Raw genomic sequence first — 144,179 nt, forward strand, 5'->3', positions numbered from 1 at the left:
AAAGAGAGGAGAGGAGGCGTGTGTGTGTGTGCGTGTGTGTGTGTGTGTGTGTGTGTGTGTGTGTGTGTGTGTGTGTGTGTGAGGGTTTAAGTTGAGGGCAGACGAGAGACTGCCTGTGTGTTTCTGTCCTCTGAACGACCCCCTCTACTTCTACGCATGAACACAAGGCTCCCATCTTAGCGTGTGTTTATACTTGTGTGTTTGTGTGTGTGAGAGACAGCAAAGCAGTACAGGTGAGAGCTTATTGTGTGTGACATGAAGCACAGAATACTAATAAAGCTGTGATGCATCCTGTCACACTGGAATGCAGACTTGCATTTTACATGTGTTGTAGTGACAGGCTCATTCAGTCATCAGCTTTATTTGGCACATATGATCACAAGTGGGGTGAACTGTTAAATCATTCGCATAGATTTCTGAAACAAACACATGATGAATGTAAAGAACACATAAGGATGTTGATGGGCTAGAAGCAGCAACATTTCTAACAAGCTTAGGTTTATGAGCAGATGAAGCCTCCTCAGTTTGCAGAGTTTTAGATCTTAAACATATGAACTAAAATGGTGGAAAAGCCCCTTCAGACTTTGGAGGAGGTGGTCGGCAGAATTTGTTTAGCTTTGGACAGAGCCAGGCTAGCTGTTTCCACCTGTTTCCAGTCTTTGTGCTAAGCTAAGCTAACTGGCTGCTAGCTGAAGCCTCATACAGTATTTAACTGACAAATAAAAGAGTAGTATTGATCTTCTCATCTAACACTCCGCTGAGAAGACCATAAATGTATTTTCAATGATGATGAACTTTTGTTTTAAGGATGAATATAATAAAGTCTTCATAACACACAACAGTTTTATCACACTGGTATTGTCACACTGTCTGAATTTACTAAAAAAAAAAATTACTGTGATAAAATACATGCACAGTGTGAACTAATAAATCCCGTTGATTAAACCATCAGCCAAGTCCCACAGAATCTTCAGCTTTCATCTACATTGTTGGTTTACAGGATTAAAATTCAGCACAACTGCATACACACAAAATCAATGGCAACGAGAATTAAGAATTAAGAGCCAAAACATACATTATGTTTTTTTTCCAATGTTAAAATTCTACAGAGTTGTAAAATGTTATATTCATATCTAATTAATTATGGAGGGAGTGACAGCTTGTGGTGTTACTGATGTGAGGAGTCTATGTTAGCATGGCTGTGTAGCAGCTGGAATTTAAAAGCAGGAGGCTTGAAGCAGAAGTTAGGTGCAGATCAACCAGGTGTTCAGTTCACCCACACTGAACACAATGACTCATAATACTCCACATAAAATACTGTGGACCACAGGCAGCATGTGCGAGATATATGATATATATATGGGCACAACAGAAGAGACCAAGGGCTGTTGACTGTATTAATATTGATACTGGAACTGCAACAGAGCTACAGAAGTGTCACTAATATTAGTATTACAGTAACGCTAAGCGTATCTGTGAACCAGAATGGTCGTATTAGCCTCGGCTTGACTTTACACACATTATACACGCTGTAGCGGGCCACGACAGCTTAATGGTCTGAGCAAGTTAGCTGCTGGGTGCTAATCCAAGTTACATAATGTTGCCAATCAAAGGAATTCCTTCAGTTTGATCATTTCTTTTTCACACATGTATCGTTACCTTCGTGGCATGTCTATCAAGTACATTTACATAACGTTATAGCAGCAACACACATACCGGTGAGGATCACGGAGCAGAACAGGCTAACATGCACGGGCGTCACAGCTATTATATAAAAATGACATTAGCACCCACACATTTCTCCGTTCTCTATTTCTCTGTATAGTGTGGTCAGGTTAGGCTAACCCATTGTTGCTAACTTCGGAGCTAACCCCCTTCACTTTTCCAGCATTTGAGGAAACAACAGACGTGACTGTTCTTGGTCTTGAGAAGCTGCAGCATTTATTAACTGACATACTATAGTCTGTACATTTACTGCCAGACTGACAACTTACTAACTAACGACAACTAACGTTAAAAGTAAAGTTAGGCTTTGCTGTCTGCTTCCCGACTCATTTTTAAAAAGATGAGAGAAAGAGAGAGAGTGTAGCGTTGGTCGAGCGAGCTAGAGAGTGAATGAAGACAGGGAGCGCTTGTAGCAACAATGCCGGTGAATCAGATCAATAAAACTTTATTTCCTGATTGTTTCACAGTGGTTACGTTCCAGAGGACAAATAAACACCCCCACGCTGAACACCGCACCGCCTGATTTGGTCTGAATACAGCCTACTTACTGTTAACCTTTTCCTCTGCTCCGCTTGCATTCACCATCACTTTTTTGACGCTCACTTTCTCACTTAACCACTCACTCGCTTACACTCTGCACTATTTCTTAAAAGGAGTTACGCTACCTGCAGTTTCCCAGGCAACGACACAGACGTTGACTGGCGTTTCGAGACAGCGTTGCTCAGAGGCTCCCAAACGCTATTGATTTGCAAATGAATGGATATTTGGCGTTATTTTTGACATTTAAAAAAATATTTTTTGGCCTGGCGGGGGTTCTCATTGGCCTGGCGTCCCACCAGGCCTGTACTATTATAGGGGAAACACTGGCTGTAAGCTTTATTTTTTATTATCTTTAAATGTTTTAACTTTAAAAAAAAAAATAGCAAAAAGCATCAACCCCTTAAGTCATTGTTAGTGATTAATTGTGTCGAATTCGTTTCAATATTTCATGAGACTTTGGGGTTCTATGTGTTGTATTTTAAGTTATTTGCTATTTGAAATGTTATGCTATAGATTTTTAGCCAAAAAAGTAAAAATCAGGGGCCTGTGCCGCAAAGCTATTATGATGTTATCCAGCTAACTTGATAGATTTGCTCACACACACTCCTCAAACCTATGCCACTTATGAATTCAAGACTATTGCTTTTCAAGAAAGGTGGCAGATGGTTGTTATATTGATGCCTTTTGTAATGAAATGTTGCCCTAAAATGTATGCGGAGTGCGATTGGTAGCAGTGTTATCGGTGTAAAACTGTCTGTGTAAACAAAGCCACCAAGATAGCTGGCTAACAACATAATCTAGCTTTAAGACACAGGCCTCAGGTCCTGGAGATTCTTCATAGTAGTAGAAAAAGTGAATTTTGCATAATATGTGACCTTTAAAGTACACCAACAACCCCTACACTAATTAAAACATGGTATCTCCCAGAACCTGCTTCTGTTACCCTTAAAAGGTAGGTGCTAAAATCTACTTGTTGGTTTATTGACTCCAACAGGGTGAGATAAACTGTTTAACTTTATAAATATGAAGTAGTTTAAGATTGTAGATTATTCTGTGGAATTCTGGACAATACTCAGTTTATGCAGTAAACACTGCCAGCACATATCACTCACTCACACACACACACACCCACACAGTCTTCCATAGTCCCACCAACACCTGCAGTGCTGGGCTTGAAGCCATGGAGCAGACTGCCTGTTTCACGCTCCACAACGTTTTACCGGAACAGTCTGCAGGAATCTGACTCCAACTGGCAGCGAGGCCAGGAAGGACAGGTGTGGCAGAGTGTGTGTGGGTGGTTCTGTGTGTATGTCTGTGTGTGTGAGACAGAGGATTTGTAACTGAGAACATGTGCATGTGTTGTAAGGTTTGGAATGAATTTGGTGTGAATGTGTTTGACAGTCAGACAGAGAATGAGGAACAGTGTGGGTGCAGATCATATCTTTGTTGGATGAGATTTTGATCTGAGAGTGCACACTTACTTCAAAGGTTAGATGAAAGATGAGTCAAGTTCATTATAGGTTTGTTGGTCCAGCAGCTTGCAGACATAACATATCAGATTTACCAGAGTTCCTGCATGGGTGATACATTTGCAGCTAACACTGAGTATCACAACAGAGAATTAAATCATTCATAAAGGTGCTTAATTTATTCTTGTAAGCTTAGCTTTGTCAGCTTGTACATTTAAAGCTCCCATGCAGAGTTTTCTTGTAAAGAAAGTTTACATCCAGTGTTTCTCATCAAAACACATTGTGTGTATCAGGTCTAACAAATTTGCTGAGTGTATTTCCTTCCTCATAAAACATTTGCAAAGCTTTTTGGAGCATTTTAAGTCATACATTGTTTACTTCATCACTGCCACTGCAATCACCACCAACTTTTGATAAGTGGAAGAGCATGCAACCAGCTGCAGGAATGTGTATTGTGTAAGCCGCATGTGCACAATCCAAACCAGACAGGGACCTCTTATTAAAAACTGCTCTACAGCGAAAAAACTCCACAGGATACCTTTAAGGTTGTACTGAAAACTCATTTGAAAGTTTGTATATCCAGTTGTGTTTGGACATACAGTACATTTTGCTTTCTCCCTCTAAATTCCATCTTGCAAGTTGGTGCATTTGTTTTAATGCCTCCAAGCAAGAGTCCTCCACCAGTGTACACACAAAGCCAGAAATATGCATATACAGCATACCGCATATACCGTCCATATCATAAATTCATCACATTGTCGGCAGTAATATCAGAAATGTAATCAATGATTAGTTTGTAGCTCTCATATCTAAACCAACTTTACAAGGTGTGATACAACCAAGGATAAAATGAAAAGAATAATAACAAAATAAAATGTTGACTCTTATGTAAATTAAAGGTATAATCAAATTAAACACAAAAGTAATTAATCAATGTGACCTTAATAAATGTGCCTTTAATTGGCATTTTACAAGCACCTGTGTAAAATCAAAAAAAAAAAAAAATCACACAATCAGTGTAGCTGGTTATCAACCTAAACAAACAATGCATTACTAAAAGATTCTGTCTCTCACCTTATATTTCATTTCCACCTCATCACATCACCCTCAGACCCCCCCAAAACATGTGTACACCTGGTCTAAAGAATGTGTGTGGTGTGAACATTCTCACTGCACATGCTGTACTTTAAATGCAGGGAATGGCGTATGCATGGTTTTTGTGCATATGCATCGTTTATGCATTTGGCCCCAGGCTGGGTATCCACTGGTACCTGCAAAAAGTATGTGTCACGGGTAAATAATATTTATGTTGATTCACAGGTACAGGCAACAAAATTTGGGCGCCAGCAGGTGAAATTAGAGACAACAAAAAAATGAAATATAATAGTGCTTTGTAAAGAAAACAGAGGGTTTGTAAGAGCATCACTTGTTGGACAGTTGAACACCCTCTGAAAGCCCCTCCCCCCACACTTTTCTGACCACAAAATTGGGGGGGTGTGTGCATCAGACAATTTTTGTAACAGTCATGACCACTTCCTGCAGTGATTGGCCAGGTGTGTGGAGGCGAGAAAGAAAGCAGCATTTGAACTTTGAACTTTCAAGTCTGTTTTCACAGAACTACTTCTGTCACTTTTTGTATGAACAACCAAGTGCAACATCATCAATGTCTTTGAGGAAAGACTCTCTGAAAGTGTGCACCATTATCTCCATTCAATGATACAGCAGGCTTCATGTCCCATTCAGCCATTCAGAACAGCTTTCAACACTTTGGCCTATAGACATAGTCAGAGCACACATAATACTAATTGTTCATTTCTGCCCAAATCTTTAGAATCTGCTTGTTAACATGAACATATAGCAAGAACAGGAGAACCTACAGGATCTAGAGATATCCTCAGACCATAACTCCAAGTATCCCCCTTTTCCAAACACACGGGGTAATGACACTCTTCCCCCTGTGTTGGTAAACTGAATGGGCCGGACGAGCAGCAGGAGGTGTTGATTACAGTGAAGGAGAGGAGAAGAAAGAAGGAGGAGGAGAGGAGGAGGAGAGCTGACAGTGATGCTTTGTCGCTATGGCCTAGGCAGCGACGCGAGGTGAACTCTGTTTGACCGTGGAGGAGGTGACTCAAGTTCAAATGTTACATAATCTCAATGGGCTCCTGTAGACACACTGCTACACACATTACACCCTAAAACACAATGTAGCTTCTAATCAACCAACATTCACGAGTCTTTTTGCTACCGTGCTGTCAAGAGAAGGGCAATACAAACATGAACTACATTTATTATTTTATACTCATCAGTCAGTTTAGTCGTTTCATTTTTGTTAGTTTGAATCAAGAATAGCTAAAGACATGTTAGTCTCATTTTCATCAGTGACATTTTAGTATGATCTATGTCATGTGTTCATCTTTATGTCTTCTAAGCATTTTAAGGGTTCAGGTGTCACTATATGTGTTATCTACAGTTGCTATGGTTACGGGCGTCATACGGTTATGGATAAGGGAGTATTTACTTGTTGACAGACACAGGGTGCATGTTACTCAGACTAACTTTCCTCAATGAATCCAGTTGTCATTTCTTAACTGGTATTTTGGACAGAAACACTCGCTCTTCATCATTCCTGCTCACCTAGTATTACCACAGCTACCTGTGCTCTCCTCTGAGCAGCTGATCTTCTAGGAGATGGATTCACTCATCTGTTCACAGTCTGAGGCAGATAACATTACACAGCGATGTTCCTTCTGTGCACATATAGAAGGAGATTTAGATGGTTCACTGCCAACATCAAGCCCTCATTTCAAACGACAGCAACTCAAGAGGTAACAGAGTGAAAGTAACATCAATGTAACATCCACAGAAAGCTCTTGATAATTACCTTTTTATAAATCTCAGCATGCTGCCTACATGTTTTACTAGTATGTCCCAACTATTTTGTTGCAGCTTCTTTGTCTGATTTTCAGTGGGATTGTAGATGAGTTTAGTCCATCAGGGACCTGTCACATGAGATACCACTACTGATAGAGACATATTGTTACTGAATGTATGATACTGCTTATTAATACAATGCAACCAAATCAGTTTCTGAAGAAGAGGTATTTTTGGGCCATGGAGGATATTGTTTTACCAAACAGAAGCGACAGTGTGTGACAACATTCATGTATTCATTTGATTCATCCATCTTTTGTCTAGTTTTTGTCTGTTGATGAAAATTATGATACATTTTGTCATAGTTCTCATTTTCAGTGATTACTTTTTATTTAATTTTAGTCTCATTTTAATCAAAAAAAGTCATCAATGAATATTTTTTGAAAATGAAATGATGAAATGAACACTGATACTTATGCAGGATACATACATACAGGATGTTGATGTATCTGCACTATGGAGCACCACCTCCTCTTTCATGGCATCTGAAATAAAACTGACCAAGAAACTGTACTGAATAAGCGTCAGTGATGATTTCATTGATACCAATTAAAACCCTTGAGGACAAGGACTAAAGATTCCACACTGTATGGTAATATCACACATGTCTGTGTGTTAACTCTATATGGAAAATAATGGATACTTTTACTGAGTGAAATTTTTGTGTTTTTACATTTTTACCCAAAGTTCAGCCTGGAAAAATTAAAAAAACTGTCACAGTTCAAGATAATATTTTACAATTTTATTTGCCATTGACACAGTTCATTCATTTGATTACAGTAAGTTCATTTATTAATTATACTTTATTTAAATATTTCCACAAAAAAAGCCATGTGTGACAGAAAGAGAGGGAGTAAGATTTGTGTGTCTCCCTGCACCCTGTGTTATACTGCATGAACTGCTGCTGAACTCTGCATGACTGTGGTCATGAGAAAGACACACACACACACACACACACACACACACATGCACACACACACACACACACACAGGCATGCGTGTGCATGTTCTGGGGTTCCCTCCCTTGAACATCTGCCTTTTTCATGACCACAGTCATTCAGTGTGTGTGTTTGTGTGTGTGCATCTGTGTGTGTGATTACTATGTACATGTGAAGAAAGTGTTCAGGTGTACAGCAAATGGTAGTTCCTGCACTGCACTGCTGATGCAGAGGCTTTGACCTTTGAGTCACCACACATCATTCATCAGTTTGTTATGTGTCCATTTTTAACAAAAACACAGAAATATAACACGAATTATATAAATAATCATACAAAATAAAAGTGGGGGATTCACACTTGGATTTCAGGACCACTAACAGAGGAGGTGATTGATTATTGATTGAAAATGCTGGACACAACAAACAACATTTAGCTATTCTTAGGGCCTATGGCACCAGAGAACATCTCCTGGAGTGTCATGGAAAGGATTCATCGTCTGGGAGCATGAATGTATTCAATCAAATGTGCTCAGTGAAAAGAAATGTCAGAAAAGTATTTTTCTTATGCACAATCTTCTTTTGACATGTGTTTCCACTTGCTTGGACAGACACATGGAGAGACTGACTAAGTACTGATTACTGTCTTTAGGCCTCATCATACCTCGCTGAGGGATTTTGAAACTTTTTTTCTACTTGAGAATTGTTGATCGTTTTGCTGGATATTTAGCCTATCTTAACTGGAAACAGGGGGAAACAGATGCCTGGCACTGTCCAAAGTGAAAAAATACACCTACCAATACCTTTAAAGCTCACTGATTAACATGTTGTATCTTGTTTGTTTTAATCCGTAAACATTTGTGGTGTTAGGGGAGTTACTGCTAGAACTATTTCTTGACAAAAAACAGTTTATCCATCCGCCCAGTGTCTCTGGTTATATCACAGGTTGACAGACACAGTCAGTGAGCACAGGTTTTAGTATTTGTGTCCGTACAAGCAAAATGGTATCAAACCTGGCAACCTCACTGTGAGAACGTGACTATGATGCTGTGCACTGTCTCTGTACCGACTGTTATTCAACACTAAGTAGTTCCAGCATGTACTGCAAGACCCCCTAAAACACAACTATGTCCTGACTCCAGCTCTGTACATAACACACAGACATGAGATTGATATCCATCTTCTCATCACAGTCTCATAAAGAGGTTAAATGTGCATATTTCCCAAAATACTGAGCAGCTCTTTTTCATGGTTGGTTTCTTCTGCTACATTCACCGTAGCCCTGGACTGTCTGTATATAATAACACCTGACATGTAAATGCAACCATGTATAATGGGGAGTGAGCACACACACACACATACACACGAACACACACACACACACGTGCACACACACGCATACACAGCAGATTGGAATGTGGACTGGGGCTGTGTGTGTTAAACACTGGGATGATCATCCAGGGGTCACACAGGGGTTTAAGTCTAGAGGTGGCGCCCTGCTGTCTTAACACACAAACACCCACACTTACATACACATACAGTATATGTACATCGTAAGAAAAAGACACACACAGTTGGAAATACACATGCATGTATACATATGGAGTCTCATAAACATTCAGTACATACACACACTCCCAGAGAGAGACTGAACACACCTATTTCATTTGTTAATCTCTCTCTCTCACACATGCACACACACACACACACACACACACTGATGTTTAGGCATGCTGCATGCCAAACATACATAGCCTTGGACAAAGGTAACAGAGGGACAGAGGTAACCTAGAGGTTAGAGTGTGGACAGAGAGTGAGACAGATGGATGGATGAAGAAGAGAGGGATAAAATCAAGAGGAGAGAGGGGAAGAGACAAGCTGATGATAAGGGATGGGAAGGAGAGATGGAATAGAAAAAGATGTGGAAAGAGGAAAAAGGAGAAAGATGTGTGGGAAGAGGACGAAGAGCAGGGAGGAGACAAAAGCCCTTTTTATATGTTACATTGTTGGCAAAATGACAGTGTTGTGGCCTGTTCTTTAAAACTTCTTTCAAACTGCGCCGCCTTAACAGGACAAAGCTTCTTGACTCATGTGTTAAACAATCCAAATCACAACATTGCAGCTGCTGATTCTGTTGCCTTTATTTTGCTGATTTATTCTCACTTTTAGCAAACAAAGCAAAAAACATTTCTAAGTGTAATGTGAGGCCAAAGACTGTACCGATGCCCTGTTCTGCTTGACATCAATTCATAAGTCAAAGGAAAAAAATTCAGTTCTTGGCATCACCTTAATAAATTGACAAATTGTGAAAATATAATTTGCAACCAACACAAAAAATGGTAGTTCAGACGTACATAAGTGTTCTATTTAAACCTGACAGAGCTGTTAGAGAAAGAGCCTCACTGCAGCTGGTCCACAGAGGGTTGCACCATCACTGCTGAAGAACAGTGGTGAGTTGAAAAGTTTAATGATGTGAAAGAAGAGTGTTTTCTTTTCATTCACAGGCTGCATCACTGATGGACTTCAAAAGATGAATGACTGTTTATCTCCGTGGTTTCATTAATGACCATCGTAAGAGTGAGGGACACGCACCCCTACTTCTGTCTAACCAACCCGGCGCCGCTAAAAGATGCTCTCATCAGTTTCATCATTTATTGGATAGCTGCCTGATTTAGACACACCAGCAGCACCTAGGCATAGTGAGCTTAAACATTTTGGATTCTGATTTAAGTTTGAAAATCAGCACTGTCACTACAACAACATTCTTCCATTTGAGAAACAAAGATCTCCCCTTCTTGACCAGAAATGGTGCAAAAAACCCAAACTCACACCTTCATTTCTAGGCTCAGTCTAGACTATTGCTGCATATATTCATAAAGTTGTGAATATATAGAACAATCTAGAGGATGATTTTATTTCATTTTCAATTTGATAATTCGATTGCATAGTTTTAACGTTTAATCATCTGTATTCTAAGTTTCATCATTTTATCCCTGGGATAAAAACAAGAGGCAAGAGAGGAAAGACAAGAAGTGATGATAAAGGATGGTGGTGGGGGGGGGGATAAAAGGCTGTTGGAGGGTAGGAGGAGGAGTGGGAGTAGAAGGGGATGAAGGTGAATGAAGAACAAACGTGTCTTCATTAAATGGCTGGTAGTTAGAAGATCTGAGGCCTGTGGTGTTTATCACTGCACCTCCAGCCTCCCTGTCCTCCACCACTGCTCTTTAAAAGCTCCTCACATGTGTGAAGGGCGTAAAATCACTTCCTGGGTTGGATCGGTTTTGACCCCGTCGTCACGGTGGGAGGTGGGACTGAAGGCCGAGCCTTTCAGGGCTAAAAGGTGACTGCTGTCTCACTGAGACAGACACGGACAGATGAGAGGAGGAGAAGGCTGTTGATGGTTCCAGCTGGAAAACCAGTCAGAGAGGAAGACTGAGAGCTCAGGAGATAGAAAGAAGAGAAATAATGCTTTCCATCAAAAATTGGTGTATGGACTAAAAAATGATGGAATGATGATGATGTGATATGAAATGTAGAATGACACTCTGTTCATGCAGGAAAATATAATGTCTATAATGTCTATATTACTGTAAAGGCACCTCAACAGCATCTACAATTTACAATTTATTATCTGAGGACAGTGATTGTAGGATGTTTTCAGTTGTTTTGATTGAGGTAGTGATTCAAATTCAAATTTTCTCTTTCAAGGCCTATTTGTGAACCCTCTAAACCCACTCCAACAACAGCCAATACGACACACACACACACACACACACACACACACCCTGTGACCTGTAGTCAACCTCTGTCCTGCTAACCTGTATTTATTGGCCATTAAAGGCCAATAGTTCACTCGAACCCTGACAACTTTGATTTATAGGCAGATTCATCACACCATGCTACTACAGCACACACACTTACTGCCCAGTGCTAGCACATAAGACATGGATGGATGTGTGGATAGATGGATAGATATATGGACAGACAGATAAACAGATAAACAGCTACAGAGAATGTTTGTTGACATTAGTGAGATGCTGTGATACAGTAAATAAATCACAACATCTACAGTAAATGAACATAACAGTGTATCACACACACACACAGTTGCAGGTGTAGCAATGATTTGATGCCTGCATTTCTTTTAACTGGCTACTGTTTGTGTGTGTGTGTATGTGTGTGTGTGTGTGTGTGTGTGTGTGTGTCACACCTCTAAGTGGTGTGCCATTAGCCAGGAGTCAGGTCGTCTGGTTGCTGCTATTGTTCTCTACTTCCTGATGACCCTGGAGGAGGTGTGTGTATGTGTGAGTGTGTGATGTATTAGTTCATTCCTTTTATGTACATCAGGAACAGGAAATGTGTCTCCCACCATTTACAGAGACCCCAAACCACTAGCCTGACTGTTACAAAGCATTTATAACTCTTGTTAACAGTGTTTTTTTCTCAATGTTCTTCACACATTTTCTCCCAATGTAGTATTTCCAAGACTGTGGTCCTTGACACTACACCTTCATTGTTGACCTGGTGAGGGTGAAAAAAGTCATTTACCACCTCTGACACATATGTAGGGGTTTTCCACCACAGGATCTTAATGTACTGTGTATCCATTGTCACAGGTTCTGCTTTTGCATCCACTGTTCTTCACCTGCTCTGGGGATGACTTCTTTGACTTTAATTTAGGCACTGCTCAGCTGGTGATACTAAATCCAACTTCAACATACTTTCAGGGGCAGTGCTGTCAATTGTGCCTGGCCAAGCAGAAGTATACCTACAACAAACACAACGTCAGTAATCATCACATTACTGCTACATCTATATTGACCAGGACAACAAATTATTAGAAAAGGAAGAACGATGAAGAACACTTGTTGGACAAACCAAGAAGTCTAGGCCCTCATTAGCATTTGAGGAGAGGAGGTCATTCAGAGAGAGCTGCAGTTAGTGGCATGAAATAAAAAAGTTTTACCCCTTCACCAGCACCACCGGGCCCTACCCTTTTCCCTACAGTGACTACTTAAGTTACCTTTTGAGGAAGTCAGGAACTTTACCTGTGTTTTGACCAGTGGAAACTGGGACTGTACTTAGTTCTACTTCAAAAAAATCCCTGCTGCAGGAGTAGTAGAACTTTCTAATAGTTCAGGAACTATGGGGCTGGAGTTTGCATGGCTGAGTGTTGCCCTACATCAACTATAATGTGTACCGCTCCATTCGCAAAACAAGGAAGTACTGGGTGACTCTAGAATCAATTATATATTAGGTTTAAAAAAAGGTCTACTCTGGAGACAGGTGCTGTGGAGTTTCAGTTTCATTCTCCTCCTCTGCATTTCTCTTTTTTATTTATTAATTTCATCAAACATCAGAGTCATCTACAGTAAATACAACGAACAACAGGATGACTGTTTTTGTTTCCTCGTGTGAGAAAATTGCATTTCACACGCTGCTCTTTTTATTCCATCATCAGTCTATCCTCTTAAGCATGGTTCTGAGAATGCAATGGAAACACAGACAAGAATGCACAGAATGGGACTTTTAGGTTCTGCGAAGGTTTTTACTCCTACAATTTTACTTGCCCCAGCAAAAATTGACCTGTGATTATAGTGTAATGTGAGTTAGCAGAAAGTTTACACAACTGTTCCCAGGAACCTTTTCATGAACCTAGGATCCATATCTGCATTTCCATCAGAGGAATTACTAAATTTAGTTCCTCTGTGATGGAAACGCTAACATGAATTCATTTCCTGTAACTATTGGATTGAAGAGGGATATTTCCTACATCATTTTTTAAGCTATTCCCACCTTCATGTCAGAACCTCTCTTCCTCTCTCTTTAAATTGTTTATTCCTCAGACTTAAAAGTCTCTTTCCACCTCAACAAAATACTACAAACCAAACTGTTTGCTGCACAGCTCCTCTACTCTCTCCAGCCTCCCATCATTTGGATCTTTTGTCTTAACTTATCTACGCTAAAAACCTGTGTCTGATATCTTATGCATTTGTATGTGATAGGGAAGAGAAACATGCAAACACACACACACACACACACACACACACACACACACACATACACACACACACAGCCAGGCATGCTGTTACTTTGGGGTTAGGAGGTGAGCAGGGTTCATGTGCAGGCCAGATGACAGTATGAGATGGAGGGAGGGGGAGGACTGTCACAGTGTCTGCCTTTTACTTGTGTCAGCAAAAGCCCTTCAGCACAAATGCTGATTTCAGTTCAGAGCCTGCATGGGGTTTTTTATTCTTGTGTTGCTCATGCTTGTCATGCATGTGGAAATGATGCACCGCTCTACAATAATAATCTTGTTATTCTGCTAGTCTGCTGCTGTTTCCTGTTGTAGAATGTTTCACCTGAGTCACTTTCACTATGACTTTGTTATTTATATTTTGCTGCGATATGAACATGAATGGTCAAAGGACTTAACTAGATATGGTTATGATTAGTTATTTACTTAACTTTACTCATTTATTTATCAGGGACAGCACACATTAGGATGACATCAATTGGCTGTGCCTTCCAAAACTGTAACAAATCACTTGGTTAGATTTAGGGGAAAATCATGGTTTCAAATAAGTGCTTAGTCAGCAAGACTAGGTTTACTCAGCATGACTCATCATGGCAACAGTCACTATCACTTAGTTATTTTAAATGACTGATTCAGTCATACAGAAGTATGCGAGAATTTCAAAAATTGTTTGCAATGGATGTAAAACTATATTATTGAATCCAATCAGGGGTTTAGCAAAATTCTTAAATATCTACATCTTGTCTGGTGATAGGGTTGGAAGTGCCCAAGCCCTCTTCATGGACTGTATTAAACCTGTTACCAAACTCAAAATGAAGGCAGTGTATTGACTTTATTAAAATAGCTCACATTCTTGTAATAATGAGAAACTTTCCTTGTTTCAACACAATCCCTTTCATGTTATTACAAGATCTTTTTCATGTTTTAACAAGATTGTTTATGATAACATACTTTTCTCATGATTACTAGATACTATATTACTCAGTTTTAACAAGAAACCTATCTTGTATTTACAGACCACTTTATCTTGTTATATTACAAAACTTTCATTATTTCACAAAATTAACATATCTCATTAAGACAAACTTTTCTTGGTATAACATGATAAGTTGATAACTTCCATACATTGTTAAAACAAGAAAAAGATCCAGTCAGTGCCTAAAGAGACCATGTTGTAGCCTACATCGGCTAGAAAAAGTGTAAATGATGTAAATGATGTAAATGATGATTCTGCTTTTAAGTATAAGGCTAAATGTGATGGCAGACCCCTTCAGTTTCTTCCTCTTCTTTTCATCCTCACCCCGCCTCACACCACCCTCTGTCTCCCTGACTCCATCAAAGACAGACAGGAAAACATCGCTTGGTTGCGCTCCATTTAGATAACTGTAAGGCTACAATCTGAACACTTTCACATATGAAAGGGATGCATCCTCCATTACGCTGTGACATTAGTGAAAATCAATTCATCTTAAATATATAAAACTTTTACCTGTTAGTTTGTGATATTTTAATATAGTTCCCTCTCGCATAAAACTGTACTCTGGAAGAATAAAGCAAAATACAAGCACCAGCCATAATATAAAAAGTTACAACAAACTCCTCCGTCTCTCTCGCTCTCTCTCTCTTTCTCTCAAGCACACACACATACACACACAAACACACCTACACCACTCTACAAAGAAGACAAGATAGTCCTTTGAAGGTGACAATGAAAGATGGCCGATAGCAAGGCAAACACTGGGACTATGATTGATCATGGGAATACACAGAGCCAACAGAAAGTGAAATTGGATGATAAATGTGTTTGCACAAATGTGCATTTCTGTGTGTGGGTGGGTGGCTTTGCATATATATGAGACTGTGTGTGTGTGTGTGTGTGCGTGTGTGTGTGTAGGAGAAACTACAGCCCTATTCAGACCCATTATCCTGTAACCAGGTGTATCCAGATTGTGTGTAAATCCAGGTGAGACAGTTCACACCTGACATCAGAATGTGTCTCCAGTAACCGCTCGTGGTTGGGTTTCACTTCCTTGCTCACTTTTGTTGATTTGATCTTTGGAGAAGCTGTTAATGCTGTTAAACTAAACAAGATACACGTTTGTTCTCAGCTACACAGATGAAAATAGAGTAGTAAATAGATGACAATGTGACATAAAGAGGAAGAAAGACTATACCTCCCAGTGGAGTAAAGAGTCCCCCCCGCCCCATTCAAATGAATGAGAAGGTTTATCCACACCAAGCTGATGTCAAGTAAAAATAAGAATGAATGGTAAAAGCACAGTATTCACAAAGAAAATCCTTTTTTAATTCAAAATAAACACAAATGTCCATACAAATTTTTATGAATTTGAAAACATCTTTTAGGTGTTACACAAGGATTCTTTAGACTTCCTTATTTTAGTTTGAGTTTAAACTTTTTGGCTGCAGGATGTGCATCTTCAAGTTCATGTTTTTGTCATATACACAAACCAGGCTAAAAACATATTAAATGAACATGGCCAGGAAATTAAGTTTCTGCAATAGAAATCTAGTTGCATTCCCACATGCCACTATGAGCCTATATTTCCACAGACCACTGTGGCTGTCCAGCACTGCTGATGAACCAGTGTGGTACAGTGGTTCACACACACTTTATACAGTGGGGCGAGGCTAACACTACTGTGGAGACAGACCACACACTGCCATCTTAAAACACTGGCTTCACAAGATAAAGATATATCATGTGATATATAGACATGTACAAAGTCACCCTCAAATACATGGAGTTACTGCTAGCCAGGCTGTTGCTTCAGTCTGAAGGAGCAAACAGCCAATCACATAACTGGCTCTGCTGTTTATCTTGACCAACAAACCTGCAAAAAACTCTTTATTGTGAAAATAAACAGTGTGAAATTGCTTTTCATAATAACGAGCTGCTTTAAATATCGATGATTTCACAATATGGTGGTCATATATTTTGTTTGGTTAATGTTTGTTCATATGATTATTTATTTCATGATGTTTTGTTTATTTAATTTCAAAGCATCAAAAAATTGGACAAAAGGACAAAAACTGGTGAGGGAGAGCCTGCTTTTACGCGTCAAAGTTAATTTACAGGTGTTGGGGAGTACGACTTCATATGTGATAAAAGTTAAATTGCCTCAAGTGATGTCACTTGAGTCAGGGCCAGTTGGGGCTGAAGACTACAAGTGTAAATGAAAAAAGTCTGAGGGTGTGGAGGTAGAAAGAAGCTTGAGGCTAGCGATTTCAGACTACATTAGCCGCTACTAGCATAATCTCTGACCAAAATGTTGGCGGCCAAGTTGCATTGTAGGTAATGTAGGCAGCAGGTTTTGACATGAAAGAGGAATGCATGGAATAAAAAATACAGACATCTCTGCTTCTGCTGCATCCATTATTTTTTTTTTTAATAAAACCTGTCCAACAATGTTATAGGAGCGCAATGCTAAAACTTCACCCACTGATGAAGACTGTTTGATACAGCTGAAAGCTCGGAAAAAGGCTAGTGGGTTGGAAATGTTTGGTCACGTTACTATTTTATGCTTAAGAATGATCATATTCAAACTTAAACTTTATTTAACCAGAAAAATCTCATTGTGGGTTTTAACCGCTCCAAAATAAGCAGTAACAAACTTCATTGCAGTCTGACCATTAACACATTCTTGTGTAAAGAATGATCAATAATTACTGTATCAAATTAATAACAAATGATAATTACAGCTTATATACATGAGCTGCATATAAAAAATAAAATGAGTCAATTCAGGCCTGACTCTAATTTCTTCCTTCTTGCTTTTACCTGTTTCTTCATTCAGCTGATGCACCTTGGTTGAACTGTAAGCTTACACCAGACTTGTTTTTTCATCTTGACGCTCTATGTCTGTCACCAGCCTGCCCTTACACCCTCAGTACATGTAGCTAAGTGCTTGTCTTTGTGGAAAGTGCTTGGATAGTAACCTCTAAATGCATTCCAGGCCTTGGCATTCTTTCACGCCTACTCTGTCTTTCCCTCCCTGCCTTCCTTTCAACCTTTGTTTCATTGCGTGATGGTCACTTGATGTTCACCTTTACATCCCCCTCTCACCCAGCCCACCCCCCCACCCCCACCACCACCACCACAATGACTGCTTTATTGTGATCCGACTTTCTCCCTTGTAGTCGTCCTCGTTCTCCGTGATGTTCCTGATAAGGTTCACTGGAGGCTGTGTTGTAGTAACATCTCTCCCTGAGGTGGAGATGATTCTAGTTTCTTCACGTGATGATGCTGCTTTAACATAAACAACATTTCAAAAATTGTGAAATCAGTGTGAAAACAGACTGAGCCTGACAGATGGATTGTGAAGAGTGTTTGTGGTTTACCTTCCATAAACATCCACAGCCGAAGTAATGGACTGTATGAAAGCTATCAGGGGAGAGGGGGTCAGATAGGAAGGAGGCTAGTCTGACTTTTTGAGGGGAACAAAGGAAGCTCTTTTAATCATTCTTAGTATGCACTCTGGAAGATAATGTCTCCATGTCTACATGATTTTGATGATCTTTTTCTGATCAATCATACAATGTCCTTGCAGCCCACTGGCAAATGTTCTGAGGTGGTTGCAAACCTCTGCCTTAATATTAATCAATAAACTTATTATACATCAAAAATAGTTACATTGAAAAGTTTATTTAGTGGGCGTCGGTTCAAAAACAGAGTAACTGGAATATTTACCATATGCTTTGCCTCTTTTAGTTACTGATGGTGAATCAATACTGTTCGATTATTCTGAGATATTGGGAGAAGGGTGTTGCAGTCTTCATGAGGAGCATCCAAACAAAGTGTTCATAACTAAAAGTCTGTCAAAAAATGACTCATGAGTTTCAGTCCACTTCAATAGCCCAAGACTTTCCATACAGTCCCTAACCACAGAAAAACTACAATACCAACAATTCAAGGTGTTTAAAATGAAGGATGAAGAGTGAATGTGCAACAACAGTACACAGCCTTTTCCTCGTGTGTATAATGATTCATAAATAGACTTTTTATTCTTTCATTTTTACAGCTTGTTAAAGAGAACTGTCAATCATCTCTTGCATATTTTGTTAGTGACAGTGCCTGTTCCAAAGAAATACCACTCACACTTGACCACAGAAACACAGTGTAAACTGTGAGCTGTACTGCCAGACCATTAATGAATAACACTATCTCTTCCTGTCATGAAGCTCAATTTGAAGACATATCTGCAGCTGTTTAACCTTTAAAAAGCTCTTTCACTTTACAGTCTCACAGGAGAGGTTTACATACAGTGATACAAAGAAAAGCTGTTGAGTAAGTGGGTCTTATGGTGTTTTGACGTTTCATTCATTTTTGAGATTTGATTATGTTGCATGATTTACACTTAATTTATTATTTTTATTTTCCTAATTTGTTCATAAATAACATTTTCTGTTTGACAGAAATAAAACCAAAGTAAGAAATACATATGTAAAATTTGACCTTAATCATTAAAATAGGGAGAGATGTAGCTTAAGTGCATTTTCTCATCAATAGCACGGGCTCTATTCCCCATCTAGATGTCTCTCTGCAAAGTGATGGACAGACCATCTCCTATTGCATCACCTTTGTAGTTTTAATAGCCATAAGCAGATAAATTCTTCCTCAGTAATGACAAGCTCCTGGGCAGGGCATGTAGCCATGTTGGATGACACTCGTTGACTTTGTTTCAAAGAATACTGCAATGAGAAACACGTTAAACATAAATGCCTCTGTGCTCGAGCTACGAGCATGCACAGATCTGCAGAGGCCCGTGCCACAGTGTCTCGCGCAAATATAAACAAGGCTTTATACCGCATCAACAGGGTGTGTGTATGTGGGTGTGTGGGAGACTTCTGTCCTTCCTGACAGACTCACTCAGGCCGGTGAAACAGTTATATTGCGGTCTGCTCAGAGACAATGGCCTTTTTTCTTTCTTTCCTCCTCATCAAAGGACTGATGGTCTCTGAAATGTGGCATAGACCTGTTAGATCCTTTAGCATCTCCATGGCCTCCACCACCATCACGTAATCTGAGGTGTGTGTGTGCATCTGATGTGGTTTGGAGTTAAGTTTAGTAAATAGGTTGGTACTGTACTAAATGGTACTGCAAGAATACACAACATGATTGACCAATTGGCATTTGTGTGTGTGTGTGTTTGCGTGTGTGTGTGTGGGGGGGGTGGGGGGGGTTCCACTGACTAGAGACATCAGAGAGTCTATGCTGATCTATCAATGTTTATGAGGCAGGGTGTGGTATTTGGATGTAAATGATGTTGAGGAGACGTTAATGGCAGAGGACGAGTGTTGTTTGTGTCCTTTATTTCCTTTTTTATTGTCTTTTAGACGTTTGATTGCTCCTGGGCTCATGAAAGTGGGGAATCCTTGTAAAAGTTCAGTGATGTGACCCTCATGACCTCCTCACCTGCTCTATCTTTTCTTCTAATCCCTCCTCGGCCTTGCTCAATGTTTCAATCAGACTGCAAGAATGCCCATACGGTGCCCATTGTGGAGTTTTCAGAGAATAGTATTCTATTCGTTGGAACTTTTTTTTATTTTGAAAGAATCTGTGTATTCACTAAATGTCTAAAGCACTTAGATCGTAGAATAAAAGCCCCATTTTTAGAGTTTAGCAATGAAACCCTCCAGTCTGCATGTGTTGCAGTTGCAACATCATAGCACATCATATCTGCTAAATGGATTTCACAGAATTTTGTTATTACCACAATATTTTGTATAAATGTGTATAAAAGCTGCCATTTTATTAAATTAAATATATTTTAACAAATAACTTTTTGCACTTTGAACAGAATTTGTTTTGTGTGTGTGGGAAATACTGGTACACTGAATAAGTGTACATCCTCTCTATCTCAACTCTATAATAACACTAGCTGTAACTGAGCTAAGTTGGTGGTCCTCAAATTTACACCGCATTGCCTAAAGTAGAATATCCAGCAAAACACTTCATCCTTCACCCTCACAATGGTGATTAATCAAGACTTAAACAGCAAAAAAAAACTTCTATCCAAAATCCATCAGTTATTCAGATTGAGTGCTCCCAATCACAATATTTTAAAGTCACCACTTGTCTCTCTCTCTTTTCTTCTTTTCTGTGGACTTCCAACTGTGGATGAGGCTCCTCTAATAATTCATCAATACTGACATTTAAAAGTCATCACATGTAAATGTAAAAGAAAGTCTGCAAATGCCACTTTTTCCATTGTTGCCTGCTTCAAATCTGAACTGCATCTGCCAAACTTGCCAACTTGGCAGCACGGTGTTGCCATTTCAATGATGTACATATATCTGAAATGCTCTGGTCTGTAAAACACAGAGGAAAACAAAACAGAACCTCAGTCCTAGACCTGGCAGTTTCTTACAGTTCAGGTTATGGGATGCTCCAAGTGTAGCAATGCAACATTCTCAGAATATTACTATTCAGCAGGTTAACATACCTCCAAATGATGAGGATAAAGAGTCCACAATGTCATGACGATGCTGTTTCTGATCTTGGTGATCTGATTATTGGTGCTGACCTGCCCACCATTCATGATCTGTGCACATCCAGAGTCAGGAAACGGGCAGGGAAAATCACTGCAGACCCCTCACACTCTGTACATAACCGGTTCCAACTTGTCCCCTCTGGTAGGCGCTACAGAACACTGTACACCAAAACCACCAGACACAGGAACAGTTTCTTCTCCCTCGCTGTCTCACTTATGAACAGTAACCCTGTAACACTGAAATATGCACCGCACCTGCAAATTATATATATTTATTTTAGTCTAAAATACAAAGTGTGTAATAGAGTTCATTCAATACTGTATATTTGAACAGGCTGTGTATACCTTACATAACCACCTACTATATGTATATAAAGTAACATGTCACTTTTTGAACCATTCAATATCTATATCAGCACTCCGTGCACTCTTCATTAATTTGCACTATTTGTATCCTGTTCACAGTTCACAGAAATGGTTTCACCTGTATATAGTCATTCCTTGCGTATCTTTCTGAAGATTGTTTGGGTTGTGTGTGAATAAATTCAGAACCACTGATGCAATGAGTCAAAATCCTTGTATGCGTAAATATACTTGGCCAATAAAGATGATTCTGATTCTGACTCTGATCTAGCTGTAGTGCTGTTAGCAATGCACTAAGACTCGCTAAGGCAACAAAAGAGTTGCTTGCTTTTCAAGGCTGTTCATCAACTCATGATCAGTGCTGGTGCAGCTGGTAGAAGCTGCTCAAGAAATGCTCAGTTCACCTGTTTTTCTTGTGTTTGAATCAAAAGAAAGTGGATTGTTCTAAATACTGTAAACACATGAATTGATGATAGGCCTTACACACTTCTCCATTGTGACAACAGTGAATTTCTGGATAGTCACTGTGTACTGAGAATTAATTTAGTAGAAATAACAGGCTACTGGCCACTGCACCATTGTTGTGTGTGTGTGTGTGTGTTTTCGCTGCCTCCTAGATGACCTCTTTGCTAAGTCATTAGTGTAACCCTCACCTTGGCCTTAAGTTGTACCTCGCCTGGTTTCCTAAGTATTCCCTGAGCCTTAGTGGGGATAGCTGTTATTGGAAGTACAGAGTGATTCAGAAGAATAAACTGCCTGCCTCCTGCCTGCGTCCAGAGTCCCTCACAGAATTCAGAGCTGTGTTGAACTTTTGAACTGAGCAAAGTATGTTTGAGAGCAATATGCAGCCAGGAAAATCTGCACACTGTAACCCCTCCCCTGTGGACATTGACAGCAGTGAAACAGAGAGGATTTCCCCATCTGGGATCAAGACAACTGCTTTTGTTCCATCAAGCTCTCAGGTGTAAATGTGTAAACTGACTCTCTACAAACCATGTCAGGGCCATTAAAATCCTTACAATAGATCAAGATGATGCTCAGATGTTTGGAAGGTTTTCCTGAGCATGTACCAGGACAATAAGATACATATATATATATATATATAAGTATAGTTCATAGAGAGTAACATAACTCATTACCACCAATGTTCATATATATATATATATATATGTACATAGATAGAGATGAGTATATGCCAAACTATGACATCATCAGATAATAATAAAATTTCTGCAAATTTTTGGTCAGTGTTTCACTAATGATGTTTTAAGAAACCACCCTGGTTTATTTCACATAGGCTACAATTTTTTGTACAAATAAAACATGTAAAAGAAAAAACGATCCAGTCAAAGCTCAGCAAGATGCTACCAAACTGGAAAAAGAGATTGTGCTCTGTAGAACATATAACGCACATATTCATATAAAATATATTTCACCTCTTCATTATGGGCCCTTTTGTGTTTTGGTACATTATCGGTTTACGTTCACTATTAGCCTGTTTACACCTGGCATTAACATGTGTCTCGGGTGATCTGATTACAAGTGGACAGTAAGTAGCCTGTGTGTTCACACCTAGCATTAGAATGTGTCTCAACATCGAGTGACCGCTTGTGATCAGATCTCAGTTCCCCTCTCTATATGCAAATAAACATGTGCATCATTTCTGTTTGCAAAGACCAAATGTGTTGTTGTTTTTAACCAGCAGGAGGACCGGGGGTCTTTGTATCCTCTGTCCAAAGCTGTGTTCAACTTGTTTAATAACAGCATAAACAAATATACCATGCATTGTGTGCCCCCTCATGAAAATCAAATGCCTGTCCAATTGATTGGCTCTAGAACAAATATATATAACAAATAAAGAGTTATATATCTCCCTGCAGCTGCATCTCTCCATTGAGAGACGCTGTATGCACGAGACACAGCAGCATAACTTCATTGATTATTTAAATCTCCCGACATGCCAACAGGATCGGTCAGGATCTGATGTTAATTCATGTTCTGTGTTCTTTTACACATCCAAAATGTCAGCTGTTACACACAGACAGTCCAGGTTCATACAGTGAAACTGTTTGGAGTAAAGCAGCTGTCATCCTGATAAATCCTGAACTCATGATGTTGAGCAGCGCAGCAAAACTATAAACTGTAGTTATCAACTTGACATGACAGAAGAAACTATCCATGGAAAACATAATTACATCTTTAGCTTCTGAAATATTGTTTTTAGCCAGACAAGTGAAAAAAAAGTTGTTTTCTGGTTTTGGTTTAACTTCTACAGTAGAGGATTTGGGCCACATATGAAAAATGTATTTGAGTTCTGAGTTTAAAGTCAGAATTCTAAGTTTAATCTCAGAATTCTGACTTTAGACTTAAAAAAAATTGAGGTGAATGTTCCTAGTTTTTGTGCAAAAAGTGAGATAATTGGAGCAATGTCTGTTCAATTACTCATTACTGCTTGTCTATGCATGTTTCTTCTCTGGGCAAAAAGAGTCCTCAGGGTGTTCAGACACCAATGTAAAGATTCCAGGGGGAGCGAGTTAGAATAGTGAGGGGTGTGACATGTACTTTAAGCAGAAATTCAGATGTTTACAAAACAATCTTAGCTCATGGTCCACTTACTTGCTTTTTATGGAGCATTCCTCAACTGATAGACATGCCTATAGATCAGATGCTATATAATGTGTTTTTATTGTTGTTTGTTGTTTTGTCATTGTAAAGGTAAGGTTAAGGATAGGCTCCCCTACATGTTGGAATATGTGGTTATTGCCACTTGCCGGATATAATACTGACATACAGTATATATGGACACTGTTGACGACAAAATCAGTTGTTTCAGCAAATCCTTGACATGGTCACATTCAAGTGACAGCGATCTCTAGTGGTCATAGTTATAATGATGGGAGCAACAGAGAAAATCAGGTGACGTTATTATAGGGTGTCAAAGTCCATGTAGGTAAAAGGTGGGGTCAAAAACAAACAAACAAAAGATGGGTTAAAAAACCTAAGACTATTGTTTATAACATGTATAGTATATAATGTGGGAGATTGCTGTTCACTTCCTGTTTCCAGCTGCTAGTCAATATAGTCTGTTTTTTAAACATGGCCACAGTTTCCCTAACCTTGAAGTACAAATGAAATTAAGTTGCCTTTTTTTATCTGCTACAGCAAACATGTATTGTACATGTCCTGTATTCTCCTTTGAGAAAAAAAATCAGGAACCAGGAAATCAGGAAAAGTGACGAATTTATATTTCTCAATTTTTTGATTTCATGATGGCGAAATTTAATTAAATACCGTTTCTCCATCTGCTTATGTAGCCGGAGTCTTTATTTTCATACATCAAACCAAATCTTGCATAAAGCAGTAAGGTGGTGTTCTATCATAGGCAGACCAGAAGGTCACACTGAGCCTGATAGCATCCTGATACACAACAAGATAGTCACAGACTCTGAAGAACAACCCACATCAGCTTTCCTGCTAAAGTCTGTTTTTGTGCATATTTTTTTTGCCTTTGTTGGACAGCTGACAGTAGATAAGTGGACAGGAAACAAGGGAAGAGAGAGGGGCACGATATACAACAAAGATCCCTAGCTGAAATAAAACCAGGGACATTGCAGTTATCTGGTATGTGCTGTAACCATAGTGCTACCAGGGCACTCCTAAAGTTTCCTTCTTATCTAACTTACAAACATGAATATGTGTCTTGTCTGCATATTAGCTTTTTGAACAAGCCACCAAACAAACTTTCACCAGGGAAAAGTACACCTAACGTCAGTTTGCCGATCAGGTCACAATCCCTCCTCAGTGTGTCTTGGGTGCATTTACACCTGTACTTTCATGTGGTCAAGCACTATCCAATTGCAATCCAATCACCCAAAATGCATTTTAATGCAAAATGTAAAAGGGGCCTCTGATGCTGCTGCTAGCAGGACCCCATTCTGCCGTGTGGTTTCCTGTATTTGTGACCAGAGTCTTGTTAATGTATTCAAAATAAAACACATGGATGGTGCACCTAACCACTGCCTCAAGCCTCCTGCACTGAAAATCCAAAAAGTCTTTTTAACATATACAATAGTTTAACTAATTGGAAAATCAGTAGGAAATCAAGATTTAGATAAATGTACTTCTACAAAGATACAGTTCAAATAAGCAGTGCATTGACAATACTAGGAAAACAGTCCCTTGCTATCTGGGTTACTGTTATCATATCTGTGATCACACTTGACCTGTGGGTTTCTTGGAGCGTGTAATAACTTTTATTGCTGGTTGTTGGTTGGCTGAATTCTAACACCATATCAATGCTGGTCACGCTGCCTTTCCGTGATAAGAGGATGAATGAGAACATGTTTTTGAATGACAGTAGTAGGTAATGTGTGATCAGTCAGCATCAGCCTCCTGACACCTGGCTTAAAGGACCATACCCACATTTTAGCTCATTCATTTCAATATATATTACTACTTTTCATAAATTGTAAATCACACCACACACTCTTCCTGTTTTCACTAGTGTGACCATCACTAGCACTGACATCATGTGTTGGAATTCAGCCAACCAACAGCCAGCAAATAAAAGTCATCTCCAGTTCTAAGATGGCAATCCATCCAATAGTTGTTGAGACCTTTTACTCAAAACTGCAAGCTAACTTCATAGTATTGGTAGAGGAAAAGTCAGAGGATCGCCTAGGTCATTTGGATACATTATCAAGGAACCATGAGTGTCTGCACCAAATTTCATGACAATCTATTAAGTAGATGTTGAGATATTTTACAGCTAAGTGAAAACTTTGGTGGTGCTAGAGGAAAAGTAAGACGATCACTGCCATTAAGTCATTGAGATTCATCCTCTGGGGACCATGAATGTCTGCACAACTATCCATCCATTAGTTGTTGAGAGATTTCAGTCTAGACCAAAGTGGTACAGTATATCGACAGACCGACGTTGTCATCTTTAGAGCCAAGCTCCTAGCAGGGCTAAACATATAACTGAAAGTGAACAAAATTAAATCAGTCACATTAGAGAGCTTTTACTGACGTACAAGATGTTAGTGTCTGAATTTACCTATTTTACCCATTTTCTTTAGTTTCTTGGTTTTTGGCTGTGACTACCTCAACTGTGTTAGAAGTTCGTTCACACTTTGACTGTAAGGTAAATGGGTAAACTGCCTACTGTGGCATAGCAACATCTTCCCTATTGGTTTTCACCATCCGTCAAAATCTGACATAGAAGTGCTGATAAGACTTCAGTTTTTGACATATTCATTTGTCCTAATTTCTTTCTTCTCCTGTCCCTTTTTTTTGGGTTAGGCTGTCCACAATGAATGGAAGTCAATGCAATGTCCTAACAAGGATAGCTGCACAAACTTGTGTGTGTGTGTGTATGTGTGTATGTGTGTGTGTGTGTGTGTGTGTGTGTGTGTGTGTGTGTGAACACAACACATAGGCTATTTCAAGTGGTAAATATTCATGTAGCCTAGCTAAGTATATGTAATCAGGATAAACAGGCAAGCTGTAACCATGGTAACAACAATTGTGTGACAGTAACACAAAGTCAGTGCTTCAGCTTACGTTAACTGTGTCAGGCTTGGGTTGCATTCAGACATAAAAAACAGAACGCCTTTCGGGTTTGGGTCAGGCTCGGTTACTCCTCTCTTAGGCAGAAATATGCGGCTTGAGTTGCACTCTGATATGTGTGTCTGTAAGTGTGTGAATTTAAAAGTGACTATCCAAACACTAGCTTGACTTTCACCTTTGGGTGCCTCTTGATGGCCCTGGCATCTGACAGGAAGTAAATGAGACGTGACTTCCAGACTCCAGACTCTGACACTCAAGTTAAAGTAGCATCTAGGCAAATATAATAATGAAAACAAATTCCAATCCAGCTACTTCTTAAATATATTGTATTATGGTCTGGTTAAACATCTAGGTTGACAATTAGTTCAATTATATAGCTCAAAGCATTGCTGGTCTTTTGTTGGTCTTAGGCCAGCCACAGACAGTACTTGGGCGGTGATGAGGCTTCACGATGACCCTGCTGATGCCAACACTGCTGACATCCTGGTGAAAAGCCCAGGATATCAACTGTATACGTAACATCTTTGTCACTGTTCAAATGTCCACTGAAGCATTTCAGAAGTGAAACATCTTCAAGCAGTCTGTTCTTCAGTGGACAGATTTCCAGTATTACTGTTTTGTCTTGGAGGACCACAATGGAAATAAGTTATCTTTTAACTTTATTGTGTTATACTGGACATTTTAAATGAATATGTATTTGTCCCAGAGTATGACATTTATACATATACAGTGCTGCTTGAAAGTTTGTGAACCCTTTAGAATTTGCTCTATTTCTGCATAAATGTGACCTAAAACGTGATCAGATTTCCATTCAAGTCCTAAAACTAGATAAAGAGACATCAGTTAAACAAATGAGACAAAAACCTTACACTTGTTCATTTATTTATTGAGGGAAATGATCCAATGTTACATATTTGTATGTGAACGTCTAGGATAATCAATACATTTGAAGGGGAAATTAGAGTCGGGTGTTTCAATCAATGGGATGACAATCACATATGAGTCTATTTAAAGAAGAGAAATCTGAGTCTTTAATATCAAAGTCTGAGCTTCACAACACAGGTTTGTGGAAGTGTGTCATGGCTCAAACAAAGGAGATTTCTGAGGATCTTATAAGAACATTTGTTGATGCTCACCAAGCTGGAAAGGGTTACAAAATTATAAAGAGTTTGGACTCCACCAGTCGGATGTGCAGGGCTGATAAATAGTTACCAGAAACATTTGGTTGATGTCATTACTGCAACAGAAGGTCACACCAGTTACTGGAAGCAAGGGTTCACATACTTTTGCTTTCAACAAATGTGTAATAATGGATAATTTTCCTCAATAAATAAATGAAAAAGATACAAATGACATGACATTTTTTTTATCTCATTGGTTTAATTGGGTTCACTTTATCTAGTTTTAGGACTTGTGTAAATATCTGACCAAGTTTTAGGTCATATTTATGCAGAAATACAGAAAATTCTAAAGGGTTCACAAACTTTCAAGCAGCACTGTATTTGTTTTTATATGTCAAATAAATCAAATCAAATCAAACTGTTTTGCCAAGATGTTTTTGTGTTTTACAGCAAACACATTTGCAGCTCATTTCAGATTGATGTGGTGACAGATACTTTGTCACTGCACCTCAGTTGTTTTATTTACTGTATGCATTTGTTTTTTCAGTGGTTCGGGTTTCCTTCTGTAAGTTAACAAGCTAGATCTAAACAGCACCAAATGCTCAGCATTGCACAAAGCAATCCGTAGTTACATGCTTTTGCATTGACCTCTGGGTAGATTTCCGACCTGCTAGCTGTAGATTTGTCCACAGCACAAACTACAGTGTTGGAGTACAATGTCAACTACTGCACAGACAACAGTGCAGGTAAGTACACATCAGTGGTTGATACGGACACCTTGTTTTATTGTTAGTCCTCCAAAGAGTTCCTCCTGAATCTACTCCCAAGTAGAGGACCTGTGTTTTACTGTGATAAAAACATGTAGGGAGAAAGAAGCTTGATACAACCTCAAATGGTGTGACCAACAATTCCTGACCTAGGTAAATAAAGACTTATCATAATGAATCTTTAATTAGGGTGACGGCATTCTTCACTGTATTCTAAAGACATTTAAGGGTTTGATTTTGGAAAGGGCAAGAACTTGGTGTGTGCTTGCTGTACCAGAATATAATCTGACAGGTACTACTGACAACATTTTAGGCCTCTTCAAAATAATTTGTGTAGAACAATTAAATGATAGGCTACAGTCATTTGTAAATTAAACTCTTTAGCATTTAAAGCATTTCACTAGAAACAGTTGTAGGTAAACCCTGATTAGAGGTAGTTCTGTGATAAAGAGGTGCTGATGTAAAAAAGCAGCTCTTTGCTGAACTCTACCTGACCTGCTGAACTTGTCAACAGTCTCTCAAATTATGAATAATCACAGTGTGCCACTAACAACCATGCTAACGACACCATTAGCATCTCTTATTGAGCACTCATACGACTCCACAGCAGGGGCTGAGGGGCAAGCAGACACTGTGCAAACACAGTTTGAGGAATTAACGCTGCCATTGACTTGCATTGACTTCTCCACCACAGACACTTTAAGCCGATTGACTCTCAATGACCTTGGTCATCAGACCAAATAGCTGGCCATTGAAGTTAAAGCGCATCTTCACTGTGCCTGATTAATCACACATGATAGCATTAAGACAACTGACTTTCATTTGATGAGATTATTTCCTTCTTCTACTGACCATTTGTTTGATGTAAACAGACTGTGAACAGAGTTTTAGGCCCTGATCTGAGCGCAAACAGTTCCTTGCAGTTTTTAAACATGAAATGATAAATGTCAGGCAAAGTTTTTTTTCTGTGTAAATTATTTAAAAGCTGGTCATATGACAACCATCTTTCAGACTAAAGCTAACAGATAATAATACAGTGTCATAGTATTGTATAGTTGTAGTATAACTTTTTTTTTTTTTTTTTTTACATAATGGCATTTACATTTAAAGACACAATAATCTATGTTGTTGACTGTCTGTTGTTATCAATGAGGCTGAATTAATAAATGGTAAATGGACTGTACTTGTATAGCGCTTTTCTAGTCTTCTGACCACTCAAAGCACTTTTAACACTACAAGTCACATTCACCCATTCTCACACATTCATATGCTGATGGCAGGGGCTACCAATGTCCCAACCTGTCCATCAGAGGAAATCGAATCATTCAATAACAATTGCATCCAATTTGGGGTTCAGTATCTTGCCCAAGGACACTTCGACATGAGGAAATGTGCCAGGAATTGAACCGCCAATCTTCCAATTAGTGGACGACCCGCTCTACCTCCTGAGCCACAGCCACAAGGGGTTCAACAACAGTACCTCTGTGGGTACCATGGCATAGGTTTTGATTTATAGTTTGGTGTTGTGTCTCCTGTTGATTGCACCATGGCACTAGATGGATGTGTTGTATATGATCAGGCCTGAGGGCATTAGCAACCTATCACATTAGTGTTGAGAATGAAGATCTTGTATAAATAGCTAATATAAAATTAACCATAATGTAAACACCATAGATTAAAGGTGAAATAAAAAGTTGACCAGTGGATAGTGGTTGTGTACTGGAGTGCATTATATTGAAGTGTTCCTAATATTTTGTCCACTCCATTAACATGATGAGGGGGGCAAAATATTAGGAACACTTTTCAATATAATGCACTCCAGTACACCACGACCACCCAATGTCAACAAAAACTGAAAATGTATAAGCTTCGTAACTGTAGAATTTATGGCAGAGCTGTTGTATTGGATTTTTTCTTTTTTTTCTATCTCCTTACATTTCTGTGTTTGTCTCAGCTTCCTTCAGTCTCCATCTCTCACCTCTCCCATGTACTGTTCATGGCAACAAAGTGGTCGGCATATAAAAGTGCTGCCTTCAATAACACTTCTTCACTAGCTATTACAATGATTTACACTGGAGCATGTTCAGAGCTGAGGATCTTACTGAAAGCAAGCTACTTTCAAACCTCTTTCAACACTGTGTTGTAAATTCACTACAATGGTCACAAATTTCGACAAAAATGGCCTTGGCCATGCAAAGTTTTGTCTTCACTGGGTGATGGTGAACAATGGAGGGAAGCAGACGCTCTTTAGAATAAGGAGAAGAGGCAAAGTTCAGAAAAGTTCATTCACATCGTTCAAGGGCTGGACCAGCAGGGATAGGATGGCCGGACATAAAGGTGTCAGCTACAATTTACTATTACAATTTGGGCATTAAGCTGAAACTCTTATCCAGACTTGACTTACAATAAGTACAACAGTTCAGCATTTGTGGATCCAATAATCACAAGTAGCACAGTAATAAACAAGGGCCAGGGACAACAGTACAATGCTAAGAAGTTGACATGGAGTGGAGAGAGGCTGGGTGTAAATCAGAACGGCACCAGAAAGAGAAACAATTTGTGAAAGAGGCCAAAATACATCTGCCAGTGAGGTTGCTGTTAGACTGGAGGAACAGGCTCTCATTTAGCTAGCTACATGAAAAGTTTGTACAAATATTTGCAGTCAAAATGTTTCTCATGCTGATTAGAAGAAGACTTCACTGTCACTGTGATTGCTCCAATGTGCTGCATATGGTAAAAGTAAGGAAAATACAGTGTTTATGGTTTTATATGCAAGAAGTCAGCTCTAACCTCCAAAATAAGATGGGCTAGAGGATGTGGTTAGCTTAGCTTAGCATAAGGACTGGAAGCAGGGGTAAACAGCTAGCCTTGCTCCGTGTGAAGTTACCTGATGTCTTGTTATCTCAGTAAGGTTTCCAGGTTTGGTACCATTGTACCTGTGCAGAGACCAAAACCAAAACCTCACTAACCTATCTGACAGCCTGCACTACAGCCTGAGATACTGCACAGAAGAAGTGGGTGGATGGATTTACTGTTGTTTGTTTTAACATTTCACTTCATGTACAGCTTAAACAAGCAAGATACATTGTGTAAGACAGTTTTAAAGGTGTTGATATAGGTGTATTTTTTAACTTTAGACAGAGCTTGGCTAGCTGTTTCCTCCTATTTCCAGCCTTTATGCTAAGCTAGGCTAACCATGCCCTGACCTCTGTGCTTAACACACAGACATGAGATTGACATTGATCTTCAAATACGTGCCCATGTATTTTGGCATGTATTCTCAAAATGATGAAACTATTTCTTTGAAAACAACATCAACCTACCACTCTAAGGATAAGGTTACAGTAGAAAAAAAATTGTTCATGCTATTTGTTGTCTTTAATCAAAAGTTTTTTATAGCTCTTCCAACTGACAACTGTAGACATGAAAAGTGTGTATAAGGATTTAAAAAAACCCCAACTAACTAGCTCCCACAATTCCAACATTGAAAAGGTTGGAGGCTATTCAACCATCCGACAACAAGTTCTAATGATAGATAGACTAATAGCAGCTCAACCTCCACCACATCACCACACTACACAAAGCATGTTGGGATAGGCTCTAACCAGGATGCAGATTGGTATGGTTGGATGGACACAGGATTGGAAGGATGCTCCATATCTAAGTTAGACAAACACACTATGAAAGCAGTCTGAACTTATGAAATGAATTATTAGCAAAGTATCTTATGAATTCCTTGGAGGGAATACTGTTTGAAAGTGTGTGTTGTTATCCATATACAATTAAACACATCGAGACTACAAAGACACAGTACAGAGTATTTGGAGAAAGACCAGGGAGGCAGTGTGAGTGGAATCATTCAGAACAGGTCTTTAAACGTGGTCGGACAGCATTTATATGACTTAGTTTGTTTCAAGCATACTGAACCCTCTACACCCCCCAAATCACCTGATCATCAGCAGATCTCTCTACAAGCTACACACCCATTCTCAAACACACAGCTCCATACTTTTTACCTGTTCATTGGCCATCGCAACATAAACAACATCAACAGTAACACTCTAAAGGTGAGGACATAATCTTATCTCTGACCCTGCAGTACACATCTACCCATGCTACTGGCCTACTTCCACTGTTCCACTGGAGGTCTATTCCGGTTCAGTGCCCTGAAACTGAACTGATCAGTGTGAACTCTGTTTCACCCTCTTTCTGCTCATCTGCCAGGGTCATCAGCCCTCTGCTTTGCTTTCCCTCCTTCTATGGATTCCAGATTTTTCTTGTATTTTCCTTTTCTCCTCAGAACTTATTGATTCTGTAAGGATAATGGAATGTGTGTGTGTTTTAGGACCACCCACCCTCTGTGTGTACAGAGTAAATACATTAAGTATCATCATCAAACATCTATACCTGGTGTTTTCAAATAAACAACAAAGAGCTGCTCTTTATCTCTTCATGTCCAAACACATAGCTCACTAATAGCATCATCTAAACCTTTTGTATTCATTATATCCTGTAATTATTAATTTGCATATTATAATGAAGTTGTGATTCCAGATCAGCATGACTGCAGTACTTTTTAAAAATATTTAATTACATCCTGTTTTTCCTTAAGCTCCAAATTGTTAGCTTGTCTAAAACTAAATGTAAGATTCTTGCTGCAAAGAGACCAGTAAAGTAGGTTTGTAAAGAAATAGTTTGACATTTTGGGAAATAGCCTATGCCGACTTGCTTTGTTTTTGAGAGTGAGGTAGGACTACTTCTGGGTGAAGAACACCAAAAAAACCCCTCAAACAATTCAACAAAATAGATGTGTCAATCAGTGAGCTTTAGATGTGTTAAGTGTGTTTTTGAACATTGGACTGAGTTAGGCTAGCTGTTTCCTCCTGCTTCCAGTCTTTATGCTAAGCCAGGCTAACTGCATCCAAGCTCCAGTTCTGTACTTAACACACATGCAAATAAAATTAATCTCAATCTTTTCCACTCACCCTCACAAAAAAGCTCATTTGTTTATCTCCTTCAAAATGTTGAAGTATTCTTTTAATCTTTATAGCAAAGGTGAAGGATATTGCTGTTTAAACCTTTCATTTTAAATTAAATGACAAAAACAAGATTCTACACAAAACTGTTTATTAAATAAAAAGCCCATACAATATAACATAAATCACTTAAATAAATTGGGGTAAGATACAAAAGTTATATAAACAGACTCTACATTACATATGTACATGATCCTATAGATACACCTCTGAGCTGATTAAAGTGTTCCATGTCTGTGTATAGTGCCTCTCGTTTAGTTTCTCATCTTCAAAAAAAGATATATACAAATCCAATGTATTAACATAAGATAAAATGTAAAATACATTCTCAAATCATCTACAGTATCTACAATATGTACATTTCATGCCATTTCTAAAACACCACATTGACACAAGCCCAGAAGAACAGATCTGTGTGAATCATGTGTAAATGCAGTTTTTGATCTGTTTCCTAAGAGCTCCTTAGTGCTTCCAAAAACTCCCCAAGTACCCTGATCATAGTTTCCCTGTAGATCAGGAGGTAAAACACAGATGATTTGAGACTTTTGGGAAACCTCATATTTAACACTACTCTGCTTTTAGGAAACAAGCCCTCATTATAACAGTTTAATTTTGTACATAGCTGGTAAACTTGGTTGGCAAATTGTCGACAGGATAGACAGTAGGTCCTGTTTTCATGGTGGGTGGCCCGTTTAAAAGAGTCCAGTGACACTTTGTGACCACTTCCACCAGGAAGATCTTCAGCAGGACCTTGGCAAACTCCTTCCCAACACACATCCTGGAGCCCCCTCCAAACGGGATGTACTGGAACCTGGAGGAGTCGGTCAAGGGTTTGGTCATGAAGCGCTCGGGCTGGAAGTCTTCTTTGTTGGGGAAGATATCGGCCACGTCATGCGTGTCACAGATGCTGTAGATGACATTCCAGCCTTTGGGAATTTGGTAACCCTGAAATGGTGAGGTGAAAGGATCAGTAAGGAGATAGTTAGGACACATGGCTGTCAACTGTTTCTGGGATCTCTAAACTCTAAACACTGAGCTGCCCAGTGAACAGTCTTCATAGGGATGTTTGTTAACTTACATTAAGCTCAAAGGTCTTGAGGGCCACTCTGAAGCCTCCGGGGACAGGAGGGTTGATCCTTAGAGTTTCTTTAATGACACAACCAGTGTATTTCAACTGCTCCAAGGACTCGATGTTAAGACTCTGGATGTCCATCCCCTGCTCCTCCTGAACACAAAGACACAAACAGGAGTGTGAGGAGGGAGACAGTGCTAACACAAGTGTAATGCTAGTTGGCGAGGAATGGGATAGTGCTGGTTGTTGAATTGAAATTTTATCGTGCAGAAATAATATCAATGTTGGCATCAAAAAGCAAACACAGGAGGCAACTTATTTATGAATTCTGGTGCTCCCAGCTAAAAAAAAGTTTATCTACCCCCCTCCCCACAAGCTTAGACAAGACCACCAAAGCAACAAACATGTTTATCATTGATGACCAGCTCAGCATTATTCATCTGACCTGGCTTCATGATGCGGCTCTTGGTCACTTACACTGAGTAGCTTTACTGAGAAACCTTCAATGTGGATTACTCGATCCATGGTGCTCTACTGTATATTAACCCTACTGTTTATTTTAATATAGTAACTATAGTACAGTAGATACAGGTGGGGACTTTCCCCCAAATCGATAAAGGTGCTCAAGGATACCTGTGGTCCACTTATTAGCCTTCAACCACATCTCACAGTCTTCCTCAGGAGATGCAGTTTGCTCAGTTGTCATCATTTGGCCAAAGTATGGCTGACAACTGAGTAAACTCTACTGAGGAAGACTGTGATATGCAGTTGAGTGGACCTTGAGTTATTTTTCTTTAAACCACTGTTTCCAATGTTACACTCATGTCTGAAGATAATTTAACATGATCATGCATTTGGTTAGCTTTTCACAAGACAGTAGGACAGTCTCGTTACCTTGTCCATCAGTTCCTGCCTCAGTCTACCCACAACTTCAGGGTTCAGGCCCAGGAACATGACCAGAGAGGTGGCTGTGCTGGCTGTGGTTTCATGGCCCCCAAACAACAGTTCTGTAGCAGACTCCTTAATGGCCTGGAAACAGAGAATGTTTGTTAGTTTGGGCCCCAACATTAACAGCAGCCTTTAAGAACATAATATACACGATATCTAGTGTTTGGTTTTAAATGATATATGATTCATGTAGTTTGATACAGTGGATGTGATCATCTCATCATTACCTGCATGCTGAACGGTTCCCCATTCTTCTTGCTGCTGTCTATGAGCTGCTGCAGGGCGTCTCTGTGTTTGGACTCCTTGTCTGACTCCTGTACCTTCTTCTTGATGTTCTCTTCTATCTTGGAGTGGATGAAGTTCCTCGCCTTCAAACCCTAAAGGACAGGAAGGATGGCAGGAGGAGCAGGGAGGGACAGAGAGAAGGTGGAAATAAGGGAGGAGAGGATGAATGGAGGGTAGAGGAGAGACAGCATGAGAAGATGAATTAGCATGACTGCTATTCTGTATTATCAAGGTAAATATTATCCATAATCATATCTACATAATATTCAAACAAGCATGTTCCTCCTTAAAAAGGGAGAGTAGCTACATGAGCATCATTTGTTTCTCTCTTACCCTGTACAATCCGCTGAAAGGCACGTCGATCGGCAGAGAGAACAGATTCTTGATCATTTCTTCGAAAGCTTCCACCAACTGCTGCTCGTCTGTCCTAATCTGCTCCGGCTCGAAGCCCAGAAGGATCCTCATGGCAATACGGAACATCAGCCGCTTCATCTCCAGGTAGACCAGCACACAGGAATCCCTCTCCAGCCACTCCTTCACCGCAGCCCGCACCTCCTCCTGGATGACGGGGATGTAGAGCTCCAGAGCCTCCCTGGAGAAGGCCCGCATGATGGCCTGGAGAAGTGCAGAAGGGATGGATGGAGGGTTAGATTAATAAAAGCCAAAGTCCATACATCTAACATAATTTTTCATCAAATCATCCAAACCTGATTTTGTCCACTAGATTTCTGAATGATGACTGACAAGTTATATTTTGGCCAACATGATCAATTTGCAGACATAAGGACAAAATATTCACTTCATCTAGTTTTTGGAAAATACATTTTTCCAAGCATTTATTTATCTCATTTATAAGCAGGCATGATTTGATAAACTGATGACTTTTTTACAGTTCCCCCAGGGAAAGCCTATACATCCAAGCCCAGTTGATTAAATAATTTGAACAGTAACTACAGTCCTGCCACCAATCTAAAGGGAATAATGCTCCCTAATGTCACGTTTTTGTCTGATAAATTTCAAGCAAACGATAGAAAATAATATTGAATATTTGATGCTCATTTAACTGATAATTCTAAGATCAAAGTTGGATTGCCACGTTTTTTATTTCAAATAAAAAAAAACAGATTGGTTGGGAGATGTTTTTATCCCTCTGTTCAAAGTGCATATGCAGATGTCTTCAAAGTACATATGAAAATGTTAATGGTGGTTTAGGACCGTGGAGAGATGCTTACAGGGATCACTTTTGTTTGAAAGTGAGTTTAACATAAAATCATAACTTACCTTTTTCTTGGTCTTGTGCTGCGCTCCGTGCACATTTGACAAAGTGTCGGAGCCCAGGATGGTGCGCACAGACGCGGGCCACTGCACGGACACGAGCCTGTGTTCCCCCAACAGAATCTGCCTGACGTTATCCGCTCCGGTCACGCGCACCGTGGGGTTCCCGAAGAGGTGTGTGCGGTAGATGTAGCCGTACTTCTGTCGCTTCATCCGCAGAAACTTCCTTCTCTGCAAGACACAACCCAGATAATAAATAAACAATGATAAATACACGAATAAACACTGATACTGAACTGTAGACTGTACTGTACTGAACTGCAACTCACATAACAAACAACTACAATAATAATATACATGCGAAAATGAAAATAAAGTTAGAAAATAAGTCAAAAAGTTTAAACTAATCAATACTACTAGAATGATAAATTTATAGATTTCTAATGATGTATAACTAACAGCCGCAATAAAGCTGGTCCAAAGGGCTAGAGTTAATTTAAGACTGCAATAAAACTATTTAATCATGCAGGAGGGATAAGAGATAAGTTAAATGCGGTGCAGTTTGTTTACACAGATGAAATCCATAAAGTTATATATCCCTTGTAGTGTTTGGAGCATCCTTATCCAAACGGGTACATTACGCATCTTTAAGTGTTTCTGTGTGAAAGTAGAAGTCAGAAGCTGTGTCATGCGTTTACCTGCAGGATGAGCTGCAGCGTCTCTCCAATGAAAGGTAAGCCCATGGATCCCGGGGGCAGCGGTCTGGGGCAGCTCGGGTCTCTGCCTCGGATCATGTAAACTTCCCACAGCTTCACCGCCACCAGAAACAGCAGGATGGGAAGCACGATGGTGCACAGGAAGGTGGCCAGCAGTGTGCTCAGAGCCATGTTGCAGCGTCTTGTCAGAGTGGTGGCTCCGTTCAGGTGAAGCTCTGCCAGCTACTGAAGCTCCGGGCTGCTCATCCAGCGTTTTTATAGGCTGCCAGGGACCGCGGACAGCCTGTTACCTTCTCCTCCCTCAGATAAATTAGTTCACACAAAGTTCATCTTTAATTGTGGGTGTCGCTCGGCCCCGCCTCCGGCCGGTACTGGCTAGTTTGCCTCACCATTTGTTCCAAGGGCCGCATCTTTAATCCTTACCTCCTGTTGCACGCAGACAATCCGCGGCGGATTTCATTGAGAAAAGGTGATGATTCCCTCCGAGACAATGGAAGCGCATCCCAAGACGCCTTTGTTGGCAATAAGGCAGCTAGTTTACACACTCATTACCTTGGCTTAAGCCCCGCTTGTAGGATCAGTAATCATGCCTGCAGGGCGGCCTGCATTCAAGAGCAAAAAGCTTTTAAGCAGCACATTTTCAGCTGCTTCAGAAAATGGAAAAGAGGCTTCAGGTTGAAGAATGTCCTAATCCCTCTCCCTGTGTGTCTCATGCTGTCATTCAACATTAAGCCTTTTTTTTTTTTTTTTTAAGAAAAGTTACCTACTTTTTATAGGCTGCACCTGCACACAGTACCATTCTTAATCATTCCTTCCAGATTTAATTCTTCGCTCTCGTGTATCCTTATTTTTCGCGCGTGCCTTCATGACGTATCAATATAAGAATGAGGCAGCAGATGACTGTGAGAGATGAAATGATGATTAACACTTCGCTGGAAAGCAGCGCTGCCCTCAGCTTGACTCATTCTGCTTTCAGATTGAACCTCTTCGTAATCTAGAAGAAGACTTTAACCTGCTCCCTCTCTCTCCCTCTGTGTGTGTTATAAAAATGATATCTCTCTCAGCGGGTTCAAACTTGGGTCAGCAGAGACAGGCGGAGGGACACACACACACACACACACACACACACACACACACACACACTCATACACGCGCGTACACGCACGCAAGGTTATCCCCGGGCTACGCCGCATGAAAAGTAAACACCGAGCAGAGAAGGCGCTCATCAGCCGAGTCACCACATCCTCACTCTGCATTTGGACTCTGTTTTTACGACCTGCCATAACGTCAGGACGTGCGTGTGTGTGTGTGTGTGTGTGTGTGTGTGCGTGCTGCAGGGCCAATCGCTCAGTCAGAGTGAGACAGCTTGGCTGCTGCTTTTACAACGACACATTACATGGATGGATCTGTCTGTTCTGGCTGACTGTGTGCGTTTTTAAAAGAGGGCGCCCCGAGGTTCACCCCAGTGTGAAGGCATGACAACTATCACTATTACAGTCGCACAAAAGCCTGGACATATGATCTGGTTCCCATCCTGGCTTGGATGTAAAATTCCATGACTTTTCCTTGACTTTCTGCTGATACAAGCTGGGCTTTAGCTGCCACTGAGGACATTGGCCTTTTTTTGGGAGTTTTACAATCTTTGTGGGAGTTTATATTTTACCAGTTTACAATATGTTCATACTGATTTTAATATTTTTAGACTAAGTATATTTAAATCCCATAATAAATACATATATTTCAGTATTTCTCTGACAGAATTAGCAGCATGATGAAATCTTGGAAACAGTATGGCACGATTAACCTGCTAGGGGGGCCCAAGGGTGAAGACCAACTGGGCCCCCTGCTGACCCCCTGTTCCTCCTACTATCTTTGCAATACGTACAGTTTTTGAAATAAAATCAAATGCTTCCCGCACCCAGAATTGCTGATTTGATCTGCAAGGGCCTTGTAATTATGCAAAGAAACAGGACTCACTGATATTGTGCTTTAATGTTGTATACTCCCACACAAAGTTTGAATTAAATTAGCACACATCAGTGGGCACACATTAAACACATTATTATATGTTTCTGTGCAGTGATCTGTTTGTAAAATTCCCTGTTATTGACAGATTTCCACAGATAATTTATGAAACCTCAGAAAACATGGCACTCAGTTGAGAACAGAGAGACAGAACATTTCATCTTGTTGAAGGTTTCTGGTCTTCATGGACAGATGAGATTTGACTCTGACAACTCTGAACATGACAAAAAAAGTAAAGGCCTAACGATAAAATAACACCATTTTCATGACATTATTTATTTGCTCAACAGTATACAGGCTATAATCTGGGATTCCATACTTATACACAACTTTATAACTCATGTGTGTGTCCTGTGTCTGACTATGCTTCTAGTGTTTGGGGTTTTTACTAACATACAAGTTACAACACTGCATCACAGAGCTATTCAATCTTTTTTGGGAGACCATAAATTTACTTCAGTTTTGGTCATTATGGGATGGGAACCTCCAAACATGACAAAGGCTTGTGAAGACATCTGATCAGAGACTCACTAAAAAGATATATAATTACAACATTTCACATGGTCATCCCTGGGCTAATGAGTTTAATTTTATTTGTATGATTTGTCATGAATTTTCCAGAACAGGTTACTTTGTGATATTCAGGAGATTAGGAGTAAAATGTATAAAGAAAATGGTCTGTTAATATATGGTATAAACAAAAATAATGAACTTATTGTCTCATAACGAATAGCTATAGTGTAGAAACCTATGTGAAGTATAATTTAAACAAAAGACAAAGATCCCTATGTACACAGTTAGGTTCAGGAATATTACCATCAGCCCCAGAGACCGGCAGGTTTAATGCCACTCCAGAAGAGGACAGACATTGTTGTGTGAGTTAGGTGAAGTTGAGAATGAGGTTCATCTTTGTTTTACTGTCCTGTCTACAAGGACTTAAGGGATATACTTTTTTAGTAAAATGTCCTCCATTTATGTTGATTTCTTTGAGCTGGATGATTATGAAAAAACTTGAGTAGTGCTTCACCTTTTTTGTAGTAGATCTTATTTGTCAAGCTTGGGAGAGAAGACAGAATAATTTGTATAATAATAACTGAGCTGTATGATAATCTGTAATTTGTAATGAAATGAAATGTTTGACTGCAACTGTACTTTTGGTGTCTTGTAAACCCATGAGGGTTGGGCACCAATCAATCAAATATAGGCAACTGAAGAGTGAGCCACAATGTTCATGTACAAATACTTGTTCTCTCTGGCTTCAGACAGACAGCAGCGGGTGATGCATGTCAGGGTGAGTGGGTTTCCAGCTGGACATGCTGTAGCTGGTGAGTTTTTCTCATCACAATGTGAATGTGTGAAACAGGATTCTGCTGTTCAGGTGTGATAAAGCAGGGGGAGGAGGAGGAGGGTGTGGGGGGGTGGGGGTGGGGGGGTGAAGGGAAGTTCAAGTGTAGAGAATGATTCCTGGTTGTTTATGGGTCCACACCTCAACATGTCACTGTGTAAACTCACTGATCACCTGAAGAGATCTACACTCCTTCTTGCTATCTTCACTGCTATCACTTGAGCAGTATATAGTTTATACTATATGGACAAATGTGACCATGAAAGTACACTTCAATTGCAGATGAAAGTGTGCCAGTTGTGTTTTTACCCTGGTCCATAAGTCCACAACACTTTGGTCCACGTATGTGTATCTTCCGTCACTGTCAGGTCAGAGATATGGAAATATCAGAATCTAAATGGCAGATAGTAATAAAATTTCATGAACACATTCATGCTCCCCGGAGGATGAACCATTTTGAACTTTGCTCTAGCACCAGCTTCAGGACAAAGATAGACAATGTGTCTTATAATCTAACAGACAGTTTGTAATTCATTTACTGATCACGTTCACACTCCAGAGAAGTTAAACCCTTTCAATGTGAATGACACCATGACATTTCCTCTAGCACCAGCCTCAGGACATCACCAATATGTTTATTCAGTGTTTCTTCACAGGTATTTTGTTGTGTAATGATTATTGTAGCCTAAGGCCTCTATGTATCACGGATTGTCAGTCGCTCTACATGTGAACAGAAAAAAAAAAACAAGAATTTGATTTGAAGATTTGATTTGTCTGAAAAACGTTTAGCTTTGGAAAACATCAGCTAAGTCTGAACAGAACTGAAAAAAACTGTTTCAAAGTGTATAAAACCTTGTTTGAATGTGGTCTCAAGCAGCCAGTGGAGAGACAGGGAGAGCCCTTCATAGAGGAGAGCAGCAGGATTAGAGCTTCCATGACAGATTGCCCAGATGTGACATCTTTTGTTTTTGTTCATTTGCACCATGCAGGCCATGTCAGGACTGGGGTCTGTCCTACATGACATTAGATTTGTGCCTTGTGAAAATACAATGTGAGACAGATATAATAAATAAACAGATCAAATGAAACAATAGGCCTGCAGTGTAAATAAAGACTATTTAAAGTACTTTTTAAACCAGAGGTGGAATAAGTATTCAAATCATTTTCTGAAGTACACATAAAAATATCAGAATGATAAAATGCCTTTAATGTTTATTTAAAAGTTAACTTATGGATACATTAGCAGCGAGTCCAACCCCCCCCAGCAGAACCCCTCCTGAGAGACTGTTGATGAGCCACCAAGCAAACATTCTTTATTTATTTATGTTCTACATTATGGTCTAAAATAGTTTAAAAGCATTTTCTACACAGTCAGGTATGTAACATGCAGAGTACTTATTTAAATGCCCCCCCCCAACAACAACAACAACAAAAAAACAAAACAAAACAACAACAAAAACGCCAATTTTGAAGACATTTAAATTGTTGATGTTATTCCAGCTGGGTATCTCAGTAATTCAAATACTATTGAGTAGCTTTTTACAACAGTGCACCAGACACATGTTTAATATTCTCCTGTTGTCACTCACTACATCATACAGTCCCAATGAAATGTAGTAGAGTAACAATCAAAATACTAAACCTCGAGGCTAATTAAACCTAGTTGTGGTTTACTTTCCATCTCAGCTGGTGATAAAGTTGAGAGTTGATAGTCTGATGATGAACTGACTCACAGATCTGTTGGTGTGTTTGCTGTTTATCTCAGCTGATATGTCACTGCAGGGCAAAACACCGTCAATAAACGTGTAAAAGTATAAGCACACATACACGCGCACGCGCACAGAGCGCGCAGTCAGCACAAGCGCCAATAAGCCGCGGCGCGTGCGCGCGTGTTTGTATCTCTCCTCCCCCAGCTCGCGCCCTGGCTGACCTGCTTGTGACCCTGACATTTCGGTGAACTCTCGCGCGCAACCAAGTTCACTGTCCGTCAAACACACACGCACACACACGCACACAGTGAGAGAGAGAGCGAGAGAGAGAGAGAAAGAGAGAGAGAGAGAGAGAGAGAGATAGAGAGAGAGAGAGAGTTGACAGCGCTGGACAACACAAAACTACTTTAACTGTTACATTATTGTTGTTGTTGTTGTTGTTGTTGTTGTTTTACATATAAATATTAAATCATTGTTGAATAACTGAATTACTGTAGCTTAATAGACACTTAATCCATCCAAACCACAGTGAGCTAGATGTGCTCATTCCCATTGTCTTTAAACTGGTGTTGCAGTTTCTTATACAGTCAGTTTGGTTTGGATTGAAAAATGAATGGAATGAGTTGGGGTCATAAATCAGCTGCTAACTGTGAGACTGAGCCAACACAGAGCCAGTCCAAAGTTCTTTGGGGCCGTTAACTAAATTTGGTCCCTAACGTTCAACCATGCCCAGTTACAGAGTTGAAAGACCACACAACAAAAATGTCAAATTAAAAATCTGTACTGTTTTCTTGTATATCACACAATATGATGAATGAAACACTAGTGGCAGAAATGCAGTGTCAACAAACAACATGCACCTTTGACAATTGGCTTCAAGTTTTAAACTTGGCCTTAAATAAGTATTTCAGTCACTTTTTGAAGTGATTCATGACCCTCCTCCTGATCCTCCTCATAAAAAACAAACAAAATAACTGATATTTTATGCTTTTATTAGATTGTGATAACAGAGAGATGAGAGAGAGAGATGCAACACGAGTTCCCTGGACTGGAGCCAGTTACAGTTCACACATCAAGTCTTAATCCAGCTGGGCACTCTGTTAACTGGATTTTAAAAAAATCAGGAATGGAAATTAATTTAAAGCTGTACTAGTCAATATTTTTATATTGAGAAATGATCAAATGATAATGTGTAATGTGAAAGATGTCATTCATTGTGATGAACCAACAGAGAATCATCACTAACCCTGCAGGTCCTCTCAGCTCTACAGAGCTTTTCACCCTCTTATAGTTTTAGCCTCGAGCCTGTAAACTCTACCTGCAGCAGCCTGGTTAACAGCAGCAGCAGGCAGCTGTTTTCAGAGAAAAAGCCACTGTACCTGCTCAACACCAAACAGCAAACAGACACAGTTAGCTGTAGACTAGCTGGTGAACATAGTGAAGCATTCAACAGCCAGATATTTACAGATATTAACAGCTAAAAGAGAGTGAATGCTGTACTTACATTCACCAGGTGGACAGAAACACGACTCCAAATGAATAATAATGTTGCTCTGTGTCTGATGGATGTGTAAAGAGGTAACTGTTTCCTAACATGTTAGCCATAACAACTTTGTAAGGTGATGATATATCAGTGTTGTGTTTACGACTAATCTGCTGCCCCCAAGTGGACAAAAAAGTAAAAATCCATGACTGCGTCTTTAATGATATCCTGCAAATGCATTCTGCTTATCTGCATTTATGCTGATTTACAACAGGCTTTATGGTTCCTCTTCTTCTGGACTGGGATTTGTAGTTTGAGGTGCAAATCTGAGGTGCATTCCCAGTGGGAGGAGGTCAGAGGGAGTGTCAGGCTCCTGGTTCAACAGGAGGTCAATCACTGTTTTTCTTCTGACGTCAGCGGCTCTCTGTGTCTCACTGTAGAAACTCTGTGGGATTCAATAGGAGAGGGCATGAATTCACGTGACTAGTCACATCAGATGTTTATTAAAAATGATGAAATGTCTCCAGTGAAATTGTAATGTTGATTTACATTCAGTCCATCACACAGGTACACTACTTTCAAAGGATAAGGTTACAAAATGGGTTGAAAATGCATAAGAAAAACAAACAAACCAAAACAGACAAACAAATGAAATCTCTCTCATGTTGTGATGACACTACTATATAAAATGACCTGCTATTTATTCCTACAATCTCCATAAACAACATACAGCATAAAATGATGCTTTCTATGGTTTCTATTCTGTCTTGTTTTTGTCACAACTCTAAAATGTCACAGATGACACAATAAAAGTCAAAGATGATATTTCCATTGTGGTCCTTACAGTAAAGCTAGGTGTCATCATATTCTTAACAAACCAAAATACCAAATAAATACACCATAATTGTGAAAAATAAGTTGTAAAAATAATACATAATATAACGAGGATGCAGGGTGTTCCATCTACCTAAAAAATGTTTGCCACCAAAAAAGTACACATATTGTTTATTCATTTTAACTGCTCAAGTTTATTTTCTATGAGCTTTATCTTTTATGTGTGTGTAATTGTAGAATGTTAACTCCTACACGTACATGTAGAACTGACGACATGACCTTGGTGTCCTCTATAGATGATGAGCCTACACTTCCATGTTTCCCATAAGACATTCATTCCTTCTTTTTAAAATGTGGAAGATACCTTTTCTTTTTTATTGTTCAAAGTTAAATTGGACCAATCCCAGCCCAGTAACCTTAAAGACAATCTATGGTGGTCGGTAACTGAAGTCTGGTGGTGTTTTCTTAGACCTTCAAACCATGAACATACTGAGTCAAGACAACTCACAACAACAGCAGCAGTGTCTTAATCAATTTCCTTTATCAATTTTGGTCATAAGCCTGGTTGTGTTTTGTTGTTGACTTTCCTCTGGGTCTTTAATATCATGCTCTCTGCACACAGATGACTAACAGCATCCTAGATAACTAACGTGTCTAGCAGAAAAAATCTGACTATCCAGGACCTACGATAAGTTTTTTAGATAAGATAACATTTTAGAAACTCTAATATTCCAATATCCCACCCCATTAAGAAATGACCAGCCATCAATACAAGTTTCTAAAAAATAGTAAATAGTAAATTTCAGCCATATGAAGAGACAACTTCATCTGGGAGCCTCTTAATCTTACTGAATGACTGTGAAGCCAAAATGCTTTCATCCGTATCTAAAACTAAATGTATATGTCTGTGTCAGCAGGTGTGTCTGTCTGCTGTATTGTTGAAGCGAATGTAAAAGTAGTTTACTGCCTTGTTAAAGTGTTTGATCCCTGCACTAAAATACTTGTCACTCCTGCTGACACTCAGGAAGGAAACACTCTCCCCCTCCTCTCACTACATTGACACAGGAAGGCAAAATCTACTGGTTTCCCCTGGACGTCCAACTGCAGATGTGCAGTGGCGGGTTACACTGTTACATGAGGCTGATGTTGGCTTTTTATAATGAATAAGATCAGGGCTCATATTTATTAAGCATCTCAGAACCCTTCACAGGTATCACAATAGGCATCGTAATGACTAAAAACCACTCTTTTATGTGTAGGCTTTATGTACTGTATATGGGCGAGTAATATAGATGATAAAGGTTATGGGTTATGCAAAAATATGATGCCAAAATTAGTAAATAGCTTAAATCTGATAATAGTATTTATAAATAAGTCATCCTCAATAAGTCAAGTAAGTCCATATGTTTCCCTTGTTTTATTTGAACAAGTTAATTTATCTAGTTATTTACAAGGGAGAAAAAAGCAAAAATGAAAGGGAAGGTCTGTTAAAACAAGCTTAACATTGTGTAGCAGAAATGTGTCTCTTACTCTCCGCTTCTGTAAATAATCTCACAACCTCTAGTGAGTGTGACCTCTAGTGGGGGGTTCCGACCTCCAGGTTGGGTCCTGCCAATTCTATTTTCAGCTGCACCTTCTGTTAAAGGACTGGTTCACAATTTCTAGTCAGGTGCCCACTGGTTTTCCTGGCTGTAATCATTCCTCCTGTTCCAGTCCTCCCCTTTAAATGTAAGTGATGGGGCCAAAATCCACAGTGTGTCCACACAGTCATTTAAAAGTTGATGTGAAGCTTATGTGAAGCTTCATCAGTCTGAGTTAGTCATATCAAGTGGATATCTGCCACATTTACAGTCTTTTTTGCAAAAAGAGGAACTTTGGCACTAAAAAGTCTGTAACGTTGAAAGATATCTACTTGATTTGACTCATTTGGACGCTGAAGCTTCATATTAGCTTCAGATAAACTTTTAAATACAGGAGGACTGTGGATGTTGTCCTCCATCACTTACATTATAAATGAATTATGAAGGGATCTTCTAATGGTCAGTATGAACAGGGGGAATGATTACAGCAAGAAAAACATGTTTACATGTTCATTTGGCACATTTAGGTATTTATTTTGAGACAGACTTGAAAAATTGTGAAGCTGTCCTTTAACTTATGTGTCCTGTAAGTGTGGAAAATGTATTGATGTTATATATTTCAGTGTCACCAATTGTTGTAAAATGCACTGTAACAATATGAACATATCTCTCAAATATTACAGCCACACCATCTGTCATTTGAAATAAATAAATAAACAGAATTTGCATGAGGATGTTGTAAAGAGGTCAGTCACAAAAATGATTCAATTTTTGCCAGAACAGCATGTTTTAATATGTTTATTGTCATGAATGAACATCTCACCTTCCACAGAATGTCTCTTCCTGCAGCTCCTAACAGGTCGTTAACCTCTGGAGCTCTCCTAGATATCTACAGAGAATGTGTCAGGAGTTATTTCCTAGGTGAAGAAAGTTGATCATTTTTTTCACCAAAAATACTTCCCTCTGACAAATTTTGGATTTCAAGCAGTGATAGATACTGTAAATAGAATGCAAATTTGCAGATGGGATGAACTGTATATAGATGAAAGGTCACAATGTTAAATAGAATGGTAGAATATTGTAACAAGACAGTTGAGAATGTGCAGTAACCTCCGAGGAAAACAAACACATTTCTGTGTGTGTGTGTGTGTGTGTGTGTGTGTGTGTGTGTTGGCAGGGTGGCTGCTGTCCACTGATAATAGAGCTCTTCAAATGTCTCTCGCCTCATTACATCTGCGGCGACAGGGATCCTCGCATTCAAACGCTGACCTGGGCCAAAGTTCACTTGCTGTTTCCCAGTTAGCGTGTGTGCGGTGGGATACAGCGAGGCTCAGAGACACAAGATGACAGAAAACCTTCACAGAACAAGTGACTGTTTTGTCTTTGTATGTGTGTGTGTGTATGAGAGAGAGAGAGAGGGAGGGCAAAAGACCTTGTATCTAGATTGTGACTGATGGTGCAGTTCATCCAAATTATATACATGTAAAAAAAACATTTTTTCCCACCTACTGTGTCTCATTTATCTTCTCATGTAGTTTTTCAGTGCTGCATGTACCACAAATAAAAAGATTCCAATCATTGTCTTACACATATTTTGCAGCACTACATACATATCATATGTTTGTTTGTTATGAAGTGTTCAGAATGGAAGGTGTTCATATGGGGAGCATGAATGTGCTCAGTAAACTATAGTAAACAATATTTCCCGTGTACAAGTAGAAATTCCCACACAAACAACAGTGAGATGAGGAGATGGATATCAGTCTCATATCTGTGCGTTAAGTTCATAGCTGGAGTCAGGATTAGCATATTGACTGGAAGCAGGTGGAAGCAGCTAGCCTAGCTTTGTCCAAACCCTACCAACACTTATAAAGCATTTGCTTAATCTTTAAACAAACAGAAATGTGAAAATCAGTGGTTTTAGAGGGAGTTACATGCTGGAACTCTTTCTTGGAATTTGTTTTATAGTTTTATTTTGCTCAGGTTAATGTCTTTTGCTGTGAGTTCTCCATTTGATTTTATTATTCTTGATTTAAATTTGCTGCATAGTGGGAAGTTCTGGGTTTTGCGCTATAAATAAATATTAAGATTTTATATACAGTACTGAACAAAGTAGATAGATTTTTATCCTTAATACCATCAGGGAGGCATCTGATTGGTCCCAAATGTATTCTGCAGCATGACAACGAGCCCAAACATCCTGCCAGAGTCATAAAGAACTATCTTCAGTAACAAGAAGAACAAGGAGTCCTGCAACAGATGGTTTGGCCCCCACAGAGCCCTGATCTCAACATCATGGAGTCAGTCTGGGATTACATGAAGAGACAGAAGCAGCTTAGACGCCTGAATCCACAGAAGAAGCAACTTCTCCAAGATGCAGGAACAACCAACCTACTGAGTACCTGAAAAACTGTGTACAGGTGTGCTGAGGATAACTACTGCTGTTTTAAAGGCAAAGCTGCTCACACCAAATATAGATTTCATTTAGGTTTCTGCTGTTTACTTAACTTTGTATCAAGTTAGGTGATAAATAAAAGCAATTTATGCCATTACTTTGAAAGTAATGTTTGCACAGTACTGTATATTATATTACAATCTCCCAGAGTAGTGAACTATTCCTTTAACAATCTTTCCACAGGAACCATTAAAGGATTATTACAACATGCAACTTTTTGACAAAACAATCCCAAATCCACTCATGTGCACTGACAAGCTTTTGCAGGAGCCTTCATCTGTATGACAGAGTCTTCATCTGTGGATGGAAATTGCTCAGTTGTCATGAAGATGGATTTATTGACATGTGAGCTCTTTTAGGATTAACAGACTAGAACATCTCATCTGTGTTGGCTGATAGGTTGAGCTTCAAAGTTCATCCATTAGGTTTAGGTTCACTGACAGCACTCTAATATATTGTAACGTCCTGGACTTATTTCTATTGTTGTCCCTAATGTTTTCTCAGTCCATCAACCTTTTAACAAGATGGAGACGAGAGTTAAACCTAAGAACAGACAGTCGATAAAATGTTTTTAGGAAGTGCTCAAGACAAAGACGATGTAGACTCAAATAACATCACATCATAAAAGATACTTATACCTGAAGCAAATGTCAGTGGATAAAAGTTTAATTGTGATGTTTTCCTGCAATTGGGCATTATTGCTGACATTTAATGTGCACTCTCCTTCTGTTTAACATCCAAATAAAGTGGTTTAGATCATCTATATAAACTGATCTTCTGACTGCTTGTGACAGTTGTAGTGAAGTCACAATGTTCTCATGTGTCAGCTTCACTTGGTGAGTACAGTGTTATCATACCTGAGGAAACAATTCTTCTCTTAATCACCGTCTGATAATTCAAGTAGGTCTGGTGTTGTGCTGATAGATGGCTGTTTTCCATGGCTGTTGTGGGCAGGATGAACAATAGGGAAGTCATCTCTATGAAAAATAGCAACAACTGTGGATGAGATGGATACAGCTGTACATGCTGTAGGTCAGTTTACTGACATGACAACAGCATATCCAGTAAATCAACATATTTCTTCACTTGTCATGAACGTTACCTGCTCTGAGCAATGATGACTTACAGAAATTTGACGATAACTGATGTCAGCGGGACAGATATGTTACTACTTACCCTCTTCCAAACAGAAATCAGCCATCATGAAGACCATGTCTGGCCGAATGAATGAAGTTAAATAAACCGGTAAGTCAGTCTGATTATCAGGCCACAATGACAAGCAATTCTTAACAATGGGCCTAGAAACTCCTGATAAGCATGAATTTAGGTGACAAAAACAAGACCAAAGTTGTAATAAACCTCAATTATCCTTTAATTTCTACAGCAAATCTGTAAGTTCAGCCTGATTTTGGCACTAGACGGAATTTCATGGAGTCAATATCCTCTGAGGTCCATGAATACTGATGCCAAATATCCATAATCATGTCAAATATCATGGCAATGTGGACAGTAGCTGCTGAGATGCTCAGATGCCGAGCAGCTTGAGATTTGAGACGTCCATTATGAGTGGAAGCTCTTACCTAGAACCAGTATTACTGTAAACTGAGCTGCATCGTGGCAAACAGTGATCTTAACAACAAACAGACGTTACTGTTGAATGAACTTTTATTACAGCACACAAAATAAAAACAACAAATTTAGGAAAACATCTCAGTCAGGGTGTCTCACTGAGAACAGGGACAAAGGTTAAAGCAAGGATTCATTTGGATATCAAAATATACCCACTCTCCACTTCTGTGGAAGGCAAGAAAGAAAATCTTGCTTTTTTTTAGTATTCGAATTGAGATAATCATTGATTTACAAGCAGTATTACACAAAACCTTGATTTCTATAATCTTGATTTGTGCCATTATAGCGGGAAACTGTTTTAGGGGTTATGATGAAGAGAAGGAATGAAAATGCTGCCAAATCAAAAGGCTACAGACTGAAGAATCTGCATTTAAGATTTGTTAGCTGGAGGTCAGAATATTTTCTTTGCTGTCTTGCATGAGATTATATGACACATTGTATAGTGAACATGATGTAAATTCTCAGTTATTTACCTCAGCTGCAGAGAGATGCAGGTTTTTATTTAATCCAGGCTTTGTTAGAGAAAACCTTTCTTCCTCATCATATTTTCTTTAGAAGCCGTCCTTTCATCAGAACAGCAGAGTCATGTAATCCTCACTAATCCTTTGCAGTTTCTCTTTTTATCATAAATTTTAGGGATTTGGGGAAAAACAGCATTTTCCCCAAATTGATTGCTGATCAATTTCTGTTAATGTAACAATGTTTTTATCAGCCTTTATTTCTTTACTATTCCGGCTGATATTTGAACATTGGCTTCTATTTGAAATCTGAGAATTTATGGTCATGTGAAGGGATGGCAGTTTATGAACAGTTGAGTTGAAATTTGTGAGTACCAGTATTTAAATAGTTCATATTGGAATGTTGTACAGGATTTTTTTTAAATATCTTAACCATGCAAATGAGTGGAGAGCAGGTACCAACATAAATCACTTAGCTTCTCACACTGCACTCAACTGTGTCCACCAAGTAAGCAACAAACAGAAATTCAATCTTATTAATTACATATTTACTTCAGGTGTTGATGAAGGTGTGTATCACAGTGTCAACCTCCAATTCTGTTTGTAGCAGACAAACTGCTATAATATTTTCTTTACAAAATATGCAGTATATACAGTGGCATTTACAAGCAACTATTAAAAAAGGCAAAAAATAAATCTAAAAGGAAAAAACTTCAATCATTTTCAGTGCAAAAATGCCTGCTGAAAGTAGAGCACAGACCCAAAACATAAACAGAATAGAAACAGTCTCATTATAAAATGTTTGTCATCAGGAGTTTGCAGGTTTCAGGTAAGCATCAACCTGCCAGCCAGGCTGTAAAGGAACCAATTCATTATTGCTGTGCTTTGTTGATATATGTGGATAATGAGATTCTAAAGCTTCATTTCACCCTGAGGAACAAAAATAGAGAATTTAGAATGCGAGTCACTCAACTGTTAAATATATATGTATGTATATATCATTACTAATAACATAACAATTCCCCATTTGGAATTTGGTTTCTTGTAAGCATGAATCAAGTAGTTTGGGTGGGTTGTAAGACCAAACTGCAGTTATCTTCACATGTATAATGTCCTTAACCCTACAACTGACAGAATTTACAGAGGGAGGGAGGAGGGCATGGACTGATGTCACTTCACATGATATCACCTGACTACCCTCACCACCACTGAGTGGCCAAACCTGCTATGACACTGAAATATGACTACGCATTCAAACCCCATCTTCACCTGCTACTAACATGTGATCTGTAGTGGGAACGCTCACTGAATAATGACATCTGCTCTTTTTTCTTTATTCCTGGTCAGTTGCAGGATACGCAACTGTAGGACATGCAAACTGAGTGTCACATGAAAGAGACAACTAGAGACGACATTTGTAGGTTATTTTGTGGCACATTTCCTAATGGGCAGAGGATGAAGTTCTGTTTATACTTCACTAGGTGTCTGCGTAGTGGAACGTGATCACACACATGGCACATAAAGAATCCATCATAACTTCTGAGCATGTGACGTCCACATGGACCCTTGCGTACATGGGCAGATGATTGTGGCTATGCGGATTCAGGACGTATAATTTGAGGTTAAGAATGTGATCAGAGTCAGCCTGTGAACAAACAGCTCTTTACTGTATTTGCAGTGTTTTGTCCATGTGAGTGGATGATGCTAGATGCTGAATATTGTGTGTTTGCCACTCAGGGGGGGAATGATCTTGGCAACTTCTGCTTACAGTGACATCATGTGCAAACCCTTTACTAGGATTCCTTCATGCAATGTTCACTTTGACACTCCAAAATAAAACCCTCATCGGCTCCTCGGAGGTTTTCATAGACATGTGCAATCTAATAAAACAACTCTGCACTGTCCCTTCCTGTGTCTGCATGACTTTGTGTTTTGTACTAGATTACATTATTTGGTTGGTTTATGTTCTGTAATGTAGTCCAACCTGTGCATACATATCGGACCAAATCATTTGCAGACTTTCAACCCAATTTCTTACATTCTAATGAGCAGAGAACATGTTAAGAGTTCATCTGCTATCTGAGTGTCATCACCTTCTGGCTTCAACTAAAGCCTGGAATTCTTGTTTAAAATCTTTATCAAACATCCTTTGGGAGCTTTGTTTGGAAGCTTGCTGTTTCACTCTCCAATTTAACATTCACCTGACAGGATAAGAAAACACTTACAACTGACATGAATTTAAAAAACAACCACAGTTCACAGATACTACTTTTTGTGGTATCAGTCATTCAAACAAGCAGGTTTTTCCTACATATTTAGTAGTTGTGACAGCCATGAGTCCTGTTGAAACACACACTGAACTACATGTTCAGTCATTGTGAGGCTCTGTTTCAGGGGTTGGTTTACATGTAAAATGTGAGGCAGAAAAAAAAAAGACAAACAGCAAGCAAAGCCACCAAGGAGTTCAACAAAACCTCCACTTTTTTTCATGAACATCAGTCAATCAAGACGTCATCATCCATTCTTCTGTTCTTCCATCCGTCCATCCATGACCTCAGCAACACACATACATACAACGGTTGAAGTACTGGGACAATGACTTTAATTTGGTCTTTTGTCATAACACCACTGGCTACTTTCCATATCCATAATGGTGTAGGAGCTTGGCAGCTGGTGAAAACCAAAGGGGACGATGTTTTCACTTGGTTTAAGAAGTTTCTTCTAAAAAGAAACAACCGTTAATGGCTGGCAGGATCAAGGTTACTACAGCAATGTCTGATCACCTGTGAAGCCCGATTTCTCCAAATAACCGAGTTTTGGTTTCCTGTCTGCACATTAATCTGTGTAAATGTAATGTATCTATATTTTTTCAGCTTTTGACATGAGACTCATATTTAAGGGATGCACAAGTGTTAAAGTGAATTAGTCAACGCTGTGAACAACCTACTATAGCTTGATATTTTGCCTCTAAAACTATCATCGTTTCATTAAATCTACAAGATGAAAAAGTTGTTGTTTTTTTTACCAAAGGATTTGATGAGTACACCAATTATTTTATTTGTCTATTCATCAGAATGAAATGCTAGAAAACAAATTCCATCTTCATCTACAAAGGTGCTCGAAACTCAGACATTTTCAATAAGTATGTTTTTGTGTTAAACAGGGCAACAGGAAGTAGATTCTCCCATCACCTGTGGTGCCTCATTGTCCCAGTACTTGTGTCTATCACTTCCTCTGCAGCTACAATCATTGCACTCTCACAAATGTACAAAACATAGTTTGTCTTATCATAGCCATTAAAAATACTTTACAAACATTTTACTGTTCATTCCTGTGAAGAGTCCAGTAAACTGTTAAGTGTGTGTGTGTGTGTGTGTGTGTGCATGTGTTATTTACATTGAGTATTCAGTCAGGTATAACAGGAAGGAGAGCTTCATGTGTGTGTTGTATTTGCTAGGAATCGGTTCCCTGCATGCCTTGTACAGTGTGTGTATTGCTGTGCATTTATGTGGTGTGTGCGTCTGACTTGCGTGTGTGTGTTCCTTTTGTGTTTGTATATGTGTGGTTCTTTTGTATTTCGCTGTCCTGTTCTTATACACTCTCCTGTATGTGTGTGGGTGTGTGTGTGTTGTCACTTCATTAGATGTGTGAGAATGTCCTCCCTCAGTAGGTGTCTTGGCAGTTGAGTGTGTGCATGTGACTGCATGCATGTTTCATTCTTTCTATCTATGTGTGTTTAGGAGGACATGCCGTTGACCAGACTCCTCAGCTGTTTGACCACTGTCTCTATCAGCTTCTGTTTGTCTCTGTCATTCTTCCTGAACTGAGAGAAGATGTTGTTCTTCTTACTGGTGTCCTTCATCCTGGAGACACACAGAGACAGAGACAGAGGGATGGTTACTGTTTAGATATTTACTGCTTTTCTATCAGTGACATACCAGAATTCAATGTCTCAATAAATGAGTATGGAAGACTTTTCTTCTTCGAAGGGGTATTTATGGGCACATTTAATCCTATATTTATGCCAGGTGCAGGATACCAAACAGCAAAAGAATGCACACACTAGATTATAACTTTCAAGCTTAATTAGACTGACTGGGCAAATGGCTGACGTGATGAGAAGGTCAAGGTGTATATAAGCAAGCTCAAAACCAATGACATCATGCTGATGCAAGTAAACTATTTAAATACATTAAACTAGACTTAAATTAGACAGAAGATACAAGATAAAAAACTAATCATTGTGAAATGGCTATCAGACATCTAAAAAGATAAGAAAATAATTGAATAAATCTAAAAATATTTCTCAATCATCTGGTAATATGGGCAGGGTCATCACCTGCAGCAGGCTGATGAAAGTTTTTATTTCAATAGTCTGACCTAATTAGCTAACTATGACATCAGCATGATGTAATCAGATTTCTGACAATATATACCTTCACCTTCTACCTACTGTAGCGCAGATGGGGTCAACTAATTCCCTGAGTCTAACACATGCTGGGCTATGATCTATGATCCAGTGTACAGATGTTCTAAAAATTGGTCTTTCTATTTCTCTTCAAAGCCTCATCACTGAGATCTGGTGTCAGGATGCTAGACCTGGATTTACAATGGAGCTCATGCAGCATTTAAACCACCAGCCACTAGAAATATTTTCAAAAAGTTTTCAAGTTTAACCCAATTATATGCGAGTGGGACACAATGATAGTTGGGTAAGGGTATTAACTGTGTGCAGTTTGTGTACATTTCAACTTTATGTATCCAATAATGGGATTTAATCTTAACAATAACAATACACCTAGTTCAGCCTTAAGTCACTATTTGAACTAAACTAAAGAGACAAAATCTAAACTGTGGAAGAGGTAGAACCATGTTTAGATAGATTTACACTATATTACTACACATATCATAGTATACATGTATAAGAGCACAGAAAAGCAGTGAGGAAGCTGCACCTACCCTCTGTAGACTCTGAGCAGCAGCAGAAAAAAGAGAGAAGATTTAGAGGAACAGAAGAGCAACAGACAAAGCAGCCACATTCATATCTGAGGTCTTCATAAGTTACATGCAATCATTAATGTAATTAGTTTTAATGTGAGAGGTGTTCAAATGTTCATGAAAACTTAGAAATAAGACTATAGATGTTTATATCTTTTAATAAGATATATGGATTATATATTATAAGATTAGCTGTGGTGTTCAAACATAATCATAATGATGTCTCCTATTCCTCCCAACTAACTTTGCCTTCTCCATGTCTGAAGTCAATGGGCAATAACATCCACATCAGAACATCCTTATATAATTAAATATTCTGGTGAGGCTGCTTCTGTGTCGCTGTTAAAGTTGAACATTCCAGCACCAATACTGTTTTCAGTTCAAAAGACATTTTAGCCAGTTTGTTTCTTGGTGGCTTTTAACAGACTCTTTATAAGCAAACCCAAATTTCTCAGGCTCATCCCTGCTCAGATGTGACTCACTTCTCCAGTAGAGCCAGGGCAGTGGCTGGGTTCACTCTCAGGTATTTGGAGGTTGGCTGGCCATAGTCTGCCAGGTATGTTGACCAGTCCCATACCATGAACAGGTCCAGGAGCTACAAAACACACACAAACAAAAGAACTAAACTGTCAGTATTTCCCCTCAGACATACTTCTGGAACCTAACTGAAGATAACTGAACAGAACAGAACCTCACAGAGGAACAGAGGGAGATGGAGGGTGGTAGCAGGTGAGTTATGAAGAGACAGACAGGATCATTTTCACATAATGAATACAGTGTTTGAGTCAGGATGGTTTGGGAGTTGGTAAAATGCTCAATAAAAGGGGGACAATAACAACACTGTGAAAACTGTACTGTTTTTAGGAAATTATAAAATGATTCATCTGCATCTAGGAAAGCAGAAAAATGTATTGTCATTCATACTGAGTGAAATAGACCACCATTATAAAAGAGACATCTATGATCTATTATTAGTCTGTGTTATGAATTTTTAAACCATGAAGGTCTTATATTTGTAAAACTTTCCCAGAACAAAGAAAAGCGATCTTAAGATTCACTCTCTTAACTTTTAATATGAAAACAATACAAAGACTACATTCAAACTAATACGTTCTCCTTTTAAAACACAGTTTAAAACCATCTCTGTCCACCACTCTGAGCGTTTTAGTTCACGAGAATGGGATGGACGTGAGGTCGCAGTGACCTTGACCTTTGACCACCAAAATCTAATCAGTTCATCCTTGAGTCCAAGTGGATGTTTGTGCCAAATTTGAAGAAATTCTCTGGAGGTGTTCCTGAGATAAAATGTTCATGAGTATGGGATGGATGGATGGACGTACAGAGCAAAAACAGAGTAAAAACAGCCAACAGGGTAATTTTGTATTTTGGTTGACATGAACTCAAATGCAAACTATGAATGAGAAGCTTGCTACCATCATTGCTTCTGCCCTTGATTTATGGACAGTTGGGAGCAGGAGGGTCACAGTCTTGGGACATTTGATGTTTTAAGGGGACATGTTTTAATCAACACATGGGTCTACAAATACAGCTCCATACACAACACTCCTAAACGACAGACTTGCACTGGACCTTGTCTACATATTTGTCAGCTTTCAGGTCATTAACACCGGCCAATGCAGTGTACAGAGAATGTATTTGTCACTGTAAGAAAAGTTAATGTAGCATCTCACATTCTATAATCATGTTCAAGTGTCTCTTGGCCTAAGAGAAGAGTGTCCTGTAAGGTTACAGTAATCCTGCAACAATGCAGTAGCAGAGTCAAAGCCGTATTAAAGCCACGTCAGGAACAGGGTCACATAATGTGTTGATGGTAAACACTTGTTTATCCTGGGTCGCTGCGTCACTCTGAGATGCAGAGAAAAGACACGAGAGTGAGAGCTGCAGAGAGAGGGAGGTGGGAGGGGGGTTCTGCTGCTACATGATGAGTGTGAAGTGTGAACAGGAACATTTAAAATGATCCCCCCCCCCCTCAACGACCCCTGGTTAACCTGATGGAGATGACCCCCCTCCTACCCCACCCACACACACAGTATATGCTAATGTCATAGGGTGAAACAGCTGGGTGTTTGGGTCATGTTGAAAGAGCAGTGAAAGAACAGCTTAGTGATAATAGCATTATTCAGCTGACTGAGAGAGAGAGAGAGAGAGAGAGGCTTAGCAACAATGCCATTATTCTCACCTGGAGCTAAGTGATGAACCAGGAGTAGTCACGAAGAGGCTGCCACGTCTTACTCTCAACTCTACACTATTCAGGATCTGACTGATATAGTAAAATAAGCCCTTAAAGGAAAAGTCTGTTTTTTTTACAACTTGATCCTTATTTTCATATGTTTGGCCATCAGTTCTATCAGTTATGATAGTATTCTACTTACGTTAATTGCTAAGACCTGGGAACACAGTGACATCACTAAAAACTAACAGGACAAGAAATACAAGGCTGACTTAGTGAAAGAGGGGGTATCAGCGACATCTCTGGTGTGCTCACTAAAGCCAGGAGGAACCTGGACTTTTTACACAAACACCAATACAAAAATACAATATATCAGACAATATTTGTTTTGTGACCAAGATATGTACTGTAGTGAGCGGGACATTTTACTGTGTAAAAATAAACTTGTCAGTGCTCTCTGGTGGACAAAATGTATGTAATAGAAGACTATGACTACGTTTATGCACAAAATATTCTGGTTTTTGCCTTGTTCCGAAAAAGACAATATTCCTACTAAGATGTTTACATGGCTAATGACAATGAATATTCCACTAATATTCCTGTTTCCATGCAGAGGGTTTTCAGGGTTTCCCTCTGCTCCAGTGGGAATGGGAATCTCCACAGGCAGTGAAGTAAACCAGTGAGGTGATTACACTACTGAGTGATTTTGGTGCATCACACTGAATCATCACTGTCAGTCCATGGCTGCACGTCAGAATAATAACCAATCCCCTCTGTCCCCATCATGGAGAAGACGCGCTCTGTTTTTCCAGCCCACCCTGAGCAGCTCTCCACTCATCCCTCTCCTCTATCTGCCTTCCTGCTCCAGCATATGTCAGTTTGTCTGCACAGGGATAAACAGGCAAGAGGGCCATGTGTTGCAAACTGCAGTAAAAACCCCATTTGAGACACATATTCCAAATGTGCTGTATACATGTCCGAAGAATGCTCCTAAAACCAGAATAATACTGGCACATCCCACGTCTTAATCTGAAAATGCTTCATTCAGAATAAGGCCTAATTCGGAATATCCAAATGGAATATGTTGTTTACATTACCTGTATCAAATTTAGAATACTGTCATATTCAGAATAATGGTGGAATATTAGTGTGCATGTAAACGTACCCACTGTTTCTAAGTCACCTCAATCATATCTTTGGTATTTCTCTACTACAATTTCATTTGGCAGACATATATGGCCATACCAATATATCTGTCACTTTCAGTTTCACCTCCGAATAAAGTCGTTTATATAATCTGGATAAACTGTTGGTTTGTTTCCAACTTGTCTGACTGATCATGTTTCTTGCCCTGTCAGACCTCTATCTCTATCTCACTAGTTACATTGCTGAGCACAAAGTCATCATGACTGATAGAAACCGATGGCCAAACCCTACCAAAACAAAAGCCTATCAATATTAAAGTGGAGTTATCCTTCAGCCAGATCAATGAGCACTTTGGACTCAGACTCATATTTGGATATATTAAAGAAACTGATGATGACACAATGTGGTACAATATTTTTCTAAATGTGATCTATGTGTTGTCAAAGTAGTTTTCCTTTTGTGTTTGTGTTTTATGTATCTGCAGTGAAAAATTTATGACAGGCTGTTTAGTTATTTAAATAAAAAACTGTGAAGAGGCTGATTACCCTCCTCCTCTTACTGTCAGGTTGTTATTAGTAGAGACTTCGCTTTTATGTTGTTTTCCACAGATCTGAGGTGTTTAATATGGAGCATCTGCTCATGCCAAGACACAATTATATGATAATTTCCTATGAAATACAGTTGCACGATGTAGTCTTAGGCTAAAGTAAGCCTTCATTAAAATAGAGCTGTCACTTTTTACAATGAAATATTTAATTCATAATTAATGAATTATTCACACAGTGTTTTCATTTAGTCTTTTGACTGACATCTTTTGCAAATGGAAGTCTAGCTCTGGTCTGCTACACAGATGCACTGACACTGAAATACCTGTAATGTAGATGAAGTGCAGTTAGTCCAAACTTCACCTTCAGAAACAAAAAGCATGATTTCTAAAGAATCCAAGCTTACAAATTTGGAAGTGTATCCAATTCATAGCCATCTGTCAATATCCAACCCCACGCAACCCTCATCCACATCGCTCCACACTGTCACATATATCTGATAGAAGACCCCAAACGCAGTGAAGACAACAGTCAGTGTAATCTAGGAGGATTCAGCTGGGCGAGCTGAATCATGTTATCATAAAAATGTAGTGGTAGTGTGGTCGTCACTGAGAAGGGGGCAACCTGGAAAAGATCTAATGGGAGTCATTATGTTAAATTCCAAATTCCAAAGGCTCCCCTCTCATAAGCTATCTACAGTGAGATTTGCAATGATCTCCACGGCAACCCGTACCCAGATAACTGCGAAAATGTGTGGACAGCACAAACTGCAAGATTGCAAATGTGATGACAAATGTTGAAAATACTAGAAAAATACCAAATATAAAATTATCTAACAATGTCTGTAGAGGCTTATTTGCTATTGGTCCAGAACTCAAACCACAAACCATAATAAGGTTTGTGGCAAGAAATTTTAGGGGTGGTCCCAACCACTCATATATTTTGGTCACAAAGTGTCTGTCAACACACTGATCAGAATTGAGCTGCAAATGTGTTTTCAATCTGCTGTCAAACAAAAATGTCGACAAACAACTCTAAACTATCTTGGAAATGTGGCTGCTGAAGAACACTTTGTCTTTGAAACACTTCCAGTGTGATGGAGATGTGACAGTGGATGTCCAGGGTTAGGCTGAGGTAAATGTTTATGATTAAAAGAAAGAGCCTGAGAGAAAGATAAAGAGAATAAGGTGTGTGTGTGTGTGTGTGTGTGTGTGTGTGTGTGCGATTTCCCAAAAGGATGGTGTCAGATAAATCATCATCCCTATGACATTACATCTTGGTTTGTTGTTACATTCAAACAATAAGTCAAGGTGGCATTCTGAAACTCTAGAAATCCTTCTCTGCTCTCCTTCTCTTTATGCATTTCTGAAACTTCACTTTGGACGTCTCCCATTAAATGCTACTGTCCCACTGACTTGTATCGTTTGCTATAAAACGAGTATTAATGGAAGACGTGGCTATTCTCTTGCTCACTATAGGCTTGTCATCAGAGACTGGTGGACCAGAGGTGAGAAAATGTAAACTCCAGGTCTGACTAGACCATTTTTACATTGAGTCTGGGGTCCACGTTGAGGTCTTCAGAAACCTGCATGATGATGGATGACTGTATGTTGGCTCCAATTGAATATACAGTCCTTGTTACACACGTCAGCTTCAAGTGTGAGAAAGTACCTTCCGTTTCTCAGGCCACCTACCCAATCAAACTTAACATTTTTGTTGCAAAAAGTTAACCAAACTTTCATATAGCCTAGAAAAGTGATATTAAAATTTGTGATGTCATTGTGATGTCCAAGTGTAGTCTGAACCTTTAAGCCAATTTGTAGACTACTTCATTAAAGACCTTGTAAAGACACTACCGTCATATGTGGCAGACACTAAAGATGTTTTACAATTGGTGGCCGGCATCTCTATGCCTGACAACTCCTTTTTGGTATCTTTTGATGTGGAGAGTTTGTATACCAACGTTCCACATGATGATGGATTATAAGCTATGGACTTTAACCTAAAACCTAGGAAAGATGCACTCCCAGTGGAACTGCTTATGTCACTCACAAAGTTTATCCTCAAATCTAACTACTTCATGTTTGACAACAAATATTACTTGCAGTCTCAAGGTATGAGCATGATGTCACCATTCACTCCTAACTATGCCAATTTGTTCATGGGTTTGTGGGAAGACAGATATACATTCAACAGCTACCCCTTTGTAAATAACATCTTGTTTTTTAGAAGGTACTTTGATGACATTTTTATGGGGTTTACAGGTCCTGAAGATGAATGTAGGGCATTTAATGACTATAGAAATAGCACTCATTCCACTTTCCATGTTACCATGGAATACAGTCGTGAAAAAATTCTATTAATTACTGTTAATGAAACTGAAAAATTGAACATTTTTTGAATTTTTGAAAAATGAAAAAAATGAAAACACTGAAAAAATGAAGACTGTGATAGTTAGTCATGTGACCCATATGTACTCATGTAATTTTGCTGAGTGAACCTGAAGAAGCTACAGGCAAAATCCAAATAAAGTCACAGTTAAGTCATTTCAGTGTGCGATGGTTCATTTTGATCTTTACCTAAGATGTTCCTGCAACTGACCAACACCTGACTGAAAATACTGGCTGTGCATGGGGAGTTCTCTTCACTGTAGAACCATATCTATATGAGGTCATTCCAAATTTGAGAGGATGTGAGCATGCATATTTTAAAAACAGGTTTTTTACATGTGAAATGCATTTAATGACCGAGTTATAAAATGTTATTAAAGATTCATCAACCAAGATTCATTTTCACAAGTCACTGCATTAAGATAGATTAACTAGGGCTGTGCCATATATTATGCTCTATCATTTATTTTGTTGTGTCGCAAATCACACTCTTTATGGCAATATTTTTTGTCATTTGGACGCTTTGTGTTCTTCCACATGGCAGGGATGCTACAGAAAGCTATGGAGGAGAACAACAACTTTAGCAAGATGGCAGAGGAGAAGCTCAATCAGAAGATGGAGGCCAACAAAGGGAACCACACAGCAATTATTGCTGTGCGGTTCCCTTTGTTGGCCTCCATCTTCTGATTGAAGGTAACACAAACAAACATGGAGGAGAGTGAACATGACACAGAACAAGGTCATTCCAAACAGGAGAAGGACTCTGTCCAGACAAGACAAAATGAGGAGCTCGTACCTAAAAGAGGGACTACTTCTGTCACATGGATGTAATTTGGATATTAAAAGTCTGACATGGATCAGAAGACCATACTTTGCAACTAATGCCGAAGACTGGTCCCCACAATGCTTCACTGAAAATGTGCACAAAGGTTCTAAATCACAGGAGAAGAATAATCAAATATGAGAAAATAATTTTTATTTGTTGATATAAATTGTCATATATAATTCAAAATGAAATAAGAAATAGCCTTTCAATGTGGTCATTTTATGTAAACTATTTATTCATTGAATTTACAGAAAATGTGCTGTATTGTGATATGTATCGTTATCTGTATATGAAATGACCTATATGAGGATATGAGATTTTGGTCATATTGCACAGCCCTAACACTAGCTCTGTTGCCAGCAACAGAACATTGAAGTAAACTATAAACCTGTTTCTATGTACAACAGAATAACTTTTAAAAAATAAATTTGTTTTCAATCATTTGTATTATAGGCTGATATTATCATCTCATTATTATCATCATCAAAACATTTTAACTGGTTACAGGATAAAGAACTAACAAAGTAGTTATAGCTAAATCAACAGCCATAAGATAAAGGGAAAGTAAAAGGATGACCTCTGTGTAACCTTAGCCAGTGGATGCCTCCCTACCCCTTCACCTAAGGCTAGGATTAACATGTCAACCAAGCAGCTTGTATAAAAGGGAACATGGACACATCTTGTCTAATGAGCTGCATCACAGGAAACTAAACCACAGCGGCAGCTGAAAAACAGAGCCAGGCAGGCCCACAACTACCAACGAGGACACTGAGGTCCTTTAGATTTACTATGACAATGTGGGGGGTTTAGCAACCTGGGGGAGTCAATTATACACTTACAACCATATTACAGTATTTGTAGAGTTTTTATATTTAAAGTTCAGATAATGCTTTCAGGTCTGTAATTTTCTAACAATTTCCTGAGATTTTCAGGAAAGAATTATGTAATTTGAAACTAATTATTGACAAGTTCTGTTATTTAACTTATTTAAGTTGTGGTTTAAATTTTAGGACAACAAAATATTTAAATAGAAAGGATTCAGTACCTCTCCATCAGAATTCAGTGTGGAGAGGCTTTTCAAATTGCATTTAGGACTTCATGTTGGGAAATAAAATAGTAACACTTTATTTACTAGCCAGTTATAATTTCCTTGGGACTTTTCTGAAAAGATCAATATAATCTGTTAGTAATTAGAGTGAAATAAGATAACATTTGTTTTGGTTACAATTTAGTTGGTTGTGTTGAGTTGAACAATCCAAATAATTCAAACATTTAAGAGAAGGCGTGTTGAGGGGGACTTTTCAACTCCTGGCTATGGCCATTGGATCCCTCACTCTGATATTTAGGTCTTGTTTTATGACTTCTAATTGATTAATAGGGTGGGAAAATGCATCAACCACAAGTGTTGGCTGTGGGTGGTGAGTTTATCTTCTCCGGTTCAGAGCTCCTACGCTGCTGAAACAATCTTAAAAGTTTCACATCTTCTTACAGCATATTCAACAAACTCCCTCAGTATAGTGTGTGACCTGGACTGGATGCAGAGCCAAGCCTCCACCTCAGGCTCAGATTAACTAAGGTCAACGCAGACACAAGTTAATGAGACCCAGCAACACTTTACATACCACTGGTGTTTACAACTAAAAAGGAGGCCGAGGGTTTGTGCTTGTGAGTGGGGGAATAGGAATTTTCTTGAGCAGATGAACTAAAGGACAGGTGAAAGTTGAAAAGGTCGAGACATGAGACTGGAAAAGAAAATGAAAGACAATATTGTTGGAGGTGATTAAGAGAGGTGAAATGTGGGACAGCAGCAAAGTCGGTAGGTTGTGGTAGGATGTGAATATTTCTGACTTTGGTAATTCCCAGTGGTGATGTCATTAAATACAGCTTCTCCCCCCCCACACATCTGACTCAAGCTCTGAAGCTATCCTAAACTAGTCTGTGTACACAAGTAAATTCATGTCTTCAGTATGGCTCTGTGAGACAGTTTACCTGTCGCAGGTCGATGAAGGCCAGCTGGAGTGTGTCTCCTTGGAAGCCAGGGACCGGCTCTGAGCTGGCAAACACTGAAAAGAAACAAAAATTCCACCAGACAACAATCACTTTAAATTTACAGTATAAGTAACACAGCTAGTGTCAAAAATTGGCTCCAGATCTCCAGACCACATATAAACAATATATGTGGAGGTCTGCAGTCATTCAACTAAAACATACCTCAGTCTTAACAGGTTTACTGCTTCATGATGATAAATAATGCTTCTTTTGAAGCATAAAACCTAATAAAAAATACCTAATCAAAATAATACAATCAGACTGTTTCAATTTTATTGTAATTAGTTATAAAAAATACTTCTACTTTTTTTTTCTTCCATGGAACACTTTGTAACAAAAAAATTAGTGGAATCAAATTGCAACTTTCCAAGTTACTATTCTGATGAAGTAGGCATAGAGGCGGACTTTTTAGGCAAAGTAGGCAACTGCCTGGGGCCCCCAACTGAAAGGGCCTCAAACAGCTGTAGATTTATTATGATGTTTAGATATGAAACATATAAAATGCTGTTACTATTCTAACTCATCAAACCATGAAATTACATACAAAGGGGCCCCAAAACACTTAAAAAAAATCATTGTCAACGTCCGACCCTCCCTGCGCTCTTCAGATTAATGGACTATTCTTTCACTGGAGCTACCTCTCCATTTGCATGTTGACAGGGATGCAGAAACTCCTCCGGGTAACATGCATCCAACACAACATCAAACAGTGACAGAGAGTTGTCACAGTGCACATTTCAAAAGAAAAATCTAAGAGGAAAAGTAAAACAATCATTGTAAAGACGGTTGCTCCCTCTGAAACAACCAGCAGGACCACAGTTACTAACACTTTCCTGTCACATCCACTCATTGCCTTATAAGTAACATTTGAATATTCATTTGAACATAATTTTAATTTATGTAGCTACTGCTTTAATCTATAATAATGTGTTATATTTCATCACTTCATAGGGTTAGGGTTAGGGTTTATTTTGTATCAAAAATCTTAATCTGCATAGTAGAGTATGAATATAAAGTGGCATAAGTAGCCTTAAGTACAAGAAGCCTACCTTACTTGAGTAAATAAATGTCATTTTTTTCACTGGCTTACAGCATGAGTGGTAATGCTAATTATTGACTTTAATGGATATAATATGTGATAATTGACCACATTTTATATTGGAACATGTGCTGTAGCTTTCAGGAAAACATCATATCAGTTAAATGATTATGTTATATGATTTTTAAACTTGATTTTTGGCCCCATCACCCACCTCAACCAGCTACCTTTTCACATCACAGGAAGTCATTTCATAGAATATAATGATCAGGCTTAAGACTAATTAAAAAGAGAATGTGTGTGATCATGTGTGTGTGTGTGTATGTAGAATTTTAATATCCATTTTTATGTGTTTATGTCTGTATTGATGGATGCATGTCTTTATTTTTATCAATAGAAAGGTGGATACTATCAATGACATTGAATGTGTAACAGTTATTAAAGTGTGTGGAAAATGATAAATGTTTTAATTATATGAATGCTGCACATTGAGGGTGTTAGGTGTATTTTAATCATCCAGTAATCTGGCTGTTACTTCTGTGCTCTACCCCTAACCTCATGAGCAATATTTTCCAAAACTCCAGAATTAACTTATGTCAAAAACTATCACTCATTCATTTTGTTGTCTCAACACTTCTATTCAGTTACAGCATCACTGCCTCCACAATGGAGGGGCTGTCGACTCCTTGGAATCAGTGCAGAGATGATCAGATAAACCCTCTATTTCTTTGTAGGAATTCACTGACATCAGTATCACATTAGAACAAAACAGAAAGGTGATACTGTCTTGTTGTGGCTCCCTGGATCATCTGATGTAGTACTGAACTTTGGCTGACCCAAAAAACACTCACTCACACATACACACACACACACACACACACACACACACACACGCACGCACGCACACACACACACGCACACACACACACGCACACTAAGATAAACGTGTGGATGTGAATACACACACACACACACACACACACACACACACACACACACACACACAATATTCTATGTCTAATAATACAGCAATAATACAATTTAATATTACAACCTCAGATGTCTAGATTTAATTAAGACCATGTCACAGCACAACAACAGCCACATTACTTGTAATATATGATACTGTCAAAGCTGTGGACAATAATCAACTATCTGCTGTGCTTTATATTCACCTGCTGAAAAAACATTTTATGGCAACTTATTCTACTTCTGAGGAATAACCACATATGTAAATGATATAATCTCTGCCACTCCACATTGTAATGTACATTTCTATGCAGATGATACTGTTTCATATGCTACAAGTATTAATCTCTTAAACTACAGCCTGCTTTAGATGTTTTTCAGTTGTCTCTTTAGATGAATTTGAGCTGTAGGTGGAAGAAGACAAGCTGCCATTATTGTGGTGGCATCTCATCTGAAAACCAACGAACCCACCCGAGAAACCCACTTTCTTGTTGAGAGTTAGATGAGAAGATCGATATCAATCTCTCATCTATACTTTAAATATGATGCTAGAGCCAGATTAGCTTCGCTAAGCATAAAGACTAAAAGCAGGGTAAACAGCTAGCCTTGCTCTTTCCAAAGTTTAAAAACTACCAGCGCTTCTAAAGCTCACTAATTAACATGTTTGTTCAATTGGTACAAAAACTGAAACGTAAAATTGTTAAGTTGTGATTTTATAGGGAGTTGCTGGAGCTATTTCTGAACTAGGCTAGTGACTACCTGCAATCAGGAAATATTTCCAGCACCTAACTCCCTGTAACCACAACTACACATCACATTACAATTAATGTGAGGAACTTATTCTTTTTTGTTCTCTTTCATACACATGCACCCACAGACAGATAACAGGAAATAATTAAAAACATTAAACAATTAACATTAAATCTCTTTATACTCACATTCGCATTGAATGACATCCAAGTTGAATTGCTGAATGGCCCCCATGCTGATCTGTTTCAGTTCTGTGTCCAGCAGCATCTGCATCAGTGATGTGGACAGATGCTTACAGGCTGACATACAAGCTGTCTGGGCCACTTTACCCTGCAGAGAGAGGAATGGGGGGAGAGAGGGAGGGAGGAGAAGGAAGGGTGACAGAGAAAGAGAGGATGCAAGAAAGGAGGGAAAGATGGAACAGTATAAGACAGATGAGGATGGGGATGAGGAGGACAGTAAATGAGAATGAGAAGGCAGAAGGGACAGAGGCAGTATGAGGTCATTCAAAGGGTTGAACATGAATAAAGAGAGGGAGGGATCATAGGTACAGAAGATTAAGATGGTATAATGTGTGTAGGAAGGACAGATTTGTGAAAGGAGGGGAGTAAGGAGGTATAAAAGATATTGTGGGGAACAATCGGCAAGAGATTAAAAGGTTAAATGGTAAAAGAACAGAAGGAGGGATAGTGGGAAGTAGATATAGGAGTAAAAACAGATATGGGGGATAAAAAGCAAGAAGGGCAAAAGAAGTGTTAGCTTCACCTTGAATTCTGGGTAAACAGAGGATAATATAGGTGCAGCTGTATCAGTCATTGTATCCGTCATTGTATCCTGCACTTCATACCATCTACCATTTAGCTCAGGGGTCAGGAACCTATGGGGTGCAAGCCAGAAAGCTTTTTGCCAGATAGTCGATTTTACAGTTTTCAAAAGTGAATTAAAAACAAATCAGGCGTCTTCCCGCTTAGAAAATTTAAATCTGCTTAAGAACTGCCACACCCCACTTGGACATAGCAGAAAAAAGGTTCTGTAAAACATGACTTATGTATCACTTGCATCAGCAGTGAAGTACAAAATATGGGGATGAACAATTATTCTTAACAAAATGTCAATACCTGTGCAACAAGCATACTGGAAGCAAACCCAACAAGGGTGACATCTATTTTTTGGATTAGATTTGCTAGCAACCAGTGTACTTTTTCAAGTAGAGAAAAAAAATATGGGGAACTGTCAAAGTATCAAAATATGGCATTGAGTGCTTGGTCAGACTCTTGAGGATGGGTCACACCTGCATTTAAAACAGCAAAGTTATGGAGGGAAATCAGTTTATTTCGATAGAATTGCCAGAGGCAGTGGATTCACTCACATGGCAAACTAAATCCACACAAATCTCTTGTATCAAGTTCAACTTTGTGAACTTTGACATGTAAATTTGCATCTTTGACCAACAGCAAATAGTCTTGACAGGGCTGACCTTTGAGGTTCAAAACAGAGGAAACTATCGTAACATATTAACTGTGTTGCACCATCCACATTTATATAACCCTGCTCTGCTGGAGTATAAGCAGCTGTACTCAAGAGGCATGCTTTATAGACAGTAGACATCTTACTGTTGACTCTCATGTTTCTCACCGGCTAGTGTGTTAGCAGTTGACTTGCCAGCTACAGTAGTTTGTCAACTAGCCCTCCCAGTAGTCACTTTGTCAGCAAGCTATTTTGCAAGGATGCATGGATGAACTTTATTTAGTCAATTGCAGGTGTGACCAGTGCTTTAAGATGTATTTAGACTGAACACTAAGCATTTTTGGCTTACTTTTGACTACTGTATTGAATGCCTCTTTGGGTAAAGATAACTTGGCCAACAGGGGAATATGATCTGAGAATGTGTCTTTCATAAGTAATGTGACCTGCCGATTTTCAACAAGACCATGAGCAAACCAAGAAAGGAGCTGCTGCCCTTTGCCTATCCTCAGCAAGGGTGGTGATGATTTGAAGGAGAGACTCACTGTATACACATACAAGCCCATAAAGACGGTCAGACACATCGGCGCAGACATACTGTATCGACATTGTGCATGATGTCAATACAAATCATAATGGAAACAACAGATCGAAATGACAAAACAAGATGAATTACTGATATAGAAGCAGAAAACAATACACAAAAGACAAAGACAAAAGGACTAATATAGAACATGAGGGTGTCTGGTGGTACAGAAGCTGTAGATAAAATGTCATTATGACAATTATGATTTGAGCTTTTGAGCTTGAAGTAGGAATGGCTCATGTGCACAGCTGATGTATGAAAGAGAAGTGCTACCTCTGATATGATGAGAGACCCAATTTCAATTTTTGGTTTTAAGGGTCAAGTAATTACCCTATACTCAATACTTACTCCAGATGGTATGTAGCCATGCAGATTAATGTGACTGAGATATCTCTGGGATTTATGATGTCCCTCCAATATAAGAGAGGTGAATGGGATTTCATTTGTGGGTCTCAAAGCATTACAAAAGGTATAATATCAAAAACTTAACAGTGACATGTACAGATTTTGTGTCTAACATTTCTGTGTTTTTCTGCTTCTGTCTCTCAGAAGGAGTTAAGTCATCAAATCTGCTTGCTTGATGCTCAGCTTGCAATTTGGGAGCCATGCACAACAGCTACTCTACACACCTCTGACATTCCAACCTCTCTGTGTACACCCATAGAGATGATAACAGGAATCTTCAGAGAACTGTCAAGTTCAAACAGTTTTTAAAGGGGTGTGAGTCATGTAGTCATGAATGATCTGGTGTTTGTAATTGAGATTTATTTTAATCTAATTTTACTGCACCATTGTTTGGGTTTTGTGCTGTTTTGAATGTATTTCCTTGTCAAGTTCTGTGTATTTTACAGGCCCATCTAGGGGGAAGCATTACATACTAGACTGGACTTTGAAAAAATAAACTTTAAAATCAAATTAAGAATAATTCCAGCATCAGGGGTTAGAGGTAGGCTTAGGCATGGCTCAATACTACCAGGAGTGATTGAATTAGTTGTTATTAAAAGTTGGTACTGGATTGCATGCTGTAAGACGGCTCAGGTGACACATTCTCATCTTGTTGGGTTGCGTCTTGACAACAGCTTTTTTTTGAAAACCATGTAATGTCTTCACTAATTTCCTTGATAGTAGAAGCTGAAACTGGCAGACAGCAGGAGATGGTTTCCAGTGTGTTTGCATTAATAGAGAGTTAAGATATGACCTCATCTTGTTGTAGACAGAGTTTCTACATGAGCATCTTTCTAATTTTGTGAATATGGGCTCAAGGTAAGATCATTATCAAGATACATACTTAGATATATGGATCTTTATGTGATGGCAAGGGCTTGATTTTCAAGTGTTCTTTATACATTAACAACTAATTGATTCAATTACAATAAGTCATATTCAGACTGAAGGAGAAAGAATGTTTAAAATTAATAACAACCGCATTTTGGTCAGAAGAGAACATTTCTGTGTCATCAGCATATTGCAAGACAACAGGAATACTTTCATAATGCATAGAGGAAAAATGAAAGGCTCCAGTGAAATGGTTTTTGGTATACAAAAGAATAATGTACTATTAATCTAATCAACGAGGTTAAATAGGTTCCCAACCCCTGATGATCATGAATATGAATATGTACAATAAACATGCTTTGATTACCATTAAATTATCACCGGGTGATGAGATCTGTCACTAAGAGGCATGAGACCATTTACAGTGCTACAGTGTCCAAACATGTCTTCTTTACAACACATTATAGGTAAAACAAAAACCACAGATAGCCCAACACATGCAGGTAAGGCACAACACAAGCTCAATCAATAATAATCCACATGTAACACTCCATATACTTCCATAGCATCATGTTTACATCTCCAAAGCAGGTAAGAATTGTGAGTGTTTCCATTGCTTGAGACAAGGGTGTAGGTTTGGTTTTAACTTTGGTAGGGACATTTTTTACTTGCTCTCCATCACTCTTTTTTCTTTTCTCTAAAGAGCCTGACTCAGCAAAATGTTTTCTTTACTGAATATGCATTTGCTGACTTGCCTGAAATTGGACATGTATCATGATTTTTTCTCTGATTTTTACATTTTATTGATGGACTACTTAACTATAAATATGATAGACTGTCACAATAAATTTTACAAAAAAAAGAAATGTTTAGAAACCTGTAGGTAATGTATTGCTCTGTAAGGTTTTCACACCTCACCTGAGATTCTGTCCTTTCAGTTTGTGGATTTGGGCGACACAAGAGTTTCATGACAACCACAGTGAAGCTCAAACCTACCTTTAAATCATCTCAAAAACTTCGATTTGTATTATTTTTCATTCAACTCCTGAACTTATGGCTAGATCTTTCACTATGACATCAGAGCTCACCTGTCTGTGTGTGCTGCTCAGGCTGCTGCTGACAGGATATTCATAATTAAATGATGCCTGACAGTCAAACAAATCAGTTAGACCGGCTATGGCTCATTTAGCTTAAAAATCATGTTTATGTCTTGAGGAAACATATGCAATAATAACTCTGCTCTTAATCCATCTACCACTAATTTCAAAGATGACTGTGATTACAGAACATTCTTATCAACTCAACTGTTAATGACATTTTGGTTCTTCTTTAAAAAGGACCAGATGTCTTCATTTGCATTTAGCAGGAATTTTCACCAACAGTAATTAAGTTGTTTAAGTAAACAGCATGTCTGAGCAGCAATCACAAATTCACCAACAACACCTAACACCTGAAATTAAATATAATATCAAATGATCTTAGTTTTGTCCAGCGAAGTCATTTTCAATTCTGTGACGTTTGGAACATTATCACTATAAATACTAACTGCTTCAGACTCTCCACCTCACCGACTCCACTACTGCTACTGCTGCTGCTAGTCAATAATGTGTATAACTTGAGGTTGAGGGTTGCCAGATCATCAGGTCAAGCATCCCCCATATCATGCTCTTTCACTCTTTATCACAGTAGCACACCTTTTTTCAGAAAACGCAAAAACCTGGCAGCTCTGCAGAGATCTTACTGTTAACATTATGTGGAGTTAAAGGGGCTAGATTGTTTGAGATCAGTAAAAATCTCGGTAGGGACAATCCAGCAACACCTTGATATTAATAGGGACATGTCCCTACTGTCCATACTCAAATCTGCGTCCATGGCTTGAGGTGTTCTTGATTTTGTGAAAATCCAAGTTTGAAATTATTATCCAGCTTAGAACAAGTGGAACTGTCATAAGTTAAACCTTTCCTCAAGTGTTAAATTCAACAATAACTTTGAAATAATCTGTACAGTACAGTTCATGTTTGTGGTAAACAGGAACTGAACAGTACATCAACACTATCAGTTCTCAAAGACATTCATGCAACAACTGCCAAACACAAGGATGATGTGGTGACTCAAATTTCAAGGATAAAGCACAGCCAACATTCTTACTGAGATAAAGATTTCCATAAGGACACAACCCCTATTAAAAACAACACTGGAGAGACAATCAGTGCCTGCAAAAGACTCTGCACTCTGTTTGTGTCCGTAACGAGGCATTATCTATGGTAATGGGAGCTGAGAGTCGGCTGAACAGTATGTAAATTCTACTTTGTTCAGTTTGTCTCTAGCCGCTGGGTAGCTAACACTAGCAGTCTGTAGATATCAGGCTGATGTTGATAAAAGACAGAGTGTAAAATTGTGAATTGAATTGGTTTCTGAGCTACTTTATTTTTTGGCCCTATCATCCAGCCGTGCACACTTTCTCCAAGCTATTCATTGAAGTGTTGCTTTCACACCACTGTCCACTTCCACATAGACACAAATACTTTCAAAAAATGCAGTGAGGCATCAAATTAAAGCAAAGGATATGAATAATAAAAAAAATACTCATTCATTCCATTACAATGGCTTATCTACACCTTAAATGTAATAATAAAACTATAAAAACATAATTGACTAGATAAAAACTCAAATTGAGCTTAAATTAAAAAAAACAAAGAAAGTGAAGACTAAAACTCAAAATTAACAGAAAAGGGGGAAGACTAAAGCTCCAGAGGTGAGTAAGAGCTGTTGGTCACACACTGTCATATGGACTTGATAGCGAGGCAGAAAGAACAATAAGGCTCATTAAATATATCCCATCATGCAGCTGAAGTAGCAGTTTACAGGCTTGTTGTGAAATGGTATCAAGTTGTCCCAAGATTCTTACTCCTACAACAGACAAATTCTGAGAACGTACAGATTTTGTCAAAGTGATGGCATAAAATCAAGTGCATAAAAGAAAGTGAAGGCTGAACATGCCACGTGGTGACACCTCACTAACTCTCATTCTGTGGAAAAAAAAGATACAGCACATCCTCAAATGGGACCAGATTAAAATCTCTTATGTTACATTCCTGTGCCTGATGCCATGCACTCTCATACCTCAAAATACAACAGTACAGATAAAACTTTGTCATAACTCATGTTAAGTTACAAAAGCATGCAACTGGGCCAACACAGGCAAACAGAAAATAGTGAGTGGGATGTAATGATCAAGTTCTTTAAACACAGGAACAGATGCCCCGAGATAAGATTCCAGTTGATCATGGAAGTTCAGTCTTGAATTTTGGGCTCAATATGTGTGACAACAAAGCTCAGAAAAAGCTAGTAAGTGGAGCTCTGAGGTGAGATTACTTTGTCACACATGACAGTTGCTATTGTGTCCGACTTTGAGATTAATTTTCAAAGCAACTCCACATGTTTACTGTTCTAATTTGATCCTTTTTTCTTCTGAAATCATGCCCTTTCTTCTGAAACCTACACCCTTGTGAGAGACACAGAAAAGAAGTAAAATAGGTTGCAGAGAGTGAATAAGCTTTCTTGGCCAGCATCTAGCAGCCATTACTGGATCTTCTCCATTGGCTTTGGCTTTCAGCTGTGGTGGTTGCCACTTGATCCTCCCTCACTCAAAATCACCCCTGGATGAGAGCATTTATTGCTAAAATGCAAACATAAACACTGTCGTCCGGTGTCCCCAATAAGGGTTACAACAGGTGCCAGAAGAACCAACAAGCCTGGAGTAGTGGAGCTTCCACAGTCAAACATAAGCATGCTTTTCATCTCCCCTCTGCCTGTAAAAAGGCAGTAAAGTGGTGTAACAGCCAGGCAGGAATACTCACCGACATCGATGCATGGTCATTGTTGTTATTCTGAGCAGAGACACCCCCAAACCAACCAAAAATGGAAGAGGGGGAGGGAAAGAGGGAAAGGACAGGAAAAGAAATGTGGCAACAATAAATGGACAGGAGGAGGTAAATTCAACTAGAGTAATCGTGCATGCTTGACACAAGTCAAATTAATCAAGGAGTAAAACTGGTAGTAAAACAAATCATTATAGCGTTAAAGTGCTGTTCGTTACAGCGGGTGTGGATGGGGAGACAGGAGACAAACAAGCTGGAACTCATTCAAGACGGGAAGGGATGTTTGGAGAGAAGAGCAGGCACGTGGCCCACGGAGAGAGGAACTCAACAGGCTGCAGTTGCCAAAACACACATTTACTGACCAAGTCCATCACACTTTGCTATCACCAAATAGTGCCTTGTTCAGGTGGATGATGTCAGTATGTGCAAAAGCAGTCTACAAGTCAGTAACAGCACAATCACCATGCATATGGACCGAACGTAACACATACTCAATTCAACTTTGCACAAACTTCAAAACAAGTCACTTTCAGACAGTACACACATTTTAATAGGGATGTGATGAACATCACAGCAAAGCAAAACAAGCAAAAACAGCAGACAACTGTGGGGGGTTTAGGGAAAATGGAAAGAAAAAAAAAGAAATGATCACATCCCTATTATCAACAAAAACACAATCAACACTGCCACACACTGTTTAAATACAACTAAAATCAATCTCAAAACCAAGAAGACAATGTCCCACACTTCCAAGAGAAAGGCGGCGGGTTCAAGGTAAATGGGTCAGAGGTTAGTGGGCGTGTCCAACTCACCGGGAGGTGTGTGAAGACCTGGAAAGTGGAACGCAGGAAGTTGATCAGGTCCATGAGATATCCAGACGCACGACCGTCCGACTCAGCCATGCCCCATTCATAGTCTGCAAGCTGGATAAACTCATCGATCTTCTGGTTCAGTTTGGTATAAATCTCTCCCTCTGCAGCATGACGAGCATCCTGGAAAACATCTTTTATGAGATCCTTTGACCAGACTTAATTAAAAAAAAATAGTTTTAAATACATACAGTCATCCAGGAACAGAGATACAAATTTCTATGTATGCATGAACAATCTGCAAACCTGAAAACTGTTATGCTAGCTTTTATGCTAGCATTAGCAATTTGTCAGACCATGGCCCTATTCTTCAAATGTGGACAACTGAGTTAGTGTGATTTGAACTTGATTTAACAAATGACTAGAAAAATTTTGATACACAGTACTATTGACTGATGATGAGAACGTTAATAATCAAAATTTGTTGGTGTAATTATCTCAACTTAATTTCACATGAGTGAAATACATACACATGATGAAATATGATATATAATCAAATATAGCCAATACAGCTGGCTGCCACACTGAACTATTGTTAGAACAATCATATTATCACATGAGAGCTTTGTTTGTGTTGCTTTTATTTAGCATGCTGACTGTCTTTAGTCAAAGACAGAGGAAAAAATGTGCCCCGAAGACACATTATTCCAAAAACAAACATCAGTGATTAACATATACACAAAATACAAACACAAAGAAGAATCCATATCACATTCATGTGTTACCTTGAAGGTGGACAAGCCATAAAGTCTTGTGGTGTGTACTGTTTCGGGGGAGACGTTGGTGATGTTTGTTATGAACTCCTCTAGATACCTGCAGGCCTGCTCCAGGTGGGTGGTGTTAATGATGATCTGCACCAGCTACAGAGAGAGAACAAGGTTCAGCTTTTAGACTAAATTAAGGTCACTGCGTAACAAAATGGAGGAGCTCAGAAGGTTTTGTCATGAGTACATGCATCATGGTGTTCACTGAAACATGGCTCCACCAGGATATACCAGACTCAATGCTGGAGCTGAGTAATAACTGGTGTAAACAATACACAATTAGAGAAACTACATGCGACCCTGACTTAGAAGTGCTCTGTCTCTCCATGAGACCTCCCTTACCTCCCTTGAGAGTTTGGGAACATCATCATCTGTGCTGTGTATATTCCTCCAAGTGGAAATGAGCTGCAAATCATCTGCCAGAACGCCTTCACACCCAACTCTAGTGCACTCCTAAGGCCCTCATCTTCATTCTTGATATCTGTTGACTTGAATAAGCACTAACAGGATTTCACCAGAATGTTAAATGTGGAACCAGCCTACAAAGCCAAGGCTCCTCCTCTCTCCAACTTAGATCACTCGGCTGTTCGTCTCATGCCCACATATAGATCTGTGTTGAACCAAAGCAGGTACAGACCATTTTTAGCAAAGTATGCAATAAGAAATCAATGGGGATAGATGGCTTACCCACCTTCCTGCTAAAAAAATTCTCATCAGAACTAACTGTGGCATGGAATCCTGTTTTTCAACAGTCCTTAGAGAGTCACACTGTTCCAGCTCTCTGCCCATCTGTACAAAGGATGCTGTTATCAGTGTAACACACCTGATTAGTAAGCATTTAGAGGACCCCAAGGCATATTCACGTGTTTTATTTACGGATTTTATTTCAGCTTTTACTACACTCCAACCACATCTGCTGTTCAGAAGTTAAATGACATGCATGCTGTGTGCTAGGCTGGCTCAGAGAACAAGATCATGTTCTTTCACAAGATCACATTCTACAACGCTATGCTGGAACACATCATTAGATATCATGGTACAGCACCCTTACAGTCCAGTTAACATCAAGAATTGACAAGATGGTGAAAACAGCAATGGAAGTGATAGGGAAGAAAAACACCCGTACTTCACACTAATTATGAGAGAACTGTTGTTAGATATGCACATAGAATTCTGAAGGACCCTTCACACATTCTATATTCTAAATATGAACTATTACCTTCAGGTAGAAATTACAGAACCATTAAATGTGAAAACAACCACTGTAAGCTTTTTTTCCTCCCTACATCCATAGCACTTCTCAACAAACAACCAGATCAATCCTTACTTGTAGTGCCTCATAAGTAAGGAGGCACTGTTGCATTCAGCTTTATGCATTATGAATTTTGGTTGTATGGTTTCATTCCTCATTTTATAATGTTTGGGTATTTATATCTTTCACCTCTCTGGGCATGTGCAATATTTACATATGTTTTCTATTTTGTTGTATGTAATTACTAGGGATGTGCAGAGATCCCAGTATTTGTATTTGTATCTGTATTTGTTGAGGCAGCAAAATTATTTGTATCTGTATTTGTATTTGAATAAAAATGGAAAGAGGCTTAAAAATCCTGTTTTAGTTTTTATTACACTTTTAATTTTAGAAAATTATGATGATTACTGAGCTAAAACTTTACTCATCGCCTCACTGCAGCCAGACCTATCTATTTGTACACCCATAACACAGAGACAGCACACCGTGTCACGTGTAGGGAGGAACTTCAAAGGCAATTAATGCTTTGCACTTCTCATTTATTGCCTATTTTTTACAACCTAACTTTGTGGAAAGGAGAAGGGGAACAACAGTAGCTCAACTTTATCTCTGGGGAACACCCCCAACAAATAATTTTAAAAATATTTGTATGAAACAAAATATTCGTATAAAACCCACTATTTGTGCTTTGCCAAATAATGTATTTATATTCGGGCACACCCCTAGTAATTATATATTGAATTTAAGGTGATTGCAGTTGTATGTAGCACTACTGTCCAAGTCAAATTTCAAATATCTTATCTTCAATAATAAACCATTGGTCTACAGCATGGGTGAACTCTGTTGGTAACATTAGTGTTGATCCTACCTCAGTTAGTCCTATGTGAGGTTTCTTGATGAGGTTTTGCAGACAGCTGCTGAGTGTTCTTGTCAGCAGCAGGTTGGTTGATTTTCGCAACATATCGTCAATCTCTGTTGAACTGGATAAACAAACAAACTTTATTTTTAAGAAAGTCCAGAATTTCCAGAATGTCCAGTTTCACAACACAGAGACAAAAAAACTTAAGAAAGATTAGAAGGTGTCTGCTTCATAGAGATTTGTCACTGAGTCTCGACCTACTGGAATGAACATACAGTGACTGTTCTGTGAGACCTACCTGCGGTGTAGTGACTCTGAGAACTTGAGACTGGCGTAAATGAACTCTTTAACCTGTGTGTAGATCTGAGGGACAGACTGGGACATTGGCAGCTTCTTAGGAAAGTCCTGCTGCTTACACACACACAGACAGACAACAAATACAGAAAACAGTTTTAAATCAGTGATTCATTATCTAATTCCACATTGAGGTCAATAAATTCAAGTCCTATCTGTCAGCATCTGGAGAAATGTGTTTCATATTCACCTCAGTTTCATTCTTCAAAACACTTTTACCTAATGCAGCAGTGCTGTAGAAATTAAATGTCAAATGTCCTATAAGAAGACTACAATACTACTGATTTTGCATACATTCTAATAATTAATAGCTTTATGAATAGGTGCTCAGGACCTTACTAGCTCTGTGAGTCAGTACATGTTACATGAACTTGTTACCTTCTCTATCTCAGCATCATGGAAGGGAAAGCGGCTGACCACCAGTTTATATTCCTCCTCTGTTTCCACTGGGATGGGACTGTAGTTGTCCAACTCAAAGATCTCCCTGTGGAAAATAACAATTTAGTGTTTGTGCACAGTATTAGAGCTTTGAGAATCTCTCTCTTTAACACAAAGTACAGTTTGTTCAGTTGTTTTCATCAACTTTCATCTGACGGTGAAAACGTGCTGTAGTTTTATTTTCTTGTACTTATCAGAAACGTGTACCCTAAAGTACAAAATAAAGGTCATACAATCATCATGGAGATTTGTACATGTGTTAAGACAACAATCTGATATTTCAATAACATAAAAGTCCTCTCTGGAAAGAAATAAGTTACATAACCTGTACCAAGATCAAGACTTATGATCGATACAACACATTTAAGATCGCAAGACATGTGGCATTAACAACTTTTTTGTGAGACCGACGCATTTTGTTTTGTGGCCTTTGTTAGGGTCAACAATGCAGCAACTACCATGGCTTGATGTTGAAGCTAATGTGGAAATACCTTGAAGTGCCACTGACAGCCACTAGATGCTTCAACTGTCTGCCACCCAAAAATCCTCAACTTCTCTCTAGAGATACTAAGAATCACTTTTTTCAACAAATTATTATGGTCTCAGTCTCTTATTTCAGGCCCTCTAATAAGTGTGCTGGTGGTCATTTTGGAAATTATTGCTGCGTTAGTAAGATTTGAGGACTTATAATAGCTTTGATGTCTGCTGTGTGGGTGTTTGATTGATGGCTGTGATTGACAGTTCACCTGCTGTTCTCCATGGCTCCTGGACTCACACTGAGTTACACTACTGTCACAATATTTCACTCAGTTAAATGTTATTGGATTATGATACCTGCACTGTTAGCACAATTTAGCTAAACTGGCAAACTTTAGCTCAAGTAAGGTCAGTGTTCCCAGTAAGCTAGCATTTGCTTGGGTCCAAGGTAGTGGGATGTGTTTCTAGAGCATGAAAGGCAACACTCCGTACATCACATCTCGTTATGTCCATCTTTATATAGATTCCATGTGGTCAATGCATTGGTCTTATAATATGTCTTAAAGCGTTATGTGTTAGCAGTAATAGTTCCTGAAGCGTCGTTGGAGTTTTGATCAAAACTTAAGGATGTAACTACCTGCTTGGTTTTGCCTCACACTTTAAAAGATGAGCAGAAATACAACTACAGACAGACAGGCAAACAGCAAAGCCCACCTGAAAACCAGTGCCCACTTCTTCAGCAGAGTTTCATTGTACTGGTCTCTGACCTCAAACAGTAAGTCAAACAGTCGGTTCACTGGAAAACCATAACCCTGTACACACAAACACACAAAATCATATGTTTCAGCTGCTTTACAACACACCTCACAGTCACAAGTTCTTAAAATGAAGTACAGCTCTGAGCCTGACTGAGGCCAAAGAACCAACCTGTAGTGTGTCAGCAAAGATGACTATGAGGTTCTTCAGCTCCAGGACCAGGTCTGGATCATCACAGTATGACTGGAGACAACAAATAAAGATTCAGCAAACAATTGGATTGATATAGGTTAGATATGGGAGAGATACTGCGTCTGCAACAGCAACAATAATAAGACAATCATTTATGAATGAATGTTAAAAATGAGGTTTGTAAAACAGTGTTATTAAATTTGGTTTTGGAGAGTTGTAGAAATTGTTGGAGGCCCCTCCAGTTACAACATTGGAAAGGTGTTTGGGGGGAGAGGTGTTTCCAAAGCACTTCTGATGAAGCAAACTGGCAGCAGAAGTCTTTTTGCATCATTGCATGGTGCTGAGTAATATAGTATATAGCCAAATGCATATTTAAGATACTTTTATTGGGTCATTTTCTCATAAGACAGTCAGAAATATCACAAAGATCAGCTGGAGACAGGGCTTTCCAACCAGTTCACAAAATGTATGCTAATTAGCTAGCAATCTATAGCTAATAAAATCTGCCAGTGATAGTCGGCATGTCAGCAACATCAACAGTCATTGACTAAAACTGAGAAGCTGCTTTTGTCTTCTTCTGTTTGAGCTCAAAGACAGCAGCTGTTTCTGAAACCACTTCCTCTTTACTACATAGTGCATTATATTTATTTTCTGTTATTTTATTTAAGTGTCTGAATTCTGAGTGTGAAATGTATGCTTTATACAGAGCCCTCAAAAAATCCACAATGGATGAAGGAAGTAGAGGCATGGCATGTACACTACTCTGTGCTAACAATCCCACAATCCAATGCATTACATTTGATTGATACAGCACTATGCCTGCAAAATGATGTGTGTCCGATATGTCAGTTTACTGCTCAAACTTATTGAGTGTCTATTATGTGTTATTATGTAATAGTGAATGAGTGAACAAGTTGTGTTTTCAGACACAGTACCATTCTTCCAAAAATCTTCTACAATGTCATTGTAAACCGTGTGCAATGGTAGACAGCAAAGCTTGACAAGCAACAGTAACTGAGAGGGGTGGGACTTAATGAAGGGTGAATTAACACCAACAAAGTCACTCCATTTTTCTGTAGTTCAGAGTGATTTATGACCCTGAAAGCAGCACAGTCGAGTCCCTTAACATTGACACAAGGATCCTGCCAAACACAGGAGTGTGTAAATCAAGCAAGAGAATGAACACAGCCTGAGATTTGACGTAAAGCAGTAGCCGCCTGCCTCTCTGTTTACTCAGACACACACACACCAACAATCAGATGGAGACTGGACTAAACAGCAACAAATCACAGCAGTGATAGGAAAGTATCTCAGCAGATTCTTTGTATCTGTTTATATCGACCATACTCTGGTCAGTGGTGGAAGAAATGTACAGATGTTTTACTAAACTAGCAATACCACAGTGTTAAAATACACTATACAAATATTTTTCTTAGGTAGTAGAGACTATAGCTCTCAAATGAATGCTTTGTAATACTGAGTACTTGAGTAAATGTACTGATTCTGGTTCCTTGCTATGTGAGAATATATCATGATTTTTTAGTCAGGGAGTGTATTTTTTTTTATTTGTTATTATTAATGATGATGAATTGAATAGTAACTGTTGTGTTGGGGGGATTTATTAATTAATATATTGAGAGAACTAACAGTTTGTAGACCATTTGTAACTATTATTTCTGAACATTTGTACACTGAATTTGAGGTGAGCAGGCTCCTCCTCGACAGGTCTGTGAAAGACTTTCTCCCTGCGGGCTGACCATGCAGTGGTAAAAGCAGGAACCTGGCAGAGTGGAGCTGCCTGTGTCATGGCCCAGCAGAGGGGCTGCAGGCCAGGGGGCAGACCCAGGGCTTTGTAAGTCTTCTCACCCCACACTGTGCGGCCCATTCTCTGGCCTGTTAGCATAATTCTCTGGGTCATTTACAACTGACTGGAGCCCAGCTGTCAGGAATATGCCTTCTTAATCTGCTGTTATTGTTGCAATCTGTCTCTCATTAAGGCTCCAATGACCTCCTCTTTGGCTGCATGCGTATGTGTGTTTTGACCTCTTCTCTTGAGAGTGACATCATTAGTGTGTTTGTGGGTGCACTGACCTCCACAGTGTTGTGTGTGTGTGTGTGTATCAGCCAATGAATGAAGGTTCTTAAAGGATAAATAGATCCACAGCAGGCTCTATTATCTCTATTAACTCTCAACAGTCTCCTTTGCTTTCACAGCTCACTCCCTGCTGGTGTGTGTGTGTGTGTGTGTGTGTGCGCATGTGTGTGTGAGTGAGTGAGAGCCTACAGAGTGCGTTCGGAGCACAGCGATGATCTTGGACAGGGCCATGTTCCACAGTTCATCAGTGAAAGCTCTGGTCACCAGCCCCCGTGCGGCATGGAGGATATGGTCCTCCACAACAAAGAACCTGATCACACACACACACACACACACACACACACACACACACACACACACACACAGAAAAGTCAAGATAATCATCAAGTCAGTGGGATGTTATGTAAAAATTAAATTCTGTACTGAGATACTGAAGTGTAAAAAAAATCTCACCCCACAATCTGATTGAAGTATTTTCTGTAGCCTTCCACGGTCTCATGCTGGACATTCACACACACACACACACACACACACACACACACACACACACACACACACACAAAAATCCATGTTAACACACACAGCAACCATCACAGCATAGTGCTTCTTAAGTCATCACCTGCTCAACTGATATAGATTGATAGATTGATAAAGATAGAATGTTATCTTGTGGTATTGCATTTGTGAGTAGGGACTGATTTACAAGTTCAGTCAAATTCTAACATCCAAAACAAGGCAACAAGGTAATGCAAGAAACGATCAGTTCTCCTTTTAACAATGTTTGTTATTTTTTTACAGTTACTGTGGACCACTTTATACTTCCACTTAAGAGACACTATGTGTAGACACTTAATGTGACTACAAGGCCTTTCAAATGATTCTCATAGCAGCCAGTTTTGAGGCTATCCTGGTGGAAGTCAGTGCAGTCTTCAGGGGTAGCAGCCATTTCTTTTTGTTGTCTTTTTTGATACTACCACAAGGGGGCGACGACAAGAGAACTGTTCTAATTCCATACACAGTTGCTCCAAGTGAAAATTGGAATAGAGTGGAATTCAGTGCCCTCATTTAATATGCTGTATTTTCCTTAAATGAAAACTTTAGTCAAGAAAAGAACTGGAGAGCATTTTCCAGCACTAAAGGTGGGGCTTGTTAATTACTGCCTTACTGGCTCGTTCACTTTACTGGCTATCAACTCTTCTACGTCTCTGAGTCAAAGCTGCTTCGTCCAAAACATTTTACCAAATGGAAGAGTTGAGGTCAGTAATGTTAACTCCTGGTGTGGACTACAAATTTCATTCAGTTCTTGAATTTCATAATTATGTGTGTTTAATGATGCTGCCACTATATTAGCAATTGTCTATGGTTCCATTTGAGCCTGTTTGTGTGTTGCTCACCATGTTAGCCTGTGGCTGCAGTACTAGCCTGGCCTGTTTTTTCCTCTGTTTCCTGTAGTAGTTCTCAAATGTTTCTCTGTCACCCTGCAGACACAAAGAAATACAACAGACTTCAATAACCACTCCAATGGTAACTGATAACCATAGTACTGTAGGTGGATCAAGATTGTTTTTGTTGTTACAAGTCAGAATGCCTTTATTTAAATATTCAAAAAATTAATGCAGTGGCATAGAATTTAGAGAAATACCGAATCTTGAGGAAACGGAGCATGTTTGAAAGCTGTAATGGTGTAAATGAAAGAGAAACACTCTCATAAGCCATCTAAATTTGAAAATGCAATAATATAGCTTTTCAAAAACACTCCTGAGTGGACACATCTCTCATGATTTTGGACAAATAAAAATAAAGCTTGTTTAAAGGATGATGTTTGCCTACAGCGCCCTCCACAGGCCTAGCTAATAGGAGCGGAATATCTTGAGTCTCTTTCACACATAGTTCCGGGTAAATTACTGGGATAACCTTTCAGGCACCACTAGCGAGAATCAGTGAGAGCATTCTGGCTAATGAGAGCAGAGGTCCAACAGAAATGGTCAGTGAAGAGGTCATTAATTCATCATGTTAAATTTTAAATGCTGCTATAACATTTTCTTTCATTTTGGCTTGAGTTTTAGAGTTCACAGTTGTAAAATGTGTTGTGACACTGCTATGATCCAGTTTGTGAGTGAGTGAGTGTGTATGTGTGAGAAAGAGACACCTACCAGCACAGTGTAAATGTGTAAACACCTGTAGACAGGTGAGAAGTCTACCAGGTCCTGAGCTGTAAGAATCTGTCAGACACAGATGAGGAAACATGTTTACTCTTAAATATTTCTTCTGCGTGATCATATGCTTGAAAAGGAGGTATTCATTATGCAACATGAAAAAAGACTCTGTGAGACTTTGTGATCAGGACTCAAATATCTACATACTGTATATATGAATATAGATTCAATATTGTAGCCATGACATTTGTATAACAGAAAAACACAACTCCTACTGCATTTTCTATGAACATCTAGCTGCCATTGCATTAGAATGAACTAAACATCCTGTAGTCTGAGGCAACAAATAAAACCCAGTTTAGGAACAGATGAGTATATTTATTCTAGTCTGATCACTTTCTGTCACGACCCCAAATACACATGATGTTTCATCACCTCTTCATCGCCTTCCTCCTCATCTCCTGTGTCATCGTCCATCATCAGACCGTTGTGAGTGTGAGTGTGTGTTCGTCCATTGAGGGAGTACACAGGCTTGGTGTAGTGGCCCAAACTAGCCTGCTTTGCTACTGCACTGTTAAAGGTCCTGTGCTGCTGTGCCTGGAGGGACACATGACACACACATACACAGATCAATAACCTGATAAATACCTTCACACAGCTATTGGGACAATTATTAAAAACACAAACTCTCTTACCTGTCTCATGGCGGTCTCTCCGACCTTGTCAGAGTGTTTTCTGATGCTCTCGAGGAAGTCCTTGAGGTCAGACATGGAGATCTCCTTGATCTCCTCTCTCAGTCTGGGCAGGTTTTCGGCCATGATCTGACAGAACCTGTACTGGCTGACTCTGCAAGAGACACAGCACAACCAATTCAGTTCTGTCTACCTTCAAAAGTACTATCCAATCTAACCAGCAGAATCTTCAATATTATTTGTGACAGTTTTATAAAGAATGCTCTGCATGTAAGACTGAGGATAATTTAATTTTCCCATGTGATGGCACCATTGCCTCCTTAATGAGATGTTATTCTGGGACAATAAACAAGAAGAAATCAATATTAAAGCTGCACTAATCAATATTCTTACATCAACAATGGATCAAATAACTATGTATAATGTGAATGCTGTCGCTAGTAGTGACAAACCCACAGACAATTATCACTATCTCTGCAGTTTCCCTCAGCTCTACACAGCTTTTTAGCCTCTTGCAGCTCAGTGTTTTGGTTTCACAGCTGGAATTTTACTGTTTTGGTTCGGTCTTACTGTTCTCATTAACTTCCAGCAGCAACAGACAGCTGTTTTCAGTGAAAGAGCTCTGATTAACCTGCTGTACGCTGCCAGCACCAAACAGCAGACAGACAAAGTTAAAGACTAGCTGGTAAACATAGTGGAGCATTCAACAACACCAGCTACACCACAAAGTAAAGTAAATAAAATCTTGATTTGAATAATTACATTTAAAATCTGGTTGTTGTGATGATTGTTTGAAACACACTAACACCATGTCTGCACAGGACACGTAGCATGAGCAGCATGTCAGCAGAGCAGCAGCAAGTGCTCCATTTTTCATGTGTCTACAACACTCATCTGTTCATCAGATGAGTGTGAGACAAGTGACTGAAAAACAAGGCTGAAGTGCTTTCTGTGTAGTAATGGTGTAAGCATCAACTGCGGAGAAGGGATTAAGTTGCAGGTGGGGTTTAGGAGTTTTATTGGAGTATTCCTTCAAAATCTGGATGGTATAGATCCTACCTGGGGATGTAGACCTTCTCCAGTTGCTCCATGGTTTTCAATGCAGCATAGTATCTGCAGAGACAAACAATATAGCTTCAGTTAGGATGCAATCTCTGCTATGGTCCTTTATGCACAAGCATGAAGGTTAAGTTTACTTTTAAATTTGGTTCACATACTGCCTGGTTACAGATGGACCAGGGTTTATTAAGAAAAGGGAACGATAGAAAGTAACAGGAAAGGTAACAGTAGCAAAAACCAGCATTGCAGTAAATGTAAAACAGGTGTAAAACAAGTACATGATAGTGTTCTGAGACAACTTACAGTGCATCCAGAGAGTGCACCTGATGGATTACAGACTAATGTATTAAAATTGTAACCAGCATATCAAAATATGTTGGGATAGTGCTCCCTATTTGCTAATTGAGCTATTTGCTCACGTTTTAAAGGCCTAACTGGGGAATCAAAGAGCTACATATTTTATTTCCGAATGCCTATTCTGAAACCTATTATTGTGGTCTTTCATAGTGTACACACATCACAAGGGTTCAGCCTCAGGTCAGTGTGCTGAGCTCCCATCATTAGGCTGATAGGCAGGCTGTGAAGAGATCTAATTGGTCGGTCAGTGAGTGTAAAATGTGTTGTATACACATGAACAGAAGACAGCCTCATAAACTCTACAGTGAAAAGGTTTGTCAGAGTGCAGAGCACCAAGACGGAGGAAACAAAGGCTGCAAGTGGCGGGACATTGAACAAAATGTGACCTGAGCAGCAGTACATACAGTGCAGATAATAATGTGCATTTGCGGCATACAAACTCATGCCAATTTATAGACACAGTGCTTAGTCCATGTCATTAGTGCTTAAAGTAGACTCTACACACACTTACACACAAACACACACACACAAACATACACACACACATCACACAAGGTGGCCAGCATGGTCTAATTGCCTTGGATTGTCTGTGGGCCGTGACAGGGCTGCAGTGAGGGGGCGTTGTTGTGAACAAGGGCATACTGAGGGTCAATTGTCCTGCCAGTGAATGGCCTCTTCCTTTGGTCCACAGTAATGAACAAGAAAGGGTCATTATTTTCCTGTCAATGAAGTTCATGGGGTAAAAATGAAGTTCAATCAAACCCACGTAGCAGGGGTGAGTTGAAACATTGGTAGGAAACCTGCATTACAAACACTAGAGTTTAACAGACTGGTCTAGTAGAGTCTGGCAGGAGCTTGTTCTCTCTAGCTCAAAGGACTGTATTGTAAAGTTGTTCAGTTTTGATTTGATAACTTCTATTCATTTAAAATCTGGGAATCTTACATAAGTGTTTCAAATTCCACATTCCGAGTTATTTTAATAGGACAGTATATTACAGGTATACATCTGCCACACTGTGATGGATACCTTTTAGATTCCAGCTGCTCCTTCAGTTTGCTGTACATTTCTAGCACTGCAAAGGAAGAGAAGACAGGAAACAGGGTCAGTGGCAGAGTTTTTTTCAGATTTGCTGAAAAAAGCAACAAAAAACCCCAACACATTTAAAACAAAGAACTTTCAGCTTCATCCTGCGGTAGTTGCAGCACGAATAATATGATTCCCAATGAGTTTGTCACTCTATCAGACTACATCTGTGTGAATATGGAATGTCCAAATAATGCCCAAATCTGACCTGTGTCACAAAATTCTTAGTCTAGCTTAACATCACTTTTTGTCAGCTCCTGAGCTTCAAATCACACAAAAAAATACTGACATCTTTTTACTTCAACAGCCATCCAGTGTATCTCTTACTACACACACAAAACCTGTCTACTGCAAAAGGACATTGTCACAAATCATTATTGGGAGTGATTTTCACAAGACTGTGTGTGAACATATTCAATCAGCTTCTCAATATGAGTGATGGGTCCAACATGGACACACTATTTTCTTTGGGCATTTAAACATGAGAGATTTCTGTTTTTGTCTGTGCTCTTCTCATTGGGCTCAGTTGGAAAACGGTAATGTCACGTACTTCTGTTAACCAATCACAATTTAGCAGCCTTTGCCTGTGCTGTCAAATCTGATCAAAGCACACCCTTACAGACCTGAGAAAACACATAATGTTTGACTGTGAACCTACAAATACATATTATATTTTATCCAAACTTTGATTTTTGGTCTTCTTTTGCTGGAACAAGGACTTTTAGCAGTATCTCCTTTCCTTTCATGAATGATAGCCATGTGTTTCATGGGCTACAGGAGATAGAAAATGAAGTAATAAAGGACCTTTTCGTAATACTTAGAGAATCCCATAGGCTCTTATCATGGCTGCCACTCTCACCTATGTGTAAGATTTTCTCCAAAGTATTGATTTGGTCATATTCAAGGTGAAGGTACATGTATATGGACTAGTGCAGCACCCTGAGGTCACTCAGGGTGCCTAACACCATATTAACACCTAATCAGCTGTGCTACCTGGTATACAGAGCTGGAGCTTCTCCACAGTGGTGGCCATGTTCCTCTGCTGGATCCGACAGCGAATCACCTCCTCTGTCTGAGCTGTCACCTGAGGGAAGGAACACACAAAAGGAAGGAGACAATGAGAAAGAGACCACCACTGCTAACTACTGGGTTAAAGAACGGTCATGTCTAAAGCAGAACTGTCCTTCCAGTTAACGAGCATGCATATGTGCTGACAGCACAATACAATCGACCGTTTTTGTCTTCTGCACATTCATGCCGTTCTTACCTCCCTCCCAGCTTCTTGTAGTCTTCGATTAGTGTCTGTCACTTGACCCTTGGAAAACAAACACAGACATCAGTTTAGCTGCACAGATCTTTCCTTTTATTTTTCCTTTCCTCTATGCAGGATTTCTACTACGTTTTGATTTAAAAATTCAGTTCCATCCACTCCATTTAATTATCTAGACCTTAAAGTTTGCTTGCTTAAGTTTGCTGAAATTCTATATTTTTCTTATTGTCAACAAATCTCATGAGCAAAGCCAAACCAACAATGAATACTGTATATCCTGCTAACAAGTATTGTGTGTGTGTATCAAAACCTGATATCTCTTATTCAGAAACTAATAAAAACACACAATGAGTTACACTGTTGCACTGGGTGTTCCTTCATTATCATGAACACACACACTGTAGTTAATTTTGACTCAATCCCACACACACCGTCCTGCTGCCAGAAATACTCCAATGTGCGTTCATCCACCGCTGAAAGTAGTTCCCAAAAAATGCACTATTTCCTCCTGGTTGAGTAACGTTTGCAATGTCCAGTTGTTTTAGGAAATTAATGAGCCTTTTTAATATATATATATATATATATATGTGTATATATATATATATATATATATATATATATATATATATATATATATATATATATATATATATATATGTATATACACACATATGTGTGTGTGTGTGTATATATATATATACACACACACACACACACACACACACACACACACACACACACACACACACACATATATATATATATATATATATATATATACACACACATATTAATGAGCTGTTTTTAAAGATGTGCATCTTCAGTTGGAACCAATGGGCTTGGAGCTGAGAGCCACAGACCTGGCATGGGAAGTCAGAGAGTACTGAGATATGGACCAACACATTATTGGTTTGGGAATTTTAATGCATGTTGAAAACTTGAGTCAGACGCAACGCTTAGCTTTGAATTTGGGAACGAGTTGACATCAGTCAATTGAAGGTCTTCTTCTTCTAGTGATTGAGGTGGAGGTGGTAAAAACCTCCTTCCTTGACCTACTCTAAGTGAGCACTTGTATTTCTTTGTGGTTTTTAAATTTTGATAGTTGAAAACCTTTTTAGAATGTAGGTTGGTCTTGGTTCAGTCATATATGATATCACATGTCTATCTGTCCTTCCTCTCCCTGTCTGACCCCCCTCTCCATGCCCTCTCTTTTCCCTCTCTACCTCCCTTGCTGCAGCTGCTCAGCCTTGTAATCAGCTCATTGTCCATGAAGGGACAAGGACAAAGGCAGGCAAATTCAGATTAACCAGGCAGCGGGGACCTGAACCCATCGTCGGTGCAATGGGCCTTTCATGGGGTTTAATGGCTTGTGACAGGCTCTTTCTCACAGATTCAGTGACAAACTTCTCGATTCTGGATGGGGATTTTTGAACTCTCGGCTCTTGTCACACGGCTGAGAGCCATGACCCAATTGACCAGTCGGCTTTTTGATGACAATCCTTTCAACAGTGAAGCTTCCAAACTGGAGGGACCAACTACATAATCACTGGTTCTTCTTTTTTCATTGAGCAGTGGAACAGCACCAGACAGAGTCTCCATCAATGGTTAAAGAGAGGAGATATAGGATATTTCTAGAAATTTAACGTATGTAGACTGTCATCTAAAACAACGTTACATTGTACTGGTCAGGAAACAAGCGCCTGCTGATGGAGAGAAATTGGCTATCTGAGAGAACAACCTATGACATGAAGTTAGATACTAAAAAACATCTTTCTAAAGCAAAATGCTCCATGACTAATATGAGAGGCAGTCATGTGACTGTCACTGAGATATTGGAGGAGAGAATATTATAGTCTACAGTAGGTGATGTTATACAGTCAGCTGCAACATAAATGATGTTGATGACATGTTGAACACAATATTAATTTTGCATTAAGTTCGTCTTAGTTACAGATTTGATATTAGTTCATTTGTATATCATTGCCGCAATTAGATTGCTGTAAATTCTTGAAGTTTTCCCTCTCAACCGAAAACCTTCTTCACTTAAGTTAGGATGTGAGGTGAAACATCTTCAAGAATTTACAGCGAGTCCAGTTGCCTTTGACTTAGCACTCCTAGATGTCCTTTGACCTGGATGACTGAGAATCTTCACAGACACCTGGTTGGTCCTGTTTGAGCCTGAAGTGGTAACAGGGCTTGTAAACTCTAGAGATGAGCTACTGTTTCACTAATTCCTGCAAACTCAACAGAGATCCTTTCCAAGTCTTCAGCTCATCACACTGTCACACCAAAGTAGATTAGCCAAGACACTTACAATATGGCCAACCAGGTTCTGACTTTAAGACTTTTGATTTGCAGAGATACCACGATTGGTTGATATTGGCTTTTCTGGCCTGTAGTCATCTTTACAGTGATCTCTCTCACCATCAGTTTCTCTGCATCAGTTCGGACTTTGAGGAGCTCTGTGATGGCGTCCACAAAGCCTTGGTGGTGGAAATTGCACATCTTCTCAATCTCACGGTCATGGTTCCTTATCCTGGCATCCAGCTTCTCCATGAAGCGCTTGTGGGCATTGGGCTGGTCATCGTAAATAGACCTGACATAGACAAACAGGGAACAGAAGAGTGGGGTTAAGGCAGGAATTGTGTGTGCCGTTTTTATAGAGGCAGTAGGATGAGGTTCATATAGGCTAATATGTCATTTTGCTCATACATTTACTAAAAATGCAACATCAGGCAAGGTTACCAGTTGCTCGCACATTGCTATGAAGAAACCTACACAAATGCATGTAGTTTTCTCTTTATAAATCACAGTCAACTTGAAAATGTGCGCACACGGACAAACCTCATATCCCACTTCCTACATTCCTACAATTAACCATAAATGGTCAATGCAAAAGCCCTCATGAATATGGATGTATATGTTGCTCCTGTGGAGAACAGCAACAGTAACTAGAAGAACGTTTGAGAGGCTGACAGCTGCAGCATGAAAAAATTCCCAAAATTAAACAAAGTGCTCAGACATGAGGGTAGATGCCAAAAAGTGCACTGCCACACACTGTCAGGGTATGGACAAGTGGAGGGACACTGAAGCTCACTGCTTGGTATTTGTTAAGCATTGTCAAGCTGCTGTATATAGTCACATATATGACTGATGAGACTGCACATTCAATATCTAAAATACAATTAACACTGTATTCACTGATATATACTCCAAAATCCAGCATACAGATGTTTCTCTATTTTACACAATCTAAATCTGAGTGCAGGAGGTGAAGATGTGCTGGTGAGGTGAGAGTGTGTGTCTCCAGTGAGCTCTGTGCACCTGACAGCACAGTCCTGTTCCCTGCTGTGATTTTGCACACAAAAATATATCAACACTAAAATTGTACTTCGTGATATATGCACAGTATTAAAAGATATTATTAAAAATCTATTAGCACTCTGTTCTGCTATTCTTTGAAGTTATCTGATGTCATCTTGGATTTCTACAACTGATGATGATAATTTCATCAGTTAGTTAACGTGGTGAAAAGGAATCAGAATATTCACGCTTAATATTGGGGAAAGGCAAGCCAGACTTTCCAGAATCCTGCCACCTGCAACATCCTGACATCATCCTGGCATTTCAGCAGCTGTGCTGCTCTACAACTGATCACATATGTGGGAACCTCTTCTCTGCACCCTGGGGGTTGAGAATGTGATGGTGAGACAGTGCCTTGTGCTCAATATTTCATTAATTGTTCAATAATAAATCACAGATTTAAATGGTTAAAATTTGAGTTGGCTTATATCTTTTAAAATTGAAAGGTGCTTCTCTATAATTAACTTTTGATATTAAAGCTGGAGTGCGGGACTTTTAAATATCAATGACCATCCGTTACAGTCAAGCCCTTGCCAAACAAGTTCACACAATGCTGATTAAGCCTATTAAGCCTGTTAAATCTCTCTGTATTTCACAGTATAAGGAGTTTTTTAATCTGGTGTCTGGTATGACATTCCTGTGCTGGTGCACTGATAGTGATACGTTTTACATCACCCAGCAATGATTGGTTTCCCTTCAGGTTTGCTGGGGATATTACATCATGTTTGGCATCCTGACCCATCCTGACAGGTGCTTGGGCATCTTTGTTGGACTGCAAAGCATACTTGGTATGCATGGCTAAGAGCTGTTGTAATTTTTGCTGTAGGACTGTTAATATGTCACTTTATTAAGTTTTAATATTTTTCAGGTGAGAAAGTAACCATTTAGATTCCCAATATCTGGTCAGTTTATACAAATAACACCTATATGGAAATTTGTTCTAATGTTTTGGCGCTGTGAGGAGCAACTGGCTGGGTGATCAGCATACCTCACAAAGCACGCATTGACAGTGTTTTTGTAATTACTCTCACTGCCAGAAGGGGGAGACAACAGTTCCACATTGCAGGTATAAGTGAAACTAAATGAGTGAGAGGAATCAATATACAATCTGGCTTCAATTCACCACCTCACCGTTTTGCCAATTTCCCCAGCGTCCAAAATGTTCATATGCCTGGGTCAGAGGTTCCATACAGGTGCACTTTTACAAACCACTAGCCTAGCCGCTAGCCACCAGCAGCTGGCTCTCTGCTACATTGTATGGCACATGCTCACGGACAAAATCCACAGCTACCTAGGGCCGTAGCCCCACCTAGTGGAAAAGCCACACCACACGTGTATATTTGTATCTCAACTAGCAGGCTTTCACAAGCAGACACCATGGACCTTGATCTCTGAGCACTACTTCCCCTCACACATACAGTATACTACATATGGAACTAGGGCTGCAACTAATCATTTTCGACTAATCTTATTTTCTTGGTCTATCAAACATCTGAAAACTGAAAAATGACCATCACAATATCCTTAAGTACAAAGTTACTCATCAAATGTCTTGATTTGACACAGTCCTAAACCCCCAAATATTAAGTTTACTATAATGCAAAACCAAGAGAAAGCAACAAATAATCACATTTGAACCTTGAACCTTCAACTGATTGACTAACTGTTGCAGATCTATATGGAACAAAAAAGACATTCACATTACACACACATTTCATACAGCAGTGGTTTGAAAACAGCAGTATTCCAGTTAGCCTATACAATTTTGAATTTGAAATATCATTGTAAGGAACAATATTCCCCAAGAGAGAGAATTTTCTTATTTTTCTGATGACTCAGACAGGCAGAGGGCATGGAAAATATCAAACCAACAGCAATAAGATGAAAGAGCTTTCATCTCATATTGAGATGATATATACACATGTTCTGGAAAGGTTTAAATACAGTAGATGAATATCAGTTAGTTCTATCTATCTATCATCCAGCAGCTATAACTCAGAGATAAACAGAGTAGGATTATAAGCAAATGATGCTTTGAATCAGCTACTGCAGATGTGTGACAGATCAGATAGTCACTTTTTAAAAGTCAAACCTTCAGTGTAAATGGATCACAAAATAACTTCACAGGCACACAGGAGGCTATATGAGCTTATTCTAAAGTCATACAACTGATTCAACAGAAAGGATACAAAATAAACATATATAGATATAGGCTGGCCTTCAGGTGTAACATGCTTCTGATATAATTAGGGTCAGGAAATGATGAATGATCCCAAACTGACCAGTATGAGCCCATGACCTGCACTAACACCATCACCATTTATTTCACCTGGAGTAACAGCTCCATCTAGTGACGCTGTAGTGAAATGCTACAGACACTGTTGATCATTACAGTTTATTGAGATGAATCACATGAATATATATATGACCTCAATTATCCTTACAGTAAACTAGGACAGAACAAAGGTTATAGTTATTGGAACAAGAGAGAAACAATTATTTACTAGACTATGCCAGTATGTTACCATCAAGTCTGATGATCCCAGTCAGAAGAAGAACTACCACATTTTGTCATTTAAATTTTTAAACCATGCTTTACATAAAATCTCTTATTATTATTAACAGACACAATAAAAGCTTTTATAATTTATTCTGAACAAATCAAGATTGAAGAGAATACATGTTGTGCATGAGAAATTGCTTATTACTTTCTTTATATAAGCAATGTGCAAATAAAAAAAAAATCAAGGTAAATGACATTTACTTCAAGTAGTCTAAAACATCCTCTGTCTGGCTAATTCATTTGACAAAAATTCTTTCTTTGAAGAACAATGAGAGTGACTATGCTTTAATTACACATGTTGGATATGACTGTGTTGAGCTACAATATCACCTTTTTGCATTCTATTGAGCATGCTGTGAGTGATCAGAGCTCATGATGCCTGGATTGCACGATGCTGTTGCACATAAGAGAATGACACCTTAATGTTTATGAAGTTGAATTGTTGGAGGTTTGCTTGTTCATAGTAACTGCATAGGAGACTGTTTGTTATTTTTGCCATACCTCAATGCAACATTTAAAACTGATCCCAACAACTAAATGTTTTGAAAATGACCATATTTTGTTTTTTCAACAACAGCCACTAGCAATAATCTATACTAAACACATATTTCCTGTACTTGCTTGACAATAAAAGCCCACCGGTAGAAAGCTTTGAATGTGCATCAACAGCAGCAGGAAATGTTTGGTTTTCATTACCAGTAATGCCACACAGCAAAAGATTAATGCTGGCAGAAAATGAACAAACAAATCTTTTTCTACAGTGAACAGTGTGTATCTGGTGTGCACTCCTGCTTCAGAAATAGCACAGACACTGCCACAGCTAACTGTCACCAATCAAGTTGAGATGCTACAGCCTTAACCGGCGATACAAAATCACTTGAGCCTTGCCGTAATTAGAGATGTCTAATCACCTCTTGTTGGCTGAGAAGGCAGAAACACTACAGTTTGTAGTGGCAGCTTAATTAATGTTCTCAACCTGGATCCAAAATGGAACCAACGCAGTGTTTCCCCCCCGATATGCTTTAGCTAGTTTTCAGTTATTCCACTGCCGGTGTGTGTACATACACAAAAATCCTGGCATTGTGGACAGCACTGCTGCTCAAAACAATCCTTAAGGAAACATGAAATGGTTTATTCAAAACACACCAGCATCTGAGTGGGCATACTTATTGTGCAAATATTGCCTGATGGAAAAGAAAGTTCATCGGGTTCAAGGTGCAAGTACAATATGCATTTTCACCGGATAATTAAGCCTTCATCATAAAAAAAGCACTTCAATATCCCAAAATAATTACATACTAAACTCAAGATAATAGGTTCTGTATTAATCAGTTTAATATTTGGATTTCTATAATATTAATTTGAGCTTTAGTGATTTTAATTCATGCAAAATGTAAATCCCTCTAAACATGTTTTGAGACGTATAAAAAATACTTTGCTTTGCACAATTATATGCATCTGATGGTTTTTCCCACAAAAAAGTTCAATTACGCTTGAAACGTTCCTCCTTCAGCAGATGAACATGTCAACAAACTGCACATCATTCTGCACAAAGAAGAGAACAACTCACTGAACTTGTAACAATGCTGTCAGATCATATATCTGCTCAAGGCTTGTTTTTGTCATTTAACTCCACATACAAGTTATGTTGAGACAGAATAACCCTGAACCTCTGTAATCGCTCCTACGGGGTCAATAAACTGGATGTTGTTGAAAATTCCAACCACTTGTTGAGCCCGTATCTTAACGTCCTGTTTGATAATATCAGACCTGTGGTCACATGTGCTTCCAACGATTTTCAGGAACACACACCTGGGGAGGGGCTGCAGGTGTCGAGGGAAAGAGAGAGATTAGAGATGCAACGATATTAAATTTCAGAGCTGTTAATAACAATTATTGGTTTGTTGTGGCCCGATACAATACCATAACCTAAAATATTAATCTTATAAAATGCAAAAATGTGAAGGAGAATAAATAAATATTTTTAGATTGACAAGTTTATTTTTCTAATTCAACACCAGGACTACAGGACCAAGACTACATGGTCTAACTGTATATAAAGTAGTGTAAACTAGCTCCACCTCCAGCAGCTACAACACTAACATACTGCTCTAACACTGATGCTTCACTATTAATAATCTAATGATGTCATATATAATAATATATATATGGAAAAGCCATGTTAAAAGTTCATGTAACTGAGCATTGAAACTGCCTTATCTGAGCTGGATTTAGTCTCTTCCTTGTGTGTTAGATGAGTGTATTTCCTATCTTCTACTGTAACTGGTTCAGTCTTGGCTGGGTCTCCCTGAGAAAAGAGATTTCAATCTCAAGGTCAATAGCTGGTTAAATAAAGGTTAAATATATATATCTATCAGTCAGAGGGACCAAACCACAACTTTTACTTTCATATTTTTAACTACATTTTTCTCTCCTAGTACTGGATCTTAGGATGTGCTGTCTGACCACGTTAGAAATCAAATGTTTTTATAGTTGTTCTGAACGGCTTCACTTCAAGCTGATCATCACAGAGAGGGGAGGGCGAAGAGGAGGCGTGGTATCGTTTCACTACAGAGATAACTGGGCATATTTTAATAATAGTGTTGTACTCAGTGTCAGTGTTACAGGTCTCTTGTTTGTCTGCCAGCAGCGTCTCGTCAACGATTACTTTTCAAGAACAAAATAAATCATCAAACATCCTCTCTCTTCCAACTTCTCAAATGAGAGGATTTTCTTCTTTTCTGTTTTATATCATTCTAAAGTGAATACATTTTGGTTTTGGCGTGCTGGTCACACAAAAGAAGAAGACCACATTATCCTGGGATCTTTATTCCCCAATTAATGAACAGTTTTTCATTACTTTTTCACATTTCATAGACCAAATGATAAATAAAAAAAAAAAGGCTAATTAATCAATAATGAAAATAATCCTTATTGCAGACATATTAATAAACATAAGCTGTTCCATTGTGTTTATTTACACATACTGTTGCACAGAATAATTCCTGTATTACATAGAATAGTATAGAGTAGTCCAGCCATTCATAATTGACAGTTTATAGGGACATAACAGTAGCAACCTGTTCACAGTGAGTGTGGGGATTCACCACAAGCAACATGGACACTGTTTCTGAAGAGACAAGATGCTTGAATAAACCTCTTATTTTGAAGGTCAGTTTCCATGCTGAGGAAAGCAGGGAGTGAATGAAGCGATGGAGTCATGGTTGTACATGCGGACTTGCCTCACTGTTTCTCTCTTTCTTTCCTCTCTGGCTGTTTACAAGCTTGGCCCTTCTCACTCTACCTGTGGTACCTGCCTGTTCAAACCTTTTCTGTTTCTAACACACTATCAAAAGGAATAGTAGGATTAGTAGTAGTAATCAGATCGTAATGAATACATTGTTTGATGGCCATTTTACAGCCATAATTACTGATGCAACATGTTTCATTTCATTTCATTCATTCTCAGTTTCCTCCACACTTGGAGTGCGGTTTCCCATTCTACTTTATATGTATCTATATATCAAACTCCATAAACCACATGGTTCTGGCAACAATACAATACTCCTGCAGCCAGCAAACTATCTCTACTAGAAAATTAACCCTGTGGGGGCTTTGCAGCTGTCAACAGTTGGAGACATTTTGTTAAACAAATCAGATGCTGCTTCACCTAGTCAAATGTTCATCTTTACTTTCACATCATTTACAGAACAGTTTGATTACCAGGGCACATGAGACATAATACAGATGAGACTGCCAATTCACACAGTGGAAAGCTGGGACTGGCTAATGTTTTACTTGATAAGAGATTCACTGATAACCATAAACCTCCTCAAAGAGCTAAAACGAAGCCTTTTAGGTCTGATGTTATGAGCAGCACAGCACATGCAAAATGGACACATGCGCACCCATTCGACCCAGTAATCATCAGCCTCCATGTTGCCATATGAGCTTCCTCTTTCCTGTTATTAATCATTGAAAGCAGGTGGTGGCTGAGACAAATAGGTCTCTGTCTTCCTGCTTCCTGCCAAGACAGGAAGCTCACTTCAGCCAGCCTAAACCGGCCACAGGGTAACAAAACTATCCATCGAAAATGTGTTTTAACTGATATACACACTGTTTGGAAATTACACAGTGACAATCTGTAATTGTCAGAAAGTGACTAAATTAGATGTGTAGATTCAGGGATTTTTCAATGTACATCTAATAGCTGGCAAAGTCATAAAAACATTGACAGTGGGTACACGCCAGTTCCCTTATTATATGTGATCATCCCTCAAACCTGCAAATCATTCCGCTCCACCATCATAAAGGCAGTTCCGAAGCTCTTATTTCTGATCTGAGGAGCGAGGAGGCGAGGAAACATGAGACCAGCCTTCGAGAAGTCTTTTATCGGCTGGCACACCCCTTATTGGAAATCAGTCATTGATTGGATGCTGCAGCTGGTCAGACTGTTCTGATACATCACAACATCACTGCAGTGGAGAGACAAATAATATATTCAACTCAAGTGTAATAGTCTAGTTAAAAATGGTGGATCTGTGTTAACTATTATGTTATTTCCCCCATTAATCTTTATCATGGATGATATTATAGTCAGACAGAGGAGTCTGTTTCTTTCAGCAAGAAACACATTTTAATTATTTATTGTATACAGTGTGCAGGTTTCCATTAATGTGCAGGTGTCTGTCAAACGGTTTAAAGAACATGCATAAAGAGAGAAAATACTCCTGCACTGGCAGTGGTAACTAACAACCGCATCAATTAAAACCATAAGGAATTATTAAATTGAATGGTTTTAATCCAGACAGAAACTTCACCAGTGAGACTAAACTAAGGTTGAACCATGGAAGCAGTTTACGGCCTTCCATTGGTTGATTCTGCTGCCAATCAAATGTGCCTGTGCTCGTATTGGCTAGTTTTACTGCCTCCGCCTCTGTTTTTTCTCCTGTGTGTGCTTGTTCTTCTCTCTTAGACAGTTTAACTGAGCAGGACGTGTGCCTTTGTGCCGTGCCACTGTGATGTGATGGCGTTTATATCAAACAGCCCCCACTGCACTCAGGCATGGAGCTGGAGTGGCTTGCTGTTCATTTGTTTATTCAAAGTTTATTCATATTAAACATGTCACATGTCCAAATTGCACCAAATTCGACACTGCACGTCTTTGGGTCCCCAGAAATACATCCGCTGACTGTGAAAGTGATCAGATGAACAATTGTCAAGATATGTAAAGGACAGACAGACAGACAGAAAGACAGAGATTCCTTGCTTTTTAGTTAGATGAACAGCAGTGCTCGTTCAAAACATGTCTGAGACATCCTGCAGTTAGTCTTGAACGTACATGCCAAGTTTCATTCACAGTTCAATAGTAAAGCTTAAATTTCTTAAAAATTCTTCAAGTCATTAACACTACCAACTACTGTAATCCCACCTCCAACCACAGTGGTGCTGTCTGTATTTCCTCTCGTTGACTTCATGGGCAGAAGAAGAAGCAAATCAACACTGTTTATGAGGTTATTTATATATTTCTCAAGAACCGCTCATCCAAACAATTTCACACTCAGCAGTGCACTGCCTTGGGTCCCCAGCAATACATGTGCTAGGTATAAAGTAGACTGAATGAACGGTTCTCAAGAAATGCAAAGGACATACATACATACAGACAGCGATTCCTTGCTTTATATTAGAGAGATAATCAGGGTGAGATACAGGTGTTGGAGAACAGCAGCTAATATACCAGGGGTCGCTGTCACAAAGCAAGATTAGTAAGTTAGTCAGCTATCAGTTTGAAATCAGCATTTCAGAATTACCTAGCTTGTTCATTTTGTGGTAGATCACCATGGTAATCTATGCGGCACTGCTGGTTTAGTCCAGAGGATTGTATCAAAACAAGTCAACAACAGCCCAACTGCAGACCAATTAGCTCACTGTAAAATCTCTTCATTCCTACAGGATCCTGACATGGACAAAATAGGCCTGATACTTTTACAATAGGGCGACATTTTTATAGAGCAGCGGATCACTTTGTCTTTTCATGATGATTATATCACAGATAGGGGACATAATAAAAAAAAAAAAAAACTTCTAACAGAATGACACTTTCCCACACAGAAGGAAATAAATGATTATAGCTGCATATTAGGGTAATTGCTCTCATTCCAGGATTCCTGATAGTGTAGATGCTTTAACACTCTGATTCCATCACTGCAGCACAGGATTACATGAGACAACCTCTCTTTCAACAGCTTATAGTTCTACTCTTGTAGTGGGATTATACCACACATACTTTATCACACTGAACTTTTTTCTACCACAATAACCTTATTTCCTCATGGGTATCACCGTTTTATCTCACGTCAAGTTTCATACTCTTCCTCTTTCAAAACTGAATTGGTAAACTCAGAGCTAAAAGAGACAGCTGATTATCACATTTGTAATAACGATCACCAGTGTTGCGCTACCAACTGATTCAGGCGAACACAGCGAGTGACTTCCTCTTTTCATCTTGCCACGTATTGGTCCACACCCAGGATGAGGTGCATGTTCATATTATGAGTACTAAAACTTCAAGGCCACCCTCATAAAGCAGGCAGAACTACAGCTGCATACACATTCTGCATGCACAATCAATTGCATTCAAGAGGAATAAACATGTAAGCAGTAGCATACCTGACACACTATCAGAAAACATGGGTGTTAGGGTCACCTAGTGGTTCTTTTTCATTAAATTTGACTCGTATGACTGCCATTAAGTCCATGGAGGTGTTCTTAAGCAAAAGCTAGCAAAAAAATTTGTGCAATAATGAAAATGCATGTTTACTCATCATAATGTCATCATTCCTGAATTAAGGAGTACTGCCTACTTTTAATATCCCTAAAACATGTCACGTGTGAGTAGGTAGACAAATAAACCCTGCAGATGTGTTGTAATTTTCCTAATGTGAGTTTATTCACTGTGAGAATTAAACTCATTAGTGGTAAGTGCTGTGTGATGTTAGAGCATTACCTCAGCTAATTGTCAACATACAACATTAAATATTTCCAGTAGTTATTCCATTAAATGTTTATGCAAATTGAGGAAATACAAAATTAAGTATCAAACCATAATGTTGACTTTAGGTTCACATGGAATTATCTTCAACACATCCTCAACGTCGACACTATAACTACTCCTGGACAATTCAAGACTATGATCTCAAACCACTTCGCCTCAGTGTGTTTTCACTGAGTATTGTCCTCTACTGATCTATTTCACCCTACTGTTTTTAACTCTGTTACTCGGCATCATCACAAATGAGGTAAACCTCAATGATTTTCGAGGCTTAATTAAAGGTTTGAAAGAAAAAGGTAGGCTAAGTAAACACTTGAATACATCTTAAACTGGAAACGAACGCTTGAAGATGCAATAAAACGTTTCAACTACTCACTACAACAAAGGGGAGCGTCTTTCTGTATCATTATTTCAGATGAACTACTCAGTAGGCGACGATGCAGGAACAGGACATGACAAGGCCAAGGCCAGCTGCTAAAACATGACAGCGCTGATATCACTATCTGAAACTGAGACGAGCTAAAAGAAGTAACCTCAGGGCATATATTCACTGGTTTCCGCAGGTATGCTGAAAGACAACCGTGGCCTCCAGGCATGTCTGCGGGACAGGCGTGTGTCGGAGGTTGAGGCATTCAGCTGAAGCTGCAGTCCGTTTAGAGCACTAACTTGTCAAACTAATGTCATTCATTAGCTATGGCCTTGGGAGCTAGCTTGGGAGCTAACTAGCATAGCTAATGCAGTGTGCTTGAGCAATTAAACATCCTTCTTCGATTTCACATATATCAAGTTCTTTGGCACCCAAAACAAAATACCAGGGGGTCTGCATGACTCATCCAACCATTGTAAACGCAATGTCAGTCATTTGCTAAACAACTAGCCGAAACTGTTAGCACCATTAGCTAATATCAGCTGCATAATGACAACAAGACGTGAAGTCCCACAGCCACACCCACAAATGATGTTTACATTTTTGACAGGTCACCAGCTGTCCATCAATACTGATAACCTGGAAACTCCCACACAAATGCAGTTTTACTAAAGGTGGACCAGATTCACTAAAACAGTGGTTAATGTTAGCCTGTTGGCTGAAACTGCTAACGCTAGCCTGCCGGTGGCTAGATTAGCTAAACTAGCTTATGAACAAAGGTCTGACAATGTAGGAGCTGCAGCCAAACACACAGACGTTATGATTAGTAAGGGCTTCCTAAGAAGCTACACATCCTTACCGGAGAGTGGGACCGACACAGGCCGTGTCGGTGCTCTCAATTTCCTGTAAAATCCGCTCGTGCTCCGTTATACACTCAAGGGTTTCATTCTCCGCCATGATTGTTATGTGTGTGTGTGTGTTATGTGTGTATCATCACGGCTCACTGCAGCTGCAGCGGAGTGCAGGGCAGTGGGGGTCCGGCCTGTGGGGGGCGCACTACAGCCGTCATCCACTCAGTGTCAGCAGCTCTGTTGCTACACATCCTGTACATGACAGTTGGTCACAGCACCAGATGGTTGTTGGCTGTTTGCAACATTATTGGAATATTTCAATGGAATATTGTAACCTGGCTACACTATTGTGCTTCATTATTATATAATGCATAGGCCATATAGAAAAGCATACCGGAGTTGAGTGCGTAAATTTATCATCATTAGCATAAGCCATTAGCAGTCATTTTCTCTACAGTTTGTGTGTAATGACATTGATATGGGTGAATTCACATCATTTGAATACCCCGCTCTTGAACTCAAAGCAGAATTATCATTGCACACCATTACATTATATTGGCCACCAAAATATTCATCGCTATTTCTACAGAAATTCTCAGAGTTGATTTTACATGGTATCGCTACACATGATAGGTTAATCCTGAATGGAGACCTGAATATTCAAATTAATAAAATGAATGACCCCAAGCTTTGGAGCTTATGAATTTAGTGGACAGTTTCGAACTCGCCCAACATGTAAATGAAGTGAAGTATGGTTACATACTTGGTAACACTCTAGACTTGGTAATAACAACAGAGTTAAACATTTATAATGTTTCAGCATTCGAATCACCTATTTCTGATCATCGCTCTGTGTCTTTTGACCCTAACAAAGACTTAAAGGGAATTTTTGGTTCAAAAGAGATTCCTAGATAAGCTCTTGATGAGCTCTAAATGACAACAATACATTTTCATCTGCTTCAAATACTGTTGCTCCACTAAAGGTTAAAAAGAGGTCAACTGACAGAATCTCCCCCATGGTTAAATAATAAATGTGTTAATGAGATCAAGAGAAACTGTCAGGCAGCTGAAAGAAAATGGAGGAAAACTAAGCTCACTAATATATACAAAGAAGCCTTGACTGTCTATAACAAAGCAAGCTATAACATAGAATACTGGGGCCCTCCCCACCCCCTCCCCAGCATTTTAAGCAGGTGTTCAACCTTCAATTCATTAGACAAAACAAAAAGAGAAATGCTGTTTAATAATCTGGGGAAATTAACTCCCTTGATTCAATTTGAGGTTACAAGTCTTGGTGGTATCTTAGATTCAGATCTAAATTTCAGGTCGCACATTAACAAGGTGACGAAAACATCATTTTTCCATGTAATTTCTTTGTTGTAAAGCACTTTGAGCTGCATTTATTGCATGAATAATGCTGCTTCCAATTGCCATGAACACAAGGGTGCAGGTTTAATTTTCAAACCTTTTCAAATTTTCAAATTATGAATATGATAATCCTTGAAATCCTATTTGGTTTCATTGATTAAGTCTTCATATCAAATGAGAGATTGTCGTCTTGCATCTTTACTAAAAAGGAAACTATCCTTTACCATCTTGTCTATGATTATGTTCAATTCTAGTGTATTTGTGGGGATATTTGGCTACACATTGTCAGCTCTTACATAAGCAGCTGCAACTTTGCTGTTTTGCTCTTACAGTTGTTTAAGATGTACAAAGTTAAATCACAGATTTCATGCAAAAATAAAATGCATGTTTTTTTCTCTAAGAAACTCTTTGTGTGCATATTTGCAATCAGCATTTCAGATGATTTCTTTATTTGAGACTCACTGGTTAAGTCAGGTGATTGTGTCCACCATCGATTGTGACCAGTAGATGAAATTCTACAAACTGTGTCCTTAATATTGCATGAGTTTACCTTAAGGTGGTTCCCAGAGGCAGGTCCACAGATTCTAGTTCTGCAAAAATATTCCCAAAAGCCTTCTCCTCTTCTTTGTTGTCCTCTTCACTTTGATTGGGAGGGTCAGGTAAAGCAGCATGGACCCTGTCACTGGCCATTTCTCTGTTCAGGCTCTGAGTGTGAGTACTACAAAACCTCAGCATGTGTAACAGAGGAGGACATCAAGAATGTGTGTGTGTGTGTGTGTGCGTGTGTGTGTGTGTGTGTGTGTGTGCGTGTGTGTGTGAGTGTGTGTGTGTGTGTGTGAGTGCGTGTGTGGGTGTGTGTGTGGGGTGAATTCCAGGGCACCTGCTATGGTCAGCAGAAAAAGAGGGAGCAACAGGAAAAAGAGACCTTGTGATTAAACGGACTTTGAAGCCAACAAAACTAACTTCAACAGCTCTCTATGTTAACGTTTGTCTCATCTACTGTAAACCCTGAAGAAAACCCATGAAGAAGTTTGACCTGTTGGCTTTATTCACTCTTTTGTGAATGACAAATGACAATCAAGAGTGGGAGTCAGTAGGTGGTGTGTTCTGGTATTCAAACTATTAAAATGATTAGAAATAAATACAGAATATTTACCTTAGACCATATCTTACTCTGACTGATGCTGAGACATGCTTTGGTTTTCTTTACTTTTACTAACAGACTGAAGAAATCTCAAATAGAGTATAATAGCAGCAGACAATATTTGAAGGATAAACAGTAGAGATAGTGGTGAAATCAATGCACTGAGTGTAATAAATATTGACAGCATTCTTTCCTACAGCAGATTGGAAGACATAAAAGGCCAGATAGAAATCAGAGGATCTGCAACCTTTGTAATGACAATTGTTTAGGAGACAAGTATCATATTTTATTTGAATGTAATAATGTAAGCATAATGAATTATAGAGAAAGGTATTTGCCAAAGTATTATTTAAACTGCCCATCTATGTTTAAGTTAATTTATTATAATCAGTTAAGCCAGAAGTTATTTGTAAATTAGGTTTTCGAAGAATGTCCTTCCTTTGTTTAAGTAATATTTGTTGTACTTTAGCCCTGCTGTGTGCTATCGTTTTTATATTTATTGTACAGTATGTTCTGTTTGTGCTCCATACCTACCATGTGATCATCCTCTTGAGTCACATAAATAACTGAAATGAAATGAAATAAATAAACCTCTTGCTCAGGGTTCTCTGCTGTTTGACCAGTAGGTTGTGGGTGGAGTGCAGACATTTACCATAATTTTAATTCCTTCACAGTAGTTCCAAGTAGTCCACAGCACCTCTTCATATACATTATGGTTCTATGCAAATAAAGTTCTATTATCTCAGCCAGGTGTAAGCCTGGAGGTGATCATACATTTGGTTGTTGTTTGGTGTGTGTGTGTGTGTGTGTGTGTGTGAACTGACAGACTGAAGAAATCTCAAATAGAGTATAATAGCAGCAGACAATATTTGAAGGATAAACAGTAGAGATAGTGGTGAAATCAATGCACTGAGTGTAATAAATATTGACAAGTAAAGGTAAGAGGAGCTTCCTTTCCAACACCAACAGGACAGACAGGCAGCATTCTTTCCTACAGCAGATTGGAAGACATAAAAGGCCAGATAGAAATCAGAGGATCTGCAACCTTTGTAATACTACCATGTGATCATCCTCTTGAGTCACATAAATAACTGAAATGAAATGAAATAAATAAACCTCTTGCTCAGGGTTCTCTGCTGTTTGACCAGTAGGTTGTGGGTGGAGTGCAGACATTTACCACAATTTTAATTCCTTCACAGTAGTTCCAAGTAGTCCACAGCACCTCTTCATATACAATACATACGTTCTATGCAAATAAAGTTTTATTATCTCAGCCAGGTGTAAGCCTGGAGGTGATCATACATACGTTGTTGTTCGGTTGTTTCTTTTCAGCAGTCCTCACCATTTTACAATATGCATAACAACATAGCTAAAGGCATTTCTGGTAATCGGCTAGGCTAAAAACAAGTCTGTTGCAGGCCATATTTTGGCCTTTGCCCTTACTTAGAAAAGTTTGGTCTCATCATCTGCAGATTAATTCTATACCCGATATGTTATGATCCACTAAAGTAAGGTACAATACAAGATGAGTAAATCCTCATTTTTGTTATCTTCGCTGCCATCTTGACTGTAGACACTTGGCAAAGATCTGCACTCTACTAAATGCACTCATCTAGTTATATCGTGCATTAGTGCGTGTGTGTGTGTGTGTATGGGGATGTTATAATCAGCCAGAGACTCAGCATTCCACGTATTATCCTATTATTCAGTTGTTATAAGGTGTTATAAATAATATTTGACACACCAGTCAAATTATATCAATGTGTAAGTGAGCCACTTGAAAGGTGTGGATAAAAAGAAATGGTACCGCTGAATGTTAACCACATTTCAACTCTACATTTTGAGTAATGCAGCGGGCCTTGACCAGCTTACACAACCACTTTCTATTTCCTGCTATTCTTCTTGAAATGGATTGGCCCATTAGGAGTGTGGATGTAGTGGTTGACAATAAGCTCTTTACTAAAGCACTGACTATGAGTTTCCTTATTACTTCACCAAAAACAAGAAGTGGGTCATACACATACACACACACACACACACACACACACTTGCAGTATAGGAAATGTGTCAGAGTTGCAGGAACAGACACACAGATGGCTTGATGCTGCACAATGGAAGAGAGAGAGGGGCAAGAACGTATGTTAAGATTTAAGATGACAGATCGATGGATGGAAAATGCATATAGAGCTCTTTATCTCTCTCTCCCTCTCTCTCTCTCTCTCTCTCTCTCTCTCTATCACACACACACACACACACACACACACACACACACACACACAGGTTGGCAACATCTACACTTGTGCAACATTAAATAGTTAAGCATGTATATTCAAGTGTTTTTTTTTTAAGATAATAAAATAAAACACACAATATATAATCTAACTAAATGTACTTAGCTAAAAAACAAAAAGGAGTGTGTGTGCATGTGTATATGAGAGAAAGTGTGTGTGTGAGTGTGCGTGTGTACATTTCTTTGTTCTGCCAGGCCAATTTACAGTATATGTACATGATCTGTGTAGGATAACAGTGCCAGGTTAGGAAAGGGATTAGTTTGCATGCACTTTGTACACTGACAAAAGTTAAGCAGTCCTGTGCTTAGCTGTGTACATCATTACACTATGCTATGCCCAGTTAACATTACCTGTCCATGAAGGGAAAGGTTTCCATGGTGTTCTTTGTTAGCTGTACTGCTTTGTTAGCTGGCAAAGAGGAGCTGGGGTTTTGTTGATAAGATGATGTCATGGGTCATAGGCCACAATGATGAATGATGACCGTAGGCGGAGGGTCCATGAGCTGAGTTCAGGTACAGGTGTGAAACTTGGAGGATTGTGGGAAACTGAGTTCATGGGCGGAAGCCCTACACAAATCAGATGCCTCCCTGATGATATTGCATAATGGATGAGAATCTTAACATCCAAGTGCCTGAAACTTTTACACAGTACTGTAAATGAATAAAGGATTCAGTATTTCTCCACCAGAATTTAATTCCAATCAGCATAGAGAGGGCTTCCAAACATTAAGACCTTCAGGTTGGGAAAAAATGGAAACATGGGAATTATGGGTCTGTCCTAATAATTTATAAGAACGTTACCTATAAGTAATAGGTAACGTAATCTAGTACTAATTACGGGGGAAATAGAGACACAGTTGTGTTATTTTAGTTAGAAAAAAAAATGGAACAACTTTTTTGTTGTTTTTGGACTGTGAGCATGGAAATTGGACACCTTTACTTGTTTCGTTTAGCAATCATGAAAACACATTCATGGTAACTGTCATTTGGCTTAATTTAATCAGGAAAGAAAACTATTGGCTCAGTTACTTTGAACGGTAATAGTGTTGCATCAGAGTGACAAGGAAGGGAATGAAAGGAGAAAGAAAACAGGAAGAAAGGAAAGCTGATGAGTGTTAGCAGGGGTATCACATTCTGCTGTTGGCCTCTGGTTGTCCAATTCTACATCCTGTTCTTTAAATCTGCAATTTCTTTTTTAATCATTACAATCTGTACAGGTTTGAGCACTCACATGGAGCTGCTCAGTACAAACACAGTCTTTACATTGAGCATCCAGCGTATGTACAGGTGATGCCTAGAGTTCTTTAGGCTGTGTTGATGTGAAATGGCACAAACTTCAAAAATAATTCATTCCAGCCATATCCATTAATATCTGATATCAAAAAAAGCATAACCAAATCTTCTGTATCAGAATGCTCTAAGTACGCTTAGGAGAAAATGAGAATGTATTATACATAGCAAGTGATTATCATGAGTGCATGTGTCCCTTTTGAAAAAGGATATACTGTATGTATCACAGCAGTGAGGGTCCACTGTGAACTGTCACTGTGCCTATTATTCTGCCCATGTGCTCTTCCTCTCCATGCTCTGCCAGCTTCCTGCCAGCTTCCTGTGTCTGTCCGGAGCACAGGCTCTGCTATACAACTGCTGACCCCCATTGTAAGTTACACTCCAAACAAATAGCAACCAAGGACATCCTGGACTGGAGACAGTCCATCGCTAACACCAGGGAGGTTGTCCAGATGTTTCGGGCAAGGACAGAGGCCCACTAGATCACATTTTAAGACTTTGTTTGAAAGTTTGGGAAATACATTGGTTTGCTATCAAATCAAGATGCTGCCTCCAGTAGAGAGGTCATGGATGTGTTTAACTTAGCTTAGCACAAGGACTGGTAGTTAGCCTAAAGTGGTGAAAAACAAACAAATATAAAAAGCAACTTCTAACAACTTCAAAGACTGCATTGATTGTGTTGTTAGCTAGAAGGCTCATCATGTATACATCCAAGAATTATCTTGGCTCTGTTTGCTCAGATTTAAACTTTAAAGAGTACATAACATGCATATGTCTATATTTGTATTCTGTGGCAATTTACAGCATAAAAAACTATTTATCTTATACTGACCCTTTATGCAACCCCTCAGTTCAGCCTCTTTAAGAGCCCACTCTGTACCCACTCTGATTGGCCAGCTTCAGGAAGCTTCCTCCCAACACACTTCCAGCTCCAAAATCTACGTAAAAGGACAATAGCAGTCTGATTTTGCTCCTTTTTCCTGTTCTTTACTCAAAACTCTCAAACACACACTCAAACTTCTCAAATACATCCATACATGTTCAAGCTCGAATCTGATGCGAAATATACTAGTGGCCAATATGAACAACCTATGGAAAAACCTTAGCAACAAAGGCTACAGAATGGACAGCTATATGTGGGCATGTATGAATAATCTGATGTCAATTCAATGGGGAAGTAGAGGTCACTTTGCAAACGAAGTGCTCAGAGCAGGCTGAAGCCCTGGCTTTTGACTTGAAGGTGGCATTTTTACATACGTTCACATCATGTTTTGGAACTTTGACCTTGTTTATCATAGACATCTGACATTATAACAGGATATAAATGACAGAAAATCACAAAAAGCATGTTCAAAAGCAAAATCAAGATTGGAAGCTGCAGTTAAAACTGCACCAGTGAATTAGTCTAAATCTAGCTCCTGAGTCCTCTAGAAATCATCTTAAATGCTAATAGAGATCACTGTATCTATCTGGGGTTTAACTAAAACCTGCGGCACACCTAGTTTAACTGGGTTTTGACTTGAACCTGCTGCACATCTGGTTAAACTAGGGTTTAAGCTCATAGACTTCAGTAAAAGGACAGATCTTGACAACTCAAATCATTTTTATCAATTTCTAAATCTTTCCCCATGTATGCTCTTATGAAAGCCATACTATCATAAGTGTCAAACTAATGTAACTGTAATGTAATGCCTTAGTTCATTTTTGACTCCAGACAGAATGTTACTGATGATCTGAAGAGGGCAGTTATAGACACCATGTGTGAACAAATACACCAGTACCTGCAAAGAGGAGGATAAATATTCTATGATATGATTTTGTAAGTATGTACATAAATGTATTTTGTGATAATAAAAAGTACAACTAGAATATAACAGTTAAAATGTGCTCTGTTGTTCCAGTGGTATTGTATTTCTAATTCCTCTTGCAGCAGTCAGTGATATGGTCAGATGAACTACTAGAATATGAGAAATCCAACCCTGTCTCCTAGAAATGACGTTCATATACAACTAAATTGTTTTTCCCAATTACATTGCTTTGGCAAACGTAATTGCTGCCTGGTTTATGTTCACAGGTAACATTTTTTTTGAATGAATTAAGTGCTACATTTATATATGGCTTTGAGATTGCAGTAAGGACACCAGGGTGGATGGAGGGTGTACAAGATGCAGGACTCAAGGACAGGACCCCAGTTCACATCCTGAGTACTGCATGTGGTTAGGGTTTAGGCAATAAAAGCACTTTGGTCAATGTCAGTGAAAGACTGTGGTGTGGCTTCATATATATTTATATGATACAATATATTTTATTGTCCCCTTCTTGGGCTCAGTGTCGCTGCATTTATCAAATGTCATTGTACATTCTACATAAGTAGGTAGGTAGATATGTGAATCAGTCAACCACATACCAGTATTTTTATATATTTACATTCAACATTCAAGTGCTGTTAGTAAAAACTTTAAAACAACATATTGCACAAATGATCCATCATACAAGTGAAAACATAACCATAAAAAGTTTAATATTGCTGTAGTTTCTATTGACAGATATTGTACTGGATGATGGGATATTTCAGTGGGAAAAAAATGAAGGTTACAATATTGTAACCCTAATACTTTCCTCCAATCACACGCACACAATCGCCCACTGCTGCTGCATACACTTTAACAGTGGCATGAGACAGAGAGGTTGGCCCAACATGGACAGCACACTTATCAAGCCTGCCTCCTGGGACAGGGTCCTCCAGACTTGGGGGATGGACGAAGGCTGGGCCAGCAACATCCGGGTCATCTCTGCGTACCACGGCGCCAAACGGTGGTCCGGGGCTAACAGGATGACCAACAGCCACTCTTGTCTCACCCTCTCCTGCAAAGGAGGAATGAGATGAAGAGCAGGAAAGGCAAAAAGCAGCCTCCTTGGCCGTGTTGTGTGTGCAAACATGTCCACCCCTAGGGGTGGATCATTTTGTGGCGTCAGGGAGAACCAGAGCGGACAGTGGGTGTCCAACTGGCAAAAAGGTCCACTTCAGCTTTTCCGAACCGGTTCCAAATCTGCTGCACCACCTCAGGGTGCAGCCTCCACTCGTCTGCCAGAGGGCTGCCTCTTGACATGAGGTCTGCACCCTTGTTTTCCGGACTCGGAATGTGGAGGGCTCTCAGAAACAGGAGGTGTTCTGAGGCCCACAACAACAGGTTCTCTGTCATCTTTAACAGAGTATTTAGATCGGACTCCTCCTTGCCTGCGAAATACAGGAGCTTCCTGTGTTTCAGTGCCACCTTGATGTGAAAATATTCATCTTTCAGGTCAATGGTGGTGAACCACTTGCCTGGTTGAACCAGTTCCATCAATCTCCTGATGGTTAGCATGAAGAATGTCTTTTGGGTGATGCACTGGTTCACAATCCAAAATGGGTCTGAAACCTCCCATCTGCTTGGGAACCAGGAAGTAGGCAGAGTAAAACCCCCTCTGTCTGTCATGAATGGGAACAATCGAGACAGCCTGTTTCAGAAACAGGTCCTGGATCCCCTCGGAGAGAGAAGCTATCTACTCATGGGAGGATTCATTTATCTCCTTGGTGCCCCAAGAACGGAGGAGAAACACAGCAGAGCTGGAGTGAATAACCCAGTCTCAGTGTTTTGTCCATCCACTCCGTTAACATGCAGCCGTGATGCCATTCCTTGTAAAACTGTGTCAGAGGGCAGGTGGCTGGGGAGCAGAAGCCAGGAAGCTGTGGTACTCTGATTCGGCCCTCCCTGCTGCCAAACCTTCCATAAATGGAAGGGTAGTGGCTGCATCATGCTGCTCTCTGTGTGGTGCCATCTGAGGCACTCGAAACAGAAGAGATGTCCGTTAGCGACCACAATGAGGCGGGGGTACGACGGACAGGAACAAGCTTGCTGGAGTGGCAACTCCATTCGTGGAGAGGTAAGATCAGTGGGCAGATTCGCTGTCACTGAAGTGAGAAAGGATAAGAGCGGCAACAAAATGCTTCATTATATACTGTGCGAGACACACATAATCAGTAGGCGCATACTGATTGGTGGGCTTCGTACATGCAAATTTCAGTGGGTGATTGCATGCGTGTGATTGGACAAGAGTATTACCCATGGAGTCCAGTAGAGGGCGGAGCCTTTGTGAGATAGAACAAATAGGTACATCTGTGAACATTTGACTCATATGTTCAGTATCAACTTCTTTGCAACTTGCGTTGCAAACATGTTATGTTACGTTAAAGACATTTTCTCATTATATTGTGAGAAAACATAATTCAGCTGGCATTACGCTTTAAGCAAAACATATTTGCTGTTGATTGTAATTCCTAAATCAACAACTAATTACCTTAATGACCACTCTCATAATTATAGCACACAGAAGTATTCTGCAGTTTTCCGCTGAATCACCTGCATAGGGCAGTAACTTCGTCATATGATAATAATACTGGATGCATTTCAATTGTGGTAACTCAGCATGCAACCATGTTTAAACCATGTTTTAACCCTCAGTTTCAGTTAAACTGAACCTGTTCACAACCACTATGAGGACACATCATACCTGTGTTGGTTTGTTACATTTGTCCAAGTCAAGTCTATAACATTTGTGATGGCCACAGCCACACATGGTAATATTAACTTAATTCACATTTTCCCACCTCCTTAGTTTGCTTTCCTACACAGGTTTATTTCATTTAAAGCCAACCCAAACCCACACCCAAACAATTAGCACCACACAGTTAGTTTGATTTGGATTCTGTTCATTCACACATTAACCTTGCATTGTTTTATATGGAGTGTAAAAAGTGTTTAAAATAATACAAAATGCAACTATTTAAAGTTGTATGTCCCCTAAGCCAAAATAAAAAACATGTCCCTCTCCAGTGCTTCAAAAATTATTTGACGTACGCCCATTTTGCACCACCTCTCTTTCTCATAAATAACGAATAGTCCCTTAAAGATGCAATATGTAGAAGTTATGTAAGAATTCTAGTTCAAAAAATTAAAATTAACTAAAATTATCAACAGAATGTGAAATAACAATATGAGACCTTCCCTGACTTTCTCGGTTGCCTAAAACAGCCCGTGGACTAATTTCAATATAAAGTACTCAGGATGGTTTTGCTGGGAAAATCCAAAGGATGTGACTTTTATATGTGCTCCCGAGTGCCTTGCCTCTCTCCCACTTCCTTCAGTGCCAACAGGGTGCAACACTATCTAATGTTAACTTAGAAATGGAGTCCGCTAATTTCCAACCCTGAGCTGGCTTTCCTCCCATTGGACAGGTAAGCTAACATTACTGCAAAGCATGTGATATTGTGGTTTTAGCTGGCTAATATTAGCGCTGCTGTACACTTGCGCTGATGGAGTGCGAGTGCAAGCAACAGGATGCTCACTTAACGGCCACTGGTGTTAAGGGAAGGAATTTCGAACGAAGGTAATGAGTACTAACCAATCAGAGGCAGAGTAGGGTGGGTGTTCACGGAATGTGTGTGGAAAAAAAATTAGGCATGTTAGGTCAGTTGATCGAGTTGTTGTTATATTGAGTACAGTTATATTTTGTTGATACTCTTTTATAGGCTTAGTTGTTAAATTCTTGGTTTATAATGTTTTTCACATTTTTTGGAATAAATAAAAACCCAGATTTTTATCTACAACTCCTATTTCCTCATTGCCTCCTGCTTGGTCTCTAACAATGTGTGGCTGTGGTCATCGCAACATTATCCACTGGAATACAGCTATTGTCTCATGTTTTGCCTTTATTCCACTACTGGTGATTTTAGCTATTTCTTTGTGCTTTAGTCCTCTCCATTTATTTCCACTTCCAGCCTTTCTTTTTACAAATTATTATGTCATCTCATCAAAGATGTCAATCATCCTTCTGTCTGTGTTCCTTGAAGTAACTGGTTGTTCAGTGCTGCTCTTTGAATATCATTGTGATCCTATCACTCTGCCTTTCGGGCCTATTTCAGCAAAACCCACCACCTTCCCATCATGATCTTTAGATTATTCTTGGAGATTCAACTGAGAGGTTACATCTTTCCACCTAAGCTACATTCCATTCTCTATTCCACCACCACCAGACTGACTCCGAGGGCCTTCTGTTCTATCTCCTATCTTTACAAAATGAGACTTTACATGGAAAAATCCCAGGCTATTTTATTTCTAGTTGTAAATACTTAGTGTCATAGGGTTTTTTTTCTTATAGTTGCAGGTTCAAAGTGTTTTTCAGTGGTAGCATCTTTTACATTCTCCCAGTTCACCTTCAGCACAGCACACATGCAGATGCTGAGACTGCAGCTGACAGTATAATTTTACATATGGTTTATGAGATATGATTTGTCAGTTGGTATGTCGTGCTTAAAGAAATCATGTATGTAACAGCGGAGATCCCCAGTGGAGATAGTCCAGTCTGTTATGATCCCAGAGGCAACATCTGATTGTAAATCAGCAGTTGTACAGGGAGACACCATGGGTGAACAAAGCCCAAAGTCACTGGCTGAGAGAGAAGAGAGACTGGGTTATCTGTTAGAGAATAATTCAGCCAGTGGACTCATTTCTCTTTTCTTGTCAGCAGCAATTCAATTATAGATTTTTATATTTAAATACACTACCTGTCAAAAGTTTTAGAACACACCCTTTTTTCCAGTTCTTAAGCAGTTCAACTCCAGTAAATAACCATAAATGGTACAAAGGTAAGCTGTAAACAAAGTTAAAAATAATTTTTAGGTTACCAAAAACTGAAAAAGTATGTAAGTTCAGGGATCAAATAACAACTCACAGCTTTTCTTCAGCAATGGAAGTAAATTAAGCCTTGAAGGTTGATGCAAACAGTTCTTACAAGTGTCCCAGCTTTAGTTGATTACTGCCAAACCCTCTGTATAAAAGCATGGAGGAGGAAGCATGTTGGTCTGGGGCTCTTTTGCTGGATCCAAAATTGGTGACTTGCACAAAGTGACTGGCAGCCTGGACCCAAAGGGCTACTACAGTATCCTGCAGAACCGTGCAGTACCCTCTGGTTTACACCTAGCTGGTCAGGTGTTCATCCTGCAGCAAGATAATGATCCAAAACAAACCACCAGGCTATCAGAACCTCCCTTAGAAGAAAAGAACAAGATGGTAGGCTTCAAATCATGGAACCACCACAGTCATTGAGCTGGTTTGGGATGAACTGGACAGAAGGGTAAAAGCAAAGCAACCCACTTGTGCAGCATATTTAACTTCTATAACAGTGTTGTGCAGAACTTTCCAACAATATTTGATTTCCATTGTAGAAAGAATACCACAAATGTTTTTGGCTGTTATATCTGCAAAAGGGGACTTCTTTGATGAGTCAAAAATTTTGATGAAATTTTATTAAACAAAAAAAAAAGAAAATTTTCTCCTATTGTTTATTTGTTCAGTTCTTTAATTTTAGAATAAATTGAGACATTAAACTATCTAAATTTCAATAAAAACTGGAAAAATGGAGGTGGCCTAAAACATTGGATCAGTAGTGTAAAACACTCTTTGAAAAAAAAAGTTGACTCATAGTTGCCTTCTCCTGCTGCTAGACTGTAAGTTGCACTCTCATTTTAAATCAACCCCTAAAACACACTGTCAGGCATTATGTGACCTAAACCTTTGCTACATTATCTTTAAAAAGTATGCACTACTCAACTCTGTGTGGAATCTTAGTACTGGCCATTTCCAGTACTATGATTTGGGTAAAAATGCAACTATTTAGGTCTTTCTTCTCTCACAGATGGCTGTTCAAAATGTAGAGTCTTTGAGGCCTGGTTGGATCTGTTTCCATATATTAACAAGTAGGGAAACTGTTACATGTACTTCATCAGTAGAATGTTATGTCAATACCTGTAGGACAAGTCAATACCTGCAGTTCACAGTTCATGTCACAATAAAGACATACTTAATAAATAATAAAATAAAGGCACACTTGTAAGCTTGAACTAAAATAAAAATAAAAATAAAATAAAACACTATTCATAAAATATCACATTATTGGGGTGATTTGTTTTGCCATCTGTTGCTTTGGGGTACAAACCCTAATACTATCTAACACACTTGTTAATGGTATTGTTTGTGCGTCTTATTTATACTTTGAACCAGTTGTCCACCACTTTCATATAACACTTGAGGCAGCTGATTGTGATGCAGCACTGACTGATATTGGCCTGCAGAGGGAGCCATTGAAAATATGTGAAGGCCTCCAGTTTGGCTTTCTCCAAGTCATCTGCAGTCAGCAGTACAGGGACATACACAGAATCACACCTACATATGCAGCATGCCATCATTTGAACTCATTGCTTGTCTCTGTTAATATCATATTATAATCAAATGATCTTGTGTCTATGTGTTACTTGCTTCCTTCATATAAATAAATTATATATTTTTATTTTTATCTCACCAACATCAGCGAATACGATAGATATTATGTCCAGTCTTCAATGTTTTTAAATATTGTCCTTAATGTCTTAAAACAACAGTCAGGTTTTCTTGCTGTAATCATTCCTCCTGTTCATACTGACCATTAGAAGATCTCTTCATAATGCACTTTACAATGTAAGTGATGGAGGACAAAATCCACAGTCCTCCTTCTGTGCAAAAAATTATTTAAAAGTTTATCTGAAGCTAGTATGAAGCTTCAGCGTCCAAATGAGTCAAAGCAAGTAGATATCTTTCAACGTTACAGTCTTTTTAGTGCCAAAGTCCCTCTTTTTGTTACTATACTTCCTCCACAGCTTAACAGAGAAACACTGTCTGAGGAAACACAAAGAGGGAATTTGATGCTAAAAAGACTGTAAATGTGGCAGATATCCACTTGATATGAGACTGCTGAAGCCTCATATAAGCTTCAAATAAACTTTTAAATACATTTTTTCACAAAATGACTGTGTGGACACACTGTGGATTTTGGCCTCCATCACTTACATTGAAACCACATTTGAAGGGGGTTTTTAATAGTCGGTATAAACATTATTACATTACAACGAGGAAAACCTCTTTCACTGTTCATATGGACACCTGACTGCTGTTTTAAGAGACACTTGAAAAATTGTGAACCTGTCCTTCAATGTAAACTCTGAGGGATGAGCAAAGGAATGAGCATGTGCAGTGGGTTGCACAGTTGAAAGCAAACCAAGATGAGAGAAAAAAAAAAAAAAATGGAGCGTGTGCTGGGTGAGAAGCTTTCATTGGAATGAATGAGTACCATCATAATCATGGAGTGCAGTGTCCCGTCCTCATAATACATCCATGCTCTGGCCCCTTTTACCTCAATTCCTGCCAGGTGACCTGGGGCTGTATTTATAAAGCTTACTAGTACAAAGAGTTGCTCCTTGTGATGAAATTCTAAGAAAATTCTTGGAATTATGACGTTTTCCCCTTACAGTTAAGACTATATCCTGGTAAAGATAAATGTTATTCACAAAGCATCTTAGCCCTTGAGAGAGCTCCTACGGTGAAAAACTGTTAGGAGTAGGGAGGAGGACTTTTAAGAGGCTTTTAAGACTTTCTTAAGCAGAGGAGAAAATGGCGGAAAGACAAAGAGGCAGGAGAAATATTCTCAAAACGCTGGATGACAGTGAGTTAATGAAACACTGCAGATTATTCCCCCCATGAGGGGCTGTCGCCAAGTGCTTGCTCATGGGGGAATTGTTGGGTCTCTGTAAATTAAAGAGTACGGTCTTGACCTGCTCTATGTGAAAAGTGCCTTGAGATGACTTTTGTTGTGATATGGCGCTATATAAATAAAAATTGATTGATTGATTGATTGATAAATGGTGCAGGAATAAAGTTTGTGGTCGACCCCATTAGAGATACACTCACATCTCCCATCCAACACAATAACGCTATAATTCCAGAAATAAAAGTGATCACAACACTGAGATATTTGGCAACTGGAAAAATTTGGAATTTGCTGGCAGCTAGAAAAAAAAGAGATTTACATGCCAACCAACACTGCTTCTTATATAGACTGACCAGCAATCACAGAAATTGATGAAAGCTGAAATTAAGCTGAGATTAAGTACTAATATATATAATATATATATATAACATAAAAGTAACAACTATCAACATGTGAATAGGCTAATGTACAAGTAAGCCTGTGTTTTCAAATATTCCATGGGCTACTTTTAAAGTATGGCTCACAATTTATTCAACAGAAATATTCATTACATAAAATAGTAATGAACATTTCTATCAAGTAGTGTTAATAGAGACCAAATTAATTCTCCATTCTATAACCATTATCATTACGAGTGCATTTTTATTTCTATTCTCTTTTTTTTTTTGATCAACCGATAACACCTCTTAAAAGAATGAGTCATACCTAGCAAAGGGGTCAAGCACACCTCCTCACTAAGGCTAAGGTAAAAGGTTCTGTCCTTTCCTTGCTCAGAGTTGCTCTGAGAATTTTCCTAAATCACTCCTAAGCTAGGACTCCTTGCTAGAAATTTTTAGGCTAAGTTAGGAGCTCTCTACTCCTCTCTCTATTCTCAGAATGTTCATCAATATGGCCCCTGATGAAGACATTTAAGCCTTGTAAAAGTGGGTGTTCAGCACAGTAAGCTTTTACACTAAGCTTGTTTTGAAAGGTGACCATGCAGTTGGAGGTAACATTTATGGGCAGTGGTCTCGGCTTTGAAAATGCTGTTCAGTGGGTGTTTGTCTCTGTAAAGAGCTCTTGTCAGCAGGACAAAAAGCTCTGATGGGCCTTTGAGTGTCTCTCTCAGTGTCTAGTTTACTCAGCCACAGTCACTCACACACACACAGACACACAGACACACACACCTGTGTGTGACATGCATGATTATTGCTCAGCAGACATAAACCTCTCAGAAGCTGTCAGCTCCCTCTCCTGTCTCCTTCAAGTGGGCAGGTTTTTACTAAGAACCAGGAGGAATGTTAACTAATGTGGACACACTTCTGCCTCCTTCCCTTCTCTCTCCCTTCTCTTCCTTACTTTTTCACATGCTGCAAAACAGCTTGTCTGGCAGTGTTTCCATTTTGTTTGCCTTACAGAATGGTTTTAGTCAAACTATCTGCCTGGTCATTGTACAAAATTTAGTTAATCTCAAGATTCTTTAACTGATAGAAGGGACATCGTCTTGAAACACATTGTATGTCAAGTCAATTTTATTTATGTACCCCAAAATTACAAATTTGCTTTGTCGTTTTTATCAACAGCATTGGCAAGAAACTCAACCCAAAAAAACCTTTAACAGGGAATAAAAAGAAGAAACCTGAGGAAAAGCAACACATTTGCCAAGGGTAGATGTCAAGGTTCTGATGCTGAGTTTTCTGTCCCACTACAAATGGGGCCTAAAGACCATGACAAGCAGCAGCCTGTCAATCTGTCTCTGTGTCTGTGTAATAATCACATCAGGCTCTGGGGGTGACTTGCAGGACTGTAGTAGGTGCTCAGACCAAAAATGTTGCTGTGTGTAAAAAACAGGGTTGGGGCAGTGTTGTGGAAATGTTGCTGTCTCCTATAAATTATTTTTTATAAACTACTAATTTTTAACAGCAAATTGGTTTTCTTAGAAACATAATGCACCCCAATTACAATTTTTGCATCAACATAATGAGGAAGCATTTGCTTTTAGGTTGCAAAATGTTGATACAGAATATGTATCTGCAAATGTTCACTGACAGCGTATTTCAACTGTGTTCCAACAATATCAGCTTGTAGGAACTAAAGCATGATAAATGTTTTTATGGTTGTCTTTAGACACTCACAGCTCTTGGCTAAAGGACAGGTTCACAATTTTTCAAGTGTGTCTTAAAACAACAGTCAGGTGTCCATATGAACAGTGAAAGAGGTTTTTCTCGCTGTAATCATTCCTCCCTTTCATACTGGCTATTAAACATCCCCATCAAATGTCTGAGTTAGTCATATCAAGTGTGTGCGTCAAGATGGCACTGTATACTGGTGACTCACTACATGCTGCTCTCGCCTTATTGTTTGTTTTCGTGTTATATGTCACTTTTTTTGCACAAAATGTCCTGCATAATTGTCTATGACCACCAGATTTTACTGGACATAAGATTAGATGTTCCCAACAGCTGGAAGCCGCAGGACTTACTGAAAGAGATTGTCCACAACAGACAGGTACCACTGTGGAGTAATGGCTGCAACGCTACGGCGTATGTGGGCATTACAGGTGAGGCAAAGTAAAGAGGGTGGCGTCCTGGTGAGGCTATGACAGCATCCTACTAGGCCCCAATTCCAAGCATACTGCTGGCCAACGTCCAGTCCTTCGACAACAAGCTAGACGAACTTCAATTCCGAGTCAGCTCTCAAAAGGACATGAAGAACTGTTGCGTGTTCTGCTTTACAGAGACTTGGCTGGGCCCTAATACACCTGATAGGGCTATACAAGCAGAGGGTTATTCTGTGCACCTCATGGACCGGTCCATGATGATTACTGGCAAGGTAAGGGGAGGTGGTGTATGCTTTCAAATTAACAATTCATGGTGCACTGACATGGAAATAATCTCCCAGTCCTGTTCACCAGTGTTGGAACAACTAACAATAAGGTAAAAAAACCATTCAGTATGGACTACTCACTCCTATCCCAACCAGAAGCCCTGGATTAACAGCAACATTCGCCTGAGGTCGTACCACTGCTTTTAAGTCAGGAATGGTACAAAAAACCCAGGTATAACTTACGGAGAGCCATAAAAGTCACTAAAGGACTATATAGGGACAAACTGGAAAATTATTACAGTAGCTGTGACTCGCGGCACATGTGGAGGGGGATGCAGGCAATTACAGATTAGAAATCTAAACCCAGTGTGGTTACCAACACCTCTACCTCTCTCCTGGACGAGTTTAACAACTTTAATGCCCGCTTTGAAGCTCACAACTTAGACCCAGTGACAGCAGAACAGTACCCACACAATGAAGTCAATCTACAGGTGACGGAGGCTCATGTGAGTAAAACTTTTAAAAGGGTTAAGGCTCATAAAGCTGCTGGCCCAGAGAGCATCGCCTCCTGTGTCCTCAAGATATGCTACACTCAGCTATCTCAGGTTTTTACTGACATTTTTAACCTGTTTCTGTCATTTTGTCTGGCTCCACTGTCTTTTGAGAAGACAAGACATTGTTGTACCAAGGTAAACACCCTTCTCTTGCCTTAATGATTGACTTTGACCTCTGTTATTATGAAGTGCCTGGAAAGATTGGTTATATCATATTTAAAATTGTACTGAATTTATTTATCGGGTTAGTGTACAGTTTCATCTGCAGTCCCTTACAATTCAAACATATAACAGCACAATAACAAACTACCAAAATACAAAGCTACACACAATGGCACATCACATACACCCACAATGTCAACCAGAAATCAACAATGCAAGCATGTCAAACCAAAAGCAAGATTATTTGAGAAGACCATGAGATCAAATCCAGACTTAGGGTCACAGAGCTGAGCAGCTTTCAGCAGATTCTTCAACCTGGTCTGAATGCACTGATTGAACTATAGCTCTTCATATCATCAGGAACTTACTGAACAAGTGTACACAAAGTCACATAGTGGGGGAGGAGCCAAACCATTTAAAATTTTATAAACTAGGCACAAATTTGAGAATAATCTAAAATTCTCAAAGCTCAGTAAATTGTATTTCTTCAGTACCCTACAGTGATGGAAATGCATTGGCTTTTTGTACAGAGTTTTTAGAGTTTGTTTGTATAAGGACTCAAGAGGTTTTATGGCTGTTTCTCCAGCCTGCCCAACATGTGATGCAATAAGACATATAGGAAAGAATCATAGCATGCATAAATATCTTGGCTGCATCCAAAGACAGAAAGTTTCTATTATGTCTAAAATTTGCTAAGTTGTACTTAATGGTTTTAGCTGTTTTTTTTTTAACATGTTTCTTAAAGTTCAAATTTAGATCCAGTGTCACACCAAGATATTTAAAATCAGTGACTATGTCAATCTTTTCACCTTTGATGAAAATGTCAGCATTAGGAGTGTTTACCATGGTTTTAGAGAAAAACATACCTTTTGTCTTGTTTACATTTACTCAGACATGATTGATCAAGCCAATGTGTGATCCTTTCCAATGCAATTGTTAGCTTAACAGCAGCTAACTCAGCTGTTTTTGCATGTGTGTACACAATGGTGTCATCTGCATACATTTGTAGTTCTACATCATGACACTGTTGAGGGAGATCATTAATATATAGGCTAAATAATAGGGGACCTAACACTGACCCTTGTGGAACACCCATTGTGCACTTCATATTACTAGACAGTGTGTCACCAACTTTAACATATTGTATCCTATTTGATAAATATGAAGACATCCATGCCAGTGCTCTAGATGAGAAGTTAAATTTAGAGAGTTTCGATATTAAAAGATCATGATTGACTGTGTTGAATGCTTTACGCAGATCTAAAAATACAGCACCGACTACTCCTCCTTTGTCAAGTCTTGGTTTAATTTGCTCTATTAAGTGCAAGGTAGCAGTTTCGGTGGAATGATTTGCTCTAAAGCCAAACTGCATATAATCTAGACCAAAATTGCTTGTACTAAGAAACGTCAGTTGTTTAATGACAACTTTCTCAGCAACCTCAGTAACATTCCTGCTGCCCTTGACCCATTACAGTTTGACTACTGGTCCAATACATCTGTAGATGATACTATCTTACTTTCTCTGAATACTGCTTTAGTACACCTTGAAAAGAAAAAAAGAAAAGAAAAATACCTACTGTATGTCAGAATGTTGTTTATTGATTATAGCTCTGCTTTTAATACAATTGTACCATCCAAACTGGTGTTGAAACTCAGGGGTCTGGTCTTTGCAACTCTATCTGTAATTGTCTATTTGATTTCCTGTCAGGCAGGCCCTAGACTGTGAAAACAGGTAAACCATACTCATCTACATTAGTTCTTAGGACCGGCACACCTCAGGGTTGCTGTCTCAGTCTCCAATTGTACAGTCTATTTACACATGACTGTGTTGCCAAATATGACAACAACAGCATCATAAAATTCTCAAATGACACCACAGTGATTGCACTAATAAGCCACAGTGATGAAAGGGCCTATAGGAGGGAAGTGGAAGATCTAACAACAACCTCTCTCTAAATGTCAATAAGTCAAAAGAGGTCATTGTTGACTTCAGAAAGATCAGAGAAAATCACATTCTTATTTCCATCAATGAGTCATCTGTTCAAATTGTTGATAGTTTTAGATTTCTTGGCATCCACATCTCAGACACTCTCACATGGTCTCTCAACACCAATTCTATCCTCAAGAAAGCACAGCAGAGACTGGACTTTTTGAGGTGTCTCAAGAAGTTTGGTATGAACACCAAAACTCATTCATTTGGATGGCTGAAGCTTCATATTAGCTTGAGATAAGCTTTTTTTGCACAGAAGGAGGACTGTGGATTTTGGCACCCATCACTTACATTGAAAGCACAATTGAAGGGGATCTTTTAATAGCCAGTATGAACAGGAGGAATGATAACAGCAAGAAAAGCCTACGTTGTCAATGTTCATTTGGGCACCTGACTGTTGTTTTAAGACAGACTTAAAAATTGTGAACCTTTAGGTTAGGTGGTGGTCTTGGTTAAATATTCAAAAGTCACTCATGATTTAGAAGCCTAACAAAACAGGAGCCTCAGTCTACAAATGGAGCTGCAGTTTGCATGTTGAATCACAGCCGGCTAAGCATGTGAGTATTTACTGTGTAGTCTTTCTGTCTGCACTGCTGTGGACTCTTCACCTCTGATTCTCTGAATGAAGAGGTCAAGCTCATCCTACCACGCAGATTTATTAAACACTAAGAAGAGGAAGTCAAACAAAGATAATGGCCTTGCTCCGCCTTCTGTTGGCTCAAGACACAGTCTTGAGCAGCAGTCAAGTAACAGATTGTGAGCTTGTGAAATTATGTTCAGATGTAATTTCACAGCCTGCAGTTGTGTATCACAATTTGTGAACCTGTAAAAACAACGTATGCAAACAGATACAATTTGCAAATGTATAGAAAAGATTTGTAGTTGTTGGATCATTTTGAGAATGTGACACAAATTGACAAATGAGAAAAAACATTCTGTGAATATTGTGTGCATATTAAAAGTATGGAACTGAGTGGGAAATATCAATAAGTATGTCAATGTTTACTGTTCATCTTCTTGTTTCAGTAAAAGACACCATAGTGAGGTCACTGGAGCACAGATGTGTGTGACTAAATCACTGATTCCTTAATACTTTATATTGTGTCTCTATTTCAACACGGAGAGTTCAACAAGAGGTGTATAACATACAATGCTGTTAGTAAGACCATGAACATAGTAGGTAGGGTAGGATCCCCTGGAATCTACACACTGGTGGTGGTGGTGGTAGAGTAAAGCCAGCAGGTGGAAGATGGAACTTCTCAGTTCAATCTCCTGAAACATCCTGAGGATTATTGTGGTGATGGAGGAGGTGGTGGGTCGTGGAATATTAGCTCTAACAGACAGTATTACAGAGCTGCAATCACATTTAATAGAACAGTCAAGAACTGGCTCGACTGGCTCATAAACACGGCAGATGGACAGATATTTCTTAATGTGGGGAAAGTGACAGAGAAGCTCACCCATAGAGGCATAAAGTTGAAAGGTGAGAGAAAAGAACTTTCTTACTGAACTTGAAGCCAAAGCTTCAGAGAACCGTACCTCCTATAACATACCAGTCAAACCAGATCTGCTCTGATCACATCCACACTCTAAAAGCTAATTATTTTCAGTTTTCAAAGCTTCCTCTTTATGATTTATGAACAGTTAGTGCAGATGTTGAGTGTGTGTTGAGTGCATGTTTTACTATTGTATATATGTAAATATGAAATTGTAATAATAATTGTAATAAAGATTAAAGGACCAATGTGTAAGATTTATTTGCATCTAGTGGTGAGGCTGCAGATTGTAACCAACTGAATACCTCCCTAACCCCTTCCCCTCCCTTTCCAGGGAACCTACGGTGGCTGTGAAACTTGCAAAAAACATGAAAGGAACTCTCTAGAGCCAGTGTTTGGTTTGTCCATTCTGGGCTACTGTAGAAATATGGTGGTGCAACATGGCCTTCATGGAAGAGGACCCGCTCCCTATGTAGATATGACGGGCTCATTCTAAGGTAATGAAAACACAACAGTTCTTTTTTTCAGGTGTTTATACACTAATTAAAACATACTTATGAATACTATATTCCATTTCTGCCAAGTCCATCCCACTAGATGCCACTAAATTCTACACACTGCACCTTTAAGGAAAAAAGACAAAAATAATATAATCAGTTAATCAATCAATCGTATCAAACTGAGGGATGTGGAGCACTTGAAAGTATACTTTAGTATGAGTGTTGAATGACCTGATGTCTGTCTTCAGTCATCAGTCTTCTGTGTTTACATGCAGACTCAAAGATAAACAGTGACTGCAAAAGTAACAGGTGACAAAACTCACACACATTTCCCTTAAAAAGTTGAATGTCTTGTTCTGATCTTGACCTTGTCAGGGTGCACGTTTGTGTTTGTGTCTGACAGTATATGTGCATGCTAATCCAGTCTGTCTGCCATTGTTGCGAAATTGGTTCAGCGTTCATTTAGAATGGGGAAGTGAAAGAGAGGCAGAGATAAGCACACACACGTACACGAATAAACACCCCCACGCACACACCAGGGTGTTCAGTAAAGCAGTGCAGTCACACGCCCCAGCAGACACATGTGTGGTCTTAGATAGCTTGTTGTTTTTGAACAGGCGAACATGTGCTGCTACTGATAGGCAAATCCTCTGGGTACCATCACTGAATTCAGACTGCTTCAGCTGGTGGAGAAGGAACTTCCACAACCAACTCAACAGACACGCAGACAGGGACCGAGCCAGAAGTCACAGGATAGTGTGAGGGAGAGGGAAAAAAAGATGTATAGAAAAGGGAGACGAGGGAGATTATAATATAATGACAATACACTTGTCCTCATGATCTCACTGATAAAAAGACCTGGAGGTTGATGTTGGGGATCAAGTGCATACCTGTAAGGATTTACCCCCCCCCCCCCCAAAAAAAAAGTCAAACAGCAGGCCTCCACAGGTGGGTGTGAGATGGGAAGACCGTCTTGAATATCTGAGCACAAAGGAAATTGCATTGAAGTTTTTAAAATGTATATTCAATCATCTGTGTAACCATGGTAACTCATGCACAATCTGTAGCCTGTAGAAAAACATGGATGCAGTGACTAAGGTAAAGGAAGCCTGGGTGAATGTCAGTTGGGACCTCTCTTAATACATCCACAGGTGGAATGAACAAACAAACTATGGCTAAATTTGATATGGCTTACTGGGAATTCACATCAGATGTCACCGAAGTGTCCATCTGCTCAATGCACACAAACTTTTTGCAGCGTAAAAAAGTGTCCACAGAAGCAGCTTTTCTGTGAGCAGCACTGCTATCAAGGAGCTCAGACGACAAACTATCTTCACCAAGCAACATGAGGAGTATACAGGAGGAAAACAGTATTGTTTATATATAGTTATTCTTTTATTATTTCCCTGCTTGCTGTAGCACTGTATGTGTCCAAGCTCATATGCTTGTGGGACAACAAACAAACAGAGGGTTAGAGAGATGCAATGGTTATCGGAACATCTACAATTATCCCATCAGTAAGATAGACATGGTTTTTAATTTTAATAAATTCACTTTGAATGCAAGTATATTACATGTGAAATCTACTTTTCGGCCAGCTTGTCACCCAACTTCCTCCTTATCCCTTCAATTCTTTAGTTTCTCTCCACCTACTTTTCTTTTCCTTCTCTCACTGTGATGCAGCCCTAAACAAAGTAGGACTGGGAGGAAGTGATAAAACAGCACATCCTGTTACCCTCATTGTCTGAGATAACACTTTCCATGGATAACAAGAATGCAATAGGGTCCACAGAGACCTTGTTTTCTGACATGAAATCACTAGACTGTATTATAGACAAACACTTCACATACACAACTGACTGGTCTGCTGTGCCGGGCAGAATAATAAAGTTCAGTAAAGTGCTTTATGTAAGAAATGTAGAAAGGAAATGATACATGCTCTGAAAAAAGAACTGGTGGCACTTTGTAACTTTGGAACATATTTCAAATTTGAATCATTATTTAAAGGACCAGTGCATACGATTTAGTGGCATCTAGTGGCCAGGTTGCAGAATGCAATCAACTGAATAAACCTCTTCCCCTTCCAAGCATATAGGAGAACCTACAGTGGCCACGAAACTCGTGAGAAATGTGAAAGGCCCTCTCTAGAGCCAGTGTTTGGTTTGTTTGTTCTGGGCTACTGTAGAAACATAGTGGTGCAATATGGCAGGCTTCATGAAAGAGGACCTGCTCCCTATGTAGATATAAAGGGCTTATATTCCATTTCTGCCAATATTTCTGCCAATACATGCCTCTAAATCTTACACACACTGGTCCTTTAAAACAATGTTTTGTTTGTGGGTGATGAACCGAAATTTGAATTATTTTCTGAATTATTTTACAAAGCAGATTGTCTATAACATTATGTTGAACTGTTGGCACTATGTTCATGTAGGTGCCCACCAACAAAAGGAAATGTGACTCAGACTGACCCAACACAACAAACCCACAAGTACTCTGCCCACCACCTTTCTAACTTACCATGAATTTTGTAGAAGTTTCCATGCATCATCACACCTTGGTTACTTGTGGAATACAGAGAACCTTGACAGTCATTTTCCATGTATACACAAAATACGAAAACGCTGGATTATATTATATTATTCTCATCCCAGTTTAAAACACTGAAGTAAAAAAATAAAGGTGAAATAAGGACCCCTGTGAATGATGAATCTGGGAGCCCATAACACACCTTTATGGGGTCTAATGCAGGACTACCAAGTGCAATCAAAGAGTGGATGCATCGAAACTACCTGCAGCTCAACAATAGCACAAGATAGATTCTCCACTGTAGTTCCCTATGCTACATGCTCTACTAGACAACAGACATCATATTTGACTCTACCCTTACCTTTGAGGAGCAGGTCCTGTACTGAGAGATGTATGAGCTTCAGCTGCAAATAAGGACCATAAAATCTTTTCAGTCTTTCAGTGATACGCTGTTAAGCCACTCTGACCACTGCGCCTCTCTTTCACCTGCAACTGTAACGTCACTTCCTCCTCCGTACTCTGCTGTGTCTGATTCTACAGCACAATATTCAGCCTCGGAAGAGTAGCACCACATCTTTGATTCCAACATTATATCATGAAATCCTGAGTTCAAAGACTTCCCTTTGACAGTCCTTAAAGGCACCACTTCAAAAAATGGGGAAAAGTAGTTTGTAGTCTTAAACGTGTTATCAGGTAGACTTCTGCAGCTGGATGAATATATGGAAGGCAGAGGAACATTTAATGTCGTTCATATATAGGTATTTCCCACGTTAGAACCATAGAAATCAATTTGGAAATTGGTGAAGTTGCCCTTTAAGATTTCTCCATTGTTGAAGAGCTAATAACTTTTTTATCCGGCAATGTTCAAATAAAGATAATTCACCTTGTTATTAGGTTGAGGAAGCATGAGATAATATAAATTTGTTAACTTTAAGTCTTCAGACTGTTAAGGCTGACAATTTTCTATATTTATCTAATTGTCAACAAATCTCAAGTGCAGAGCCAAACCAACAATGAACTCATCTACTTACAAGTATTGTGTGTATCCAGAGTCTGATATATCTTATTCCTCTCTGCTGTAGAGCTCCATTGTTGTCCAAAAACTAAACTAAACAGAGGTTACTGTAACTTGTTTAGAAATGGCTCCAAAGAGTAGAAGCAGTGATAAGATGATAACCCTCAGGAGAGAGGTTCCTTGTACGGCAGACGCCACTGCAGGAACGTGGTTCCTTTTACAGAGCTTCGTTAGTTTGTTGTGCTACATATCACAACCTCTTGACTTTGTACTGAAGTTCTTTTAGATATAATCTATTACAAAGTCAAGAGGTTGTGATATGTAGCACAACAAGCTAGCAAAACTGTAAACAGAACCACGTTCCTGTGCATATACAGTGGTGATTGTAATCTCTCTCTTGAGGGTTACAATCTTGTTGCTGTTAATATTCTTCCACTTCAACTTCCACATAGACAAAGTTTTTTTCTTTTACTTTACTTTTACTTGCTTGCTTGCGTGCAATTTTATTTTAGAAAGTGGATGTGGTCCACTAGTCTAACAGTGTCTCTGAGGCTGTGTCTTCATATGCTCTTTGATACCACTACATGTTCATTCTATTACAATCTATTGCTAACTTGTTATCTTTTAACGTCTGTCTCTGTCCCACATCCTTCTTTGTCCTGCACCCCCACCTCCCATCCTCCAGCATTCCTTCATCTATTAATGTCCTTTCCTGTCTCTGTGGCCATCGCTGTTTTCACAGTCTTTCGCCGGAAACCAAACAAATTAACACTGCATTGTTCTGGCCAGTCACATTATAGCTGGAAACATCAGCGCAGCAATAGTTTCCTGATACCCCACATTAATAAGCAAAGGCCACTGGTGAAACGTGTGTGTGTGTGTGTGTGTGTGTGTGTGTTGTGTGTGTGAGGCCTAGTAAATGACTTGAAGCTTCCACTCTAACTTTGAATTCCCCAGCCTGTCTCTGGCTTTACACACACTGCAGCCAACCACTCATTCCTGACTTATTCCCAAGTAAGAAAAATTTGGTTAGATATCATATTGTCCTACAAAACTCATGTTAAATTCCTTGTGGCAAAAAAGGGGGGATTCTTGTACCAGAACAAGTGGCTGAGATATTTAGTTCTTAGTGGAACCACTGCCCAGATCAAAGTGAAGAACCATGACAGAAAATCCAAGAATAGGTAAGCTTTAAAACTTCCTCATACCTGCTCTGAACTAGGACAGACTGGTTTCCAGTACTATGCACCTCACTACTGGAATGAACTGCAAAACAAAATTTAAAGTTCTACTTAGATATATTTTCAATAATGTGTGTGTGTATGTACGTGCAATGAGAAACAACCCATTTTGTCATTTAAGTATTTGCATAATCTTGAATATTTGTACTTCTCTACTGTCCAACCATCCATCAGTGTGTGAAATAGTCATACTCTTGCTCAGATGTGGCTGACCTCCATTTCAACCGTCATGCACGACAATCTCATGCTCATGAGCAGGCGCAATCATTGTTTTGCATGTCTGCTCTTCCATTGGTCAAGATAACTCTATCCTAGCTCACTTATTCTGGACTGAAACCCACAAGCAGACTCAGCAGGCAAAAGAAGGATAAAAAGAGGCAGGATACAGATTAGCAACAGGGTGTCAAGATACAGGTAGCTGTGGCAAACAAAGCCAAAAGGGATCAGGCAGGCAGGAAAAAAATTCACAAACTAGTAGGGATGAAGTCTCAAAAAACAGCTAGGCTGACACAAGAAAATAAAGCAAGAACACTATGGCAAGGAGGCACAACAGACAATCTAGCAGGGAACAATAGCTAAAGGGCAGGTACAGTGTATATACTGGGAGGCTGATAAGGGGAGCAGGTGTGCAGGTGCGGAGGTCATGTGATGTGGGAAGGTGGGGACACATTGACATCACAGCTGCTGGACCATGCTCCAACTGACTTCCATTCAAAAAGCCTCAACTTCTCTCTAATATATAATACTAAGTCATTTATTTCAACAAGTCATTATAGTCTCAGTCTCTAAATTCAGGCCCTCTAATAATGTGCTGGTGGTCTTTTTGGAAATGATTGCTGTGTTAATAAGATTTTAAGACTTATAGTAGCTTTGATGGCTGCTGTGTGAACGTTGATTGACAGCTATGATTGAAAGGTCGCTCACCTGCTGCTCTCCCCGGCTCCGGGACTCACACTGAGTCAGACTATTGTTGCAATATTTTGTGTTTCCAGAGTGTGAAAGGCAACACTCTGCATTTGGAAGCTGCAGCCATGGATGTATAATAATATCTGGATATAGCACCGCTGCTCAGCCTAGCTTCCAATTTTGCCCAGTGGCCATTCACGGTATCGCAGCGAAAAATACCCCTGCAGCCCAGAAAGCATTTTCCCCATAGACTGTCATTATAAAAGAGATGTTTGTAAAACTGTTGGCAGGACACCTCGAACTGCAAATAAGGTTGATTACTACTCTTTGTATTAAGAATTTTAATCCATGAGGGTATTATATTCGTAAAACTGTCCTCAAGCCTAGAAAAGTGATTTTAAAATCTTTGACGTTACAACATGTAAAGTCTGGGCTGAGTGGGAACTCACGGGTGGGGCCGGTGGGAGAAACACTACTGCACATATTCAGAAAATATTTTGGCTCATGGTCCAGGTGAGCAATTCTTACTGGATTGAACAGGCGCCATCTTTGAGTCCAGTATTCACCTTTTATAATACATCCATGGCTGCAACTTTGGGCTTCAAACTGCCTTCAATGCAAACCAACGGGCTACATCACACCTCACTACATCCACCTTTATGTACAGTCTGTGTGTTGGACACAGAGTGAGTGTCAGGTTCTGAGATAACAGCAGAAGTTAGTGCATGGATTAAAGGGAAGTTTAATCACATGCAGGTGTTTGTGGAGATGAGGTAGCAGCTATGACAGGCTAGTCTGACAGGCTGCAGCTGATGTGTTGGTCTCCATTTCTATTGTAGTTTAATGATTGGCTCCCTGTCACATCACTCAGTGGACCAGTGGATGAGCAGTAGGCAGGCCTTTGAACATGTGCAGTAAACTAGGCATGCTTGGTTAAGTGAAAAGTAAAATAAACAGAGTAAAACATTTTACAGCTCCTTGTCACGGCTCCCATATGTCAGCAGAAAGGGGTGCATCTCTAAACAGTATCTGGCATTGATCTGAGATTATCACCATATCAATGAACCCAAACACACACACACACACACACACACACACACACACACACACACACACAATGTGCCCAACCAACACACTGCTGTGAATTAATGCAGTTTTACAAGGAGGGCTGCTGTTTACACAAGCAGTAAAAATCAATGGTCTGGGATGGGAGCAACAGCAAAGGCATGTCATAAAACACCCAGCAGCAGATCAATGAAAGCTTATAACTGGATCATTTAGGTCTGTTTGTCTCTAAAGAGTTGATAAGAGCTGCTATTCAACACTGTAAAACTAGATACAAGCTGCATGTGTTGATCCTATTCACACATACCTCTACACATATGTGCACACACACCGAGGCTGGAATTGAATACACATACATGACTCAGATATGAACTAATGATGCACTTTAAACAGATATGATTGTCATCTTAATTGGATTAAGGATAATACTGTGTACATTTAAGGCCCTTTCAGACATGGATCTCATTAGGTCTTTTATGTTAAAGTCTCGTGACATTCTTGTAAAAGTCACAGCTTCCACGTCAGATGTAGTAACATTTCCTTAAGACTTCCACTGCCCAGTGTCCTTAAAATTCCACCCACATTGGATTTTTCTGCACCTCTAGGTTTACATTCAGTTTTAGCATTCAGTGTCAATGCAGGAAGCAGTCTGCAGTGCAGTGTTTATTAACCATAATCAGGATCTTTCCATCTGCCATGTGCAGATAGTTTTTGTGACTCATTTTCTCATTTCTTTTTCCCATGTAGTTTGGTAAGGGTACAAGGCACATAACATGAAAGGAATTGTCATACTAAACATATTTACTCTGCATGCATCAGAAACTCAAACAAAATGTCAACATCTCTGTCCAGAGTTTTTTACCAAAATAAGACAACAAACAAAAGCAGCCTTTACCCACCAACTGCTTATACACTATACCCCTTGGCTGCATAGAGAAAAAATTACAACAGAAACAAAAAAAATAAGCTAAAAAAACCCAACAAAAACCATAAACTGTAGCTGCCAAGCATAGATTATCATGTATTTGTACACACATATTTGTATGTACCATGTGCGGATACTGTAAAAAGTGAGAATTTTAAAACCATTGGCATTGGACGGAACATTTTTGTCAATTAGTGGTGCACATGACAGAATTTTAAAGTCAGTTATTGGATGTTTCTTGCAGAAATGCACATTGGGAGTCATAGTTAACTTCTCCAAAGTTTTTATGTCCACAGGCCTTGACCTTTTTATCAAAAAAATCGCATATTTTCTAATGCACTTGTTCTTCTTTTATACTGATGATTCAACCAGGAGAGTTTCGTGCCGATTCAAGCTGGTCTGTGTATGGGAAGGAAATGAAAGACAAATGTAGCACTTCTCTTTGATCATTGTTAAATATTATGAATATGTAAAGAATATGTGCATATCCCTGAATAACGTTGTGTTTAATTCCAATTACCACAAACTAATGACACACATCAAACCTAGAGCCAGGTTTACTCCAGCATGGAGACACTGGTTGGTTTCTGGGCCTCCATCTCCTGGGTCTGCCATCTCCTGTGTGTGACATGATACATGGTTTTGCCCCCGTGTTCCCCAACCATGTATATCTGGCCATGTGTCCTGTTGAACCAGGGTTCAACTCTGACATTTTGGTAACATAAGCTTATCACATGAATTTCAGGTCCTTGTTTTTGTTCCTCTGAGAGAGATGTCAGTGAAACACAACATGACAGTATGAGCATGTCTTTTATGTATTGTCAGCTGATAAAATGTTTAAAAATTACAGATTTATTTATTGTTTGTTTGTTTCCTCATTTCGTCTTCTCACACTACGAATGTGTGGCTGGTCTGTGAGTCACTGAAGTTTTTGGATATTTGGTTATGCACACTACTGAAAGTATGGAAACACCTCTGGGATAAGGTATCGGGATCAATGGTTCCCCAACTGGGGTGCTAGACACCCACAAAGGGTCACAAGATAAATCTGATGGGTTGTGAGATGATTAACACGTAAGCAGGAAAAAACTTCTTTGTGGTACAAAAAATGATGTTGATTTTTTCAAACTTCCTCTTACCTTTGTTTTTTTGTGAATTACTGGATCATTTTATGATAATAATAAAATAAAACAAGAGGAAGTGTGAACTGGTGACACTGGCAGACACATGCAACCAGTGACGAGTGGCTGCAAGTAGACATTGCTCTGTTTTATTGTGGTCCACTGAGAAAGACGATCTTTGTGTTTATTTCAAGATAATAATTATTCCTCTTTACTGGCAGCTTGTCACATTAAAAGACTCATGGGAAAAGTAACTGTATGTAAATAGTGATGGGCTGCCTTTTAGGAATGTGAATGGGTTTTATTTTAAAAAAAAAAACAAAACAACCTGACTTTCAAGATCTTATCACAATGGAAAATTCAACAAGTCTCTATTTTCCAGCAGCTACTCACCTTCCTTCAGGAGATATCCTGTTATATTGTTCCCACAATGTCACTTGTGCCCTAATATCACCTTAATTCAGTCGGATGTTTGCAACATTTGGCCATAACTATTTATTATCAGTGTGTGTGCTCTGCCGGGGCAGCTTGTTTGAGCAGCTAATCGTTCAGATGGACTCTATCTAAATTGGATGATGAGGCAGAAAATCCTGTACTCTTTTAACTAGCATGTGAATACTTTTAAAACCTCCCTATCTTCCATTTGGATATGGCCTAATTGAAAAGCAAATAGTACACTTGAGTGCACCCATGAATCGGTGAGTGATATCTCCTTAGCTGCCGGAGGAATGAATCTGTCCTGCCGGGCCCCCTCAGCCCTGCTCCTGTTTTCCATTGCTTCAAATGGCCTCCCTCACGCATAGTCTATTGGATTATTGTTTTGGGGATTAATGTCTCGATGTGAATCCTTTTCACACACACAGTAAGTGGTTTCTGGGACAACTCCAGGCCTGACTGTTGACTCACCAGATGGGACGCTGAACAAAGACAGGCTGATACACTCAACCTTCAAGGTGAATGTGGAGAGGATTTTTCCAAAATGGGAAATGATGCTCATCAGAAACTGTTCAAAATGACCAAATGGAAAATAATAGTTGTTATTACTTTAGGATTACTATTTATATTTGGGGAATTTGAACAGACTGTTCATATTCCCCAAATGTCAATTGAATTTAACTGTTGTCAATTTTGTTTAACTATTTATTTTTAAATTTGCTTTTACATGTATTTCCATGGTTTTAATATTCAGTTTTACATTTTTTAAATTTATTTTAATTTTATATGCTTTAATAGTTATTTTTATTATTCTCACACTGGTGTTTTTATAAATAATTTCAATTGTTTTGTTCTGTAAAGCTGGGTATGAAATGTGCTATAAAAATACAGTTACCTTCCCTTGTATGAAATTACTATTTGTAGTATTTTTTTACACAATAAACAAAGGCTGAAGTCTGCATCATGTGAACACTTTCACTTCAAAACTGCACGTCTCTGTCACTTCACTGTACCATTTTATCATTCACTGTTATATTCTGCATCATAATCATTATAATGACTTGACCTTTGTTTTAGTAAAAAAGTATAACCAGTGTTTCAAAAAGGATTTAACCTAATGAGCTACATATTGGATCATCTCAAATAATGTCTATTCTATACTATACTAAAGCAAGAACTGAATACTGTCTATATAGACTTAATAAAACAAATAAGAATGAATGTGTGTGTGTTTGTGTGTGTGTGTGTGTGTGTGTTTAAATATGTGATATCCTTAATAGGGTTCTTTGTTCCTCGTCCTCTCTAATGATTAAAAGAGATTTCAATCAACCAGCATAGACAGCGTCAGTCACAACTGTTTGGCACAGATCCAAGTGTGTGTGTGTGTGTGTGTGTGTGTGTCTGTTAATGGACAGAAGATAATGGGAACTACAGTAGAGATAAGACAAAGGACAATAGTTGATATTTAGACTTAGTAAGGCCTTGAGTGGATTTTGATGTTTGCCATCTAAGACTCATTTCTCACTAAATCACATCTGTGACCATGATTGCAGTTGTGAGCTAGGATGTGTTTGGCAGCAGTGTGGTGGTAATGGATTACAATCTAATATGTTACTATAATCACATGACTTTTTCCTGCAATTTAAGAGACTGTACACAGACTGTCCTATATTATGTATCATTCACATTAAGGATGGGATCTGCTCTGTGCAGTTTGTGGTTCGTTGTAATACCATAGTTACATGCTGTTTACCTGCCAATCTGAATATAATACGTGAAAGACCGGCTGTATGCTGAGGTAGTCATCATATAATATCTGAGGTGAGTTCTCTAGTTTGCTATAGAAATGTACTCTAAACGTGTTTGTACTTGCATGTTATTTAGTCCTTGACTTTCATTTTGACCAGTGATTGAACTCTCTGCTCCACAGAGGACTGATGTAGAGAGCAGACTGTTGTGTCCAGTTGGGCTTTGACAGTGTGGCTCAGTCTCAACCTGGCTCCTACACACTCACCATATCCTCTCCACCTTCACTGGAGCATTCGCTTGAAGAGTTTGCATATTAAGGGTTGTTCCAGAGCAGTTCCACTGGGGTGGACAATAACACCCTCAGACAGCAGGTCTACACTGGTCCTGACTTGTCACTGTCCACTGCCTCTCACCACAAGTGCAGGTGTCAGATAATGGAGGGATCATAACATATGTTCTTTCTTGCTACTTCATCAACAAAATGTGTTATATTATCTTGTTATTTTTGTCACATGTAAACCTACAGCTACACTTTTCTATCATTTGGGAGATTTGGGGAATTTAGGGGAGATGGGTACTTATATTGATGACCGACACCTGACTGAGGCACTTTCAGTTTTGCCTTCATTTGTCATCCCAGTCTCACAAAGAACTACCTCCATATCGAACGATTCACCACTAAAATTTATGTCAGTGCCAGCTCTCAGTGCCAGTGCAGGAACGAGTGTGTCCTTTATGAAGCCAGATTGACATGAAGGATGTGGAGGTCAGGGTGGTGGATTGTGTGCACGTTCATGCAGGAGACAGGAGTTTGCCTTCTCTTGCCTTATGTTTGTGTGTTCTCACAAACTCAAGTATACTAAAGAGAGTCAATATGCAAAAAAAGCACTGTACACAGAAAATGGGGAAGCTGCTCACAGCTGAAAAACATTAGTATATATTAAGAATTAAGAAGTGCTCTGTAACCATAATCGTTCTATAACTGCATGCTATAGTTGCCATGAACATTGGACATAGACATTTAAAAATGTTGACAGTGTCACTAAACTGAATATGTGGTGTTAGGATTGCACTTCTATATGTACTGCTGCCAGTTGATGTGTCTCATCCACATTTATTATTATCTTCATGACTTAAAGTCAGGATATCTCTGCCTCTGCTGCTTTGATTTTGATCATTAAAAAAAAAAAATCTGTCTCTTGTCATTCTCTTTATTCAAACAGTCCCCATACAGATAGAATATGTAATCAGGTGGAGAGATAGTCTCTTCACTCAGAACATGGTTACATATGAAAGCTTTGCTTTTCTTATTTATCTTGTTATCTGGAGCTTTTCTTATTTATCTTGTTATCTGGAGCTGAGGAAATTGTGCTCATGACATACTGTACATGTAGGTATTTGAACTTTTTGCTGTGTTCTCTTCTAGAAAGCTCCTTTCTACTAAAGCTCAGCAGAGTGACTCCATGATGAAACCAGTTTGGATACTCCCTGAAATACAGAAGTCTGTCATTCTGAGATAAAGACACATCATGAGACATTTAGCTCAAGAAAACAATGATTGTTTTGTGGAGATAATGCTGAATTTAAACAATCAGCCCAGCTTGATAGCAAGCTTAAAAGAGCAAATATGAGCATCATTTGTTATTTTGAGATAATGAGATAACTAAAAGTGATGATAAAAAACTGTTGACATTATTAGACAATAAAGTTATGATTTTGAGGAGGTAGTTAAGAAAACAAAATTAAATTAAAGTCATAAAAATAAACAATTGAATAGAATAAAAATGAAATGTGAGAATATTCTATATATTCCACATTCTACCCCTAATATATATTGAGTGTACAGTGTACGGTGATAGTGCCACAATCAGTGGTGGAAGAAGTACCACTCCAGTACCACTCCAAGTATACTCCATTACAAGTAAAAGTCCTGCATTTAAAATCCCACTCAAGTAAAAGTACATAAGTATTAGCAGCAAAATGTACTTAAAGTATTAAAGTAAAAGTTCTGGTTTTGCAGAAAATCAGGCTGCAATATTTGACATATATTAAACAAAGTACATTATTAATAGTGATGAGTCAGCTGCAGCTGCTGGACGTGGAGCTAGTTTGAACTACTCTCTGAGGGTCATCAGATAAATTTGAGGAGTGGTTAGATGATAGATAAGGAAACAAGAAAAAACAAAGTTCTGCTGCATCCATTTGGATTAATTATTGTTTTCTTTCCTTTAATCTTTGCATTTTTTTTTTGTTTTTGGCCTCGAACAGTTATTATAACAGTTATGTGAGGGGAAATGTCTCTTTGGTGGAACTGCAAACAACTCAGAGACATCTGAAACATGACAAAGAGACACAAATACACACTGATTCTTTATAAAGGGCCACTTGCCAAAAATTGTGGGAGCCGCTGGTGTAATCTTTAATAATGTCATGTGATTTATGAGCTTAGTATTACGTTATTTTATGTCAAATCTTCATCTGAAAAGTAACTAAAACTGTCAAATAAATGTAGAGGGGTAGAAAGTACAATATTTCTCTCAAATGTAGTGGAGTGGAAGTATAAAGTAGCATCACATGGAAATACTACAAGTACCTCAAAATTGTACTTAAGTACAATACTTGAGTAAATGTACTTAATTACTTTTCACCACTGATAGTAATACAGTCATACTACATTAGTGCAAGAAGGTAGTATTGTGTACTGTGCTAGGTCCTAGGCTGAGTTGCATAGATTAAAATTAGGGTTAACTGTACATAGACTATGTTTATATATTACACAAATATTATTACATGTATAGGTATTACAAGTTTATACATGTATGTAATAATACAGGGATATGAGGTAACATAGTACTGCAAAGATAAATAGGGATTTTGGACATTGTTTTCATAATAATAATTACATGTACACCATTACCTGTACAATACAAACACATGCATACAGTGGCTTCTATTGTTTCTATTTTGAATCTGTATTATACTTTACATTTGTTTGTTTTGTTGTTTTAACAGGAATTTAAAAGCTGAATGAAAATTCATTCCTATGTAACAATCATTGACACACCCTGCTAAATCAACAAAAAAATCATAAAAATTAAAATGTTCAAATATAACAGACAGTATCAGATAAATTAACAAATGAAATATTACAGAAAAATTTGTGTGTGAGTGTTTACAAAATGTAAACTATAATAAAACACCTCTCATCACTAACAATTCCAGGGTACAGCACACTCTCCTAATGGCAGGTTAATGGCGGGGGAAGCAGCTCACTCTTTCCTTCATGGTACACCTAGAAACATACATTTGTCATCATTACAAGTATTCAGAAAGCTGTTTGGTCCTGTGTGCCACCCTGCACAGCACATGAGCCGCTGTTTGCTCTCTTTCAACACAAATCAGCACACGGCCAATTTAACTCCTAGTTCCTCTGCACTGAGAGGTGAAGACATGACTAAATGGTCTCAGGCTGCCATGATAATTCTGTTAACCACAGTGTTATTTGTCTATGTAGAGAGCTGATGGGGCCCTCATCAATGGTCTCACTAATGCTCATTAATAATATTCACAGGAAGCTCTGCAGATTATCAGAGAAACTCTCTCACTGTCAGTTTCAGTGAAGCATTGTTGGTGTGGTGTTTTGATAGATAGATATCGATGTACAGCACTATACTGTAAAATGTTAACTAATACACAAAGTATCATGCATCTCAAGCCTAGACACCTATAATGAATAACATAATGATCGAATCTTTCATGATTCAGAAGCATATAACTGGCCTGTTTATGAATGTGCTGCTAAGCACAGAGCTGCTGTAGGCCACAGAGAGACCATGTGGAGACTACAAGAGCTGTGATTGGTCGGCTACTGCTTGCATTTTCTCTTACAAGTTTCTGATTTAGTTGGAGATTGCTGATAATCTGCTGCTTTTCACTAACACACATCTTGCAAAGCCATCTTCAGTGCAAACCTTCCACTGTATGTGTTCACTGTCACAGTGAATAAATGAACGTAAAGACAAAGACAAAGAGAAATAGAAGTTACATGGATGTAACTCCAGTTCTAAAAGTATGTGTGTAGCACACCATCATTTGTATCACAAAGTGAATGAAAGAATATTAACACGGTTGGGGCTTGATCAGTACAACAGATCAGTCTTGTATTGTTGTGGTGATGTCAAAGCTGAACTATAAATCAAAACCTTCACTGCAGATATGAGCTATTAGACCCCTGTTAACCTCTCACATCAAATATAAACCCAGCTTTAGACTGACTACCCACCACTCTGTAAATCCTATGAAATGGAACTGAACAGTTGTGCATTTTCACTTCTATTAATCATATAATCTCCATAATTCAGTTTCTTTTATATTTCTAAATGAATTCTATAAATAAGAAAATAAATAGATGCTTGACTGAATAAACAAAAATAAAACAACAGCTGTTTTTCAAAGTTTTTTCCTCACTCTGCCTATCTGTGTCTCACCGGCGATATTTACCACTGATATCTGTCTCTCTCCATGTCTGTCTCTCTGTTTCCTCCTCCCTCCCCTCCTCCTCTCCCTCCCCTCGCTCTGTCTCTGTGGCTGGTGGCGACACTAGTATCGATGTAAGCGCTGTTTTCTCTCATTAATTTATCAGCTCAGCGGAGGAGGGGAGATAATGGCTTCCATTTGGCCAAGGTCAACAGTCAACACATTCCTCAGTCGTTCAAATATAACCACACATTAACTTGTGTCCACCAACAGACACACACACACACACACACACATACACAGCTAATAGATAGTTTCTGAGCTGCAGTTATACTGTCCTGCATGTCTAAGGTTTCATCCTATTGAGGAGCTAATACAAAGTCTGTGTTTCCCGGTCAGAATATCAGCAGAATATCAGAATGGTTGACTTCAGATAAGAGCTACAGAGAGATAAAGTACTTTACCCCATCAGTACCCAGATGACCCCTGATATCTGTTTCTGAGATGAAAAGTCAAAAAAAAAAGTTGAAGATGAAAAGTTTACCTCCTCAGTTTTGGCTCAGTTTTTCAGAGTTGTGATTGGATGAGATGACTTTGGTCAGAGTAACTGTGGGTAAGGTTTAGGTTGAGGTTACTCTCAGTTTCACTTCATTTGATAAATAAGCCACAGTGGCTGAGTCAACATGGTCTACAGTTGTTTGAACA

The 144,179-nt window shown here is 39.1% G+C and overlaps 2 protein-coding genes across 7 annotated transcripts; both read right to left on the minus strand.

Annotated features, from left to right (window-relative positions):
* Nucleotides 1-34,077: 34,077 nt before the first annotated feature.
* cyp26a1 (cytochrome P450, family 26, subfamily A, polypeptide 1) lies at nt 34,078-38,890 on the minus strand. Its single transcript, XM_067576424.1, has 7 exons — nt 38,282-38,890; nt 37,590-37,814; nt 36,642-36,923; nt 36,251-36,400; nt 35,970-36,104; nt 35,082-35,228; nt 34,078-34,948 (listed from the first exon to the last, which is right to left on the minus strand). The coding sequence occupies exons 1-7, from the start codon at nt 38,468-38,470 to the stop codon at nt 34,610-34,612; spliced, it is 1,467 nt and encodes a 488-aa protein (XP_067432525.1). The 5' UTR covers nt 38,471-38,890; the 3' UTR covers nt 34,078-34,609.
* A 12,487-nt stretch (nt 38,891-51,377) lies between these two features.
* On the minus strand, nt 51,378-106,873 carry exoc6 (exocyst complex component 6). 6 transcript variants are annotated; one of them, XR_010925017.1, is made up of 25 exons: nt 106,714-106,873; nt 93,025-93,196; nt 90,598-90,645; nt 90,324-90,414; nt 89,274-89,319; nt 87,890-87,943; nt 86,834-86,984; nt 86,574-86,735; nt 86,136-86,204; nt 85,377-85,460; nt 84,436-84,482; nt 84,172-84,292; nt 81,867-81,938; nt 81,654-81,751; nt 80,403-80,508; nt 79,969-80,078; nt 79,680-79,791; nt 77,521-77,655; nt 76,739-76,918; nt 75,906-75,935; nt 68,909-69,050; nt 65,903-65,976; nt 57,298-57,410; nt 53,221-55,680; nt 51,378-53,092 (listed from the first exon to the last, which is right to left on the minus strand). XR_010925017.1 is itself a non-coding variant. In XM_067577219.1 (24 exons), exons 1-24 carry the CDS (start codon nt 106,851-106,853, stop codon nt 55,554-55,556), a joined length of 2,484 nt encoding a protein of 827 aa, XP_067433320.1. In that variant the 5' UTR covers nt 106,854-106,873; the 3' UTR covers nt 51,378-55,553. The 6 variants fall into 6 exon arrangements, 5 of the variants coding, with proteins under 5 accessions (XP_067433320.1, XP_067433322.1, XP_067433321.1 ...); XM_067577219.1 differs by having other exon boundaries at nt 51,378-55,680; XM_067577221.1 differs by lacking the exon at nt 106,714-106,873 and adding an exon at nt 104,804-104,953 and having other exon boundaries at nt 51,378-55,680.
* Between the last annotated feature and the right edge of the window lie 37,306 nt (nt 106,874-144,179).

Source organism: Thunnus thynnus, chromosome 20 (genome assembly GCF_963924715.1).
Source record: "Thunnus thynnus chromosome 20, fThuThy2.1, whole genome shotgun sequence".
In the NCBI taxonomy this organism is placed as follows: Eukaryota; Metazoa; Chordata; class Actinopteri; order Scombriformes; family Scombridae; genus Thunnus; species Thunnus thynnus.

What these genes read in the sequence shown, in the direction of transcription:
- cyp26a1 (XM_067576424.1), bottom strand. Translation starts at nt 38,470, where the DNA reads ATGGCTCTGAGCACACTGCTGGCCACCTTCCTGTGCACCATCGTGCTT. An exon ending in AGCACAAGACCAAGAAAAAG is followed by an intron (nt 36,924 to 37,589) that starts GTAAGTTATGAT and finishes GCACTTCTCCAG; the next exon opens with GCCATCATGCGGGCCTTCTC. An exon ending in CTTTCAGCGGATTGTACAGG is followed by an intron (nt 36,401 to 36,641) that starts GTAAGAGAGAAA and finishes CCTGTCCTTTAG; the next exon opens with GGTTTGAAGGCGAGGAACTT.
- exoc6 (XM_067577219.1), bottom strand. Translation starts at nt 106,853, where the DNA reads ATGGCCAGTGACAGGGTCCATGCTGCTTTACCTGACCCTCCCAATCAA. An exon ending in AGGAGGAAGGCGATGAAGAG is followed by an intron (nt 86,205 to 86,573) that starts GTGATGAAACAT and finishes TGTGTCTGACAG; the next exon opens with ATTCTTACAGCTCAGGACCT. An exon ending in AGGTCTTCACACACCTCCCG is followed by an intron (nt 75,936 to 76,738) that starts GTGAGTTGGACA and finishes GTCTCTGCTCAG; the next exon opens with AATAACAACAATGACCATGC.